This window comes from Suncus etruscus, chromosome 9, assembly GCF_024139225.1.
Source record: "Suncus etruscus isolate mSunEtr1 chromosome 9, mSunEtr1.pri.cur, whole genome shotgun sequence".
Taxonomy (NCBI): Eukaryota; Metazoa; Chordata; class Mammalia; order Eulipotyphla; family Soricidae; genus Suncus; species Suncus etruscus.
The window spans coordinates 96,919,882-97,058,934 of NC_064856.1; the positions used below are offsets into that span (position 1 = coordinate 96,919,882).

At 51.3% G+C, this 139,053-nt stretch overlaps 4 protein-coding genes and 1 non-coding gene across 38 annotated transcripts in view; 2 read left to right on the forward strand and 3 right to left on the reverse strand.

Annotated features, from left to right (window-relative positions):
• Window positions 1–4,445: 4,445 nt before the first annotated feature.
• On the forward strand, window positions 4,446–55,259 carry MADD (MAP kinase activating death domain). Of its 33 annotated transcripts, none has more exons than XM_049779517.1 (36): window positions 4,446–4,557; window positions 5,453–6,049; window positions 6,345–6,648; window positions 7,109–7,240; window positions 7,771–7,884; window positions 8,810–8,890; window positions 12,713–12,891; window positions 13,215–13,450; window positions 13,612–13,768; window positions 13,965–14,068; window positions 14,158–14,354; window positions 14,679–14,803; window positions 15,540–15,679; window positions 17,913–18,014; window positions 19,445–19,504; window positions 19,860–19,962; window positions 20,313–20,499; window positions 20,613–20,763; window positions 21,498–21,704; window positions 23,369–23,422; window positions 24,358–24,458; window positions 25,819–25,902; window positions 26,240–26,398; window positions 29,989–30,097; window positions 30,346–30,408; window positions 30,792–30,912; window positions 31,001–31,106; window positions 33,528–33,638; window positions 40,419–40,526; window positions 49,238–49,402; window positions 50,326–50,398; window positions 50,484–50,590; window positions 52,285–52,293; window positions 52,495–52,564; window positions 54,230–54,276; window positions 54,520–55,259. In XM_049779517.1, exons 1-36 carry the CDS (start codon window positions 4,499–4,501, stop codon window positions 54,622–54,624), a joined length of 4,827 nt encoding a protein of 1,608 aa, XP_049635474.1. In that variant the 5' UTR covers window positions 4,446–4,498; the 3' UTR covers window positions 54,625–55,259. The 33 variants fall into 33 exon arrangements, with proteins under 33 accessions (XP_049635474.1, XP_049635475.1, XP_049635477.1 ...); XM_049779518.1 differs by having other exon boundaries at window positions 25,819–25,899; XM_049779520.1 differs by having other exon boundaries at window positions 25,819–25,890.
• Window positions 55,260–55,587: 328 nt separating this feature from the next.
• Window positions 55,588–74,557, reverse strand: MYBPC3 (myosin binding protein C3). Its single transcript, XM_049780709.1, has 34 exons — window positions 74,533–74,557; window positions 73,505–73,771; window positions 72,389–72,505; window positions 72,280–72,309; window positions 72,154–72,216; window positions 71,916–72,064; window positions 70,813–70,930; window positions 69,990–70,038; window positions 69,816–69,845; window positions 69,467–69,520; window positions 68,944–68,964; window positions 68,527–68,690; window positions 67,635–67,767; window positions 67,477–67,479; window positions 67,228–67,352; window positions 66,848–66,953; window positions 65,884–66,050; window positions 65,492–65,657; window positions 64,539–64,645; window positions 64,408–64,437; window positions 63,478–63,617; window positions 63,255–63,335; window positions 62,704–62,863; window positions 61,594–61,698; window positions 61,316–61,504; window positions 59,361–59,495; window positions 59,059–59,226; window positions 58,296–58,384; window positions 57,975–58,170; window positions 57,743–57,882; window positions 57,389–57,548; window positions 57,174–57,310; window positions 56,856–57,064; window positions 55,588–55,696 (listed from the first exon to the last, which is right to left on the reverse strand). The coding sequence occupies exons 1-34, from the start codon at window positions 74,555–74,557 to the stop codon at window positions 55,588–55,590; spliced, it is 3,942 nt and encodes a 1,313-aa protein (XP_049636666.1).
• Window positions 74,558–77,368: 2,811 nt separating this feature from the next.
• On the reverse strand, window positions 77,369–98,872 carry SPI1 (Spi-1 proto-oncogene). Of its 2 annotated transcripts, none has more exons than XM_049779886.1 (5): window positions 98,675–98,872; window positions 96,190–96,283; window positions 79,515–79,702; window positions 78,819–78,981; window positions 77,369–77,846 (listed from the first exon to the last, which is right to left on the reverse strand). In XM_049779886.1, exons 1-5 carry the CDS (start codon window positions 98,717–98,719, stop codon window positions 77,530–77,532), a joined length of 807 nt encoding a protein of 268 aa, XP_049635843.1. In that variant the 5' UTR covers window positions 98,720–98,872; the 3' UTR covers window positions 77,369–77,529. The 2 variants fall into 2 exon arrangements, with proteins under 2 accessions (XP_049635843.1, XP_049635842.1); XM_049779885.1 differs by having other exon boundaries at window positions 96,190–96,286.
• On the reverse strand, window positions 91,654–91,843 carry LOC126019522 (U2 spliceosomal RNA). Its single transcript, XR_007499195.1, has one exon. It is a non-coding gene; the product is annotated as a U2 spliceosomal RNA (small nuclear RNA).
• A 34,875-nt stretch (window positions 98,873–133,747) lies between the features above and the next one.
• SLC39A13 (solute carrier family 39 member 13) overlaps window positions 133,748–139,053 on the forward strand; it is a 5,370-nt gene continuing 64 nt past the window's right edge. Inside the window, exons 1-9 of the mRNA XM_049779722.1 lie at window positions 133,748–134,097; window positions 135,759–135,872; window positions 135,985–136,109; window positions 136,710–136,814; window positions 136,900–136,989; window positions 137,596–137,646; window positions 137,787–137,919; window positions 138,026–138,125; window positions 138,227–139,053. The exon at window positions 138,227–139,053 is cut by the window's right edge and continues 64 nt beyond it. Coding sequence (XP_049635679.1) covers window positions 133,797–134,097; window positions 135,759–135,872; window positions 135,985–136,109; window positions 136,710–136,814; window positions 136,900–136,989; window positions 137,596–137,646; window positions 137,787–137,919; window positions 138,026–138,125; window positions 138,227–138,302 — 1,095 coding nt within the window. The 5' untranslated portion in view covers window positions 133,748–133,796 and the 3' untranslated portion in view covers window positions 138,303–139,053. The remainder of the gene's footprint in view (window positions 134,098–135,758; window positions 135,873–135,984; window positions 136,110–136,709; window positions 136,815–136,899; window positions 136,990–137,595; window positions 137,647–137,786; window positions 137,920–138,025; window positions 138,126–138,226) is intronic.

A 139,053-nucleotide genomic window follows, 5' to 3' on the forward strand; every position in this document is an offset into this window, starting at 1 on the left:
TGTTTCCTCCCCCAGCCCCCGGCAGCCCCAGGAGAATGTCACTGTCACTGTCACGCTGCGGCTTGGCCATAAATGTCTTGGGCTGCTTTGCTGACAGGTCTGGCCCTGTTTGTACAGCAAGATCAAGCAAGATGAATAACAGAAGAGGGGGGAGGGAAGCGGGTGTCCTTCACAATTTGTCCCCAGACTCAAAGGAAAGCTACAGGCCTTGGCCTGCAAAGGAGGTGGGGGACATCTTTTACTGCCCCTAGAGCGCCATGATAGCCAATAAAAGTTGGAAGGCCGGTTCCCTTTTAAAGATTCAGTGGAGGCAAAGGGTGCGTTAGATTTTCAAACGCCACAGCCCTTCCCTTACGTCCACGTTCATTTTCCCATTGGTGTCACAAAAGGGGGGTGCCCAGCAGTCCCCACTCTCGGCCCACAGTGGCCGGTGACGAGGCGAGGCGAGGCCATCCAGGCCTGAGAGGGAGCGTTCGGCTGGGCGGGACTACATTTCCCAGCGGGCCCCGCGGCTGTGCGGTCTCCCTTTCCTGAGCCTCCCAGCTCATAGGCTCCTCCTTCCGGCCTAGGCGGCCCCACCCTCGGACACAGGTGACCACCCCACCCGACTTCCGGGTCTGGTGGCTCCGCCTTCCGGTTTTGGAGATTCTACTTTTCAACCCTGGAGGCCACGCCCTCCGTACCAAGAGGCCCCGCCTTCCGGCTCTGAAGACCCCGCCTTCCGGTTCAGGTGGCTCTCCCGCCTTCCGGCCTGGGAGACCCCGCCTTTCGGCTTTGAGGCCACGCCCTCCGATTCAGGTGGCTCCACCCACCAACCCAGACGGCCCCGCCTTCCAGCTCAGGTGGCCCCGCCTCCCGTCCCGGGAGACCCCGCCTTCCGGCTCGCCTTCCCCCCCGCCAGGCCCCGTATTGGTCCGCTCCACGGCCGGAGCTCCGGCTGCCAGCCCAGGTGGCCGGACGCTTCCAAGCGGCCAGGGGCGGGGGGAGTCCAGGTGTCAGTCTGTCAGTGCACGGGTCGGAGAGACTCCCTGAGGGTCTCAGAGCCAGTTTTTCCGTAGAAGCCTCTTCCTAAAGGCTCCGTGGTGCGAGCGAGGAGCCGGACGTGGCTTCCGACCCACGTCAGCTCGAGCCAACCCGGGCGACCCTGAGCGTCCTCCCCCGGGCGCGCAGTGGCACCTCCCGCTCCCTGGCGGCCGAGGTGTGTGCGTAGGCGCCCCAGCCGGCTCCCTCCTCGCGCCTGCTCCACCCTACCCTGCGGCTCGGGGTAGCCCAGGCGCCCCCGTACCCCGGGCGAATGGTACGGCCCCCGTCCCCCTCGGCTGCTCGCCGTCACCCGGGCCGGGGGGTATCGACGCGGAACTGAACCCCGGACGTTCCGCTCCGTTCCGCAGCGGCTACCCCGGGGGCCGGCGGGCGTCGCCTGCCTGGCGCGTCCCGCGAGGCTGGCTAGGTAGGGAGATCGGGGGGCTCCCCGGGGTGGCCTGGAAGAGTATTTGGAAAGGGCCGATGGGGGGGGGGCTGGAAAGGAGTGTGAGGGGGCGTGGGCTCTGGTGGGGAAATGGGGGGGATCAGGGTGGAAGAGGGGGTCAGTTCATTGCAGCTGCTGGAGTGGATTCCTGCCGGGCTCCCCGGTTCCGGGGTGCAGGGGTAAGGGGGGTGGGGAGCTGTCCAGCAGGTGTGTATGAGCTTGCGGGGTGGGGGTGCGACTGCGTGTGCTGTGCAATGCCTCGATCTGCATTCGGGGCTTGACAGCATTTGTTGTTGGTTGGCATACTCGGCGCCCCACCATTGGCCTGCTGGAGAGGAGAGCAGAACAGATCAGGGACACACCGTGCCCTGGTTTCATCGTCCCTGCCTCGGCTTGTCAGTGCATCTCAAAGCGGTTACCTACCCCCTCCTTTTGCCTGCCCTCCTTTTGAGCCATACCAGGGACCTGCCCCTCTTCTGGCCTGGATCTTCCTCCCCACTACACGCCACGCCATGCCATGCCACCCGTACCAGCCTGGGCCCAGGCTCTCTTGCAAGGTCACTCACTCACTCACTGCCTGCGGAGAGGGAGGAGGGCAGGAGAACTAGCGTCAGCAAAGATGTCACATCGCTGTCGGGTTGGGTTCCTGTGGTTTTTGACGCTGACATCCTGCCCCTCAACTAGAGACCAAACCGAAGGGTGGGTGGGTTGGTTGGTTGGTTAGTGTGGCCATGTTCAGGCGGAAAAGACAGATGGCTTTGGGAGGCCTGTGTCTTCTGATTCTGCATCTGGGTGGAGTGGTTGTAGGACTTGAGCAGATGGGGATGATTCTGGAGCCAAAGCCTTTGGGATACAGGGAGTAGTGAGGTGCAGCATCTCTGTCTTAGCAAACAGTGGAGTCTTCGCCTGGGGGAAGAGCTAGGCAGAGAGTGTGTTAGAGGATACAGTGTCTCTGTGGAGAGGGTAAGAGAAACCAGGCTGGGCCTTGCTGCCTGAATAACCAAAGGCAGTGGTGTTGCTGAGCCCCAAGTCGTGACTGAAATCTTTTCTTAACCCTAGTAACTAAAACAGTTTCTACAGTCTTGATCCCAGGAGAGACCTGAGCACTGTCCAGCATACCAATTACATGAGTTCTAGCCATGGAGTGGGGCTAGAATCCCACCTAGCCAGAGGCCTGTTGGCTGAGATGGTTAGTAAAAGATGCTACTGGTGTGAGCTTTGAGATCTGTTCAGGAAAGGGCTCCTGGTTTTCAGTAGTAACAGAAATTCGGAGGTTGTATCTGGAGCCTGGGATCTGTATGTTGTTTGAAGATACAGTGGTGCTTAGCCTTGGGCATTTTCCACATGATTCTTTTATGGAGTGAATGATGCTTTCATTCATCTCCCATTTCAGGTCTCTGTTTTGTTTCCCCATGTCATTGTCTTTAGGGGAAGCTCCTTCCTCTTAGTCCCAAATAGAGCCTTGCCTTCTGCAGTCAGCTGCTGACTCCACAGCAAGAGGGTGAACCAAAGCACTTGGCTGGGATGCCAAGAAATGAGTATATGATTTGTTTGGGAACTTGGTTTTTTGATACTCTGCTACAGAGATATTTCTGTCAAAATCCAGAAGTAGGACAGAGTGCCAACTAGAGACAGACATGATGGGGGGAGATACCTAAGAGTTAGCAGGTGCTAACAGCAGACTCAGTCTCCAGAGTCAAGGCCAGTGAATTGTTCTGGAGTAGCAGCTGCGAGCACTGTGTGGTCACCAGGCAAGGGAGGGACTGTGGCACGACTATAAATAGTGTTGGGAGCCAGAGTCGCTATGGAGACAAAATTGAATCCTATTACCTACAGGTCTTCCACTGGGAGGGGTCCATATTTTGAGGAGCCCAGAAATGCCACAAACAGATCTTTTTAAATTATTAGTGGAGGAAAAAGCTAGAGCTTTTACTCATTTGTGGCCTTCAGTGTGCAGGGAGGTATTTGTGTACGGGAGACCATGCTGCAGCAGCAAAGGAAGGAGTGGCGTGAGTGTGCATGCATTGTCACGGGATTCTGTATGTGCATAGTTAATAAGGTCTTCATAGACCTGGGGCTCCAATCCTGAAAACACCAGAAATAGACTCCCCACCCCCAGAGCTGGGAAGAAGCCCCATCTGGAGAGAAGTGGATGGAGACCCAACAGAAAGTCAGTGATGATTAATGCCATGTCAATGTTTCCTGATTCAAGGTTATGGGTCAGGGGTTCCTCTCCCTGTCCCTGCAGAAATCTCTTGTTTCTGCATCTTATTGCTAACCTCTGTGAGCTATGAAAGGATCAGGCCTCTTGAAGGTGTACTGTTTCACTGACCCATGCTTAGGAGGACAGATCATGATTCAGCACCAAGGGCAGAGCCAGTGGTTGGTGCCCTAGGGTCCCTGTCTTGTTTGAAGAGTCGAAAGAAATGGCACCGAGGAAGCATTGGGGCCTAAATCTTCTCCATTTGCTATCACATGGGGCAGAGTAGCCAGTCTGTTTTTGTCTGAGTGCAATTAACTCTACAGTCTATATGCTAGCTTCCAGTGGCGCTGAAAGCCAAACAGAGGAACAGTAAGTAATTAGGTTGCAGGCTTGGAGTTTGGAGTTCTGTGGGTGCTGATTAGAGAGACTGACTGGCTTGATTTGGCTCTGCCCTAGAGCAGTCCTGACAGAGGCTTTGGTTTTTGTTAGATTAGCCCGAGTCTATTTGTCAGAAACAGAGCCTTAGGGACAAGGCTGGAAAATGAGTCCTGTGTCTAAGTGAGGAGGGGACTTGCCAGTATCTTCCTTCTTGACATTTGACTCTTATACCCAGGCAGAGCTGGGAGCTGGGAAAGGTGTCCGGTTCTCTGGACTGCAGCGCTGGACTAGAGGGCTTCTGTCCTCTGCCTGCCCCTAAAGATGATTCCCTTAGGCCATGCAGTGAGTACTCAATAGGACTTTTCCTTTGGACTTGCAGAGTTCCTCCCTAGAACACTCCTGACTAGCTACCTGGATGTATCTTTGAGATGAATGGATGAGCTGGAACCATGGTGCAAAAGAAGTTCTGTCCTCGGCTACTTGACTATCTAGTGATCGTGGGGGCCAGGTAACCACAGTTTACTTATTTGGTGTTGTCATCAGGAGCCCCGCCAAACCCATCATTTGCTTTCCACCCTCATCCTCATGGTCTCCTCTTTCCATTATTGCAGTACACTGAAAGAGAAAACAGCCTAGACAAGCACACTGAAAGTCCAGGCCTGGAAGAATAAGATAGTGAAGCTCCCTGGGCCCTTGATCCCTTGAACACTTAACAGGGGGCCTTCATATTGGGCAGGGGTGGGCCACACCTAGTAGCATTCAGGAATTACTCCTGACTCTGCACTCAGAAATCATTTTTGGTAGGCTCGGGGGGGACCATACGGGATGCCAGGGATTGAACCCAAAGCCAGGTCAGCCATGTGCAAGACAAACTGCCCTACCTGCTATGCTATCGCTCTGGCTGAGGGCCCACATTTTGGTTTTTTTGTTTTTGGGCCACACTCGGCGGTGCTCAGGGGTTACTCCTGGCTGTCTGCTCAGAAATAGCTCCTGGCAGGCACGGGGACCATATGGGACACCGGGATTCAAACCTACCACCTTTGGTCCTGGATCGACTGCTTGCAAGGCAAACGCCGCTGTGCTATCTCTCCAGGCCCAGGGCCCACATTTTGTAAACAGGAAAAGAAGTAGCTCTTTGATAATTGGCCAATAGATAAGGCCTGGAAGGTGCTAATCATCTGAAAGTGTTGGTGATTTTAGGGTCACTATAGGTGTTTTCAGGTGTCATTTGGCTCACCTACAGGCTGAAAGTGGGCAGCAGTGGCCCTGTTTCCCAAGCCTCCCTCCCACACTGTTACTCTACCCAAATAGTGTGTGACTCTTTGCCAGTCATGGTTAACATTAGAAAGCTAGTATATCCTTGCAGGGTGAAGGGGTTTGCATTCAACTCTGCTGTTCCTCAGGCACCCGAGCAGTGATAGTGTGGCCCAGACCCCGGAGCTGCTGCGGCGCTACCCACTAGAGGATCACGCAGAGTTTCCCCTGCCCCCCGATGTTGTGTTCTTCTGCCAGCCGGAGGGCTGCTTGAGTGTCCGGCAGCGGCGCCTGAGCCTGCGGGATGACACTTCCTTTGTCTTCACCCTCACGGACAAGGACACTGGTGTCACACGTTATGGCATCTGTGTCAACTTCTACCGCTCCTTCCAGAAACGCCTACCTAAGGAGAAGGGGGACAGTGGGGCAGGGCCCCGAGGGAAGGATGGACCCGGAGCCCCTAGAGCCTGCCAAGAGGCCAGCCAGGAGAGCTCAGAGAGTGGCTCATCTCTGCAGCCACCCAGTGCCGACTCCACCCCTGATGTCAACCAGTCTCCTCGGGCCAGACGGAAGGCTAAGGGTGGCAGCCGGTCCCGGAATAGCACCCTGACATCCCTGTGCGTGCTCAGCCACTACCCCTTCTTCTCCACCTTCCGGGAGTGTCTCTATACCCTCAAGCGTCTGGTAGACTGCTGCAGCGAACGGTTGCTGGGCAAGAAGCCCGGCATCCCTCGAGGCATACAGAGGTAGGTAGAATGGCAGTGGCTGTTCAGGGGGCCAGGGTACATGGAGAGCTGATGGCTGGTTGGTTGGTCAGATTATGGCAGATTCTTTCAGGGGTCTGAGCTTTAAAAAAGCCAGAACCCTCTTAAAATAGATTGAGTCTTTGCTAAGTGCAATTGTATTGGACATCAGGCTGCAAAGTGGTGGCTTTTCTGTGGCAGGCCAGGATGCTCTGTCACCTGCACATTCCTGTGCTCATCTCCTTTCTGAACCCAGAGAGTGCTCATGGGTCTACCCTCCTTGCTGTCCACCCTTCAGGGACACCATGTGGCGCATCTTCACTGGGTCGCTGCTTGTAGAAGAAAAGCCAAGTGCTCTGTTGCACGACCTCCGTGAGATCGAGGCTTGGATCTACCGGTTGCTGCGCTCCCCTGTCCCTGTCTCTGGGCAGAAGCGAGTGGACATCGAGGTCCTGCCCCTGGATCTCCAGCAAGCCCTAACCTTTGCCCTTCCAGACCCCTCCCGGTTCTCCCTCGTGGATTTCCCACTGCACCTTCCTTTGGAACTCCTCGGTGTGGATGCATGCCTTCAGGTGCTCACCTGCATACTGTTAGAGCATAAGGTGAGGCCTCTGACTTTCTAAAGCCTTCTGAGGGAGAGCTGTGAATAAATGTAGAGACTAAACTGAGAGCTATTTGAGGACAGGGACTAACCATTACCATCTTTGTGTCTCTAGGAGGTAGTACAGTGCTAGGTATCCAGTAGGTATGGGTTGATTACGGTCCTGGGACGGTAGAGGATCTCTACTCAGGGCCCTTCCCACTCTGGACTTTCCTGAATTGTATTGACCTAATTCACTGGGAGTATCAGTAGATTTACTCTTAGGTGTGGGTTTGGACTTGGGACACAAGAACTAGTCAGGGAAGGGATAATTGGAGGGAGGATCACTAGAGTGACAGGTGGGAAATGGGGGTTTGAGTAGCAGTGGGAACTGTGGGAGTGAAGCCCTGGGAATCGCAGGCTTGCTGAGACAAATACATTTCTCCTGAATGTTCCACCCCCTTCTGGAATGGTCATGGCAGGTGGTGCTGCAGTCCCGTGATTACAATGCGCTCTCCATGTCCGTGATGGCCTTCGTGGCTATGATCTATCCACTGGAATACATGTTTCCTGTTATCCCTCTGCTGCCCACATGCATGGCATCTGCGGAGCAGGTGAGGTGCCTGGTGGCTTTCTGCTCTGCCAGCCCATGGGAGAAAGTTTAGTGCCAAGAAGTATTTCTTGGTATTGTCCCTCAGAGGTCTGTCCTTTTTGTTTGTTATCTGGACCACAACTGGTGGAGATTACTCCTGACTCTATGCTCAGAGATCAGGGAACTATAAGGGGTGCTGGGGATCAAACCCAGTTACATGTTACAGGCAACCCTATCCACTGTACTATCTCTCTGCCACCTCCACTCATTATTTTAACTTGTTTAACAATTTGACCTGACTTAAACTAATCTGGTGATGATTCTTATTTTTCACAGTCAGTGATTCTAGGCTTTTGGCAATGTCCCCATGGGTGTCACCTAACAATAGTACTACCCCATTGCCTTTCTAAAACCTGAACAAGGTTCAGAATTGAAACACATCTCCTTTTTCAGCTTTCTGGAAAGGGTTATAGTCTTGTGAAAAATCCTGTCTCAGTCAGTGATTATGATTAGTTTTGTTTTTCTATTTCTTACCCTCTTTGCCTTCCACAGCTGCTGTTGGCTCCAACCCCCTACATCATTGGGGTCCCTGCCAGCTTTTTCCTCTACAAGCTGGACTTCAAAATGCCTGATGATGTGTGGCTCGTAGATCTGGACAGCAATAGAGTGAGTTCTTGACTGAAATCTGTAAAAATTTAGAAAAGAATTGTTTTCTGGCTTTTGTTGTTGTTTATTTTTTTTGTTCTGATGTTGGAGAGGGTGGTAGAATCATACAGTGCCTGGGATTCAGCTAAGGGATCCCACAAACAAAGCCTATGCTCCAGCCTTTTGAACTATACCCCATTTTCTTTTTCCCTTTTTGGGGAGGAGGGTTTTGAGCCATACCCTGTGGTGCTCAGTGGTTACTCCTGGCTCTGCACTCAGAAATTGCTCCTGGCAGACTTGGGGGACCATATGGGATGGTGGGGATCGAACCCTGGTCAGTCGTGAGTTGGTTCTGGGTTGGGCGCATGCAAGGCAAACACCCTACCACTGTGCTGTTCCTCCGTGACACACCCCCCCCCCCCGTTTTCTTTTTTGCCATTAACATATTATAATGTGAGTACATTCAAACTTTAGTAGGAAGTCTTTTTATTTATTGTGAAACCTTAAAGTAAAATACAAAGACAATAGGGGCTAGAGCAATTGTAAAGCAGATAGGTGTTTGCTTTGCACACAGCCAAGCCAGCACCCCATATTGTCTCCTGAAAAACTTGAGTGATCCTTGAGCACAGAGTCAGGAGTATGTCCTGAGCACTGCTGGGTGTGGCCCAAACAAAATAAAGATGATAAAGAAACCTTTTCACATTATCTAGCATTATCTTAGATAGTTACTGATAACATTTAGGTAGCTATCCGTTTAGGGGCTATATCTTGTATATCATGCTTTGTATGTGTGAACATCTTACATGCATGTAGAACTTAGATACTCACATATATTTATTATTTTTTATTATTTGGTTATCAGTACAACTTCCTACTCTTGTTACACACCCTTTAGCTGGAGAGACTCACAGAAGTCACTACTGCCTTTGGTGTTTCTATGCTCTAGGTGATTGCACCCACCAATGCTGAAGTGCTTCCCATCCTGCCAGAGCCAGAGTCATTGGAGCTGAAGAAACATTTAAAGCAGGTAGGTGCAGAGGGAGAGAGGCAGGCCAGTGGATTCTGGAGGTCCACAGACAGACAGACATTTGTCAGAAGAGCCAGCTTCCTCTCCCATGCATTTCCAGTGGGAGATTTCATAGCTACAGGCTGAGTCTATCTCAAAAGGGGCCTTTTGATTCCTTATCAGTATCTCTGTGACCCCTTACCCCAGCGCTTACCTCTTCATTTTGTTTCTGTCACTGCTATTGACACCACCATTGTTTCTTGTCATATCTGCCAATCTTTCTGGCCTTAGAGTCCTCTTTACATCTTATAAGATGGGAACCATAGTTTGGACAATCTGATTCCTTTTTAAAATGTCCTTCTTGACATAAAATCCTATAGAATCTTACCGAAATTCCTAGAAAATTCTTCCTTTAAAAACCCCTTTCTCTCAGTAATCCTTTAAATGCATTTTCATTGATGGATTTTCTTCTTCTTCTGCATGCTGAACACAGTACCTGAAGGTAAAGCATGACAGGCCTCCCTGCCCCCTATTCCTTTGCGCTGTTCTCTATGTGTTTGGTGGGTCTCCCAGTAGCTAGTTATGTAGTTCTCCTTAGGAATCCCTGCTCTCCTTAGAAGGCTATTGAGGATCTCTCTGTGTTGTATGAGTTATTTAGAAGTGCCTTTATGTTATGGCTTTACATTTAACTGGGTCATTTTGTATCATTTCTTTCTCTTCTTCAATGCTGATGTAATATGGTATTTTGTTACCTCTAGCGCCACCTCACTGGCCCCAAAGCTTTATACTTTTCAAATATTTCTTGGAATTAAGATCTTTTGCTCCCTGATACTGTATTCTTTATTTGTTTTTGCTCTCTGATACTGGATTCTTTGTTCTGTTTTGGGGCCACATTGGGAATGCTCAGGGGATTATTTCTGAATCTGCATTCAGGAATTGCCCTGGGGATGTTCAGGGACCATATGGGAATCCAAGTCAGCCATGTGCAAGGCAGGTGCCCTACCTACAATATTATATCTCTCTATTGCCCCTATTTGTTTGATTGTTTTTGTTTTATCTTTTTAGGCCAAACCCAGCAGTGCTCAGGGTTTACTCTTGACTTTGTGCTGAGAAGTCATTTCTAGCTTGAGGAGCCATATGGGAGTTGAACCTGAGTTGGCCATGTGCAAAGCAAGCACCCTATCTGCTTCCACCCTGTTTTATGGTTTTTTGTTTTTGTTTTTGTTTTTAATTTGTTTTTAAGCCACACCTAGCAATTCTCAAGTCTTACTTCTGGCTTTGTTCAGGAGTCACTTCTGGTAGTGTGGTGTAAAGGATTGAAATTTGGATCAGCCATATGTAAGGCTGATTCTTTTTTGGGGGGACCCACACCCAACAATCTTCAGGACTTATTTTGGCTCTTCACTTAGGAATTACTCCTGGTAGACCTCAGAGGACCATCTATATGGTTGGTTGTATTCAATGCAAGTTCCCTACTAACTATGTTATCTTTCCAGCCTCTAATTCTCTTTTTATTTATTTATTTTTTATTTTTTATTTTTGGACCACACTCAGTGATGCTCAGGAGTTAAGTCTTGGTTGTGTGCTCAGAAATTCTCCTGATGCTATTTCTGAGCAGACAGCCAGCAGTAACCCCTGAGTAATGCCTGAGTAATGTGGCCCAAAAACCAAAAAAAAAAAAAAAAATTCTCCTGGTTTGGGAGACCATATCAGACGCCAGGGGATTGAACCACGGTCCTTCCTGGGTCATCTGTGTGTAAGGCAAATGCCCTACTGCTGTGCCATCACTCCGGCCCCAAATTCTTTTTATTTTTTATTTTTATTATAACATTGTGATTTACCAAGTTGTTCATAATATAGTCGTTTCAGGTATTAAGTGTTAAATGTTCAAACACCCAATTTCACCACCGGTGTGACCTTCACCAGTGTTCCTAATTTCCCACCCACCACTAAAGCCTGCCTCCATGAAGGCACAAATTTATTTCATATTGTTTGTTACATCATAAAAATAAATGAAGCTATCAAAACTTAAACAAAGGTCAATTTGAAATAATTGTTGGGGCCGGAGAGGTGGCGCTAGAGATAAGGTGTCTGCCTTGCAAGCGCTAGCCAAGGAAGGACCGCAGTTCAATCCCCTGGCATCCCATATGGTACCCCCAAGCCAGGGGCAATTTCTGAGCACTTAGCCAGGAATAACCCCTGAGCATCAAAAGGGTGTGCCCTTGGGGCCGGGCGTTGGCACTGGAGGTAAGGTGCCTGCCTTGCCTGCGCTAGCCTAGGACGGACCGCGGTTCGATCCCCCGGCGTCCCATATGGTCCCCCAAGAAGCCAGGAGCAACTTCTGAGCGCATAGCCAGGAGTAACCCCTGAGCGTCACAGGGTGTGGCCCAAAAACCAAAAAAAAAAAAAAAAAAAGGGTGTGCCCCCCCAAAAAAGAAAGTAGTGCTTTGGGCCTGGAGAGATAGCACAGCAGCATTTGCCTTGCAAGCAGCCGATCCAGGACCAAAGGTGGTTGGTTTGAATCCGGGTGTCCCATATGGTCCCCCGTGCTTGCCAGGAGCTATTTCTGAGCAGACAGCCAGGAGTAACCCCTGAGCAACGCCGGGTGTGGCCCAAAAAACCAAAAAAAAAAAAAAATAATTGTTATATTTCTTCATGGTGTTAACTTAAGTCAGTGTCTAAGGATTTTCAGGGTGGTAGTTGGTGTAAGTTGAGCTTGGTAGATTACTATGTAATTTTCCCATCAGGTTTTCTACAATACAGCCCCTGTTTCTTTTTTTTTTTTTTTTTTTTTTTTTTGGTTTTTGGGTCTCATCCAGCAGTGTTCAGGGGTTACTCCTGGCTCTGCACTCAGAAATTGCTCCTGGCAGGCTCGGAGTACCGTATGGAATGCCGGAAATCAAATCACTGTCTGTCATGTGTTGGCCACTTGTAAGGCAAATGCCTTACTGCTGTGCTGTCTTGCCGGCCCCCAGCTCCTGTTTCCTAATCCTAAATGAAAGTGTGGTCTGTAGATCAGCATCAATAGATTTTCCTGGCTTTATTCAAAATGCAGGTTCATTCAACACATACTGCATCAAAATCTGCCCTTTAACAGCTTCCTTGTGATCCCCATGTTAGTTAACAAAGCAGTGTGGTCTTACCTGGTTCCAGCACACAGTAGATTCAGTTTAGATGCCTTGCTCCCTACCTAGAGTGATCCCTGAACACAGAGCCAGAAGTAATACCTGAGTAATGCCAGGTGTGGCCCCCAAACAAAACAAGATAAAGCAGTACTGCTGGTTCAGAGGAGAGGCCTCACCTGCCTGGTAAGTCCCACAGGGCTGTTTCAGATGGGAAGTACTGAGCATGTGAGGCTTAGGATTCCACAGGTCACTAGGCATTGCATCTCACCTGTTTCAGTATTTTGTTTTCCACATAGATTTCCATTGAGAAGCAAGATTTCCTAGCTAAAATTAACTTAAAACCTACTGACCTGGACTTCACATTTTTTTGTTTTTGTTTTTGGGACACACCAGGGATTACTCCTGGCTCTTCGGTCAGAAATTGCCCCTGGCAGCTCTGGGGACCTTTTAGGATGCCAAAATCGAACCACTTTGTCCTGGGTTGGCCACATGCAAGACAAATGCCCTGCCACTGTGCTATTTCTCTGGCTCCCTAGAATTCAAATCTAATTTGAGTTGCTTTGAGATTTGGTAGATTCAAACAGAGCATCTGTGTAACACAGATTGTTTTTTTAAAGGTTGACATAGTTATTTCCAAGATAAAGGCTCTTTCCTAGAGGCTGAAGTGGGTTGGAAACCCAGGAATCTGCCTTCATTCGGGTATCTTTGTGTTGTACAGGCCCTTGCCAGCATGAGTCTCAACACCCAGCCCATCCTCAACCTGGAGAAATTCCATGAGGGCCAGGAGATCCCCCTTCTCTTGGGGAGGCCTTCGAGTGACCTGCAGTCCACGCCGTCTACTGAGTTCAATCCCCTCATCTATGGCAACGACGTTGACTCCGTAGATGTGGCAACTAGGTATGACCCAATGGACAGGCCACCATCAGCTCTCGCGTCTTTGCTCCCTTAGTGGCTGGGTGGGACATGTCACTTCCCAGAGCACCTTCATCCACTGAGATCAATGTAGGGAGATAGTGCCTCTTCCTGGGTCTCAGACCTGGCAGAAAGGGGGGGGGGGGATTGAGTTTTAACACAGCTCTCCCCTTAATATTTGGGAGCCAGTGAGTAGAGGCCTTCACTGGAGGCGTTTGCAACCTTGGGGGTAGGCATAGGGTGTGCAGGAACCTTTGCCCCCCCAGGGTGTGGGATTTGGATGATCTCACCGTCCCCTTCTTCCCCAGAGTGGCCATGGTCCGTTTCTTCAACTCCCCCAACGTGCTGCAGGGCTTTCAGATGCACACACGTACTCTGCGCCTCTTCCCTCGGCCTGTGGTCGCTTTCCAAGCTGGCTCCTTTCTAGCGTCCCGCCCCCGGCAGACCCCTTTCGCCGAGAAGCTGGCAAGGACGCAGGCTGTGGAGTACTTCGGAGAGTGGATCCTTAACCCTACCAACTATGCCTTTCAGAGAATTCACAACAGTGAGTCTCCCCCTGCCCGCATCCCCCACGGGCACTCTCCACCACTCCCACCTGCCCTTGCCGTTCCTATTTGACTCTAGAATGTTCTGCCTTGCCTTCACATTTGGCTGACCTTGCCCCCTGGTGTTGCTCACTCTTGATTCCTTTCTCCCTATGGGCAGACATGTTTGATCCAGCCCTGATTGGGGACAAGCCAAAGTGGTACACACACCAGTTGCAGCCCATCCACTACCGGGTGTACGATGGCAACTCCCAGCTGGCAGAAGCACTGAGCGTGCCGCCAGAGCGCGATTCAGACTCAGAGCCGACAGATGACAGGTGAGAGGCCCTCGTGTTGGCCCTGTAGTGAGACTTTGGCTTGAGTGTTGGGTAGTGGCTTTCAGTGATCTTGTTCTTTTTGTCTTGCTCCAAAGTACCTTCGCTTCAAAGTACCCCCTCTTTACATTGCCTGATGCCAATTCTTCCCTTTCCTTCCTGCGACCTTGGCTTCTTCCTTCTACTTGGCCCTTTGCAGCGGCAGTGACAGCATGGATTATGATGACTCAAGCTCGTCTTACTCCTCTCTGGGGGACTTTGTCAGTGAAATGATGAAATGTGACATCAGTGGTGACACTCCAAGTAAGTGCTTTTTTGGGGGGAAGGTGGCTAACCCGGGACAGGGTCTGGGGTTAAAGGCTAGGGCTCATCTGGGCCCTGGTTTCTGGCAGATGTGGATCCTCTGACACACGCGGCACTGGGAGATGCCAGTGAGGTGGAGATTGATGAGCTGCAGGGCCAAAAGGAAGAAGCAGAGGAGCCAGGCTCGGAGGCTGAGAACTCTCAGGAAAAAACCCTACTACATCCCAGCTCCAGTATCATCACCACCAGTAGTAGCCCTAGCACCATCATCCACGGAGCCAGTTCTGTACGTAAACTTTTGGGGAGATCTTCCCGGAGGCCTGGGCCTCCTTTCTGATAGGACAGCTAGGATGAAGCTGTTCCCACCTTCTTAAGCTGTCCTGGGACCCAGATGGACTTTTGGCCTTAGAAGTTCTTTGGACATTGTTTCAGGGTCCTGGGATCCCATCCTGGTGTCATTTTGGTCAGAGAGAATAGAGATGTTCACAGATTGTTGCTTACATGTGTTAGGATAAGAATCTGAGAGGCCTGGGCTGACCCTGCCAATAAGAGAACACAGAACAGAATATCCGAGCTCCATTGACCACATTTTTCTTCCTGTGGCCTCTAGGAACCTGCCGACTCCGCAGAAATTGAGGACAAGGCATCCATAGGCGTCTCCAGGCCCCTCCTTGCCACGGGCCCCAGCATCGGGAAAGCGGGTGTGGACAGACGTCAGCCAGAAATTGTGGAGGGGTCAGTGAGCCGGCACCCTGTGACAGTCCGTACTTGGAGCCTCACTGCCCCAGTGTGGCTTTCCCCCTGGAGGAGGATGCTGGGGTGGCAGAGCAGAGTTACTTTCTCAGTTCAGGCTGCAAATCAGTGCCATCAGTGACTGGTGATTGAAGGACCTTCCTCCCTGGACCAAGGGTTGATTAGTCTGCTAAGCCTGAATGGTCTTTAGGTCCTGCCAACTCCAGAGAGTGGCACTTTGAGCTAGACATGGCCAAACATGTCTCCTTTTTTTAGAAGAATAAAAATCCCTCAGTGCCCTCCTGGAAATCTACCTTATTTAAATATAAAAGCAAGGGGCCAAAGAGATAGCATGGAGGAAAGGCGTTTGCTTTTCATGCAGAAGGTCGGTGGTTCGAATCCCCGGCATCCCATATGGTCCCTCAAGTCTGCCAGCAGCGATTTCTGAGCATAGAGCCAGGAATAACCCCTGAGTGTGGCTGGGTGTGACCGGAAAACCAAAATAAATAAGTAAATATAAAGCAAAGTACCCGATACCCCAGCCCTTTTATACCTGAGGCTACTCTATTCTTCCCCTCTAACCCTCCATAGTTCCTGCCTCTCCACCTCAGGCTGGGTTGGTATTACTGCTTTGGGAAAGACTAATCTGGGCTTTGAGAAAGGGTAGGAAGGAAGCACCCTCAGGTGGTCAGGCACTGTGCCACTGCCTGGGGCTCATTTATGCCACTGTGTGTTCCAGGGCACAAAAGCTGCTGCGACCCAATAGCCTCAGACTGGCCAGTGACTCTGATGCCGAGTCTGACTCCCGGGCGAGCTCACCCACCTCCACCGTCTCCAATAACAGCACCGAGGGCTTTGGCGGCATCATGTCTTTCGCCAGTAAGTGCCTTTCTTCAACACCCTCAACTCCTGTTCCCTCTCCCCTCCAGTTGAGTTTAACCACGGCAGATTCTGTGTAGAGCTGCAGAGGAAGAGATAGATTGGCAATGTCCAACTCCTGTCCAACTGGCTAGAATTATGGTGAATGTGGTATTTTCAGGTGAGATCAATTAAGGAAGGGATTGGTCTCGTGTTGTGTAAAAATACTCTGATCCTGTTTAATTTGCATATTATTTAATATTGTTTCACCTGGGGCCAGAGCGATAGCACAGCAGTAGGGCATTTGCCTTGCACACTGCTGACCTGGGATGATCCAGGGTTTGACCCCCGGCATCCCATATGGTCCCCCGAGCCTGCCAGGAGTGATTACTGAGTGCAGAGCCAGGAGTAAATATCCTTATTTTTAAAAAATAAAATTAAATTAAATAGATATATATTGTTTTACCTGCAGTGAGCAGCTTTTTTGTTTTGCTTTTGTTTGTTTTGGGGTCATACCCAGTAGCATTCGGGTTATTCCTGCTCTCCACTCAAAGGTCATTCCTGATATTGCTCAGGGAACTATAATGAGATGCCTGGGATTGAACGCAGGTCAGCCACAGGCAAATGCCTTTACCTTCTGTGCTATCACTCCGGTCCTGCTGTGAGCAGCATTTTCATAAACATTTTAATTTATTTTATTCCAAAAATAGATTTTTTTGAATCTATATGCTATTGACTTTGTGCTTAGAGATTATTTTGAGAAATGAGGTGTAGCGTTAGTTAAAGAATGAAGACAGGGGGCCAGAAAGATAGATAGCACAGCAGTAGGGAGTTTGCCTTGTACATGGCCAACCCAGGATAGACTCCAGTTTGACTGCTTGCATCCCGAGGCTGCCAGGAGTAACCCCTGAATGCCACTGGGTGTGACCCAAAAACTAGAAAAAAAAAAGAAGAAGAATGAAGACAAAGCTGGAGAGAACACAGTGGGTAGGGAGTTTGCCTTGCATGTTGCTGACTCAGATTTAATTCCTGATACTGCAGATGATTCTCTGAGTACCTCCAAGAATGATTCATGACTACAAAACCAGAGTAACCCCTGAGTGTTGCTGTATGTGGTTCCAAAACAAAATAAAATAAAAACTTAAGGGCTGGAGAGAGAGCACAGCAGAAGGCGGTTTGCCTTGTATGAGGCCGACCCTGAAGGGACCTGGTTCGATTCTTGGCACTGGGCATCCCATATGGTCCATCAGCCTGCCAGGGGCGATTTCTGAGTGCAGAGTCAGGAGTAACCCCTGAGCCCGCTGGGTGTGGCCCAGAAACTAATCAATCAATTAATTAAAAAGTATCCCTGGGCCTGGAGAGATAGCACAGTGGTGTTTGCCTTGCAACCAGCCGATCCAGGACCAAAGGTGATTGGTTCGAATCCCAGTGTCCCATATGGTCCCCCATGCCTGCCAGGAACTATTTCTGAGCAGATAGCCAGGAGTAACCCCTGAGCACCGCCGGGTGTGGCCCAAAAACAAAAAAAAAAAAAACAAAAGTATCCCCAAACAAACAAACAAACAAAATAAATAAATAAATAAAGGACTCCAGATAGGCTGAGAATCATTAAGAGCCATACTAGGGGGGCCGGAGAGATAGCATGGAGGGTAAGGCGTTTGCCTTTCATGCAGAAGGTCATCGGTTCAAATCCCGGCATCCCATATGGTCCCCCAAGCCTGCCAGGAGCGATTTCTGAGCATAGAGCCAGGAGTAACCCCTGAGCGATGCCGGGTGTGACCCATAAAACCAAAAAAAAAAAAAAAGAGCCATACTAGGGAATAGTTGTATATGATAATGGAGTTTCTCAGAGGTAGGAGGGGAAGCCTCCAATTCAGATCAGAAGTACAGTACCTGCCCACTTCCCACTTCTAGGCCAGTTCATGAGGCAGGAAGTTGTCATGGGAGGAAGTCAGAAAAAGTGGTTGTTGCTACATTTTGAGCAATCCTAGAAATGACTTCATTTGTCTCCAGTCTCGCCTTCCTCCCTCTCTCCTTTCCTCCCACCTGGGAAGCTGGGGATCAAACCCCAGTAGGTTGTGTACAAGGCAAGCGCCTTACCCACTGTACTATCACTTTGGCCTCAGACTACTCAGATTAGTTGAAGGCTCTGAGCATCTGTCTGAGATGGGGTAGGTAAAGAACATGCAGTTGTTGAAGTAAATTCTTTGATTGGTGGTTCCCCTCTCACGTTTCTCTCTCTTTCCCCTTCCAGGCAGTCTGTATCGGAACCACAGCACAAGCTTCAGCCTTTCAAACCTCGCATTGCCCACCAAAGGAGCCCGAGAAAAGACCACGCCCTTCCCTAGTCTGAAAGGTACCCCTAGCCTGCCTTTACTGTACCAAGATTCATTGGGAAGTGCTTCAGGTTTAGGGGTGCTTGTCAGGAACCTGCATAGAGAGTGACTTATTCACCTGCCTGTTGGCCCTTGGGTTGCTACCCCTGCCTTCCCCAGCTCTCGTATTTCCACATGAAACTATCTGTATGCTAAGGAGAAGGCCTTTTAGTATCATCCGGGCTGGTGGTAACTTGGGCTGATAGCTGTCCTGTGGGGACCTTTGTCAGTGCTCACTGCTGGACATGGGCATCATCTGCTGCTACTCTCACTGCTTGATCTTGGGGTAGATAGCTGACTCCCCTCACTTCCAGAGGGTGGTGGTTAAGTGCCTATATCACCAGGGCCAGATTGTTCCTTTGGCTACTTGTCCACTTAGGTCCTGTGCATGGATGAGGTGGCACTGGTTACCATCTGGGACTGGTTAAGAACCCTTTTTTGGTCATTTCTGGCAGTGTGGGTAGCTCTTCTGATGCTACCCAGGTGTTCATCTGTTTTCTCTAGATATTGTACTGAAATAATAGGGGTGGGAAGTGAGGAATAGCTCTATTTGTTTTTCAAACTGACCTTCCTTCCTGGTGATTGGAACTGTCAGGGACCTAGGGGGTTTTCTTTTTTCATCTTTTGGTTTTGGGGCCATACCTGGTGACACTCAGGGATTACTCCTGGCACTGCGCTTAAAAATTACTCCTGATAGGCTCAGAAGACCATATAGGATGCTGCGGGTCAAACCCAGATTAGCTGCTTGCAAGGCAAATGCTTTACTTGCTCTGCTATTGCTCCAGCCCTTTAGGGGGTGTTCTTATGTTCTTTTGAGGTAGTGGGGCTATTGCAGTGGGCAACTGAGCTCCAGTTGTTGGAACTCACCAACCCTATAGTGTGAACCTGACAGGCTGGGCTATGAAGGGGAAGGAAAGAGTTAGTTAGTGCCCTGGGTCGCACTTGACTCTGGTGAAGAGGAGAGAGCACTTGGAACGCTTTCACTGCATGCTGATGCTTCTGTTCATTTGCTGCTTGTCTCTCGCATTCTCTCCCTATCCTCATCTTCCCATCTCACTGCCCATGACAGCATCTGCAAGATGGGTCTCACATCACTGCACCCCAGGGGCCCTCCAGCCATTCATGCTAGATGTTTCATGAGAACCAGTGAAACCCCCTTCTGTGCATGTACCTGTCCCTTCTCTGAAGGCTCCATGTTTCATTGATCCTGCCCCTGGCTCTGAGAGTCCATGGTCTCAAGAATGGTGCACCCCAATGCCCTGGTGGCTTCCCAGTCACCTGGCTCTCAGCTCCCAAGTTGTGTGCACTGAGCTGTGGGAGAATGCTTAGATTATCTGACTTCAGCTCCATTGAGGGGTCTCGGGGTGTTGATATTGTGGTGCACCTACTAATTGTGTATTTTGTGTCCCAGTATTTGGGCTAAATACTCTAATGGAGATTGTTACTGAAGCCGGCCCCGGGAGTGGTGAAGGTGGGTCTTGCCTGTGAGCTGTGCATGATCTTTTCTCCTTAGCATCTTCCATGCCTGCCTGCAGGCTGTCCTAGAGCAAGCGGCATCACACATGATGTGCCCTGTCCTGGCCCTCCCATCCCATGACGCCCGTGTTTGCCCGAGGGGCGTTCTGCTGGTGCATGTGGCGTGGCCTGAGTCTCCATCCCCGACTCCCTCTACATCACCATAGCTGGTGCCTCCCCATATGTGTGTGGTCTCGGAGCCTCCCTCCCCGAGACCTCCTGAGTGTGGAGTATGGCTATGCAGTGCTGAGCAGACTTGGACTTCCTGACTCGAAGAGTGATTTCTCTCCTTCCTCCCCTCCTGGCCTTAGGAAACAGGAGGGCCTTAGTGGACCAGAAGTCATCTGTCATTAAGCACAGCCCAACAGTGAAGCGAGAACCCCCATCACCCCAGGGTCGTTCCAGCAATTCCAGGTAACTATAGGGCTGTTTGAAGAGATTTGGGGTGGAGGTAGCAATTCCCACCGTCACCACCCCTCCACAAGCTGTAGGGATGCTCAGCATGGGCTGAGATGGGCAGATGGGCTCTCTGTAGGGCAGAGGAAATCAGAGCTTGCCAGCACCTCCCTGGCAGTACAGCATGAGAACTAGCAGAGAATTCCTTGAGCATGCCAGGCTGCAGTGGTGGGGCACTGGGGACTTGTGCCTGCCAAGACTTGCCTTTGAATTGGGCCCACTGGGGGTGTGTGTGTAAATATCTGGTCTGGTGAAAGGGGGCACAGCAGAGGGGCTAGTGAACAGAGCTGAGGTGTGTGCCCCTGCAGCGAGAACCAGCAGTTTCTGAAGGAGGTGGTACACAGTGTGTTGGAAGGCCAGGGCGTGGGCTGGCTCAACATGAAGAAGGTTCGGCGGTTGCTGGAGAGCGAGCAGCTACGAGTCTTCGTCCTGAGCAAGCTGAGCCGCACAGTGCATTCTGACGATGGGGCCCGGCAGGACTTCATCCCAGACGTGGTCAGTGTTTGAGGCCATGGGGATAAAGGGCTTAGGGTTTGGAATCCTTGGGCCAAGGGAACATGGATATAAGGAGCAGTTTCTAAACTCTGGTCCCTGTATCACTGTCACAGGAGATCAGCCGAAAGGTGTACAAGGGGATGTTGGACCTGCTCAAATGCACAGTGCTCAGTCTGGAGCATTCCTATGCCCACGCAGGACTGGGAGGAATGGCCAGCATCTTCGGGCTCCTAGAGATTGCTCAGACCCACTACTATAGTAAAGGTAGGCTTGTGCCAGCTGGGTCTCGGGCCATGCCCCATTTCCCCCTCGGCCCCACAAGGAAATGTGACCTTTTCACTTGGGCAAATTTTCTAGGACCGTTCATCTTCCTCCTAGGCTTGGGCATGGGATTCTCTAGTGCAATTTGCATGCTGTGTCAAGTTTAGGCTCCATCTCCCTGGAGTTCTCTCTAATGTATTTTGGGGGGGAGGGGGCTATACCTGGTGGTTACCATGCCCAGCGATACATAGGAATCACTACTGGCAGTGCTCAGGGTGCTAGATATTGAACTTGGGTCAATCTCATGCAAGGCAAATGCCCTATCTTTTATACTGTCCTCCAAGCCTCTCATACTATCTTCTGTTAGTTTTTGGTTTTGAGCCACACTCGGCCGTGCTTATGGCTTACAATAGGTTCTATACTCAGAGATTACTCCTACTAGGTTGGGGAACCATATGCAATTCTGGGGTGCTGGGGATCAAACCCTTGACTCTGCCAAGAGAAGTACCCTACCTGCCATATTATCAGTCCTGCTCCCTTCTCACACTCACTTTGTTGTTGTTTTGTTGTTTTTTTGGGGTCACACCTGGTGATGCTCAGAGGTTACTCCTGGCTATGCGCTCAGAAATTGCTCTTATGGGGGGCCGGGGGATTGAACAGCTGTCTGTTTAGGCCAGCGCGCCCAAGACTTGTGCCACTACTCTGGCCCCTCACACTCACATTTGATCTTTTCTCAGAGCCAGACAAACGGAAGAGAAGTCCAACAGATAGTGCACACACGCCCACTGGCAAGGATCCTGGCCTGTCCGGGCGGGGGGATCCAAGGGTGATGGCACAGCTGAGAGTTCCCCAGCTGGGACCTCGGGCACCAAGTGCTACAGGAAGGGGTCCTAAGGAGCTGGACACCAGAAGCTTAAAGGAAGAGAATTTTGTAGCATCCATTGGTATGTCTGACCGTGTTTGGGGTGGTGAAGGGGTTCTGGCTTCCTAAGTAGCCCTCCTTCCTTCCAGTTCATCCTGAAACCCTCCTGTCTCTCGCCCATGCTTTGCTTCCTAGAGGGATAAGTCTGTGTGTGTCTCTAGAAGCTAATCTTTCTTATTCTCTCCCTTTGACTTCTATATGGCTTCCCTCACCCGAGTCTTTGTGGGAGGGGCACACATCTGTTTTTGAGGTCCCATGAGGGCTTCCTCTGAGCTGTCCACCTGGGCCTCCCTTTATTCCACCGAGATTTCTTCATACAGTGGAGAGGCTGTGCGAGCTCCTGATGCTGTAACAAAGTGTGCAGATACAGATTTGGGCCCAAAACAATCCGGGTCCCTAAAGCCAATCTCTGAATCATTGCTCTCCTCTCTTGTTGGCTTCTCTAGGATATGTCCGGAACCTCATTTCCCCAGATTCTGGTTCTTTGAGTGCAATTCCTGAAATAGCATTTCTTAACCTTCCCATACTAGAATCAAGAGTTTGCTTTGGTTTCTCTGTTCCCACTGAGGCAGAGCTTTAGTGGGTCTGAGGTTCCCTCTGTTCAATGGCCTTCCCACCAGATGTGGTGTTGTTGAGGCTATGTCATCCTCCTCTTTGCTCCAGTTCCCAGAACCATGGCATTTCTAACTGCTGCCTCTTGCATAGCAATTAGCATTCGAGGGGCTCGTTATGGAAGGCTGCCATTCTCTGGTCAGCATAAAATCATAGAGGCAGCCCATGTCTGTCTCTGTGCAATGTGATGTTCTAGAAAAAGTACTGACCTTCAAGTCTGGAGGCCTGGGGTTTTAGTCCTATGTCTGGCCCCAGTGGACCCTGTGCAAACACCTCCCCCCTTAGGTGCTATCTCTCAGCAAACTGAGGCCGTAAGACCAGGCTGATTCTAAAGTTTCTCTCTCAGAAAAAGAATGGCCGTGCTTAATCTTTTCTCTTTCAGAATCCATCAGGATTCTGTTCTTGACCCCTTCATGTTCTCTCTCACCTCTGCTAGAAGCAGTTCTCCAGATGACTGTCCAAGAAGTGGGGTCTCTTGGCAGGGAAGATGCTACTTTGGAGGGTGTGGGAGAGTTTCTGGGCAGTAACAAGGAGGGCTGCTGATTGCCTAGAGGAGAGAGGCCTCTGTCTCGTCCATGGGTTATTTGTACTTGTGCTTCCCTTTGAGGCTGCTTTGAGGTAGTGATCATAGGTCTTCCCCTGCACCTGTAACAATACCAACTGCCTCCCTCTTACGGCAGAGAGCACGTTTTGGTAGCAAGTGCTACCGATCCCCAATTTCATGATCTTGAGCCACCACCATTCTGGCACTTTTGGAATCTGCTTCCTGAGATCACCCAGTGAGAGAGCAGACACTCTTCCCACTCCCATTGTTTATGCCCATGTGAGCAGTAGACTGCACAGACTTGGGGACTGGTTTCAGGAGATGGGGAAAAAAGTATTTCATCTCTTGATTTTCACCAGCACCCCTCTTCCTGACGTGGAGATGGCTTAAAATAAAACCAAACAACTCTTGATTTGTAACCCTGTGCCTGAGACTAGATCAACTTGGGTGGGTGGATGTCCATCCCGTCCCCTTGACTTGCCTCTGACTCTCTCTGTCTTTCTTTCCCGCTTACATTGCCTCTGGGGTAGAATTGTGGAACAAGCACCAGGAGGTGAAAAGGCAAAAAGCTTTGGAAAAACCGAGTAAGGAACAAATGCCCCTTCCTGTTCCCAAGTCTCCCATACCTGCCAACTCCCCAGGCCCATTTGGGGCAGGCTTCATTTGTCAGCCCCACCCCAAATTTGCTCCTGGGGGGGTGTTTGGAATGCAAGCAGGTAGGTGGTGCTGTGTGACTGTGGGTATGTGACTTGTAGGCTGCTTCTTCCCCCACCCCCTCAGAGAAATCCAACTGTAACCAGGTGTCTCCTGAGTCAAATCCTTTTGAGCTTGGTTCTCTGTTGCCTTAGACGTGGTGGGGAGACCGTCTGTCTATTTCAGTGCCCCTCATTGGCTTATTGCTCCCTCACCCATTGGAAGGCCTGTGGGCACAGTTGGCAGAGATGGTTGCTGTCCTTCCGTGTTGAGTCTGTAGCTGCCCAACTTTCTGGTGGCTTGCCTAGGCACGCTTTCTTGCTTTCTGTCATTCTGTCCTTCTGCCATATCATTGTGGGTGGATGGGAGTGGGGAAAGGGGGTGTTTTTTTATCTCAAGTGGAGAGATGTCAGGTGGGATTTGGCACTGCCCCCCTGGATCTGTGGGTGTTTCTTTTATCTCTGTTGGGTCTTTTTCTTTCCCTTTAGCATGGGTGGATGTCCCTAAATGGTATGAGGCCCCTGTGGAGCTCCAACTTTAAGGACAATAAAATGTGGTTCATACTTTGATTTGGAGAGCTTTTTTGGAACATAAAAGGGAGACTTTTCTCAGATGAAGAAGGTGCACCCCTGGGGATCAGGCCTTATTGTCCTATTTGGTTCTTAGGCCATCTGGGGATTTCTGTTCAAGGGTGTCTTGGGGGGCTGTCCCTGAAAAGACGCTGGGATATACTAGACTGACCTGGGCCAGACTGAGCTGCTGTCCTATTCTCTGCACTAGCCTGCCCAGCCTTTACTATCCAGTAACAAAATCTTCCCCTCCTCAGGGCCCGAGGGCATCAAGCCTACCTTTGACCTTGGTGAGACGGAGGAGAAGAAATCCCAGGTCAGCGCGGACAGCGGTGTGAGCCTGACATCTGGTTCCCAGGTTTGTGATATTAGAAGACTAGAGAGCCTCTGATGGGCTTTCTCAGAATCCTCCTTCAAGTTAAACACTCAGAGTTGGAAACAGAACTTCCCATGAAAGGAGATGATAGATTAAGTATCACATATTCAAGCTCTATAACATTAGAAGTCATTTAAGATTTAGTTCTCAGGGTCAGAGAGATAGTACAATGTGACCTTGCACACAGCTGACCTGGGTTTGATATCTGCCACCCTGTATATTCCTTCTGAGCCTGGCAGGAGTGATCTCTGACTGCAGAGCCAAGAGTAAGCCTTGAGTACCACATGGTGTGACCACCAAAAATTTACTCTTGTGACTTGGGGAGGTATTTACCTGCAGTACTATTTAAATTTTATGTACAGAGAAGGATCACAGATGGGGCTAAGCATTAGTATTCTTGCTTTGCAATTTATGAAACCTTGGGTTCGGTTACATGCACTGTAAAGAAAAAAATATATAGAAAGGGCTGGGAGGAAATTATTTTAAATTTGATTGATTTTGGTCAGACAATGTTCCAACACCCATCCCTTCATCAGTGTTCGTTTTCCACCATCAGTTTCCCCAATTTCCCTCCTATTTCTTCCCCCTGCCCTCTAGCCTGCCTCTATGGCAGATTCTCTCTCTCTTTCTCTCTCTCTCTCTCTCTCTCTTTTCCTTTTAGGCACTGTGGTTTGTAGTACTATTACTGAAAGACTGTCATGCTTATCACTTTACTGTGAGGAAATATTTTAAAGTCTTCATTATAGATTGAAGGTTTCTTCATTTTTCATGAATTTTTCTATAGTGAGCTTGTATTTCTCAATTGCTTATTTTTTTCTTATTATATAAGTCATGTCTATGTTTATTCAGGAGTAAATAAAAAACTTTTTTGGTTTGGGAGCATAATGCTCAGAAGCTACTCCTGGCACTGTGCTTTGGAGTCACTCCCCTTAGTGCTGGGGAACCTTGTGGTATCAGAAAGCAAATTTGGGGCTTCACATAAGCCAGGCAGGAGCTCCACTCCTTTGAGCCATTTTCCCAGCCCATGAGATAGATTGCTTTCTAATGATGTGTCTTGAGATGGTAAGAAGGTGTGGGCTGCGGGGAAGAAAAAAGGGAGACTGGGGCTGGAGAGGTGGCGCTAGAGGTAAGGCATCTGCCTTGCAAGCGCTAGCTTAGGATAGACCATGGTTCAATCCCCCAGCATCCCATATGGTCCCCCCAAGCCAGGGGTGATTTCTGAGTGCATAGCCAGGGTAGTCCCTGAGCGTCAAACAGGTGTGCTCCCCCCCGCAAAAAAAAAAAAAAAAAAAGGGAGACTGGGAGGAGTTGGCCCTTCCTGACCCACTGTCTCTGCTTTCAGAGGACCGATCCTGACTCCATCATTGGCGTGAGTCCAGCTGTTATGATCCGAAGCTCCAGCCAGGATTCTGAAGTTAGCACCGTGGTAGGGGAACACCACACTGGCATCCGGGTGGGAAGGGATCTTTGGAACCTGGGGCTGCTTTTTTCCTTGAAGGCTGTTCTTAGTCTCAGATCGTCTTGGCTCTCCTGGCATGGAGAAATGTGTAGGTGTGGTAGGTATCCGTGTGCAGGATCAGACCCTGAACTTGCACTAGAACTTCTCATCTTGTATAGAAGGTACTTTGAGACTCTCTGGCTAACATGCCTTTGAAATTCTCTTATTTTTATTTGTGCACAGCAGCATATTGCCTTTACCATCTTGGCATTTCTGGGGCCTTCACTGTGTAAGTCATTGAGAACTTTTTTTTTTCTTTTGGCAGGTGAGTAACAGTTCTGGAGAAACCCTGGGAGCGGACAGTGACCTGAGCAGCAATGCAGGGGATGGCCCGGGTGCTGAGGGCAGCGCCCACTTAGCAGGCTCTCGGGGCACTTTGTCTGACAGTGAGATTGAGACCAACTCTGCCACCAGCGCCATCTTTGTAAGCTTTGATTGCCCACCAGGGAGGAGGCCAACTCTTCTGGGTGGGTCTGGGTTAGAAAAAAAAAGAAAGGTTAGGAGAGAGGTAGTTATAAGGGAAAGAGTAAGTATGTAATGAATTTTAGAAGGAATTTTTTATTTTGTTTTGGGGCTACACCCAGCAATGCTCAGGGGTTACTCCTGGCTCTATATTCAGGAATTATGCCTGGCAGTGATAGAGAAACCATATGGGATGCCAGGAATTAAGCCCAGCATGTGCAAGGCAAATGCCTACACACTGTACTGTTACTCTAGCTTCCAGATAAAAAGTTTCTTATGGCTACATTTAGTCACATAATTTCTTGATCTCAGGCTTCTAAAAAGAGTTCTGTCTAGATTCAGTGATGAATAAGGCTCCCAACCCATTTATTTATTTTTAAATTATTTACGAAGTATTTTATTGTATGCTACTGTATATAAAATAATTATATTTGGGAAACAGAAATTCATGAAAATTCAGAGAAGTAGATTAAGCTATGACTTGACAGTATTCTGACACATATTACAGGTAAGTTTTTAGATAGGTGTTTGAATTTAATTCTGTTGAATATTCACTGGTTCGTGAACAGTGGTTTAGAAAACCTTCCAAAGATTTAAACTTTCTGGGGTCTGAAGGGATTAATAGTACCTAAAGACACTCCAGCCAACAAAGGGTCTTGTTGAGCATTCTGCAGACAGAACTGTTTCAAATCTGCAGCAGCCTGGGAAACCTTCACGTGGTTGAGCCCAACCGGAGCTGCTGAACCCCTTTTTTCATACACTGGAGGAACCAGACATAGTGCATACGAGAGCTGGGCCGAAGTGTCGGTCCTCGAAAAGTTAGGTCTAGTTGGTTGGGTGTCGGTGGGACAATCTCCCAACCCATTTAGATAAGGACTTAAGACTCTTTGTAGCCATAACCCCTCTTTATTTGTATTTACTTATTTTTGTGGTGCTGGGGATGGAGCCCAGGGAGGGCCTCAGTCATGCAAGACCAATGCTCCCACACTGAGTCCCATCCCATCCCGCCATGTTTCACTGAGACCATGAGACAAGGTGCCATTTGCAGTCCACATTTTAGTTCCAGCTTACCTGTTCCTAGAGCCTGTCCAGTTCTGTTCTCATCTCCACTATTAAGTACTTTGAAACAGCATTTCTTTCTAGTGTGTTCCCAATGTTACTTAAAGTTTTCATTCTTCAGTAAATGTCAAATATGTGATTTACTAAGAGCCAGATTTTGCCCTCAGATAGATAGCTGGGCGTCATAGGCATGTTTCCTCATTCTCTGGAAGTGAGAGTTTTGCTTTAACTTCTGTCCCAGAGGTTACTTTTGGCAATGCACTCAGGAATCATTTCTGGTGGTGAGTGAGGTCCTAGGTCCTAGGTCCTAGGTACTAGTATAAGGTACTAGGTCAGACCTAGGATGTTGGGGGAAACAGTGCTCTACCAGTTGTACTTTTATGCAAGCCATAAACTCAGTTTCTTAGATGATCCTTCCCAGGGCCTTCTGTTTATGTTTCTAACCAGTAGGTGATATCTCAGCATGGAGGAAGGGGAGATAATCTAGTCTGAAAAGCCGAAGAAGTGAACTGGTCCTAGCTCCCTAAGTCTAACAGGCCATTTTCCAAAATGCACTTGGATCCTTCGGTTGTGTGGAGAAACATTGCGACCAGAAATGCAGCCTTCCCAGGCCTCTTTCTGGGGCATCTGACTATTCTCAGTGGCCAAGAACTCTGCCCGGTTGATTTGCTGAGAGCAAGTACTCAGCTTCTTAGATTGAAAAAGGCATATTGAGAAATACATCCCATTAAATCAGTGTGGTTCACTGAGCAAAGGATTGGCTTGTGAACCAGGAGGTTGGCATTTCAACACACTAATTAGAACTCACCTGATAACCTTTGATCAGTGGCTTCTCTGTTGTGCTTTTCCATGTGTTAGCAAACTGGCTTGAAACCTACCTCTTCCCTAGTTGAAAACCTTTTATCTATTTTTTGTTTTGTTTTGTTTTGGGGCCACACCTACCAGTACTCAGGGCTTCACTACTGACTTTTTGCTCAGGGATCACTCCTGTTGGGCTTTGGGGTACTGAGGATTGAACCCAGGTCAGCCATTTACAAGGCAAGCACCTTACTTCCTAAAGTATGCCTGGTCCTATTATAATTTTTAAATTTTAGGTTTTTTTTTTTTTTTTTTTGGGGGGGGGACCACATCTGACTGTGCTCAGGGCTTTCTCCTGGTCTGAACTCAGGGGATACTTCTGGCAATACTTGGGACCATATAGGGTGCCAGGGATTGAATCCATTTTAGGCACGTTCAGGGTAAGCTCCTTCCTCACTATAATATCTCTCTGCATCCAAAATCTTTTTTTTTTTTTTTTTTGGAAAGAAGTTTGGGCCATACCTGAGCTCTTGGTGGTACTTGGGAGGGCATATTTAGTACTGTGTATCAAACTGGGATTGGTTGTATGCAAGGCATAGTGCCATGGATTGAATCTAGATCGGCTGCATATAAGACAAATGCCCTATATCTCTGGTTACATCAGTTACACTTTTTTTTTGTTGTTGTTTGTTTTGTTTTGTTTTGTTTTTTTGGGTCACACCTGGCAGAGCTCAGGGGTTACTCCTGGCTCTATGCTCAGAAATCGCTCCTGGCAAGCTCGGGGGACCATATGGGATGCCGGGATTCAAACCGCCATCCTTCTGCATGCAAGGCAAATGCCCTATCTCCATGCTATCCCTCCGGGCCCCATCAGTTATACTTCTAAGGAGCAGCTATATTTCTGTTTTGTTTTGTTTTTTTTTGGGGGGGGGCATACTGGCAGAGCTCAGAGGTTACTGGGCTTAGGAATCACTTCAGCAGTCACAAAAGACAATATGGAATTCCAGGGATCAAACTCAGGTCATCTGGGTGCAAGGCAAGTGACCTACCTGCTGGACTAATGCTCCAGGAGAGCAGCTGTTTCTAAGACATGGTAGGATAGAATAAATTAGTACTTTTCAAAATATGATTTACTGTTAAATGCTTTCTGTATATCGTCACATTTAAATCTTGTCAGAGTGTTCTTAAGGAGGCATTGCAGCCTTTTGCAGTTGAGGAAAATGGCTCTCAGAGAATCCAAGTTTTGTGTCTGAGATCACGTAGTAAGAGGCAGCGGTCTGAACCTTATCAATCTGACTTCAAACCCATTTGCGCATTTGGAATATGGCTCAGTGGTTGAGTGCTTGTCTTGCATGGGTGAGGACTGGGGCAGGGAGGGAGAAGAATGAACAAAACAAAATAAAGTGAGAACTTGCTTGGTATCTTCATCTTTGGAAGACTCTTAATAGAAACACAAGGTAAAGGAATCAAAAAAGTCAAAAAGAAAAACTTCCCTGCTCTTAACAGGAAGGCAAGATTATCACCCTGGATTTTTGTCAAATCCTTGGGGCAAGCAGAGTCATATAAGCAGGGCTCTTGGAACACTGACTTCTAAGAGATGGTACCAACTCTGAGAGCCCTTTCAAGAGCTGCTTGCTTTATTTTGCCCCTGCTCGTGGCTCTTCAGACAGCTTACCTTTTACTTCTTCTCTGTAGGGTAAAGCCCACAACTTGAAGCCAGGTGTCCAGGAGAAGCTGGGAGGCAGCCCAGTACGCTCCTCTGAAGATGTCAGCCAGCGTGTCTACCTCTATGAGGGCCTTCTGGGTGAGAGCAGATGGGACTAAAGCTGAGCTCGCTGGGGAGGATGGGGGGCTTGCACTGCTGCTCTCTACACTGATGTCCAAGTGCTTTTTCATAGCTTTTTCATGGGCTAGGGGACATCACAGGGCCAGAAAAAGCAGGGGGTTAAAAGCAAGAGACTAGTCTTTGGTATTAATCAACAGCTTCTATCTTTCTGTCTTCCTTTCTTTCCTTTCTTGCCACCATGGTCCTTCCTGCCCCCAAATTGGCAGGAAGGGATAAAGGATCGATGTGGGACCAGTTAGAGGATGCTGCTATGGAGACCTTTTCTATAAGTAACCACCTTTCTGTGTGCTGTGTTCCTCCTCCTCTGTGGGACTGGGCTGTGCCTCACTTGGAGGCAATTGGGGCTCTGGGGTGGAATGATAGTATTTCCTTTGTCTTAGAACTTGTAATGGCTCCTTTTTACTTGAATTTAGTCTTGATTTTTGTTTGATAGCTCTATTATTATTATTATTATTATTATTATTATTATTATTAAGTTTTGGATCATACTTGACAGTGCTTAGAACTTACTACTTCTCTCTTGGTGTTTGGGGGACTCTGTGTGGTACTGGTGATTGTATTGGGGCCTGCTGCATGCAAAGCATTTGCTCCAGCCCTGTATTTTTTTTTTTTATGTTAAATCAACCCCTAAAACAATCTCTGTTCCTCATAGGCAAAGAACGTTCTACTCTCTGGGATCAAATGCAGTTCTGGGAAGATGCATTTCTAGATGCTGTGATGGTGGAGAGAGAAGGGATGGGCATGGACCAGGGGCCCCAGGAAATGATCGACAGGTACAAGATCTAGGAAACCTAGAGAATAATGCAGAGTTAACCTCTTCCCAGTGGTTTCCCCTTCTGAGAGCTCACTTGTCCTACTTAGGTACCTGTCCCTGGGAGAACATGACCGGAAGCGTCTAGAGGATGATGAGGACCGCTTACTGGCCACACTGTTGCACAACCTCATTTCTTACATGCTGCTGATGAAGGTAGAGTTGGTTTTGCCTCTGCCTGATTGGTGCCAGTGCTAGGTGGGGAGGCTTCTTCCCATCACCTCTGCAGCTTGCACATGCTCTGTTGATTGGAAGTCACTAAGACATTGCCCTGTTTGTTTTGTTTTGTTTCTCTTTGGGCTATATTTTGATGCTCAGGGTACTCCTGGCTTAGTGCTCAACGTTTGCTTCTGCAGTACTGAGCACCTGCAGTGCTAGAGATTGAATTTAGGCCTCCTATGTGCAAAACATGAGCCCTAGGGTGAGTTGTATTTCTTCCCAGCCCTATGGTACAGGTGACTGATGATTTCATACCCTTTTTTTTGTTTGGTAACACCTAATACTCTAGGGCTACTCTTGGTGGTGCTAAGAACCGTGCCATGCCAGGGGTCCAATCCAGGGTTTCCACGTGACATGCAGCCCATTAAGCTATTTCCCTGGCCTCCATACTATTTATTATTTATAGATTTACTTAATCATTTATTTTGAGGATTTTGTCCATACCTGGTTCTGTGCTTAGGAATGACCACTGGCAATGCGTGAAGGATAAGGCAAGTGCCTTGTCTCTTGTTCTATCTCTCCAGCCCCATACCATTGATCTATTTTGAATTTTGTTGTTGTTGTTGTTTTGGTTTTGGGTTATACCCAGCAGCGCTCAGGGGTTCCTCCTGACTCCATGCTCAGAAATTGCTCCTGGCAGGCTCAGGGGACCATATGGGATGCCAGGATTCGAACCAATGACCTTCTGCACGAAAGGCTAACACCTTACCTCCATGCTATCTCTCCAGCCCCTCTATTTTGAATTTTAATTAACTTTGTTGAATAGTTGCAGGATGCTAGTAGGTCTCCCTCCAAATGCAATTAGGACAACTTTTAGAGGGGCCTTCCTGGAGTTTCTTAGGAGCTCACGGGGTGGGGAGCAATCCATGATTCTCAGCCAACTGAACTAGCAGTTCAGTACTAGGACTGAGAATGTGATGCTGCTGGTGGCACACGAGCTTTCCAGAGACATATCCAGTGATGCTTAAAAACCTCCAGGTGGCAGACAATGATACTCAGTGGTGCTGAGATTCAAATCCAGTTCTGATGCATGCTAGGCATGTGTTCTAACTGCTATACTGTCTCTCTGGTTTCTAAAACAAAATATATTTTGGATTTTGGGCAACACCTGGTGCCCACACCTAGCAGCGCTCAAGGATTAGTCCTGGCTCTGCACTCAGAAATCGCTGGGAGCTGGAGAGATAGCATGGAGGTAAGGCATTTATTTGCCTTGCATGAAGGACAGTGGTTTGAATCCTGGCATCCCATATGGTCCCCTGAGCCTGCCAGGAGCAATTTCTGAGCATAGAGCCAGGAGTAACCCCTGAGCGCTGCCAGGTGTGATCCCCCAAAAAAACCAAACAAACAAACAAAAAAAAGAAATTGCTCCTTGCAGGCTCGGGAGACCAATGGGATGCCAAGGATCAAACTCAAGTCCATCCCAGGTCATTCGCATGCAAGCAAACATCCTGCCACTGTGCTATCACTCTGGCCCCAAAACAATTTTTTTTTTAATTTCACTAATTTTTTGTTGCTTTTGGGGGAGCCACAGCCAGCCTTGCTGAGGGGTTACTCCTGGCTCTGCACTTAGAAATTACTCCTGGATGTCTCTGGAGACCATATTGGATGTTGGGGAAGGACCTGAGTTAGCCGCATGCCAGGCAAACATCTACCTATGCTATCGCATCAGCCCCCCTAAAACAATTTTTAAATTATTTGTTAATAGTAGTTCTGAAACCATGGATTTAGAGATGTAGAAAAATCACTTCTTAGCAGATACCAGAATATGGCATCATTAAAAAGAGTTACTTATTAACCTAGTGTTGGCAGTGCTGGTGTGATTTGGTTGCATTTGGTTTTTATGTTCAGGAAGCATTGTTTCACCAGATAGATGCCTACCCAGAGAGAGAGAGACAGGGCTTTGTTTGGTGGGGAGGAGAGTTGTTAGGAGGCCTAGCTTCTGCTCCTCTCCCAGCCTTTTTGGTATGAAGGAGTTTTTGATGACCTGGGTTACCCTTGAGGCCTGCTAAGTTAGTTGTGTTTTCTTTTGTAAGGTTCTATCTACTCAGTGGACCTTCTGTATTAGTTGGATCTGGCTAGAAAAGGGAATATCCCTTAACATTGGGAAGTTGTCTCCACTCCATCTGAGTGCAGTTTCTGAACTGAGCTCAGAGCAGCCCTGGGTGGTCATATTCATGTCCAGTGGAGCCAGAGCTGCACTGAACTGTGGAAATCACCCTGGAGCAGAGCCAGACCTTTTCTTCCCAGCCTGTTAGTAGGATGCACATTCTCATATTCTCCCTCCTTCCTTCAGAAGTGCCCTTCTGTCTCGAGTGGAAGAGAGCAGAGTCCTCAACAGCTCCTGTTTGTGCTTTCCAGGTGAACAAAAATGACATCAGGAAGAAGGTGCGGCGCCTGATGGGAAAGTCACACATTGGGCTTGTGTACAGCCAGCAAATCAATGAAGTGCTTGACCAACTGACTGACCTGGTAAGCCTTTCACGGCTGTCCTGGGAGCCTTTTCTGCATTTCAGTCTTCCACTATGGAACTTTAGTCCTAAGACACAGACTTTTCCCTGTTGGCCATTTCTGCATATTTTTAGATCCCCCAGTTTTGAGCATAGGCATATGATTCTGAGGCTTCCGTTCTTCTGTTCAGGGATAGGATATGCTCAGGTAGAACCATTGTAGCCTAGCATTTCCATGTGGGACCTGTACATCCCTGAGGGCCCACCAGGTGAGAGTTGCTCTTGTGATACTTAGATGTTGAATGTTGTGTCCTTTTTTTGTGGAGGGTCACACCTGGCGGCACTCAGTGGTTACTCTTGGCTCTGTGCTCAGAAATCACTCCTGGCTCGAGAACCATTTGGAATGCTGGGGATCAAACCTGTGTCCATCTTGAATCAGTGTGTGCAAGGCAAATGCCCTACCACTGTGCTATCTCTCTGGCCCCAGATGTTGTTTCCTTTTTATTGACATTGACATTGGCACTGCTAGGATAGAATCAGAGGTGGGCACACCCCAGATACCTAATGTGGGGGAAGACATCAGTGCCTGTCCCCACTGGTCCTTTGTGCTATATCTCTTAGTTTAATTCAGAGAGATAATACATTGAAGGATGTCCTACTGGAAGCAATTAAAATCATGAATTTGTTTGCATCTTAGTAGCAGTCTGTACATCTTTCCAAAATTCTGGTTGATAGCAAAGAGATGTGTCTAATACATTTCTGCTACATACCAAAGTGTGATTGATTTAAGAAGGAACAGTCAATGACATTTTGAGTTTCTGGGTGAACTAATTTCTGGATCCCTTTGTGAATGGGATCTAAGTTTTTTGTTGTTTTTTTTTTTTTTTGGTTTTTGGGCCACACCCAGCGGTGCTCAGGAGTTACTCCTGGCTGTCTGCTCAGAAATAGCTCCTGGCAGGCACGGGGGACCATATGGGACACCGGGATTCGAACCAACCACCTTTGGTCCTGGATCGGCTGCTTGCAAGGCAAACGCCATTGTGCTATCTCTCCGGGCCCTCTTAAGTTTTTCTTGACACAACTGCCAACAATTATGGAAATTCAGGGGTGGGTATTTGAGAAATGTTTCTCTAAAATTTATAAAGCAAGCCTATTATTTTAAGGAAAACAGCTGGTAGCATTTGTTGCCAATGATGAGATTCAAATGAAAATGAGAATTTGGGAGAACTTTTGAGCTTGGAAAGTACTCAATACTTACAAATGTTTCAATTAAGTACTTGGAAATTTTTATAGGACTAGAGAGACAAGAGGGATCAAGGTGCTTGCCTTTGCATGTGGCGAACAATGGTTCAATTCTCAGCACCTTGGGCGGGTCCCTTCAGAAGAGATCTCTGAGAACGGTGCCAGGAGTAAGCCTAGAGCATCTAGAAGCCAAAAAAGGAAAAACTTTTCTTTTTCTTTTTACTTTTTTTTTTTTTTGAATAAACCCGGCAGCAGTCAGGTTATTCCTGGTTCTGCACTCAGAAATCACTCCTAGCAGGCTCAGGGGACCATATGGGATGCCGAGGATTGAACCTGGATTCATCCCGAGTCGGCCACATACAAGGCAAACGTCCTACTGCTGTGCTATCACTTCGGCTCCAAGGGAAAACTTTTCTTTTCTTTTTTTTTTTTTTGGTTTTTGGGCCACACCCTGTGACGCTCAGGGGTTACTCCTGGCTATGCGCTCAGAGGTTGCTCCTGGCTTCTTGGGGGACCATATGGGACGCCGGGGGATCAAACCGCAGTCCGTCCTAGGCTAGCGCAGGCAAGGCAGGCACCTTACCTCCAGCGCCACCGCCCGGCCCCCGGGAAAACTTTTCTTTTTTTTTTTTTTTTTTGGTTTTTGGGCCACACCCTGTGACGCTCAGGGTTACTCCTGGCTATGCGCTCAGAAGTTGCTCCTGGCTTCTTGGGGGACCATATGGGACGCCGGGGGATCGAACCGCGGTCCGTCCTAGGCTAGCGCAGGCAAGGCAGGCACCTTACCTCCAGCGCCACCGCCCGGCCCCGGGAAAACTTTTCTAATGAGATTGATGATAGTAATGAATAAGAATTCATGTTTAGGGTGGGGGTGGAGGAGATGAGGGCCTCCTAAGTGGTGCTCAGGAGGCCAGGAACCCCACTGGTGACTCTTGGCAAAGTAGGCTAGTGGTTCAGCTTGAGGTTCTGTTATGCTGGAATTTCCTCGGCCAATTCAGTGGTGCTTAGGGACTTTCAGGGCCGTCCACTTATGATGCTGTGTGATCAGATGTGGTGCCCAGAGATTAAACTAGAGTCAGCTGCATGCAACGCATGTAATTTAAACTCTGTACTATCATTGCAACCTAGAATGTGATATTTGCTGCTGTGTAACAAAAGTAATAGTTTTGTTACTTTTTCTGTTACAAAAGTAATGGAGAAATATATCTCTTCCAGATACATACATATCTGCTGTTTTTTTTTTTTTTTTTGGGGGGGGGGGGAGGTCACACCTGGTGACGCTCAGGTGTTACTTCTGCTATGCGCTTAGAAATTGCTCCTGGCTTGGGGGACCATATGGGACATGGGTGATTGAACCAAGGCCCATCCTGGGTCAGCTGCTTGCAAGGCAAACACCCTACCACTATGCTATTGTTCTGGCCCCAGTGCCTTTTTTTTTTTTTAACTTTTGTTACACAAACTTTATTTTTTTTTTAATATTTTGCTGTATCAATGTTTGAGGGAGTTGCAAAACTCAGTAGACCAACATTTTACAAGTGACCCATGTGAGAGTAAAAATTATCCCAGTGTAGGTAAAAGATCTAAGGTGGGGAGGTGAGGAGGAAGCTCTTTGGTTGTGTGCCTGCTCTGCAGACTTAAGGCTGTAAGTTCCCTCCTCAGTTCCACTCCAGATGCCAACGATGATCCTGGTAACACTGCCATCTGTGATCCAGGCACCAAAAATCACCAAAGTGATTTTTAGCACACTGCAACCAAGTGTGTGCAAGCACCAAAACTTAGATGCAATCCCTTAGTCAGAGAGATTGTATAGGGGTGGGGCACTTGCCTTGCATCCTGAGCACTGTCCAGAATGATTCCCTGAGCATAGAGCCAAGAGTAGTAAGCCCTGAGCACCTCTGGGTGTGGCCTCAAAACAAAAATGCTGACACCACCAATTAAAAATGTGCAGCCCGGGGCTCGAGAGATAGCATGGAGGTAGGGCGTTTGTCTTGCATACAGGACAGTGATTCAAATCCCGGCATCCCATAATGTTTCTCAAGCCTGCCAGGAGCGATTTCTGAGCGTAGAGCCAGGAGGAACCCCTGAGCACCACCAGGTGTAACCCCCCAAAAATGTGCAGCCCCTGGTACATACCATAGTCAAGTGCATGTGACCCCCAGCCAGGGCAGCAATAAACAAAGAAGAAAGGGAGAAAATGAAGAAAGCAAATAAAAGTTTTTTAATATAAGGTGGGGTCCAGGGTTGTGGTCTAGTGGCCGAGTGCCTGCCTTACTGACATGGTTTTGATCGTTGGCACCACCTCACCTGCCAAGTGAGATCCAACAGGCACTGCCATTGTGGGAGGCCTAGTGCGACGATAAAAGTGTGATCTCTGGGGCTGGAGAGATAGCATGGAGATTTGGCATTCGCCTTGCATGCAGAAGGTTGGTGGTTCAAATCCCAGCATCCCATATGGTCCCCCGAGCCTGCCAGGAGCAATTTCTGAGTATAGAGCCAGGAGTAACCCCTGAGCACTGCTGGGTGTGACTCAAAAACCAAAAAAAAAAAAAAGTATGATCTCTGGGGCAGGAGCACAGTGTGACATTCTTCAGCCAAATGTTGGACCCTTAATCATTATGGCCAAAGGGGAGGGGGGCAAACAAAGGTAACAAATTACAAAATGTTAATTGATGTGTTAATTAATGATGATGTTAATTAATTCCACAGTGCAACTGATTTTACTGTTTTGAGGCCAGAGGAGAGTATCTATATTCTGGTAGAGGCTATTGAAATATTTCTCTCTTCTAGATACATATCTGTGGTACCGGATATTCATCACATACTTCCACCAAAGCAGAGATCACAGATTGAATGCAGAATCAGATAAAGAAATCTAGTAGCTACTTTTAAACTTTTTGTTTTTTTTTTTGTTTTGTTTTTGGGCCACACCCGGTGACGCTCAGGGGTTACTCCTGGCTATGCGCTCAGAAGTCGCTCCTGGCTTGGGGGACCATATGGGACACCGGGGGATCGAACCACGGTCCGTCCTAGGCTAGCGCAGGCAAGGCAGGCACCTTACCTCTAGCGCCACCGCCCGGCCCCTCTTTTAAACTTTTTAATTAAGTCAACACTAAGGATTTAACAAAAATCTTAAACTTTTCTGCTCTTCTGTTTTTTTTTTTCTATTTTGTTTTTGTTTGGGGAAATTTATTTTACAAAAAGAGTTATATTACCATATACCTGGCAATATTCTAAAGGTCATGTGATACTGGTAAAGCTAGGTTGGTGTCCGCCGGGCATGTACCTTAACCTCTGTAACCATCTCCCTAGTAACAGGGTTGTCAGTAACTTTTTTTATTTGTTTTGATACCACACTTAGTGGTTCTTAGAGCTTGCTCCTAATCTGTGTTCAGGAATCATTTCTGGTAGAGATTGGGGGAACCATATGTGGTACCAGGATTGAACCCTGGTCAGCCATGTGCAAGGCAAGCTCCTTACCTCTTAACTGTTGTCTATCAATAATTTTGATTTATTTTAGTTTGGGGGCTCAATATGTCAGTGCTCAAGACTTACTCCTGGCTCTGTGCTCAGGGATCACTTCGGCCAAAGCTCAGGAGACCAGATGGGGTGCTAAGGATTGAACCCAGAGAAACTAAATGCAAGGTAGCTCCCTACCTACTGTACTATCTTGCAGTTCCTATCACAACCACTTGAGTCACTTTTTTTGGTTTGTTTGTTTTTGGTTTTTGAGCCACACCTGGTGGCACTTGGGTTACTCTTGGCTCTGTGCTCAGAAATTATTCCTGACAGGCTCAGGGGACAATATGGGATGCTGTGGATAGAACCCTGGTTGGCTCTAGCCCTTGAGTCACACTTTTTTTTAATTTTTCATTTTTAATTATGAGAACAAAGATGCAAAGAAAGAAGACAAGGTAAAGTTACAGTGGAAGGACAATTACCCATAACATAATTCTCAGAAGAAGTCCCCTTGCTGATATCTTAACTTTGAACTTTCAGCCAAAGAACATTAAGATAAATAAAACAGAATCCATGTACAATTACTTTGTTCCTCAAGTCCCCAGATTGTAACACATTATAATATTTCTTAACAGCACACAAGGCAATCCAAAGCCATAAAACTTACGTACCTCCTTAAACATTAGAGGCATAGTATTTTTTACATTTCCATGTACATGCATATTAGCTTAAGTTAACCTCAAATTTTAAGTGGGTTTTTTTTTTTAAGGATTAGAGTCAAAGGAGCACAATAAAAACGGTGTTAGAGTGGCAATTGTTTTCATAGGCCCACCAAAATATGAGGGGCATGGAAAGGAATAACCTTGGCCTAAATACAAAGAGACCCTACCCCTGAAGTTTCCTGGCATAGACCAACTCTAGGCTCCAGGCAAGTTAGATCGTCCATTGAGTCACTTTTTTTTTTTTTTTTTTTTGGTTTTTGGGCCACACCCGGCGGTACTCAGGGGTTACTCCTGGCTGTCTGCTCAGATATAGCTCCTGGCAGGCACGAGGGACCATATGGGACACCGGGATTCGAACCAACCACCTTTGGTCCTGGATCGGCTGCTTGCAAGGCAAACGCCGCTGTGCTATCTCTCCGGGCCCTGAGTCACATTTTTAAGAAGTATAGGATGCTATAGATCAAAATGTTGGGGGACTGAGGATGTGACTCCAGTGGTTGAATATATCTCCAGATTTGCATGTGCAGGATTCTGGGTTTGGACCCTATCAGTTCCTAAGAACTGCTTGGTGTGGTTCCACTAGTCTTTTTTTTTTTAATTAAATGAATAATTGAGGGGCCGGAGAGATAGCATGGAGGTAAGGCATTTGCCTTGCATGCAGAAGGTCGGTTGTTCGAATCCCGGCATCCCATATGGTCCCCTGAGCATGCCAGGAGCTATTTCTTTTTTTTTTATGTGTGTGGTTTTTGGGTCACACCCGGCAGTGCTCAGGGGTTACTCCTGGCTCCAAGCTCAGAAATTGCTCCTGGCAGGCACGGGGGACCATATGGGATGCCGGGATTCTAACCGATGACCTTCTGCATGAAAGGCAAACGCCTTACCTCCATGCTATTTCTCCGGCCCCGCCAGGAGCTATTTCTGAGCATACAGCCAGGAGTAACCTCTGAGCACTGTGGGTGTGACCCAAAAACCAAAAATAAATAAATGAATGAATAAATGAATAATTGAATCACCGTGAAACACACAGTGACAAAGTAGTTAATGATTGAATTTTAGTCATACTATGTACAACACCCATCCCTTCCCTTCATCAGTGTACATTTCCCACCACCACCAGTGTCCCCAGTTTCCCTCACTCCCCGCCTCTCTTCCCCCATTTGTCTCTATGACAGACATTTTTCTTCTCTCACTTCCTTTTTTTCTTTTAGACATTGCCACCTCAACCTTTTAAACTTTAAACTCTGAAAATACTTCCATTGGCAGCAGGTGATAATGCTAAGGAAACTGATACCAATTTGATTGCTGAATGTAGGGTTCTTGGCTCCAGGCACACTCTAGGAAACAAATGTACATGTGTCCCTCAGTGACTTCTCTTTTCTCAGAATGGACGTGATCTCTCTATCCGGTCCAGTGGCAGCCGGCACATGAAGAAACAGACATTCGTGGTACATGCAGGGACAGACACAAACGGAGACATCTTTTTCATGGAGGTAGGTATCTGTTTAGGTGAGGGGCCCAAAAGAACATTTGCAAGCCAGAAGGATGTTCCAGAATTGATGCCAGACTATTTTATCATTTTTCTCATTCAATATTATGATTCACTTTCAATTAAATTATCAGTCCCTTTTGAAAGTGGTAGAAAAGATAATTTCCCATTATGTACATAGATGTGTGTGTATTTATATGTATGTGTTTGTATACCTACATGCACTAAGCAAATTCACAGTGTTTGTTTGTTTTTTTCTGTTTTTGGGCCACACCTGTCAGTGCTCAAGGATTACTCCTGGCTCTGTGCTCAGAAATCACTCCTGGTAGGCTAAGGGGACTATATAGGATGCTGGGGATTGAACCTAGGACAGCAAGGTACAAGGCAAGCACCCTACCCTCTTTGCTATCTCTCTGGCCCCCTCATAGTTTTTTTTTTGTTTGTTTTTGGGCCACACCCGGTGACGCTCAGGGGTTACTCCTGTCTATGCGCTCAGAAGTCGCTCCTGACTTGGGGGACCATATGGGACGCCGGGGGATCAAACCGCGGTCCGTCCTAGGCTAGTGCTGGCAAGGCAGACACCTTACCTCTAGCGCCACCACGCCAGCCCCCCCTTCATAGTTTTATTACACTTAAGTTGAGCCTAAAAACAAACAAAATGTTTTTAATTCTTTTTACTATTATATAATATTCCACCATGTGACTATACCCTTATTTATGTAACCAGTCAGTTGTATATGTATCCTTGTTTTTTTTTTAATCAGTATGTACTGTCTGTAATGGTGTAAGTGTGATTACCTGCTTCAATTTATATATGTACAAGTATATCTAAAGATTCTCAGAAGTGGGATTGCTGAATCAAAGAGAATATATGCTTTCATGATTTTGGTTGCTGACTCTGACACTTCTCTCTTTATTTTTTTTTGTTTTGGGGCCACACCTGGCAGCATTCAAAGGTTACTCCTGGCTCTGTGCCCAGATATCGGTCCTGGCAGTCTTGGGGGACCATATGGGATGCCAGGAATCGAATCCGGGTCTGTGCAAGGCAAATGCCCCACCAGTGTACTATCTCTCCAGCCCCCACTTCTCTTAACATAATTGTTACCCTCCCATTTAACTCTTTTCGGGGACCATTTGGGGTGCCAAGGATTGAGCTTGGTTAGCTACATGCAAGGCAGGTATCTTACCCAATTGGTTATTAATTTTGTTGAAGAAATTCAACATGGAATATCTCAGAGTCTAGATATTTTTGCTGATTGCCTCTCTTTGGTGTTGTCCAAACAGCATGTTTCTTTGTCACTTGTATTAAACATTGAGATTTGATTGATTTCAGATTTGGTATTTTGGCAAGAGCGCTCCTTAAGGGCTGGAGACAGTACAGGGATTAATACTTGCCTTGTTGGGGCCAGAGAGATAGCATGGAGGTAGGGCATTTGCCTTGCATGAAGAAGGATGGTGGTTCGAATCCCAGCATCCCATATGGTCCCCCAAGCCTGCCAGGAACGATTTCTGAGCTTAGAGCTTAGAGCCTGAGCGCTGCCGGGTGTGACCCAAAAACCAAAAAAAAAGACTTGCCTTGTACATGCTGGGCACAGTTTGATCCCACATCACATATACTCATTGAGCACAGAGCCAAAAGTAAGCTCTCAGCACTATCAGGTATAGCCCAAAAACAATTTTAAAAGAAGAATGCTTTATAGGTAGGCCTTTCTGTTTATTTCTGGATTTGGTGTGTAGGCAGGAATGCTCCATAGGTGGCGCTGTGTGTTTTGGTTCTTTTTTTAAAAAGTGGTCCTGAATTCAGAGTTGGACAGATTGATTTATTCACATAAAATTCCTTGTTAGTCCCATGTATTTATTTCACTTATGGCATTTTCTGCCACACAGGCTTTTCTTTTCAACTTTATTTTCCAAATTTTAAAATTTAAGCATTGTCATTTGCAAATATGTCTGTAATATATCAGTTTCAGGCATACAGTGTTCCAACCTAGCCCCACCACCAGTGATTATTTTAACTTTGAAGTAGTTGAATTATCAGTCATTTCTTTTCTTTTTTTTTTGTTTTTGTTTTTGTTTTTGTTTTTGGGCCACACCCGGTAACGCTCAGGGGTTACTCCTGGCTATGTGCTCAGAAGTTGCTCCTGGCTTGGGCGACCATATGGGACACCGGGGGATCGAACCGCAGTCCGTCCAAGGCTAGCGCAGGCAAGGCAGGCACCTTACCTTTAGCGCCACCGCCCGGCCCCTGAATTATCAGTCATTTCTTCTGTTGCTTTTGGATTTTGAATCACAGATTCAACAAAACTTTATCTTACTTCAGGTTTGGAAAGAAAATTGGCTGTTAGCCATTTTTTGTTGTTTTTAATTCTAAAATGGATCTCATCTGAATAAGCATAAAGGAGGGTCAAATATACCTTTACTTAAAATAGTAAATTTGAATAATTTTCCTGAATATTGTTCCCTTTTTACCTCATTGAATTTCACTTTTTTCATTTTTCATTGAATTTCAGCTTCTTGAATAGCCTTCTTATCACAGGCCTGGATTCTGACGCCTTAGCATACACTTCACTGTCACTTGGCAGCATTTGATTGTGCTGGGAGCACTCAAAGCTAAAGACTCACAGAGGGCATCTGCACCTCGAGAGTGGCAGCATTTTAATATCTTTACCTTTTCTTGTTAAAAATATATTTCTTGGGGCTGGAGAGATAGCACAGCGGTCGGCCAATTGCCTTGCATGCAGCCAATCTAGGACAGACAGTGGTTCGAATCCTGGCAACCCATATGGTTCCCCATGCCTGCCAGGAGCCGATTACTGAGCACAGAGCCAGGAGGAACCCCTGAGCGCCACCAAAGTACATTTCTTGGGGACATGACCTGAGCACACACTTTGCATTCAGGATACCTGGATTTGATCTCCTGAACATTTAGGATGATTCCCCAAGTACCAAGTCAAGGGCTGATCCCCGAGTCCCCTCCCCCCCCCAGGATGTGGAACCCACCAAAATAATAAATAAAAATTAAGTAAATTGGGGGAGAGTGGAAAAAATTAAGTAAATGGGAACTGGAGATAATAGTACAATAGGGAAGGCCTTGTACTTGTCTAATCTGGACTCAATCCCTGGTACTCCATAAGGTGCCCTGAGCACAGATCCAGCAGTAATCCCTGAACACTGCTGGGTGTAGCCACAAAACAAAACAAAACAACAACAAATTCAATAAGTAAATGTCTCCCAAAGAATCCTTGGCATCTAAGTCTCTCTCACCATTTGCAAGGACCCCTCCCTCATCTGAAGCCCCTGCTGTAAGGACTGGGCCCCTTCTGTCATAGACAACTCTCCCATGAAGCACTGCCGTGCTAGATAAGAGCAGGCCTCACTCCCTCTGCCTCCATCAGCTACAGCGAGATGACCTGATAGCCTTTTTCAGAGCACAGCCTGCTGTCTGGATGACCCGTGGATAGCATTTTGCAAGGACTTTTAAAAACCATATTTATTGCCTTTTCTTTCATTACAAAAGTGAAATGGTATATACTGTAAATGTTTCAAACCACAAAGCAATAAATAACATAAAAAATAAGTTTCCTTTCACTTCCTCCCAAGCTTTGTTAGAGTTGATGTGGATTTTTAAAACTGCACAGTTGAGACCCAGAGACAGTAGACAATACAGGAGATAAGGCTCTGGCCTTGTATGCACTGCAAATAGTCCCTAAGGTACCATGATGAGTTAGTTATTCCTAACTACAGAGCCAAAGTTAATCCCTAACTATCACCGAGTTTGGCCCAAAAGCTTACATCCTCATGCCCCCCTCCACCCTTCAAAAAAAAATAAAGTATACTTGGACAGAAATAGTATAGAGATTAAGGCACATGGGTTACATGTGATCAACCCTGATTCTGTCCCTGGCACCATATAGCCCCCTGAGCATTGTCAGGTGTGACCCTGGAGACCCGTGAACACTGTCAAGTTGGCCCAGGTAATCTCTTGCAACTCAAAAGGCCAAGCAGCTCTATATCCTTGGGCCCTTGCGTCTATTTAACCACTGGCCTATTTGGCTCAGAATTTCTGGCAAAGGCTCCTGGGCCTTTGAGTACCACTTAGGAGCTCCTTCTGCCAACATATAAAACAATGAAAAAAAGCATACCAGGGGCCAGAGTGGTGGCGCAGGGTGTAAGGTGTCTGACAGATCAAGGTTCGATCTTCTGGCATATTTTGGGGCCACACCCAGAGACACTCAGGTTACTCTTGGCTCTGCACTCAGAAATCACTCCTGGCTGGCTCAGGGGACCATATGGGATGCTGGATATTGGACCTGAGTCAGTCTCGGGTCGGCCGCTTGCAAGGAAAATGCCCTACGACTGTGCTATCACTCTAGCCCCGAAAGTATACTTTTTAGAACTTACTTTTTTAGTTCCCATATTTTTCTGCTTCTCTATTTGGTAATATCAGTCCAGTGGTTAAAGTCAAAGATCATTGGTATTTGTCTTTTTCCTTCTGAGATATTTTATTTTTTGTGTATATGTTTTTGAATCACACTTCTCTGTGCTTAGGCCTTTCTCCTGTCTCTGTATTAAGGGATCACTTTTGGCAGGGCTCAGATGGGATCAAACCTGGGTAGGCTGCATGCAAGGCAAGTACCCTACTATACTATCTCTCCAGTCTCTGAATTATTTCACTTAGCATGGTACCCTCTAGTCCCAACAATGATGTAGCAAAAACCAAGCCTAATCTTTTCTTGGAATTCAGAAGTATACCTCCATTTCTTTCCTTTGTATTGGGGGCATACCCAGTGATGTTCAGGGCTTACTCTGGGATCACTCCCAGAAGGGATAGGGGGACGCTATGTGGTGCTGAGGATCGAATTCCAGTCAGGCACATGCAAGACTACTACCTCTCCAGCCCCTATATACCAGTTTCTTTATTTACTAGGTTATTGTTAGGCACTTAGTGTGTGTGTGTGTGTGTGTGTGTGTGTGTGTGTGTGTGTGTGTGTGTGTGTGTGTGTGTGTGTTTGTGGTTTTTTTTTTTTTTTTGTGGTTTTTGGGTCACACCCGGCAGTGCTCAGGGGTTACTCCTGGCTCCATGCTCAGAAATTGCTCCTGGCAGGCACAGGGGACCATATGGGATGCTGGGATTCGAACCGATGACCTCTTGCATGAAAGGCAAACGCTTTACCTCCATGCTATCTCTCCAGCCCCAGTGTTTGTGGTTTTTAAGTTTTTGGGCCACACCCAGTAGTGCTTAGGAGTTTACTTCTGGTTCTGTGCTCAAAAATCATTCCTGATAGTGCTTGGAGATCATTATGGGATGCCAGAAATCATACCTGGATCAGCCATGTGCAAGACAAGCACCCTTCCTGCTGTACTATTGCTCAAGCCCCTGTCTCTGGTTTATGACCATTTAAATAAGGATGCAGTGACATAGGTCTTTTTGAATAAATGGTTTTGTGCTCATGGAGTAGTTGAGGAGTGGAATTGCTGGATGATATACAAGTACTGATTGCATAATTATGGGGAGTCTCTATACTACTTTTGTTTCGTTTTGTTTTGGGGATACACCTGGAAGTGCTAAGGGTTTACTCCTGACTCTGTGCTCAGAAATCACTGCTGGTAGGCTTGGTGGATCATATAGGATGCTGGGATCAAACCTGGATTGGCTGCATGCAAGGCAAAAATGCCCTACCCGCTGTGGTGACCCAAACGCCCTACCCTTCCATACTGGTTTTGATAGGAGCCAAAGGAGTTTATGACCACATAACCTTTTCTGAAAGGAAAGTGGGATGTGGAGTTGCCCCCATTACCCATGTGGAGGGAATCACAGACCACCTGCCTACAGGCCTCTGAGTCCTGCTCTGTTCCTTGACCTTCCCCTTTGGTAATGCTCTCAGGACTCCCGTGAACTCTCAGCACAAGTGAACCCGAGAGCCTTGTGTAGTTCTTTGTCTTCCACATTCTCTCTGGCCCTGTCCTGGGCTGGGCTCTGCTGGGAGTGGGGGCAGAGGCATGGTTTCTGCTATCCTCTCCCGGTTTACAAGCCCCTGGGAAGGTCAAGTCATCAGTGTCATTGTGTGAAGCATGTTACAAGGATATCTCAAGAGGTAGGTGTCTTCAGAACTCGGAGTAGAGTGTGCAAGAGTGTGGACCACCCTCAGAAATGAGGGGACCGGAGGGGATAATGGTTGGAGGGGCAAGGAAAGAGAGTTCCTTGTTACTGGAGGAGCAGAGGGAGAGGACGGCACCTTTTTCCTCAGCTAGGGATCATGGTGGGTTGCAGGAAACCAGAGGCCTTAAAAGAAGGATCTCTTGGGGGCCAGAGAGATAGCACAGTGGTGTTTGCCTTGCAGGCAGTCAACCCAAAACCTAAGATGGTTGGTTCGAATCCCGGTGTCCCATATGGTACCCCGTGCCTGCCAGGAGCTATTTCTGAGCAGATAGCCAGGAGTAACCCCTGAGCACTGCCAGGTGTGACCCAAAAACAAAAAAAAAAAAAAGAAAAAGAAAAAGAAAAGAAAGATCTCTCCAAACATAGGTGTGCATTTAGATCTCAGTGTCCAGAGTGTGAGGTTCTCCTTTTGAGACATCCAGATAAAGGGTCAGGGGCTCTGGAACACAGGGTCCTATGGAGAATAGTGGGGGCCTATGGTCAGACCATATCAAGGCCACTGTATTTCTTAAACCTAATGGTTCTTATGTAGCTTACCCTGGGCGCATTTTCTCTTTAGTTCCGGCAACTTGATGATCATTGGCATCCTCAGGAGGAAATTGGGTTCACTCGCTGCAAGTGTCACAGCTGAGGGAACAAACAGCACCTGCAGCAAAAGAGAGTTTGATCAGAGATCTGGGCTCCATCTTTCTTTCTTTTTTAAAGCTGTAATTTCATCTTTTAATCTTTTTTTTTTTGGCCACACCCGTTTGATGCTCAGGGGTTACTCCTGGCTAAGTGCTCAGAAATTGCCCCTGGCTTGGGGGGACCATATGGGACACCGGGGGATCGAACCGCAGTCCTTCCTTGGCTAGCACTTGCAAGGCAGACACCTTACCTCTAGCGCCACCTCGCCGGCCCCTCCTCTTTTAATCTTGATATCATCTTTCTTGATAACTGGAGCTGTAGGGACAGATGTAGTCCCCTAAGGGAGAAAGTTGAGAAAGAAGAGAACTGAGTAAAGGTGGGAACTTTGTCTTTTTCTTTATATCATCCTAGAAATTTGGGCTTTTTTATAATAACCATCCTTAGGTCCAGAGTGTCTTTTTTTTTTCTTTTTAATAAGAACTCATGTAATGGGGCCAGATATATAGCACAATGGGTAGGATGTTTTCTTTGCATGCAGCTGACCCGGGTTCAATTCCTGGCATCCCATATGTTCTCTTGAGCCTTCCAGAAATGATTTCTGAGTGCAGAGCCAGAAGTAACCCCTGATCATTGGTTCGAATCCCAGCATTCCATATGGTCCCCTGAGCCTACCAGGAGCAATTTCTGAGCGTGGAGCCAGGAGTAACCCCTGAGCACTGCCCCGTGTGACCCAAAAACAAACAAACATAAGTAACCCCTGAACCATGCCAGGTGTGACCCAAAAATAAAATAAAAGGAAAGAATTTGTAAAACGAGGGCTGATAAGGTTTAGAAGATGCCTTGGTTTGGGGCCGGAGAGATAGTACAGTGGTGGGGCATTTGCCCTGCGTGCGGCCAACTCAGGAGATGGTGGTTCAATTTTTTTTTTTTTTTTTTTTTTTGGTTTTTGGGCCACACCCGGCGATGCTCAGGGGTTACTCCTGGCTGTCTGCTCAGAAATAGCTCCTGGCAGGCATGGGGGACTATATGGGACACCAGGATTCGAACCAACCACCTTTGGTCATAGATCGGCTGTTTGCAAGGCAAACGCCACTGTGCTATCTCTCCAGGCCCAATCAATTCTTGTCATCCCATATGGTCCCCCCTAAAGCCTGCCAGGGGCAATTTCTGAGCACAGAGCCAGGAATAACCCCTGAGTACAGCCAGGTGTGACCCAGAAACAAAAAAGAAAATGCCTTGATTCTTTCTCCTTAGTTTGGTCTGCCACAGTCTCCTGCTTCTGTCTTATTCCCAAGGATAACTCTTTTTTTTTTTTTTGGTTTATGGGCCACACCCGGCGATGCTCAGGGATTACTCCTGACTATCTGTTCAGAAATAGCTCCTGGCAGGCACGAGGGACCATAGGGGACGCCAGGATTCGAACAAACCACCTTAGGTTCTTGATTGACTGCTTGCAAGGCAAACACCGCTGTGCTATCTCTCCGGCCCCCCAAGGATGACTCTTATCAAGAGGAGGCGTGAACTCTCCAAAAGTCCAGAGTAGAGAAGTCTAGAGCTTTAAGTCAAGAGCAGAGAAGATATAATAACTCTTCTTTTTTTTTTTTTGTTTTTGGGTCACACCCGGCAGTGCTCAGGGGTTACTCCTAACTCTACACTCAGAAATCGCTCCTGGCAGGCTCGGGGGACCATATGGGATGCCGGGATTCGAACCATCGTCCTTCTGCATGCAAGGCAAATGCCTTACCTCCTCTGTGCTCACAGGCTCTCTTCAGGGACATCCTTAACCTGCTCTCAGGCTCTTCTGTCTAGCAGTCATGTGTGGGCAGATTCCTCTGAAGGGAGACTGGTAGTGAGAGAGGAGGGCCTGGCCATGGGTACTCCCGGGGTGAAGAGCATTGTGTCCCTAAGTGCCTGGTGCTTGCTCACAGGTGTGTGATGACTGCGTGGTGTTACGGAGCAACATCGGGACCGTGTATGAGCGCTGGTGGTACGAGAAGCTCATCAACATGACCTACTGCCCCAAGACCAAGGTGTTGTGCCTGTGGCGCAGAAACGGCTCTGAGACGCAGCTCAACAAGTTCTACACCAAGAAGGTAGGTAGCATGAGCATTGTGCAATAGGCAGAGCAGTACAGATGTTACCAGGCAGTTCAGGTCCCCAGGTCCCCATCTGCAGCCACAGATGTTTTTGGGCTACACCCGGTGATGCTCAGGGGTTACTCTGGCTCTGCACTCAGAAACCATTCCTGGCTTGGGGGACCATATGGAACACCAAGGGGATCGAATCGTGGTCCATCCTAGGTCAGCCATATGCAAAGCAAGCACCCTACTGCTGTGCCATTGCTCCGGCTCTGAAGCTCCACTTTTTGCTGACAATTGCCAGCAATTGTCGCGTGGACTTCGTAAAGTCTCCCTGAGGGTCCTGGCTTCAGCAGCCATTTGATTAATATTTTTTATTTGTTTATTTTTTTTTGTTTTTTCGGGCCACACCCGTTTGATGCTCAGGAGTTACTCCTAGTTAAGCACTCAGAAATTGCCCCTGGCTTGGGGGGACCATATGGGACGCCGGAGGATCGAACCGAGGTCCTTCCTTGGCTAGCGCTTGCAAGGCAGACACCTTACCTCTAGTGCCACCTCGCCAGCCCCCCATTTGATTAATTTTTAAATCACCTATGATTTGTTTGTTCTCAGCCCACACCTGACAGTGCTCAGGTGCCATTTCTGCCTCTGTTCAAGAGGGGACCAGCGGGTGCCGGGGATTGTAGTGGGGTTGGCCACATGCAAGCAGGTGACTTAAACCTTACACATTCTCTCTAGCTTTTAGTAACACATTGATACCAGTGCATAGTGACACAGTGGCTGACTCCAGGACTTGGCTTCATTAGCACAATTTGCAACACCTACCTCAGTGTAACAAAACGCTTAATTTGGGAAGGGCAACATGCTGAGATAGAACTAAGGGGCTGGCCGCCTTTGGCAGGTGCGTGTGACTAACCCGGCCTCTTCCTGTGCTGCAGTGTCGGGAACTGTACTACTGTGTGAAGGATAGTATGGAGCGTGCCGCCGCCCGGCAACAGAGCATCAAGCCTGGTGAGAAGAATCTCCCCTGCCCAGGCAGACATTGGGGTACCAGGCCTTCCAGCTTACACCACTGATGGCCTCTCCCTCACCGCAGGACCTGAGCTAGGGGGCGAGTTCCCCGTGCAGGACATGAAGACAGGCGAGGGTGGCCTGCTGCAGGTCACCTTGGAAGGGATCAATCTCAAGTTTATGCACAACCAGGTGGGTGCCATCTGCCCCGTGGAGCCGTATCCCAGGGCCCGTGAGCATGACAGAGGCACCTCTGGGGCGTGTGGGTGTGCTGGAGCTGCTGGACCAGAGAGAGAAGCAGGGGAGGGCACAGGAAGGCCGGAAGCCATCCCCAAGTGTGGTGGTGGGGTGCCTCTGGCAGGAGGCTGGACAAGCCAGGCCCCCCCACTGCCCCGTGAGCCTTCGCATAGTGTGAGTGGGAGCGTCGCCTTCCGCCTGCTCCCCCGTCTGCCATCCCAGGTTGTGCTCCTGCTCTGTGGTCTTGCTTTGTGGGCTCAACCGGCTCGTCTCCACACACAGGTGGTGCGGGCAGAGCAGTGTGTGCGCGTGGGAGCTGCCTGTGTCTGTCCTCTCGAGCGTGTGTGTTCATCTGCCTCTCCTGCTGCCTCTTCTTCCTGTACTTTCCCTCCGAGTGTGCCCCCTCTGTGCATCCCCGCTCCGCAGGGCTCTCCAACCCCCCCCCCCTTCTTTGGACTGGGGAGCAGCTCAGAATCCATCTCCCTTGGTGCCGTCAAGCTGACTTGTTTTTTTTCCTCCTCTTGATCTTCTAACACAGCGTTCGTTCCTTTCTCTCTCAGTGGACCAGCCCCTAAGCTAATTCCTTTCCAAGACCAGCGCACGGCAGCCAGGTCCGATCCCACCGCTGACTCTTCACATAAGTGCCTTCCCTCCTCCCCACTCCTCGCCCTCTGGCACACCCCCCCCCCCCCAGCCAGTTCAGGCTCTGTACCCTCAGTGTCGCGTTTCCTTTGCGTCCTTCCTCTTCCGGGACACTCGGGGGCAGCTTGGGTGCGACGGGAACAGTGGCTGTAGGTTTCTGGTCAGGGATGTTCATCTGCGGGCTACAGTAACTTTAGGCCTTCAGGTCATCTGGTCACCTCCGCTTACTTCTGGCCAGGGTGCTGGCACTTCTCGGGGATCCAGCCTGGGATCGCTGTAATGTTCAGGCTACCCCTCTTCGGTAGAAGATTCTCAGTGAAAGAGACCTCCAGTGTCTTCTTCCAAGTCTGCCTCCAATCAGCCCTTTAGTGCGGCTCCATTATCCAACTACTATATGCTGGTGTCTGTCTAGAGAACAGACCCTGCAGAGAGGGCTGTGGACCCCTGATGAATGGGATCTCTGCCTTGGAGTTCTAGCTCACTTATGGCCAGTCAGATGGGGGTGGGGAGCATCAGCTGGGGAGTGCAGCGTTTGGAAATTAGACAGACTTTAGAGTCCAGGGATGTTGGGGTTTGCAGGCCAGTTTCATCCTCCAGGGACATACACTCATTCTGAGCCTCATGCTCCACTTTGCCCCCCTTGTGTGCACCGGACAGCAGAACCTCCACTAGGGTATGCAGGTTGAGGTGGCCCTGCGCAATCATCACTGCGCTTCTTGCTTGGAAGAGCCTGGGTTCTGTTTCTAGGAGCTTCTGCGCCTCCTACCCCAAGCACCGGCTAGGGGAGCTTCGCATCTGTGCCAGCCCTCTGCGCCGGAGGAGGATGCATGGAAGGGTCGAGCTGATGGGCAGCTGATGGGGACTCTGGGGAGCACAGTGTTGTGCCAGCACTACCCCAAGCACAGGCAAGGGCCGGGCAACCCAGGCCCACGGAGGGGCCTCTGGGTCGGGTGTGAGCATGGAAACTAACACCTTCGTTTCTCTCCCACGCTTTCTCCTCCGGCCAGGAGCGGAAGGTACATGCCCTTTCTGCTGTCTTCGCTTCTTAGAGCTTCTGAGTTGTGTGTGTGTGTGCGCACGAGTGTGTGGATTCCTCTGTCCTCCCCAGGGAAGTAGGTTTTCTGCGAGGGGAGGCCGGGGCTGTAGCCGGGAGAGTGGGTTCCACGGTCTGGGTGGAGCCTCTAGGCCTTACCCCGCCCTCCCTCCCTCTCTTGCAGGTTTTCATAGAGCTGAATCACATTAAAAAGTGCAATACAGTTCGAGGCGTCTTTGTCCTGGAGGAATTTGGTAATTACACTATTTTGCTCTTAGGTCTGGACTCACATGGCAGTAACTCAAACCTTGGAGCTCCAGAGAAGGGCCTAGAAGCAGAGAGTTGCCGCCCCCCTATGAAAGGAAGGCAGGCAGGCAACGCGCTAGGGCACCAGGGGCAGGCAGAGATGAGAGAAGCTGGAGACAGGAAGGACAGAGATGGCGAGGCTTAGAGGCCAGTGAGGGCCAGCCAGGCGCCGTGAGCTCAGTCCCACCTTGCGTGGCTCAGAAAGTTCTGGGGGCTAACCGCATGCTCTGCCATGTCCCGGTGCCCGGTACTCCCTGGCCTTCTCTTCTCAGTGCTATAGGATGAGTGGCTGTGTGGGCCGCTCGCTCGAAGGACAGGCAGCATAGAGGGCCGCAGGGGCAGGGGGCGACTGTAGGAGGGAACCGAGAGGCAGCGCTGAGGAGGGACTAGTGGAGTCCCTGCTGCCCAGGCCTAGAGTTCCTGCTGTGTCTGTGCTTCTCCTCTGTGTCCTCATCGCCGCTCTGAAAACCTTCCTTCTCAGCAGGTAAAGTGACCTCGGCTCTCGGCTCATGCTGCCCCGCCTGGCCCTGCCTGGGGCCCCCAGGGGGTGGGGGGTACCTCTACCCTGAAGCAGCTGCTCCCAGTGCCAGTCTGTCTCCTTCCCTCCCCTCTTTCCTCTCCACCACCCTGCGTCCTGCACTGCCTCTGGTCTGTCTTCCCCGCGTGTGCTCCCCCCTCTCTTCTGTCTGACTAGTATCTGGGTATCTTCTGACTCAGGAGGAGGACCGGGCTTCTGGCCCTGCCTTGGATGCGTTCATTCCCGGTCAACCTGGGCTCCCCACCCCATTCCCTCTTTCTCAGGGTCTGAGGAAGGTGTGGCCAGCTCACCTCCCTTTTCTGGCCCTTGGGGTTACCACACCCCTCTCTTCCCAGCCTTGATGGGGGCATGAGGAAGGCTGAGTTCTGGGGCCCGCCTCCCCGGCCCTGGCCACGCACAACCCCCTGCATGGCTGGGGCAGGGCTGACTCTGGACCTTGCCTTCCGACTGGGCCTGTGTGTGTTTGCCTGATGCTCCCCATCCCTCCAGGCGCTGTCCTGCCTGCCCCTCTGCTCGAGTGCGCTGCTCCAGAGCTCCGACGCTCTCCCTCACACAGGCGGGCTGGGGCCAGGACTTAGTGTCAGCCACTTTCTCCTCCAGCCTTGGGGCTCTTGGCGCAGGGGGTGGGAGAACAGAGGGCCAGAATCCGAGCTAGGGACATGGATGAGCTCTCGGGCATCTGGGAAGGGCGGACACAGACTAGAGCCAGCTGTCTTCCCTCTCCCTAAATCTGCCGCCTCACCCCTCGCTGCTACTTCTCAGGTCCTTGGACAGGCCCTGGACAGTGACTGGGCCAGTGAGAAGTAAACCCCATATCACCTTGTCCATTTGGGGGCAGTATCAGGCCACTGGGAATAGCGCCAGGTAGACCTCAAGAGGTCTAGCAGAGGGGACGAGGCTGGACAGAATCCTCCAGGGTGGCTTCTGCCCACCAGAGCCTCCACAGCTGCCGCCGCCGGGACAGAGCTCAAGGGGAAGGGGAAGCCTGGTGCCTGGCGCTGCCACCGGGGGGTGCCAGGCTGTGTGGCTCTTAGTGTTGAACTTTCTGTTTTGTCTCTTGCCCGTCCGGTTTTAGTTCCTGAAATTAAAGAAGTGGTGAGCCACAAGTACAAGACACCAATGGTAAGTGTGCCACGACGGGACAGGCCGCTCAGGCAGAATCCCCGGGGCCCTCCCAGGGCACAGGGGGTGGGCGAGGAGGGTTCTGAGGCACACTGGCGCTGCATGGCCCCAACCATAGATGCTGAGGCGAGTCTTCAGCCCTGGGCCAATCATACCACCTGACCCCCTCAGCCCACCTCGGGGCTGGCGTTTCCCCTCCAAGAAGTACCCAGGACGCCCACCTGCCCTCTCTCTCCACTCTAGGCCCATGAGATCTGCTACTCCGTGTTGTGTCTCTTCTCATACGTGGCTGCAGTTAGGAGCAGTGAGGAAGATCTAAGAACCCCACCCCGGCCCGTGTCGAGTTGATGGAGGGGGCTCGGTTCATCCCATGCCCCTGCCCTGTGGCTGCTGGTGCTGTGCAATGGGTGATGCGTTGTGTGCTCTAGCTCCCAGTAATGGCTCCAGCGTGTGTCTCCATGTGTCTTTCCCTCCCTCCCTCCCCTCTGCCCTCTCCCAATCTTAGACTTGCCTGCTGTTGCCTCAGGGCGCCCAATTGTTTGTCAGGCCAGTGACTTCCAAGGAAGTATGTGCAGTCAGAGTGAACCGTTGGCGTGTGTCCTTGATATGTCTGTGTCGTGGTTCCATGTCTTTGGTGTTGGGACCTCCATGCAACACTCCAACTCTGACCCTGTGACCCAGCAGGCTGGCATGGTCAGGGCAGCAGAGTGAGGGCCTGCCTCTCTGCTACTGCCTGCATCCTCTTGCCTGCTTCCCCACTCAGAGAGCCCTGCCTTCCCTGTGCTTCGAGCCCAGCTGCTGTGCTCTGGCACCAGGGCAAGCTGGGGAAGGGCCAGTTCAGTTCCCACATCTGTGTCTGGTGTTTCTGGTTTGGGGGAGGCACGGCTTGTGAGGGCCAAGAGATGGCTGTAAATATCTGCGCTCTGCATTATTTATAGAAAGTGTACAGATGTGTAACTGTGAAATAAATGTCCTTTACCCCTCTGTGCTCTGATCTGCACTGCTTTAAATGGGGCCCCTTCTAGGACCAGCGAGATAGCATGGAGGTAAGGCGTTTGCCTTCCATGCAGAAGGACGGTGGTTCGAATCCCGGCATCCCATATGGTCCCCCGTGCCTGCCAGGGACGATTTCTGAGCGTAGAGCCAGCAGTAACCCCTGAGCATTGCCGAGTGTGACCCAAAAACCAAAAAAAAAAAAAAAAAAAATGGGGCCCCTTCTCTTGGCCCAGATTAAGGACAGCGGTTTAGGGACTCACTTCAGTCTTGAAGGAAGGAGGTGAGTGGCTCTGCCTAAACCCCCCCTCACACCCATCAGGGTTCCCGGCCCAGAAAGACTACTGGGGGCGGGGGTGGGGGGGTGGGGGGGGAGGGGCTGCAGCCAATTGACCACTGGGAGACACAGACGAACAGGGCTTTGACCCTGAGGGGAGACAGGCTGGGGTCTCAGCTCTTCAGGTCCCTTGCCAGAGATGATGGGACTGGCCAGAGCAGTGGCCAGAGGACAGTGGCTCCCCCATTGGATGGGGTATGGCTGGGCTATGGGCTGACTGCCCACTGGAACCCCAAAGCAGCCTCACAAAAGCCCTGCTCCAAGCATTTGTGACCAGGTGACCAAAGTGCTGAGTTTGGAGGAGGAATAAGAACAGCTATGGGGTTCTGGCCCTACTGTGGTGTACTGTCCTCCATCCTAGAAAAACCTTTCATTGAAGAGACTTTGGAGGCACACAGGTTCCCTCCAATGTTAGTGTCTTGTAAAGTCAGGGTTCCATTCTAACTGCTAGTTTTCCCGAAACAGTTGCTCTGAAGGTCATATAGAAAGGTCAGTGCCAGGGGTAGAGCAGTAGCACAGCGTTTGCCTTGTACACGGCCGACCCAGGACAGATCTGGGTTTGATCCTCAGCATCCCATATGATCTCAAGCCTGCCAGGAGTGATTTCTGAGTGCATATCCAGGAGTAACCCCTGAAAATCACTGGGTGTGACCCAGAAAATGTCACTGCCAGGCATGTTGGTCAAAGCTGTATGACTCAATCTTTTATTGCTCTTTAGTACTGAGGACACAGTCAGAAAGTACCCCCCACCTATCCCTCCCACTTGCAGCCTCCAAAGATCTGAGAGCTCCCAGTGCAGCCCTAGCTCATCCCCTCCCCCCCAAAAAAAACAACAAAAATCCCAAGCACATGCTCTCCACCCAGCCCCAAGGCACATCTCATCCGCCAGCAGCTCCTGTGGGTTCTTGGTGCACACACTGGCATCCCTGGTACCTGCCACAAAGACCCCTTCTGTGAACCATACATGTGGCCATCTTCACTCCCCTTCCCAGTGGCTGCCCTTGGATTTAGGGCAGCTCAGTGTGGGTACTGAGAGACAGGGGGCCGGGGGTACACACCTGGCCATGGCTGGAGAGTCTGCCAGTCACTGGGGCGCTGCAGGAGAGAAGAAGCCAAGATGTGTGGCTTGTACCTGTATGATGGCTTGGCCCTTCCTCCCACATGGGTGCCCAGAAGCCAGTTCCCCTCAGGATGTGACAGGCCTTTGCAGTGGGCTCTGGTGCTGGCACAGTGGGGTTCCCATCTCTACCATGCCCCCAGGGGTGCTTCACCTCGAACTTCCAGGCGGCATTCACACTGTGCCTCGCCTTGCAAGTTGGTGGCCCGGCAGACGTAGACACCCCCATCAAAGGGGCAGGGCTTGCGAATCTCCAGAGTCAGCACCCCCTGCTTGCTGAACATGCGGAAGCGGGCGTCCTCGCCCAGGTCCAGGCCATTCTTTAGCCAGGAGATCTTGGGCTGTGTAGTGTAGGGGCAGGAGGGGGCAGCTTTGTCTCCAATCTCCTGGACATGGAGAACCCAGAGGTGAGGAGGAAGCAGGAGGCCCAGTTGCTTCCCAGTTGCTTACCTTGGGGCTACCACGAACAGCACAGCAGAGGATGGCATTGTAACCAGCAATGACGGAGCGGTTCACCAGGGGGTGGGTGAAGCTGGGTGCCTCAGAGAAGTCCAGGTCCTTATAGTTGGGTGGCTCATAGGTTATGCCTATGGGTGACAGGAATTCATATGGACACGATCAAGCCACAGCAGGCTCCCCTCCCTGCTCCCTGAGGGGTTCAGCACCTGGCCTGGGAATGAAGACAGGCTCCTTGGTAGTGGCAGCTTGATCACTGGGTCCTACTATGTTGTTACTGATGACCCGGAAGTAGTAGCCATTGCCAATGATGAGTTCGGACACCACACAGTGGGTGCGGCGGTAATGCTCTAAGACAGTGAACCATTCCTGGGGGACAGGAAAAAGGGTCTCAAGGGGCAAGCCTTACTCCCTGCCAGGATCTCAAGAATCCCTAGGATCAACACCCCAACTATGGAGGGCATCAGAGAACAAGAGGGAAGAGGCCTGCCCATTCTTAGAGATGGGGTCCAGCAAGTCTAGGCTATGGAAAGTGGGGGCAAAACGCAGGACCCCAAGCTCACCATTGTTTTCTTGTCTGCTTTCTGGACTGTGTAACCCAAGATCTCAGTGTTGCCATCATCCTGGGGAGGCTTCCACTCCAGAGCCACATTGAACCCCCATGTCTCAGTGACCCGGATATCCAGAGGAGGGCTCGGCTTGTCTGCAGGAGACAGACCCAGAGGGAAAGTCTTGCCCCACACTGCCTGCAGAGACAGTGGTACAGGGGCCCCACTCTGAGTGCCAGACACACACCGATGACCTGTAGGTGCAGTGTGGCCTTGTCCTCCATGCTCTCGATGCGTAGTGTCACCTGGTAGGTGCCCGAGTGGGTGCGCTTGGCGGTTCGGATGAACAAGATGGTGTCTGTGGGGCTGTTACGGATGCTCACATCCTCTTGGGCCAGCGGCTGCCCCTCTTTGGTCCAGGTCACCTGAGGCCGGGGCTTGCCCTGCAGGGGGACAGGAGCATCTCCTCTAGAGCCAGGCTTTCCTGTACCAGCCCCCATGCCACAGGGTCTACTCAGCCCTAGATGTACCAGTCCTCACACACTGGCCAGGGAAGGGGCCTCCCCACCTGGAAGGGGATGAGGATGTTCACGGTCTCCCCGACCTTCCTCTGGATGACCTGGCGCAGGTGCCTGGGCAGCTGGAGCCGTGGCCGCTCTGTGGGTGCAGAGAAAGAGGCTCAGTACGGCTCCTTACTCACCCCCCTTTTAGGGCTGAGCCTTCAGGAACACCAGCCTTCATCTCAAACTAGGGCCCAGTATGCTGCCTTTCTTTTCTCAGCCCTGAACAGTTTACCCAACTCCTACTTCCTCCTGAGTCTCGACACAGGCAGGGATCAGAGAAGACATGGGCAGAGAGCAGAGAGAGCATGGGCACAGTAGAGAGGGCACGGGCAGAGAGCACAGGCAAGGAGCAGAGAGGGCACAGGCAGGGAGTAGAGGGCACAAAATTAGATGGAGCTGATCCATCACAGGCCTAGATATGAATCCTGACTTTGGGACCCTTCACCGAAGGCTATTTCCACTCCCACACACCCTTCATCTGCCCCCTCCCACTCTGAGAACCAGATTACTCCCTTGTGATCCTGGGAACAGAGAGGCAGGAAGTGACATGCTGTCCTTGTCCACAAACTCTGACAGCCCTGAGCATGTGGACATGGCCTGCCTGGGAGCTGAGACTCAGGCCAGCTTGAGCCTGGGGTGACCCTGCTGCAGGGATGTCCCCATCGAGCTTCCCGCTGTGTATTGTAGCTGGGACCAAGAATAAAGGTTCCCTCCTTCCTTAGGGCTCCTGGTGGAGTCCACTTGTGCTGGACACAAAGGGTCACTCACGCAGTATCTCCTGCACCGTGATGGGCTCCTTGGTGGTGATGGGGGCCCCAGACCCCGCCACATTATGCGCCCGCACGCGGAACAGCAGCCGGGCACCCGTGGGCAGCTCCTTCACCAGAATGGACGTGCGCTCTGTCAACCCCTGCAGGGCTGGCACCCACTCCGAACCTAAGGGATCAGTAGGCCAGGTCACAGGCAGAGGTGGCATCAACATCCCACCCCACCCCTGGCCAGACTGCAGACAGAGGCCATAGGGGTGTGGCCTGGGGAGCCTCAGAGAGCACTGGGTGGGGAGCACGCACCACCCTCCTGGCAGTACTCCACACTGTAGCCGTCCAGTCCGCCTGCTCCCACGCGCTCTGGGGGCCGCCACTTGAGGGAGACGGTAGTGTCCGAGACATCCTCCACGGCCAGGTGGGTGGGCTCACTGGGGGGTCCTGGGCAGAAGGGAGTTCAGAGGGGGAGTCAGAGAGCTTATCTGGCAAGGAAAGCCCCCTCCCCACTGTCTCTTGGTCATAAGGAAGGCCGACCCTCCACTGCTTCCAAGGACCTTAGGAATATTTCAGACCTGTGCATAGACAGTGCCTGCCTTTCAATAGCTCTGTGCAACTGTGCCCACCTTCAATTAAGACCATGAATTTGATCCCTAACATCATCTCATATGCTGACTATGAACCCCTCAACATCATGGCCCTCTAGAATTCCTAGCCAGCAGCCTAAGTATGGGGTGTGCTAGAGTTTTGGTCACCAAAACAACTGAACAAAGAAAACGAAGCCTGCAAAAACATAATTGGGTGAGTCTCAGAGATAGTACAGCCAGTAGGGTGTCTGCCTGGTACCAGCCTTCCTGAGTTCAATTCCTGGCATCCCATATGGTCCCCCAAGCACTGCCAGGAGTAATTCCTGAGTGCTAGCCAGAAGTGTCCCCTGAGTGCTGCTAGGTGTGGTCCCCAAACCAAAAAAATTTTAAAAATAGCAAAAAATTTTATTTGTTTTTTTTGTTTGTTTGGTTTTGGTTTTGGGGCCACACCCACTGACGCTCAGGGGTTACTCCTGGCTATGCACTCAGAAGTCGCTCCTAGCTTGGGGGACCATATAGGACGCCGGGGGATAGAACCACGGTCTGTCCAAGGCTAGAGCAGGCAAGGCAGGCACCTTACCTCTAGCGCCACCGCCCAGCCCCAAAAAATAGCAAAATATTTTAAATAAAAAATTAACCCATGGGCCCGGAGAGATAGCACAGCGGCGTTTGCCTTGCAAGCAGCCGATCCAGGACCAAAGGTGGTTGGTTTGAATCCCAGTGTCCCATATGGTCCCCCCGTGCCTGCCAGGAGCTATTTCTGAGCAGACAGCCAGGAGTCACCCCTGAGCACCGCCGGGTGTGGCCCAAAAACCAAAAAAAAAAAAAATTAACCCAGGTCAGCTGCATGCCAAGCACCTTATCTCCTACTATTGCTCTACCTTCCTGCCTTTCTCTTTTTTTCTCTCCTCCCTCCCTCTCTCCCTCCCTCCCTCTCTTCCTTCCTTCCTTCCTTCCTTGCAATTTCTGGCCATGCTCAGTGGTTACTCATGATTCTACACTCAGGGATCATCATTTCTACCAGTCCTCAGGGAAACTATATGAGATGTTGAAGATTGAACTCATTCAAGGCATTCAAGGCAAACACTCTACCTGCTGTTTTATCACTTTGGCCTACTGGTTTTGTTTCTTTTCTTGTTTTGTTTTGTTTGTTTTTGGGCCACACCTGGTGACGCTCAGGGATTACTCCTGGCTATGCGCTCAGAAATCGCTCCTGGTTTGGGGGACCATATGGGATGCTGAGGGATCCAACCGCGGTCCATCCTAGGTTAGCGCGTGCAAGGCAAATGCCCTACTGTTTGCACCACTGCTCTGGCCCCATGTCTTTTGTTTCTTTTTTTTTCCATGTCTTTTGTTTCTTAAGGGGGAACTGCACTCTGCAACGTCAAGAGTGAGAGCATGTGGGGCCACCCCTCAGTGGCTTGGGGAGGGGACGGCTGGACAATAACAGTGGGTCCGGGGAGCATATGGTGCCAGCATGCACATCCCATCTTCGGTGGCTGATAAATCTCTGGCATCTGGCCCACCTCAAGGCATACAACATCAGTTGTATGAAACCAGACCTAGTCTCCATCAGAATGAGTGGAAAGTGAAATTGCAAAGAGAGGCCACCAGGGTCGACATGGATTGGCCCTCACTCGGTGCCTAGATGGGAGCAGGTGCAGACCCTCAGCTCACCAATGGGCATGAAGGGCTGGGAGGCCGGACTGGGCCTGGACATGCCGATGGCGTTGACCGCATAGATGCGCATCTCATAAACCACACCCTCGATCATGCGCCGGGCCTCGTGCCTCAGTTCCCGCACCAGGTCGAAGTTGAGCCGCATCCAGCGGTAGCTCTTCTTCTTCTTGCGCTCCAGAATGTAGCCTGCAGGAAGGGGCGTGACAATTCGGGTCTCGGGGCCCAGGCTCTCTGTGGCCGCTCCCCTTGCACGATCCCTGTGCCTACGAGCTCACCCAAGACTGGCTGCCCGCCGTCATAAGCAGGCGGTTCCCATTCCACCAGGCAAGAGTCCTCGCCCACATTGCTTATCTTGGGGGCCGCAGGGGCGTCTGGAACATCTGTGGGTGGGAGTAAATACAGTTGAGCCTTGGCTCAGAGCAGCTTGCTTCATTCTCTCATACACACCCAAGGCCAAAGCAATCTTTATTTTTGGACTGTTTTGCTTTGTTTTGTTTTGGGGCCACACCCAGCAGTGCTCAGGGATTACTCCTGACTCTACTATCAGAAATTGCTCCTGGCAGGCCTGGGGGACCATATGGGATGCTAGGGATCAAACCCCGGTCAGCCCGTGCAAGGCAAATGCCCTATTAGCTGTACTATTGCTCTAGCCCTGTAAATTTTCTTTTATGAAATTTTTAAATTTTTTGTTTGTTTTGGGACCACACCCATTGATGCTCAGGGGTTACTCCCAGCTATGTGTTCAGAAATCTCTTCTGGCTTGGGGGACCATATGGGATGCCAGAGATCGAACCAGTCTGCAAGACAGACACCTTACCTCAAGCGTCGCCGCTCCGGCCCCCTTTTATGAAATTTTATTGTTTGATTTACTTTTGGTTTGGGACCATACATAGGAGTTCTCAAGGCTTATGGCAGCCTTTTCATTCAGGGATCATTCCTGATAGAATCGGAGGAACCATATGGGATGCTGGGAATCAAACCTGGGTCTTTCATGTGCAAAACAAGTTCCTTACCCACTGTATATCTATCCTTGCCCAAAAGACAAGACATTGTTTTGGAGGGGGCACACCTGGCAGTGCTCAGGGCTTACTCCTGGCTCTGCTCAGGGATCACTCCTGGTGGACTTGGGATCCAGGTGGAGATTAAACACAAGTTATTCTTAGGCAAATTTCTGGGGAAACTTTCTGAAGCTGCTTATGCTGATTCCGTGGTGCCAGGGAATGAGCATTTGCTTTCCACATGTATCATGCATCTATTTCCCCCACGGCATGCCCTGAGTGACACCCTACAGCACACACATCCCTTTCAGGTAAGCAGAGAGGACGCCCCCTGGTGTTCGTTGTGCAAAAATGACAAGGCCTCCCGTCAATCTTTCCCCGCCTCACCGATGACCTTGACGGTGAGGTTGACCTGGTCCTCGCCCACCGGGTTCTTCACGGTGACGATATAGACGCCCTCATCTTCCTTCTCTGCGCCCTCGACGGTGAAGATGCTGCGGTCCTTGGTGGTCTCCACCCGAACCCGGCCCTCTGTCTCACATAGCACCTGCGGGTATTGGTGGAAAGAGCTCAAGTCAGACCTGAGCGCTGCAATTTGGAAGCAGAAATAGAGGCCGCCCAATGAGCGGACTGAGCAGAACTGGGAACAGTCCCAGGATTTCAGTTCTAGAGCTAAGTGGACTGTAGACACTTTGCTGACTTCCTTGTGCCTCAGTTTCCTTACCTGTCAAATGGAAATGCCATGGCTTTCTAGGGCTGTGTGCAGGGCACAGTTTGGAGAAAGCACGGGTGGGAGGAGGACAACTCCCCCACCCCAGCTTAAATGTTGCCCCAGACACCCTCCCACAAAGCTCAGGTGAGGGTGGTGGATCTGCAGGGTTAATCTTGTGTGTGACCCCGGTACCCCAAATGGAGTGATGCCTCCCAGCTTTGCTCACCTTCTTGTCAAACACCCAGTCCTCACTGGAGCCTGTATCCCCAGTGGCCTCAGGGGGAGGCCCCGAAGCAGCTTTATTCCCCTGAGAATAGAGCAGGTGGGAAGGAGGAGGCACCAACCCAGAGCCCCCCAATAGACCCAGATGCCCACCTATGAAGCATTGATCTCTATAGTGTGAGAACGTGGATGGGGCAGCTAAGGATGGAATGGAGGGTTTCCTATACCTGGGAGAGCACCTTCTGCCAGATCACTGTGGGAGCAGGGTCCCCCGAGATGGGAACGTCCAGCCGCAATTTGTTGCCGGCCACAACCACAATGGTGTCCGGAGTTCGACCAGGGCAATCCAGGTGGATCTTGGGAGGTTCTGGAGTGGTGGTGATGGGCACAGCATGCGTGCGTGCACGCACACACACACACACACACACACACACACACACAGGAGAAAAGGAGGGCCCGCGGCTCATGAGAGAGGCCAGGGAGAACGCCCTCTGGTCTGGGCCTGAGATCCACATCCCTTAGGCATCCTTCCATGACCCAGGCCTTGCCACAAGATCCAGGAGATTTATCTCATCCCAAGGCATTACTCCCTAGAATGGGTGGTATGGGGCAGAGGGTCTCCTAGTGGGGCATTTCTCAAACATTATTTGAGGGCACCCTGAAGTCTTATTAGGGAAAACATCATTTGAGGAAACAAGGAGACCCTTAATTCAGCCAGCTTAGGCCTCTAGATGCTAACATATTCCCTAAACCTATAAAAGATGTGGTGATAGAGTCTATGTTCCCCAATCTGACTTCCCACCTAGTGTCTTTGGAGCTGGGTTTCAGACAGTTTACAGAGCACAATCCTGGCTTGGACTGCTGGCCGGGGAAGTTTGGGTTCTAACATGCCTGATTTAGGTGGAATCTAAAAGCAGGCAAAGCTTCTTGAGGAGGGAACTGAACTCACTGCTGTTAGCACACTAGGGGGCTCACAGCCACTTTCCCTTTCCTCCTTTCCACCTCATGGAGGAAGACTCTTTCAGGGACAAGAAAACTGAACTTAAAGCTATGTGTGGCAAAGCAGGGGTCAAGCTCTGGTTCTTCCTTCTGCAAGGGAAGGTCCAAAGATGGGGAAGGTGGGCTGCTGCAGGACGTTTGAGGGCCCCAAAACTCACCCTGTCTGGGCACAAAGTCGATCTTGACCTCTACAAAAAATAAAATAAAAGGAAGAAATAGTGGTTGGGGTGGTAGTGGGGGAACACAGGGTTAGGACCCCTGACACACACACACCCAGAACTCTGCTCACCCATGAAGTGCAGCTTAGCGGACAGGTTGCAGGCAAAGCCCTCAGGCACGAAACTGTAGTCAGCCTCGTCTGCAGGGGTCACGTCATCGATGGTCAGTTTGTGGACCCTGCCAGGCATTGTTACCAGTTTGATGAACTCACAACCCTCAGCGTCACCCACATCCCAGCCAGGCTTCTTTTTGAATTTGGGGGCCAGGCAGGTTTCATCCAAGTTCATGAATGTTCTAGTGCTTTCTCTCTCTCTCTCTCTCTCTCTCTCTCTCTCTCTCTCTCTCTATTTTGGGTGGGGGTGGAGCTCAAAACATACTCCTGATTATGCACTCAGGGATCACTCCTGGTGAATTTGGGGGACAATATGAAGTATTGGAGATTAAAGCTGGGTTGGCCACATGCAAGGCAAATGCCCTCCCCGCAGTCCTATCCATCTGGCCTCACATACTAGTGCTTTTCTTTCTTTGTTTTGGATGCTATCTGCTCTCAGGCCCATTCCCAGAGGCCAGCAGAAGTGTCCCCTGAGCTGGGCCCTTGGAGATGGGAAAAAGCTGCTCCATTAGTCCCCCTAAGTGGAGACCAGCAAGGTGGACCCAGAGCTCGGCACTGGAGTGAAGTAACTGGGGAGCAGGAGGTGCTGGTTGGAACTGAGCCTCCTGCCCTACTCCTAAGCTGGGGGTATGGCTGGAGGGGGCAACTGTCTCTCACTGCTGTTGCTCTGTCTCCCCCATCTGTCTCTGTGCATCTTTCTCTTTCAGTCTATTCTTTCTCTGTGTCTCCTCACCTCACCCATCCTTGCCTATCTGTCCCTCTGTCCATCTCTCTCTCTCTCTCTCTCTCTCTCTCTCTCTCTCTCTCTCTCTCTTTCTCTCTCTACTCTTTATCTCCAGTCTCCTCTCTCTCTCACCCCTTCTCCTTTCTTCTCTCTCCCTCTCTCTTCTTCCTCCACTCCTTGCACTCACCGGCCGATGTGGGACACTTTGATGCGGCTGTCGGGCACCAGCTCCTTGCCATTCTTCAGCCACACGCCCTTCACGTTCTCGTCAGACACCTCACACTTGAACACGGCCTGGTCCTTGGCGCCCACAGTCAGGTCGGCGATGCTCTGGTATACCTCCAGTTTCTTCTCTGGGGGACGATCATGGACGGAGAGTGTGCTCGCAACACACATACACAGGACTCTTGGGGGACCAGGATGGGGGGAAGCGGACCAAGCCCATGGGACCCTCTCAGGTTTCTCTGAAGGAACCTCCAAAGGATCCCTTGGGCCTGGTCGTGTCACTCTCCATAGGGGACCGAGGGGAATATCAAAAGGGCCTGGGGATCTGCATGCTGGGCCTGCTGGGGGCCTCACCCTGCACGATGAGCTCAGCCAGCGCCTGGCCCCCACTGGTGCGCAGCGCGTAGTGGCCCGCGTCCTCCAACGTGGCCTCGTTGATGATCAGGTGGTGCTTCCGACCGTCCTTCTTGAACCGGTACTTGAAGGTCTCCTCCCGTGTCAGCTCCACCCCGTCCTTGAGCCTGCAGGGGTGTGGGGGGCAGAGAACGTGCCAGCTTCTGGGGAGCCCTGCCACACTCCAACCCATGAGACATCAGGTCACATCACACCCCCACCACGGCATACCCACCGTGCCACGCCCCATAGAGCCAAGCCATGCCCCATCACACAACACCACTTCTCTGTTATACCTCGCTCATACCATGCCCTGCCCACCATGCCCCGCCCATTGAGCCAAGCCAAGCCCCATCACAACATACCACGCCTGTCATGCCACGCCCACACCACGCCCCATTGATCCATGCCAATCAATCTTTGTTATGCCACGCCCACAACACGCCATGCCCACTGAGTCACGCCACACCCCATCACAACACATGATGGTTGTGTTACGCCACACTCCCAAAATGTCACACCCCATTGAGCCAAGCCATGCCCCCATCACAATATACCACATCTCTGCTCTCTGCTATGCCACGCCCCATCTATCCATACCACGCCCACCACACAGCTTTGCTATGCCACGCCCACAACACACCACGCCCACTGTGCCAAGCCCCCAGAAGGCCACGCCTCATTGAACCAAGCCATGTCCCATCACAGCTTGTCTCTGCAGTGCCATGCCCATAACAAGCCACGCCCACTGAGCCAAGCCACGCCCCATCACAACACAGGTTTGTTATGCCATGTCCCATCATCACAACACAACAGTCTGTTATGGCCACACTCACACCACGCCCTCAGCACCCCACACCCCATCAAGCCACGCCCCTCCGTGCCACACCCAGGCCACACCCCCGCCACACCTCTTGGCTCTCACCATTTCACCTGGGCCCCCTCCTCTGACACCTCGCACTCAAATTCCACCCGCTGACCCACCATCACCAGCTGGTCCTCCAGGGGCCTTGTGATCAGCACAGGGGGCTCTGCGGGACAGGGGTGTAAGGGCCCCATCCTGGTGTGGGGTCTCCCCTCCAGGCCAGCCACCACTCCCTGGGCAGGGCCCGGCCCACCATTTTTGGTTTTTGGTTTTTGGTTTTTGGGTCACAGCACTTAGGGGTGACTCCTGACTCTACACTCAGAAATTGCTCCTGGCAGGCTCGAGGGACCATATGGGATACCGGGATTCGAACCACCGTTCTTTTGCATGCAAGGCAAACGCACTACCTCCATGCCATCTCTCCAGCCCCACCGGCCCACCTTTGACAAAGAGCTCGGTGCTGCACTTCTCGCCTGCCACCACACACTGGTAAGCCGCGTCGTCGGCCAGCGAGCACTGGCTGATGGTCAGAGTGCGCTTGTTGCCCACCGCCTCGAAGACGTACCTGGGCCGGGCGCAGGGCAGTGGCAGGGGGGCCTTTGGTTCAGCCCCCAACCTCCATGCCTGGGTCCTTTCCTCTCCCCTCCAGAGGATTCCTCCCTACTTGATCCCCTCAGGGGAGGCCTTACTTGCTGCGGATCCATGGAGAATGGAGTGTCCGATGGAGGAGGCCAGGGAGCAGCAACAAGAAACAGAGGTGGAGTTGAACCCAGAGGGAGATAAGCGGAGTTGGGGGGTCGTCCGGAGCCCGCCAAAGAGGGGCAGCCCTTCCTTGCCTCCCTCGCACCTGCCACTCATCTGGATCTCCTGCCCATTCTTGAGCCACTTGATCTCCGCATCTGGGTCAGCCAGCTCCACACTCAGGCGGATCTTGTGGCCTTTGCTCACCTGGTAGGCCGGTTCCAGCTTCTTCTGAAAGGCTGACTCTGTTCCTCAGCCCCAAACGCCCCAGGACCCATGCTCCCCGCAGGCCTGTGTGTCCTCCTGCCCCTCGCTACTGCCCCCTTTCTCCCTGTGTCTCTCCACTGTGACTCTTTTAGGTTCTTGGGCAGCAGGAGAGTCAGACCTGGGACCACATCAAGTAATGTCGACCTGGCTGTTTGGGCCTGTGGGTCAAGACTAAGGCTATAGGGGCCACAGACAGCAGTACTCAGAGACATCTGGGGTGCTGAGGACCCTACTTGGGGGTCTTGCACATGCTAGGGATGTCCTCCAGGCCTGCCCTATACAACCTCAGTTCCTCCCTCCATTCCTTCCTTCCTTCCTTCCTTCCTTCCTTCCTTCCTTCCTTCCTTCCTTCCTTCCTTCCTTCCTTCCTTCCTTCCTTCTTTCCTTCCTTCCTTCTTTCCTTCCTTCCTTCCTTCCTTCCCTCCTCCCTCCATCCCTCCCTCCCTTTTTCCTTCCTTCCTTCCTTCCTTTCTTCCTTCCTTCCTTCTTTTCTTCCTTCCTTCCTCCCACTTTCCTTCTTTCCTCTCTCCCACTTTTCTTCCTGCCTTCCTCCTTTCCTATTGCTACTCAGCAGTCCCAGGGGTCCCACCTATGGCCTCATACATGCCAGACAAGTATCCCACTGTTAAGTTGACCCCCGGCACTGACTCAGTTTCTCTGTCTGTTCCATATCTCCTGGCCCCTGGTCAAGGTAAATGCCCTATCCTCTGTGCTATAGCTCCGGCCCATACCTGTGCTCTTCTTCTCGTCTCTCTTTATGCCCTTGAGGCGCTTGAGCATGCCACGCAGGTCGGTGACCCCATGCTGGAAGGCGATGCGCTCATACTCGGTGGGGGGCGCCTGCCGTAGAATCTCCCACACATCCTCCTCAGCCGGTGGTTCCAGCTTGGCGTCCCTGCACCCCAATGCATGCCCAGGTCATAGGACTGCTGTGCTGTCACCTTCTCCTCACACTCAGGGGGACTGTTTCCCCTCCTCTCTGGGGCCAGACCACCCCCTCCCCTACCCCTGCCCAAATCTTGTTGAGCACAAGATTCAGAAATCTCTACTTAAGTGTCACTGGTCAGTTCCGAGGGTGCTTGAGACTCAGTATGGGGAGCTGGGGCAGGATAGGGGCTCCTGGCTGAAGTCGAGGTGATGTCACTCACCTCGGGGTTCGGAAACTGCTGCTCCAGGAGGGGCAGAGAAGCAGGGCACACATTAGTGGGGGCCACTCACCAAGCCCAGACCCCACATTTCTCCACTTTTGGTCCCATAATGCAACACTAAGACACACCCTTGTTTGTTCCCCCCTCAACCCCCACAGGCAGGCGACTGGAATGGCCTGAGGTTTCCCCACCCAGTCAGTGGGGTTCTGTGACCACCCTGGCAAGTAGAGGCAGGGTCCCCAGACTCACTCTCTGGGGAGACGTAGCAGCAGCAGTGACATGATGATGGGTCCCGGAATATGAGGGGGAAGAGAGAAGGGGTCAGTGGGCAGGATAGGCACTTCCTGCACCCCTGGACCTTCTCTACACTTTCTCACGGGCCCCAAAGCCTATGGAAGTGAACTCAGGCCTTGGGGGTGCAGCCCTCAGATGGGGACGAGGACAGAGGCTCAGAGGGGTGGTGGCATGCATGGAACCCATGCATGGTTTCCTGCAGGACTGACCAGGACCATCCCAGGCTCACCTCTTTTTCAGCAGTGAGCTGAAGTCCAGAGTTCCTGAGTCCTCATAACTGTCACTGATGAGAGGGACCCCCAGTGAGGCCAACCAGAAGGGGTTCAGGAAGGGCAGGTGAGATGCATAGACAAGAAAGGACACAGGTAAGGGGATCCAGTGTCAGAATCAGGACTCTTAATGGGAGTAAAAGGGGTCCTGATCTCAGACCCAAGATCTATATATGGGGGTAAAGGGGGCCCAGTCCCAAACCCAGTCCCAAACCTATATATGGGGCAAAGGGGGCGTCCATTCTCAGACACAGAATCTATATATCAGGTTAAAGGAGTTCCCGGGGCTATGTATGGGGGAAGGGATACCTGGTCCTTCGGCCTCCTCCAGTCAGGCTCCTGTGGGGGTGACAACCAATCTCTCACCTGCTGGGAGCTACCATTCCCCCTCTCCTCACCTCCCCACATCATCTCCGAACAGATGTCCCTGTCCCAGTCCAGCTTCCATATTATCCCACACCCCAGCTCTGGTTTGGAACTCACGTGCGACGGAAAGCAGATCTGAGGTCCAAGTCACTTGGACCAATGGCCTCTAGGCTCAAAAAGGGAGGACGAGTAAGGACCTCAGAGCAGGCAAACCCAGGCCCTCACACCTACCCAGCCAGGATACCTCAGGGTGGGTGTCTGCCTTAGGACCCCACTTCCTAAGTCTTCCCTGGGTCCAGGTCATAAAGGGAAAACTTCTAATAGTGCCGGTTTTTTTTTTTTGTTTTTTTTTTTTTATTTTTGGGTCACACCCTATGGCACTCAGGGGTTACTCCTGGCTCTACACTCAGAAATCGCCCCTGGGGGCTGGTGAGGTGGCGCTAGAGGTAAGGTGTCTGCCTTGCAAGCACTAGCCAAGGAAGGACCACAGTTCGATCCCCCGGCATCCCATATGGTCCCCCCAAGCCAGGGGAAATTTCTGAGCGCTTAGCCAGGAGTAACCCCTGAGCATCAAATGGGTGTGGCCCGAAAAAAAGAAAAAGAAAAAGAAATCGCCCCTGGCAGGCTCCAGGGACCATATGGGATGCCAGGAATCGAACCACTGTCTGTCCTAGATCGGCTGCATGCAAAGCAAGCACCCTCCTGCTGTGCTTTCTTTCCAGCCCCTCGAATAGTGCCTTGAAGTGGCTCATGTCCACACCTGGGGCCTGGAACCTGTGACACCAGACCAGAAGCGCCACTAAGGCCAAACCTTCCCAACCCTGGAAATTTCCACCAGCTTCTATCGGAGCAACCTCGGACCTGGACCTCAATTATCAGCCAGGACTGTGCACAGCCTGAGCATCGGGATGGGGACCCACAGTAGAACTCAGCCTCTCACCGTGGACAGTGAGGTTGAAGTTGCAACTGTCGAATTTGTCCTTGGTGGACACCTCACAGCGGTAGCCTCCAGCAGAGGTGGCCTGGGCATCCGTGATGTGCAGCTCAAAGAGGTAGATCTAAGGATTGAAGAGTTACAGAGGCTGGGGGGCTTCTCCTCCAAAAGGGGGGGTGTGATGGCTTGGCCACAACGTTCTCCCTCCTAGGTGCCAAGACCCAGCACTGCTCTCTGCTGGCCGAGCATAATAAAGGTTCAGCAATGGGGATGGATGCACCTTCGGTTTCCCTCCAGAGGGGGAGCTATGGTGCCAATAATGCCCATCCTACCCTGGTGGGCAGAGCAGGCAGAGGAAAGCCCAGATTCTAGGTCTCAGGTCAGCAACAACTCGTCAAGCTTTTTTTTTCTCTGCATGAATAATGTCCTGGGGCAGCCCTGATCCCTGAGACCCATAAATCCACCCATTCATCCATCTATCCATTCACCCACTCACCCACCCACCCACCCATCCATTCACCCATACATACATACATCTACCCATTCATCCATTCATCCCTTTAGTCACCTATCAATCCATCCATTCCATCCATCCATTCATCCATCTATCCATCCATTCATCTATCCATACATACATACATACACCCTTCCATCCATCCACCCATTCATCCATTCACCCACCCATTGATTTGTCCATCCATCCACCCATCTATCCATCCACCATCATGCATACTTGCATCCATCAGTCCATCCATCCAAGAGCTCACATACCCTGAGGTGCACCATACTATGTGCTGTCCTGCAGACTGGCTGAATGCCTTGGGATCCTCAGGCTTTAAGCTTTTCCACACCTCCCTGAGCCATGTTCACCTGAGCACCGCCCAATCCAGGCTTCTTTGTCCCTCTTTGCACCTTCCTTGCAAATTCATGCCCCCCCATGCCTCCCTGTGCCCACACCAGAGTCTGAAAACCCTCTTAAGCAAATCCCACAGAAGCCCAGGCCCCACATACACACGTTCCACACGCCCCTGTTCACAACCTCTGTGCATGCAGCCCTGCAGGCTTCTGTGTGTGCCCCTATGTACAGTACATGCTCCCCACAGGCCCACCTTGCTGGCCCGGTCGTAGCTGTCATGCAGCTGCAGATGCTGGCCCACCTTGCTGCTCAGGTCCACCCACTTGCCCTTGAACCACCTGACTACAGGGGGTTTTAGGAGACTGGCGCCGGCCACCCGGGCTGAGAAAGTGATGCTGCCGCCTGTAGGAAAGAGGACCGCCAGACTGTGTACAGGGGTGTCCTGCTGCTTCCCTGCCCAGCCATGCCCAGCACAGCCATCCTACACTCACCCACGGTCACTTCACCATCCTGTGGCCGCATCACAAAGAGGCCGATAGGGTCCTCCGGGGCCCCTGACCCATCAGGGCTGACAGGGGCAGCCAGGCCATTGGGAGCAGCCAGGCCGTTGGGGGCACCAGGGCCATCAGGGGCTGTTGAGCTTGACCCTAGAGGAAGAGAGCTTTGGGATCTGCCCCGGGACACCCCCACCTGCTGGCTGTGGCCTTTCCTGCCCACCCAGCTCACCTTCGGGTGTTGGGGCACTTCCTGCCAACTCAGCAGCAGGGGCTGCGTCTTCTCCCGGCGCTGCAGGAGCCTCGGCAGTAGGGCCGGGAGCAGGGCTGGGCTCAGGCTCTGCCTTCTCTGCAGGGGATTGTGGGCCAGAGCCCTTCAATCCTCACGGGTCCTGTACCCCTCATACATTGCGCATGCTCTGTGCTCCTCCCAGCTGGCCCCTTGGTCTCACTCCCCCATCCCTTCTTTCCCTGAGCTGTGCCATTCTCCCCAGTACACACACCCTTCTCCTCCCCTCTGCCCCTTCTCTCCTCAGTGTCCCAAAATCTCAGTTCTTTGTGCCTCAGTCTCTTGGGACTTGGTCATGGAGGATTGCCTGGGCCAGGAGAGGCATCAGGACTTATCCCCCTCAATAAGGCCATTGTGGGGCCCTTCTCCCCAGGAATCACACCCAGCTGGGTGAGCCTGAAGAGCTCAGCACATGTGGTGGCCCCGGGGCTTTGGACTCAAGATCTGGTGCTTGCTGGAAAGAGACTGGAGTCACTGCACCCTCTTCTTGTGCTCTCCCCCAAATCCCATCTCTAGCTGGCATCTTTTCAAAGGAGGGGCTCACCTGCTCATCACCCTTTTTTTCCCCAATTCCCAGGCTCTGTGGGGCTCCCTCTCCACCGATAGCCCTGAGGGTTTTCCCTGAAAGTCCACAGCCCACAGTTGGCAGCTGTGTGTAAGAGCCTAGCAGGGAAGCAGGGCTGGCATTTGCCCTGCTGGCACATATCTATGACTCAGAGGGGTCCTGCTGTAAGAGAAGGGTTCTCGGCCCGGAGAGATAGCACAGCGGCATTTGCCTTGCAAGCAGCCGACCCAGGACCAAAGGTGGTTGGTTTGAATCCCGGTGTCCCATATGGTCCCCCGTGCCTGCCAGGAGCTATTTCTGAGCAGACAGCCAGGAGTAACCCCTGAGCAACGCCGGGTGTGTCCCAAAAAAAAAAAAAAAAAAAAAACGAAGGGTTCTCTGGAGAAAGGCCAGTCACAGAGATTGAGAAAACTTCTCCTCATTTCGGGGTAGCAGATGGAAAGGTGCAGGGCTAGGTCTGGTTCTCAGAATTCAGCCTCCAGTAAGGTTCTCACCTGCCTCTGTGACCTTGAGATCAAACTTGACCTTGGAGGTGCCCGCAATGACGGCGTAGGAGCCCTGGTCGTCGGGGCCCACGTTGTGCACAGTGAGGGAGTGCCTCGTACCCTCGGTGCTCAGGCTGAACTTGTCGCTGGCACTGAGGTCGCTGCCTGCCCGCTGCCAGCGCACCTTCACGCCTGCACGCTCAGTCTCCGCCTCGAACACAGCCACGCCACCTGCCACCACCGCCAACGACCGAGGCTTCTTGCTGAAAGCGGAGACTGACCAAGCAGCCCTGAGGTCACCGCCTGGCACTCACCACCCCGCAGATCTGATGGGTAGATCTTGGCACTGGCCTCCCGCCTTTCTGTTGGGGATGCCCAGCTCTCCTTGTGCCCTGCCATTGGGGGCCCTTGGCGAGGGACAAGGAATCTGTCTGTTTGGATGAGGCTAAATTTGGCCCCGTGGGCCTCTGATTGAGATAAGGCCTCGGTGGCAGCAGTGAGCCAGATGTCTGACCTGGGCAAGCCCAGGACTGGGAATCTGGGACCTTCTCTGCCCTTGGCCCTGGCTCAGTGACCTCCTGGTCGTCCTTTCCCTGTCCCTGTAGAGGCGATGGCAAGGCAAGGCACAGCGGGGACACAGTCTTCAGAAGCTGGGAGAACCAGCCTAGAATCGACCAGTAGAAATGGGGGCTGGGACTGGGTTTAGAGCCCTTACTGGCCTCACCAAGCCCAGGCCAAGAAAGGGGGCAGGGATGGCAGCCACCTGCACCCTGAGAGTGAGTGGTGGTCTTGAGACCTTTCTGCAGGCTCTGTCCCCTCTCTGTGTTCCCTGAGCTAATAGGGAAGGAGAAACAGTGAGAAAGGAGATGGGAGGATGGTACCCCCTCAACCCCTCATAGGCCCAAATTCTCATTCAGGGGCTCAGAGATCCAGCCTCTCCTACAGCCTTTGTTCCTTTCCTCATGACTCAACACCCCCAATCACCCCGTCCACAGTCCTCCCCGTCCCCTGTTCAGCCCGACCCAGCCCGGAGCTACCTGGCTTTTTTGTGGGCTCTGGCATCTTGAGAGATTTCACCTCAGAATGGAGAGAACCACGAGCCACCTCTGAAGGTTCTGAGTGGGACCCCTCCTGCCCTATTTATATAGGGCTTCCCCCCTCCCCAACACCCCTTATCTACCTCCTGCCTGGCCAGTGGCTAAATATAGACAAGTTCCAGGGAACTAACTCTGGGGGTTGGAGGGTGCACTGCTCCGGGCTAGGCCCATCCCTTTCCCCACCCTTAGTTGGTCTGAGGCCATCTGTACCACACGCTGTGCTTGTTCTGTGATTGTGTGGTGGGAGTATGGGGGACCCCAGAACCCCAAGCCTGGTTCATTACATGCCTTCCTCCCAGGCATCTAGAAACTGTGGGCCATGATCCCTGGGACCAGGTTCATCACTCCGTCCCCCTTCCAGCACTTCCTGCATTTCCTCCTCTATTGTGGGGCTGGGAGAGCAGCACCCCAAAAAGGGCACATCCAGGACACAGTGGGCAGGCCTGGGCCAGCCTCCAGCTGTTTCCCAGATGCTCCTAGTCCAGCCAGGTAGGGAGGGGGGCAATTCTGGGGCCCTGTGTCATCCCAGTGGAAGGGGGAAGTCCTGGGGAAGCATACAAGGAAGAATTTCTCAAGGTACCCCAAAGTGCAAGGCGGAAGTGGCTGGTGATGCGATGCTCAGGGGTTTCTCCTGGCTATGCGCACAGAAATCGCTCCTGGCTTGGGGGACCATATGGGACACCGGAAGTGGCAGGAAGTGGTTCTTTCAAAGTCATACAGAAATGATACAGAACGTCCTGATTTTCTTCATGCTCTCCCAGCCTTTGACCCACTCTGTGACCTTTGACCATTCCATACTGCTTCCCTCACATTAGGGACAGATACTAAGTGAAAAAGAGGCACGTCCTAAGCAGTATCCGACGTCAGGAACAGTCACTGGTCCTCACTGTCAGTGGACTGTCACTATTACTGAATCCCAGAGCTCGGGTTCAGTCCCAGCATCACAAGGTCCCCCCAAACATGTGTGAGACCCCCGAACATGGAGCTGGCAATAGCCTCTCAGTACTGCTGGGTGTGGCCCCAAAACAAAAACACCTCACAGCTCTCAAAATACCAGATCTATTTCTGCCAAGTTTTATTTAATCTGACTCAGACTTTCTCTTCCTTCCTTCCTTCCTTCCTTCCTTCCTTCCTTCCTTCCTTCCTTCCTTCCTTCCTTCCTTCCTTCCTTCCTTTTCTTTTTTTTCTTTCTTTTTTTTTTGTGGGGTAAGGGGTCACACCTGATGATGATCAGGGCTTACTTTTGGCTCTGAACTGAGGAATCACTCCTTGTGGGCCTCGGGGAACCATATGGTATGCAAGGCATGAACCCTACCCTCTGTGCTGTCTCTCTGGCCTTTATTGAAGCCTTCTTTTGAAGGAGAGGGTCTCCCTAGCAACTTAGGGGCCCTGATGTCATTCTGAGTAATACCAGCCAAGTAGGTTGAATGCTGTGAAGCTCAGGCTGGAGAGACAGCTCTGTTGGAATCCCTCACTGAAGTTCTCTTCCTGGCCCTTCATCAAACGCGTTAAAGATGTCGTTTCCAGGGGCCTGGGCGGTGGCACTAGAGATAAGGTGTCTGCCTTGCCAGTGCTAGCCTAGGACGGACCATGGTTCGATCCCCTGGTGTCCCATATGGTCCCCCAAGCCAGGAGTGACTTCTGAGCACATAGACAGGAGTAACCCCTGAGCATCACCGGGTGTGGCCCAAAAACCAAAAAAAAAAAAAAAGATGTCGTTTCCAGGGCTGCAGAGGCAGCTCAGCAGATTGAGCATAGGCATTGCACTAAGGAGGCCTGAATTCTAGCTCCAGCACCATGTAATCCACCAAGCAAGGTTGAGAGTGATTCCCAGGCACCTTTGAGGGTGGCCCCCAAACCAAAAATCCCAACACAGAGGGTTGAAACCATAGTAAAGAGGTAGGGTGCTTGTCTCGCACATGGCCTACCTGAGTTCAATCCACGCCATCCCATATAGTCTCCCAAGCCTACCCGGAATGATCCCTGAGTACAGAGCCAGAAGTAACCACTGAGCATCGCCAGATATAGACAATAAATAAACAAAAGCAAATTGGCAGCAAGAGGAGGAGCAGGTGGCCTCATAGGAGCTATCTACCCGCTCTAACTTTGTGTCTAATATAAGGACTGTGTCACATATCTTTGTGTTTCTCCCGCCACTCAACATGGGAGAGGGCCGTCAGCAAACACCTTTTGTTTTGTTTTGTTTTGGGGCCATACCCGGTGACATTCAGGGTTTACTCCTGGCTATGCACTCATAAATCACTCCTGACTCAGGGGACCATATGGGACACAGGGGATAGAACCCAGGTCTGTCCTGGGTCAACTGCATGCAAGGCAAAGGCCCTACCACTGTGCTATTGCTCTAGCCCCAACTAACACCCTTGAACAAATGAGAGAGAGACAGAAAGAGAGAGGGAGAGATAGAGGGAGAGGGGGACAGAGAGAGAGAGAGAGAGAGAGAGAGCATGAGGAGGCCACAAGGTGCACAGCTCATTGTAAAAGATTCTGATGTAGGAGAATTCAGATAATAACTTTAATGATTCATACTTAGGCAAAGAAACAAAAAGCTAAGTTATTTGTAGTTTTTGGGTTGGCTTAATAGTGACACGTGAACATAAACACTTGTTTTCTTAGGAGAAAATAAACATTGTTGGAGCAGTCATCCATAGTCTTTGGGTTGGCTGTATACTGACACCTTATTTATATCTTAACATTTGGACCCAAAACATTTATTTTCTAATCCCAAATGAACTAAGCAACGCTGGCCTTCCAGACCTCTCTTTTCAGGCCAGGGATGGAGGCCAGGTGTTCAGGGAAACAGGATGGAGGATGGCCTTCACCACAGTCCTGCGCTAGGCCCCTGGCGCTGCATCCCTGGGCTGGGCAGGGTAAGGAGTTAATGCTATGTCAGCAGAGCAGTGGGCTGGGGATTGGGGCTCAGTGCAGGGGGTGGCGGCGCTCAGCCAGGCCCCCTCGGCCCAGCACCTCGCCACTAAACTGGTAGGTGAGCTTCTTCTTCACCTTCTTCACCTCCCCGGTCTTGCCATAGTTGCGTAGCGCCCGCGCCATCTTCTGGTACGTCATCTTCTTGCGGTTGCCCTTCTGGATGCCCCAGCGGTGGGCCAGCGCCTCCTTGTGCTTGGATGAGAACTGGAAGGTGCCCTTATCCTTGTCCACCCACCAGATGCTGTCCTTCATGTCGCCGTTCCGAAGCAGCTCCAGAAGGAACTGGTACAGGCGGATCTTCTTCTTGCCTGTGGGCAGGGAGTAGTCAGCTGCCTGGTGAGACCCAGGGCCTCAGGGAGGGGACCACATTGGGGCACACACACACAGCACAGCCTGACATGAATGATGCCCTGGAGCTGTCTAGACCTCCACACACCCCACATACATCCGCAAACTCACAAATGCCCAACACACACATCTGGCATGTACCCCCATCCACACCTTTACACCTTATTTACACTCATACACACAGGCATCCAATATAAACTCTCACCCATACTGTCATCACTTCATACTTTCATTCACACACCTGTTTTTGTTTTGTTTTGTTGTTTTCTCGGGCCCCACCTGGTGATGCTCAGGGGTTACTCCTGGCTCTGTGTTCAGAAATCACTCCTGGCAGACTCGGGGACCATACAGAATGCCGGGGATTGAATCTGGGTCAGCCACATGCAAGGCAAATGTCCTTCCCGTTGTGCTATTGCTCCAGCCCTTCACACACTCACATGTGAGCAACATTCATATTTATACCTTCATTCATACACTCACACCACCCACATACAACTGCACATTCACAAATGCCCAACATAGGGGCCAGAGTGGTGGCATTAGTGGTAAGGCGTCTGCCTTGCAAATATTAACCTAGGACGGACCGAGGTTCGATCCCCGGTGCCCCATATGGTCCCCCAAGCCAGGGGCGATTTCTGAGTGCATAGCCAGGAATAGCCCCTCAGCATCACCGGGTGTGGCACAAAAAATGCTCAACATAAACATCCAACATGTACACTCATCACACTTTCATAGACACACTAATTCATACACATGCATCCAATATGTGTACCATCCACACCTTCACCTGTATGCTGGGGCACACCTGACAGCCCAGTGTCCACACTCACAGCAGGAAGGCTCTGGGGCCACTTGACCTTGTCTAGAGGGCCTGGCAGGACCACAGATCTGGCCAGAGTCATGTCTGGGGACACATCTGGGGCCCCCCCTACCTGTTTCGCCATGCAGGAGGCCTGGGCCTTGCTCCAGTCCATCCACCTCCCCATCAGACACCTCCAGTGGGGGGCTCTGTCGCTCCCCCTCCTCCTCATCAGTGCTGGGTGCGGCTGGAGACAGGGAAGGGTATGGGAGGCACATCCGGGGTAGGTAGGAGACCTGCAAAAGGGGGTTATGGGGGAGAGACAGAAGAGAGAGACAGACTGAGGGCCAAGTGCAAGCTCAGTGGGCAGAAGGCTTGGGACAAGGCTGGAGAAAAGGGAGCACCACATAGGGGCACACTGAGGGTGCAGGGGGTGGGCTGGGTCCCTGGTTCTGATGTGAGACAACAGGAGAATGGAACCAGAGCCTTTTCTTTGTGCAGTTGGAAAGGCTTGGGGTGAGAGGTGACAGACATGGGGGGAGCAGTAAGTGCCAGCACTAGGCCACAGGGTCCCCAAGGGTTGGGGTGCATAACACACAAAGATTCAGGGAAAAGGGTCAATGGGGAGTGGAGGGGTGGCAGAAGTGTGGGCGTTCAGGGACTTGAAAGCATGATAGGGGGAATCATCTGTCCTTGAACTAACAGGTGTGGGGATCAGGAAGTCAGGTGGAGGGTCGCCAGCAGCCTTTGGATTTCAGCCCCATCCTTGGCCCCGGGGAAATACAAAGCAGGCTGCATAAGTGCAGAACGTGACCTGCGGGGCATGCACCTGGTGGCCGATGCTGGTGGGCGCAGGTGCCACAGGGTTGTCCAGCACGTGCATTTGCTCCAACTCCATGTGGCGGTACAGCTGCTGCAGCTGCGGCGCCTGCACGCTCTGCAGCTCGGTGAAGTGGTTCTCGGCGAAGCTGTCGAACTCGGTGTGCACGTGGTGCGGGTGGTAGTCCCAGTAATGGTCTGCAGGAGGCGGCAGTCAGCTAGCGCCTTGGCCTTTCCCCACCCTCCTGGACCCAACCACCTGTATTTCCTACAGAAAGGAGTTCACGGAGGGGCTTGGTTGGGGGCCAGCCAGGACCCAGGTGGAAGCCTGTGTCCTGTCCCAGACTGTGGAGCTCCAATCTGCCCTTGGCTTCCTGGGGCCCTCAGGCCTGCACCCAGGCACCCCTTGATCCCCTGGCCTTGGATTAGCAGCATTTAGGAGACTAAGGGAATTCACGTTTGCAAAAACTCCCCAGGGGGTTGGAGTGTGTAGGGAGCTTGCCTTGCTGAATCCAATCCCTGGCACCCCATATGTTCCCCCAAGCCCACCAGGAGTGACCCCCTGGAGTGCAGAACCAGGAGTAAGCCCTGAGCACTGTTGGGTACTTAAACAACAACTAAGAACAACCAAATACCTCCTGTGGGGCCAGAGAAATGGCCCAAAGGGCTGGGGCTTGTGCCTGGCATAAGTAAGGTCCCACATTCTGTCACCAGCACCACATAACCCCTTTTCCCCAGCACAGAATTTGTCAGTCCCCACCTCCAGCTCAATGAATGAAACAGAATCAAAAGGAAAGTGAACCCCATGTTGCTGAGGGTTCACAAGGGCTAGACACTCTCCTTGGCCATGGGACCCTCTTTCTCTGGGCCACTGTCCTTTAGAGGATTTGGCTAGCAGAGCCAGAATCCTTGCATTTGTCTTCTGTCCCCATTCCTGGCCTCTTACCCCAGTCCAGGTGGACAAGTCTGGATCCTCAGAGAGCCCCACCCCCATCCTAACTGGAGGTTAGGGGGACCCAGAGTGCATCCACATCTCTTTGTGTGGGGCACTCCTGGCTCCCTCTCCCTCCGGTTTCTCCCCTCTGACAGCCATGAGCTCCTCCAGAGGGGTTCAACCTTTGGCGTTTTCCAGAAGAGGGACCCCAGGAGCTCTGCCTTAGAGCCAATGTGGTGACTATCCAGGCCTCTGGATTTGGGAAGTACATTGGGGATTCAGGAATGAGAGGTGCTGACAAGGGAGCAGGGTGTCTGGCATAGAACAGGACACTAAGGAAGTTCCTGCTTGGCTAAACTCCTGGATCCCTGCCTCAAGCACCCCTAAAAGTTGCAAGAGATGGTTGAGCTGCACTCAGGATTTCTAAAGGCATCAGAAATGTCTTTGCCTCTGATTTGGGGGCTCATAGGGATAGTTCTAAACAGGAGCTTGTTGGTAGCATTCTGGGTAGTGACCCGGAAAGGTGTCCACACAGGAGCCCTTTCTAGTACAGAGGTCAGAGGTCTCCATAGACTGGCTCACAAATGCTTCTCTTCACCCCTTCAGCCCGTGCCATGAGCCATTGGCCCATTCAGCACTCTGCCCTATAGCATGTCTGCTCCTCACAGGATGTTTGCCAGCCAGCCCAAATTGATCCCTGGCACCACACAGTAACCTGGACATAGAGTCGGAGTGACCTGATCTCCTGAGCACCACTGGGTATAACCCCAAAACAAACAGACAAAAACAAAATAAAGCTTGTAAATCTGAAAAAAAATTCATCACCTTTAAATCCTCCTTCCTTAGACTGTTAGGTACCAAACACAGTGGAGATTAATTCCTTGTGAACTACAGATCCATACAAGTTAACATTTTTGTTTTGTTTTTGGGCCACACTCAGTAGCACTCAGAACTCAGGCTCAGGGGACTATATGAGATGCCAGGGATTGAACCTGGGTCAGCAGCGTGCAAGGCAAATGCCCTACCCTTTATGCTATCACTCCTGGCCCTTACAAGTTACATTTTTTTTAACTGGTTTTTGGGCCACACCTGGTGGTGCTCAGGGGTTATTCCTGGCTCTGTGTTCAAAAATCGCTCCTGGTAGGCACGGGGGACCATATGGGATGCCAGGATTCGAACCACCATTGGTCCTAGGCCGGCCACTTGCAAGGCAAATGCTATCACTGTGCCATCTCTCTGGCCCCAAGTTACTTTTAATGTTTTTTGTTTACTTGTTTGTTTATTTTTTGATATACCAGACACAGTACTAAGCACCTAATCACTTTGGTTTCATTTATTCCCCACATGGCCACTACAGGAGAAGAGCTTCCATTTGTGTGCAAGAAAACAAAATCCACATTAAATTCTGTCCATTAGCCACTAGAAGAATCTGTCTTTGAAGCCAGTGACTGACTTTGAGGCTAAACTGACTCTTACTAAACCCTATGTCTATGGAGGAATAAAACTGTCACAGCCAAGAGGACATGAGATCTTGGACTGTTCTTATCTATTACCAGGGATCCTCAAACGACAGCCCATGAGCCACATGCGACCCACTAAGGACATTTATCCAGTCCTCCGGGTGTTTTTGCTGCTGTTGCCTATCCTGCTTAGCAGCTGACTTCCTGGGCCCACAGTGCACATGCGTGGAATGTGTGTCACACTTTCTGACTCCCTTCCTCTATGTCTCTCGATTCCTCTTCTCAGACTCAGGCAGGGATTCTCAAACTATGGTCTGCAGGCCACTATTGTTCATAGTTTTCTTTCTTTTTTTTTTTGTTTTGGTTTTTGGGCCACACCCGGTGACACTCAGGGGTTACTCCTGGCTATGCGATCAGAAGTTGCTCCTGGCTTGGAGGACCATATGGGACACCGGGGGATCGAACCGCGGTCCGGCCTAGGCTAGCGCAGGCAAGGCAGGCACCTTACTTCTAGCGCCACCGCCCGGCCCCTTCTTTTTTAGTTTTTAGGTCATACCCAGCAGTGCTCAGGGGTTACTCCTGGCTCTACACTCAGAAATTGCTCCTGGCAGGCTCAGGGGACCATATGGGATGCCGGGATTCGTTTTAGTTTTTGTTTTTTTGTTTTTGGGTTACACCCGGTGGTGCTCAGGGGTTACTCCTGGCTGTCTGCTCAGAAATAGCTCCTGGCAGGCACAGGGGACCATATGGGACACCGGGATTCGAACCAACCACCTTTGGTCCTGAATCAGCTGCTTGCAAGGCAAACGCCGCTGTGCTATCTCTCCGGGCCCTGGATGCCGGGATTCGAACCACCGACCTTCTGCACACAAAGCAAACGCCTTACCTCCATGCTATCTCTCTGGCTCCCTCTTTTTTTTTTTTTTTAACTATAGTCTGGCTCTCCAACAGTCTGAGGGACAGAGCCAGAGCAGTGGCACAAGCGGTAAGGCATCTGCCTTGCATGTGCTAGCCTAGGATGGACTGCGGTTCGATCCCTCCCCCGGAGTCCCATATGGTCCCCCAAGGCAGGAGCGATTTCTGAGTGCATAGCCAGGAGTAACCCCTGAACATTACCGGGTGTGGGCCAAAACCCTAAATAAATAAATAAACAAACAAACAAACAAATAAATAAATAAAAATAAAAAGTTTGAGGACCTCTGCATTAGTCTGTGTGACATCATCTATCCTTCATCTCCCTTCACCCATTCTCCATCTAAGCATCATTTACCCTATGTCCTTTTCTCATCTTTCCACACTGAATTGCTATTTACTATTCCATCCACCCACCTCCCATACATTGCCATTCATCATCATCCACTTGTCACCCAGCCGCAGTTCTCCCGACCACTGACCTCATACTAAACTTTCCTCCATCCACGCATCAGCCTTCTTTCATCTGTCATCCACCTACTCACCCCCATAATTCCATCTATCCCTCCCTCATCCTTTCATCACTGAGTTATCATCTAGCTATTCACTCATCAGTCATCTATCCATTATTAAACCGTTATCCATTCTGGGCCAGAGATACTCAAAGAGCTGAGCACAACCTTTACATAGAGGAGGCTGGATTCCATCACCAGCAATGCATTATTTTTCCCAAGCACCATCAGGATTGACCCCAGAGCACAGAGCTGGACGTAGCTCCTGAGAACACATACACAAAAATAACCTTTCACCCACCATAGAACACTCATTCATCCAGACCAGACAACAACCATTCACCTTGATCTGGCTCCTCCTCTAAACCAACTGCTAATCTATGATCAAAGTCTCTCACCCACATTTTCCTATTCTTATTCAGTTGTGGTTTTTTTTTCAGCAGGGCCTCTTTGTATTGCTTGAGGGCCTGGGGTTCAGAGCCAGTGATATGGTTCTGTTTGGGCCTAAAAGGGCCAAAGGTGATAGTTGTGAAAGGGGATCAAACAGAAGCAGGGATCAGATTTGGGGTCTTATGCAAGCAAGGCTTGTACACCCCCTCTCATTTGAACTATCTGACCATAACTCAGCTTGTTTGATTGGTTGGTTTTATTAATCTGTGTTATGAAAGCAAAATTAAAATAGCTTCAAAGCAACCCCTACCTCCACTACCCCCCCCCCAAATAAACCCTGCAGGTGGAGAGATAGTGGAACAGATAGGGAGCTTGCCTTGCATGCCACCAAGCTGGGTTTCAAGGGACAAATAGTCCCTTGAGCCTCACCAGGAGAGATTCCCTGAGCCCAGAGCTAGATATTAGCCAGGTAGGGCCAAAAAAAAAAAAAAAAAAAAGTAAGGCATCATTGAGTTATTTTCATCTGCTCAAAGCAGAAACCCCCACTGAAGCCCAGGGGTCTCCCCAGGGGAGCAGGAGTAAGATCAAAACAGAGAAAGAAGATGAAAACTGAAGCAGCTGCCTTCTTCGGAAATTACAAGCCACTGAACCAGGGCTCCTGAAGCCCAGCCAGCGCAGACTGTCCAGATAAGGAAACTGCAGACCCAGAGAGCAGAGAGCTGCAGTTTTCAGGGTACCTGGCACACTAACCTTGTCCCCTAATTTCTGTTGTTTTGTTTTGGTTTGGTGTTTGTTTGTTTTTGGGTCACACCCAAAAACTGGCGCTCAGGGGTTACTCCTGTCTCTGCCCTCAGAAATTGCTCCTCGGGCCGGAGAGAAAGCACAGTGGCGTTTGCCTTGCAAGCAGCCGATCCAGGACCAAAGGTGGTTGGTTCAAATCCTGGTGTCCCATATGGTCCCCCCGTGCCTACCAGGAGCTATTTCTGAGCAGACAGCCAGGAGTAACCCTTGAGCAATGCTGGGTGTGGGCCAAAACAAAACAAAACAAAAAAAAAAGAAATCGCACCTGGCTTGGGGGACCATATGGGATGCCCGGATTTGAACCACTGTCAGTCCTGGGTCGGTTGCGTGCAAGGCAAATGCCCTACTGCTGTGCTATCTCTCCAGCCCCATTGTCCCCTAATTCTTAGAGTGTCTCTCTCTCTTTTGTTACAAAAATAAATCTGGTGGGGCCTGCTCGCTAACATTCCACAGCATTAACACAGTGCCTGGTATAGATAAGATACTTCGAGGGAATGTGGCAGAGACTAAGTCAGCAGGAGATAGTGTTGGAGGTAGAGGGAAGAATCATGGGGATGGTGAGTGAGTGGACAGATAGGAGGAGGTGTGAAAAATGAGTGTCAGTGATCAGAGGCAGGGCAGAGGAAAGGGTACATGGAAAGAAGGAAGGATGGAGGATGGAGTCATTCCTTGGGACTCCATTTTCTCCACCAATTCCAACACAAGTGACTAAACCTCGTTAAGATAGTTATAGAAACAAGACTGGAAACGGTAAGTGTTGGCGAGGTTGAAGGACATCAGGACCCTGAGAACTGTTGGTGAGACTAAAAATCGCAGCGCTATGGAAAGCGTAGGGTGATGCCATAAAAATTCAAAATAAAACCAGTATTTGAAGAGGTCAGAGTGATAGTGCAGTGGGTAGGGCATTTGCCTTGCATGCAGCCAACCCAGGTTCGATCCTCTGCATCCCATATGGTTCCCTGAACCCACCAGGAGTGATTCCTGAGTGCAGAGCCAGGAGTAATCTCTGATCACCACTGGGTGTGGCTCTAGTATAAAAAAATTTTAGCATTTGGTGCAGCAATCCTATTTCTGAGTTTATACCCTCCCCCAAATCAAGACACTGGTGTCTTGAAGCTTTCTGTCGACCTCTGTTCACAGGAGCACTGGTCCCATCACTAAGATGGGACTAACAGAGTAATAACAGAGCGATGAGACATGGGATAGACGATGGTGGAGGTGAACTATTACTCGGCCATGCAAAGGAAGGAAATTTTGACTTAGGTAATCAGAGGCATAATCCTCTACCAACTCTCTGTGATGCATGAAATAAGTCAGCAGATAAAGGGAGACCCAGCATGATTTTATCGTGAGAGCAGTCTGACTCAGAAACGAAGAGAAGGGGACGGGGAGAGAAAGAGAAGGGGACAGTTGCCGGAGCTGAGGATAGGAGGGGAGGGAGGGTGGTATGGTTGATGAGTACAGGATGCCAGTCTGAAGAGGGGAAAAGAATTCTGGACAATGAAGCATACTATGTCACTGAGCTGTTCCTGTCAACTGTTAAAATGGTGATTTTTATATGATGTACCTGTTGTCACATTTTAAAAATGCTAATGAACATTCAAATAGATAAGACAGTAGAATAGTAGGGCAGTTGATTTGCATACAACTGACCCAGGTTCAGTCCTCTGAGCCGCACCAGGAGTGATCCCTGAGCATAGAGCCAGAAGTAAACCCTGAGCACTGTAAAGTTTAGCCCAAACAACCCCCCAAAATGTATTCATAGGGAGGTAGTAACAATTTTCAAAAGGACAAAAATAAAACTAAATAGAAAATGTCATCCAACTACAGATACATGGATCATGAAGATGTGCTACTTATATACAATGAGATACTACATGGCCGTAAGGAATAATACAATCATGCAATTTGCTACAACATGGATGGAACTGGAAGCTATTATGTTAAATAAAGTAAGCCAGAAGAAGAAGGATAAATACAGAATGATATCATTAATATATAGTATTTAATAACTGCACCAAGAAATGCAATGGTGCAGATGGGAGTTGTCTTTAACACTCTTGACCTCGGAGTATAATGAGGAGAAGGAAAGAATTGAGTGGAGGAGGAGAAACACAAATATGAAAAGATGGGGGCCAAGGGTCAAGCAGTCTCAGGTGCATTGATAGTGCGAAAAAGGGACAGAAATAAATATCCAAGCCAAAGGCAACATCAATGGAATAAAGAGACCCAAACTTTAACAATCTAAACTTAAAATGGGGCTGTTATGGGCCCAGAGAGATAGCATAGCAGCATTTGCCTTGCAAGCAGCCAATCCAGGACCAAAGGTGGTTGGTTCGAATCCCGGTGTCCCATATGGTCCTCCGTGCCTGCCAGGAGCTATTTCTGAGCAGACAGCCAGGAGTCACTCCTGAGCACTGCTGGGTGTGGCCCAAAAACAAAAACAAAAACAAAAAAAATGGGGCTGTTATACTGGCAGGCTGGGGGGCAAGGGGAATGGTATGGAATGAACTTGGGGAACATTGGTGGAGGGAGGTGGACACAGGTGGTAGGATTGGCCCTGAAACATTGTATGTCTGAAACCCAATTCTGAAGAACTTTGTAAATCACATGGTTTCAATAAAAAGTTAAAAAATTTTTTCAACATTCCAAAGATAGATTTAATTCTAAAAAGAGGACTTGGAAATACATCAAATCAGATACAATAAACATGAGACACCAGAGAGATTGTGTAGCAGATAGGGCACCTATATGTATGTATGTATGTATGTATGTATGTATGTATGTATGTATGTATGTATGTATGTATGTACTTGCATGTAGTCAACCTAGGGTCCATCCCAAACATCCCATATGGTTCCCTGAGCCTGGCAGGAGTAATCCTTGAGTGCAGAGCCAAGAGTAAGCTCTGAGCAAAGCAGGTGTGGCCAAAATTTAAAATATATCCATATATATATTTATATATAAATGATGTATATGATTATTTTATATATATATCAATTATTTTACATACATATCAATTATGAATTCAGCACCACATATGATCGATCCCCTGAGCCCTGCCAGGAGCGATCCTTGAGCACAAAGCCAGGAGTAAACTCTGAGTATCAATGTGTATGTCCCCCCAAAATAGATCAAGCCCCAAAATCCATTAACTCCACATTCCCTTTCCTAGGAGACTTGATGACAAGAACTCACATCTCTACCTCCAATCCACATTTCCCAGGCAGTGTCTACATGTAACATGGGGGATTATGCTATCTTTGAAACAGTCCTATGGAGGAGTGTGGGCACGAAGTCATGGGAAGCAAAGAGGGCAGAGATGCTGCCCATGATCATCCCATGGGATGTGAATCCAGAGTTATACCTCTACATCACTGGAGAGATAGTACCAAGAGATCCCCTGAAATACTTATATTATCATAATCATGCAAAATCCTGGATACTGATTTTACAAAAGTTACTCTACAGAGAAGAACAGCAACAACAAAAAATCATGTGATCTTACTTAATGTGGAATAAAAAGAGCTGATATGTGGCTTATAGAGCTGACATATGTATGACCTATTTTTTCTGTTTCATTGAATTATATTTTTTATTTTAGACATTGTGGTTTATAGAGTTGTTCATAATACAGTTATTTCTGCCACAATATTCCAGCATCAATTCTACCACCAGTGTAAGATTCCCTCCACCCTTGTCATCAGTTTCCCAGCCTTCCTGAAGCCTACCTCTTGGCAGATACAACTAATTTACTTAATAGTACTTGGTAGATCTAAATGATAATGGAATTAACCAAAAAAGAGATCTTCATTAAAATAAAATTAGTGAAAACAGTCACATCTCACAATTGGGTTGTTTTGTTATTGTATGAAGGTCTCTAAGCTGTTGATTGCCACTTGAACATTCTGTTGCTGGTTTAGTTTGTTGAGTTTATATGGCTCTGTGATCATTTCACATCTAATTTTCTGTATTCCTACTGGGAAGTCAGTATTGAAATGATGGGGGTGCTGTGCTGCCACATTAGAGGCCACAATAATATGACCTATTTAGTGTAGCTGAGTAGGGGCTGGCGAGATGGCACTAGAGGTAAGGTGTCTGCCTTGCAAGCACTAGTCAAGGAAGGACTGCGGTTCGATCCCCCGGCATCCCATATGGTCCTCCCAAGCCAGGGGCAATTTCTGAGCGCTTAGCCAGGAGTAACCCCTGAGCATCAAACAGGTGTGGCCCGAAAAACTAAAAAAAAAAAAAAAAAAAAAAAAAACTTACATTAATGTAGCTGAGTATAGACCCAAATGGGAGGTGGGGAGGGACGGGACGGGACGTAAGAAGATAATACAGGAGGTTAAGTGCTTGACTTGCACACAACCAAGCCTGGTATGATACTAGTTCCACCTGGTCGCTGAATATCACAGGAAGTGACTCTCAAAACCAAGTCAGGGATAGCCTCTAACTTTGGGGAACACACACTGCTGGATGTCCAAAACAAAAAAATTGTAATTGTGAGTCATATGTCCTTCACTCTATGAAGTGAAAGACATGAAGTAATTTTTTTGGTAATCATGTCACAAAATTGCCCAACCATTATACATTATGCTTAATACTGTTTATAAATCATATCAAGAAAAGTGGGGGTCAAAATTACTATGAAACTATTTTAGTGTAAATGGAAAAGAATGAGAATGAAATCAAATTTTCATTTTTTATAGCACAAATAAAGAAGGACCAGAAAAATAGTCCAGGGACAAAGGCGCGGCCCTTGTACCAGCCAACTTTGATTCAGTTCCTGGTACCACTGTTTACAGTCTATTCCCTAAACAACACTGCCACTGAGCACCACCAGGTGTGTCCCCCTTAACAAAGCATAGTAATGTGAAGAGATGACATCTTAAAAGGCCAGCTAAGGGGCCCGGAGAGATAGCACAGCGGCATTTGCCTTGCAAGCAGCTGATCCAGGACCAAAGGTGGTTGGTTCAAATCCTGGTGTCCCATATGGTCCCCTGTGCCTGCCAGGAGCTATTTCTGAGCAGACAGCCAGGAGTAACCCCTGAGCATCGCTGGGTGTGGCCCAAAAACCAAAAAAAGAAAAAAAGGCCAGCTAGGTCATCTCCCCCTTGCATGCATAAAAAGTACCAAGAAAGTCAGGGTCTCTACATCTAGCCTGCAGATCTGTCAATCCGATAAGACAGGAAGAGCTTTTGTCACTGTCTGTGTAAGTCATGAAGAATTAGCTATGGGTCTGGAGAGATAGTACAGCGGCGTTTGCCTTGCAAGCAGCCGATCCAGGACCAAAGGTGGTTGGCTCGAATCCTGGTGTCCCATATGGTCCCCCATGCCTGCCAGGAGCTATTTCTAAGCAGACAGCCAGGAGTAACCCCTGAGCACCGCCAGGTGTGGCCCAAAAACAAAAACAAACAAACAAACAAACAAAAAGAATTAGCTATGATGGGGCCGGGCGGTGGCGCTGGAGGTAAGGTGCCTGCCTTGCCTGCGCTAGCCTAGGACGGACCGCGGTTCGATCCCCCGGCGCCCCATATGGTCCCCCAAGAAGCCAGGAGCAACTTCTGAGCGCATAGCCAGGAGTAACCCCTGAGCGTCACAGGGTGTGGCCCAAAAACCAAAAAAAAAAAAAAAAAAAAAAAAAAGAATTAGCTATGATAAGTCTAAGTGAATGTCAGTGAACTGAAAACCAGGGATGCCCGGGCACAGCTCCTGGGTTTGAATCCTGTCATGGGAGGAAAGAAAGAAACTTGTGAAACATCATGGTATTCCAGTTCTACTTTTTAGTAAATAGAGTATGCATGTATACATAATATATATTCTTTTTTTTTTTTTTTTTTTTTTTTTTGGTTTTTTTTGGGCCACACCTGGTAACGCTCAGGGGTTACTCCTGGCTATGTGCTCAGAAGTTGCTCCTGGCTTGGGGGACCATATGGGACACCGGGGGATCGAACCGTGGTCCGTCCAAGGCTAGCGCAGGCAAGGCAGGCACCTTACCTTTAGCGCCACCGCCCGGCCCCATAATATATATTCTTTTTTTTTTTTTTTTATAATATATATTCTTAAAGGTATCTGGATTGCACAGAATGAAATGTATGCAAGAATTATGCTGGGCCTGAGATAATGTACAGCAAATTAGGCATTTGCCTTACATGTAGCTGACCCTGGTTTACAGATCTCTACCTATGACCCCCAGAGCACCATCCAGAGTGATACCTGTGCACAGAGCTAGGAATAAGCCCTGAGCATCACTAGATGTAACCAACCTCTCTCCTCCATCCCCCCAAAAAAGAATATCAAGGAGCCATCAGAGAGAAGGGAGAATGAGATGAAAGGGATTATTTGATGTGCTGTTGTGTATTTTTTTTATTTTTTTTCAATTAGTAGTTTGTTTTTTTTTTTTTGGAGGGGGTGTTTTGTTTTTGTTTGTTTGTTTGTTTTTGGGTCACACCCGGCAGTGCTCAGGGGTTACTCCTGGCTCTACACTCAGAAAACGCTCCTGGTAGGCTCAGGGGACCATATGGGATGCCGGGATTTAAACCATCAACCTTCTGCATGCAAAGTAAACGCTTTACCTCCATGCTATCTCTCCAGCCCCAGTAGTTTTTTTTTTTTAATTTTGGGTCACACTCAGTGACATTCAGGGGTTACTCCTGGCTATGTGCTCAGAACTCGCTCATGGCTTTGGGGGATCAAACCCAGGTCCACCCTGGGTCAGCCACGTGCAAGGCAAACCACTGCTGTGCTATCGCTCCAACCCCAATCAATCACTGTTTTTATTATAATAGTTAATGTTAAAGATTTGGAATTTATTTAGGCTTAACACACAGTCTTATTTAGAATATGTCCTTCCGGGGCCGGCGAGGTGGCACTAGAGGTAAGGGTCTGCCTTGCAAGCGCTAGCCAAGGAAGGACCGAGGTTCGATCCCCCAGCGTCCCATATGGTCCCCCCAAGCCAGGGGCGATTTCTGAGCACTTAGCCAGGAGTAACCCCTGAGCATCAAACGGGTGTGGCCTAAAAACCAAAAAACCAAACCAAACAAAACAAAACAAAGAGTATGTCCTTCCCTTGCTCCAAATACCCCAATGGCTTGTGTTTCAGGAAGAATAGAATCTCAACTCTTTTTTTTTTTTTTTTTTTTTTGGTGCACCGTTCCCGGAGGTACTGCAATACCGGGTCGATGCGCGGAGCGGATGGAGCAAGCTCCTCTTCCGACTCCCAGCTCCAAAAATCCATTTAATATATTGTCCTTGGATAGAGGACGTATCAGATATTAAACTGATAAGAACAGATCTACACTTGATCTTAGCCAAAAGGCCAAGAAGTGATAGAATCTCAACTCTTTTTATTTTTGGTTTTTGGGCCACACCCGGTAACGCTCAGGGGTTACTCCTGGCCATGCGCTCAGAAGTCGCTCCTGGCTTGGGGGACCATATGGGATGCGGGGGGATCGAACCGTGGTCCGTCCAAGGCTAGCGCAGGCAAGGCAGGCACCTTACCTTTAGTGCCACCGCCCGGCCCCAGAATCTCAACTCTTGCAGTGGACTTCAAGTGCACTAACCACTGGGTGCTGCACCCCTTCCAGATCACTCTGACCTCATCCTCTCTCCTGTCTGTCCTTCATCATGCTCACTGGACACTTTTGGTTTTTATTTTGTCTTTTGATATGTGTGGGGGCCACACCTGATAATGCTCAGGGATTACTTACTCCTGACTCTGCATTAATGAAATATTCCTGGCGGTGCTCAGGGAACAATAGGAGATGCTAAGGATCAGACCCAAGTTGGCTGTGTGCAAGGCAAGTGCCTTACTTGCTGCATTGTCACCTTGGCCTCATCACTAGTCATTCTGGAAACTATCATTCCTGCCTTTGCTCAGGCTCTTCTCCTTTGCACACACATTCCTTCTTTTCACTCAGATTTCCATCCCCTTTTCAGAGGCTTTCCCTGACCATACCATTTAAACTAGCCTCACCCACCTGCCTTTGACTCTCTGCTTTTCTGGAACTTATTGCCGCCTACGTGATGATCTGCTGTCTCTCTCCCTCCCTGGAACACAGGCCTGAGAAGAGCGGTGGCTTGTCTGCCCTGCTCATCGCGGACCTCCCCATCCCCCCATGCCTAGAACAGTACAGCACACAGCTTGTATCAGAGGCTACTTGGTGAGTGGACAAATGAGAGATGGCAGATAAGAGGACTAGATGATACTGTGGGGAGCATAAGTGAGTGGCTGGGTGACTGGATGGGTGGAAGGATGAATGGGTGGCTGAGTGGATGAGTTGAAATATGTTGTGTGTGTGTGTGTGTGTGTGTGTATGTGTGTGTGTGTAGATGAATGGAGGATGGATGGGTGGGTGAATGCATGGATGGATGACTGGTGGGTAGGTAGGTACATGGCTGCTTGGGTGGCTGGGTGCTCAATGGGTGGGTGGATAGATGGGTGGTTGGGTGGTTGATAGGATGGATGGATGGATGGGTGATACTATCAGCTGATGGTGAATTGGTGAGTCACAGAACCCTCTGGGTTCTCTCTGTCTGCTTCAGTCTCCCCTGCTGGGAGGCTGGAGCAATGATGTTGCACCATGTTCTGCAAGCTTCCTGAACCTTGTTCTCAGGGCCATTCCTGGCATGACTACTCACGGATCCATCTCAGGACTGCCCTGCTCTCACATGTCTAAATAAGGAAACAGGCACAGAGTGGTGAGAGCTACAGCTGGTGAGGCTTATGCAATGCCTGTTCGCCCAGTGGCACCCCCTCATTACACAGACTCGGAGGGCCTGGGATCTCTCATGGAAGAATGTGGGAGTCTCTCTCGTGAGTATTCAGTCAAATCTTTAACAGGAATTGGAAAGAGCTGCAAAGAGGCCAGAGAAATAGCACAGCAGTAGGGTGTTTGCCTTGCACGAAGGACAGAAAGTGGTTCAATTCCTGGCATCCTATTTGGTCTCCTGAGCCTACCAGGAGCAATTTCTGAATGCAAAGCCAGAAGTAATCCCTGAGTGCCACCAGGTGTGACCCCCCCCCCCAAAAAAAAGAGCTGCAAAGAGAGATGGGGGCGATGGAGCAGAGCTGGGCTCCTCCAGGCACTGGAGGAGTCTCTGAAAGTCTTGGGGTCCCCAGAACCAGCGTGGTGCTTGGGCTTCCAAGCAGGAGTCACGGGGCCAAAGCAATAGTACAGCAGGTAGGCACTTGCTCTGCACACAGTCAACCTGCATTCAATCTTTGGCACCCATAGGACCCACCCCCTCCATTCCTGAGCATCAGGAGTAGCTCCTGAGCATAGCAGTGTGGTCCCAACAACAAAAAAGCAAGAGTCACTTCTCAGAATCCCACCATAGCATGGAACTTCTTGAGCTCTGATCCATAGGGGTTGGTGTCTAGACTTGTAGACAGTACCCTCCTATTTTTGCAGGAAAACGGAGGTTGCAATAAACCAGGACCTAGTGACCTGCAGGGGAGTTTGGAAAGGAGACCAGAGGACCAAAAGAAGAGGTTCCAATTCAGAGCCGTCCTGCTGCCCAGCACCACCAGGGGGCGCCCATTTTCGAGAACAAGCTCAGGTCCTGCTGGGTTGTGGAGTGCCCTGGATCCCTGCTGGGGAACAGCAGAGAGATTTATCTTCCTGAACCGCCTGGCTTTCCCACAAAGAGCATGAGTTTTGTTTTTGTTTTTGTTTTTGTTTTTTTGGTTTTGTTTTTTGTTTTTGGGCCACACCCGGCGATGCTCAGGGGTTACTCCTGGCTGTCTGCTCAGAAATAGCTCCTGGCAGGCACGGGGGACCATATGGGACACCGGGATTTGAACCAACCACCTTTGGTCCTGGATCGGCTGCTTGCAAGGCAAACGCCGCTGTGCTATCTCTCTGGGCTCGAGCATGAGTTTTTTAAGCATTGTAAATAAACTTCAAAAGACAACCAAAGTTGCAGCACAGCCTTTCTAGCCTCTGTCCCCAGACATGGCCCCGACTCACTCCACCTACAGGCAGAGAGATGTGGCTACCAGTTGGAGCCTCTGTTACTGATGCCAACTCCTGGAGTTCAAGTTCTGGGGCCAGAGAGATGGTTCAACAGGTAGGGCACTTGCCTGCTACATGGCCATCCCAGGTTCCATCCCTCGCACACCATGTGGTGTTCTGAACCAGTCAGATGTGATTCCTGAGTTCAGAGCCACAAGTAACCTATGAATACTACCCGGTAAGGCCAAAATAACTAAAACATTAAAATTATATAACCAGGGGCCAGAGAGATAGCATGGAGGTAAGGCGTTTGCCTTCCATGCAGGAGGTCATCGGTTCGAATCCCGGCGTCCCATATGGTCCTCCTGTGCCTGCCAGGAGCAATTTCTGAGCCTGGAGCCAGGAATAACACCTGAGCACTGCCAGGTGTGACCCAAAAACCACACACACACACACACACACACACACACACACACACACACACACAAATTATATAACCAGAGACTGGAGAGATAGCACAGCGGTAGGGCGTTTGCCTTAGATGCAGAAGAAAGGTGGTTCGAATCCCAGCATCCCATATGGTCCCCCGAGCCTGCCAGAAACAATTTCTGATATATATATAACTAAAACCAGAGACTGGAGAGATAGCACAAGAGATAGATGCAGAAGGAAGGTAATTAGAATCCCGGCACCCCATATGGTCCCCATCTGGTTCCCCGAGCCTGCCAGGAGCAATTTCTGAGCGTAGAGCCAGGAGGAACCCCTAAGCGCTGCCAGAAACCAATATATATTGGTTTTTGAATATATATATATATCCAGGGCTAAAATAATAATAGAGTGGATGAGGCACTTGCCTTGCACATGGCTGACCTAAGTTCAATCTCTGGCATCCCATACGGTTCCCCTGGCCCACTAAGAGTGATCTCTGAGTACAGAACCAGGAGTAACCCCTGAGCACAGCAGGGTGTGGCCCCCAAACAAACAAAAATCCAAGTTCCCTGAGAACTCCCCAGGGTGCCACAGTAATGATGACTCAGAGTGTTGTCCGCCTCCTTGTGCTAAGACCAGCTTCCGGTGAGCAATCCTGAGCTCCCCCAGGGCGGGCACCTCATTGCTGGTCCAGGGTCCAGGCTGGCCTTGGGTGTTTGACCCAAACAAAAAAATTCCCGGGCCCAGGCCCCATCCTTGCTGCTACCCCAGCGAACGAATTCTATGACCTTTCTCTTAGCCCAAAGAGGGGCTTCTGGCACTGTGTGGGAACTGTTTTGGGGTGATCAATAGAACTTTAGGAACCTTGAGGGGAGAAGTCAGGGATGTTACCCACAGGGCCCAGGAAGCCCCAACCCGGGGGTTTTCAGCCCCAAATATCTAAGGAATTTGCACTGTAGGAAGAAAGGCATGGAAAAAGGACTAGATTGGGATGAACACCCAGACTAGATTCCAGATGCCATCTTGGGTTTGTCACAGGCTCCCCAATCTCTATTTTCTTATTCGTGAAAAGGCCACAAGGATGGAGGAGAAGCTGACCCACGCGCTGGCATCCCAAAGATATTCCCTAAGAGAGATATGGGGTGCAAGGGAGCAGGAGGGTAGAGGTTCAGGTGGTCATTCTATTGGCCTGAAAACTAGCCTTATGGGGCTCTCAGAAGGCCCCTGGGGCCCTGGGAAGCTCCTTTCTCTCCAACCAAGTGTCAATGTTTGGGGCCAGGCCAGTACTCACCGCTGTGGCTTTCCCCATCGCTGCTGAGATATGAGAAATACTCATGTGTCTGACGCTGGTACAGATCCGTGTCGTAGGGGACCAGGTCTTCCGACTGCTGTGAGAGGGACGGGTCAGTCGGATAGCCACACCCGCACTTGGCTCTCTCAGCTACAGCCTCTGCTTGGAGCTGGAGTCCATAGGAGTTGGGGTTGGGGACCAGAGAGCCTGAGCTATTTCCCCACCAAAAGGAGTGACAGGGACCCTGGAGGTCAGAGATCAAAGAGTACCACTGACCCCCACCATCCTATATCTGCTCGCCATGGGCCTCCTCAGCCTCCCAGGGTGAGTCACAAATCGCCCTTATTCTTCATACACCTGTGCACACACTGTCATGGGGTCTCCAGTCACACATACCAGTACATATCTCACATATGTTCCACACATACCACACATGGTTTCTCATGTGATCATGCATCTATCTTGAGTGCATAGTCGCACGTTTCCACATATGCCCATAAATGGTCCCATACGTGTCTGCAGTGTGTCTTGATTGCATATTCACAAATGTTTCCACATGTGGTCCAATGTGAGTCTACAGTGTCTTGGGTGCATATTCACATGTGTTCCATGTAAACACATATGTTTACAATTGGCATCATGTGCCTGGTATGTAACCATGTGTGTTTTGACAACAAATCCATCCACACACAAGTCTCCACATGGACCCACAAACGCATATAACGTGTGTATTTACATCCACGTTCACTCATATACCCATCCGTGGTACCCACATGTGCCTCCAGACTGCCTGTAGAGTCCACCTGTGTCCTTCCAGTGGCTGCCAGTCCACCGCCACCCCCACAGCACAGAGGCTAAGGCAGCACGGCCTCCTGTAGCCCTTACCCTGGGGTACTTGGACAGGATGAACCGCAGAGAACTGATGACTTTCAGGTGGCCCCGCCCCCTCCACACCTAAGTCCTCCCCCTCTGTCCCCCCTCTCCTCCTTTACTCCTTCTCCCCCTTCCCCCTGCCCCTCCTCCCTCCTGTCCCCTGTACATACCCTCATCTCCTCCCCCACACCCCTCCTCTCTTCCTTCACCTCTCCTCCCTTCCCTTGCCCGCCCCTACACCCCTCATCCCCTCCTGACCTCCCCCTCCTCCCTCCTCCCCCACAACCCTCCTCTCCTCCTCCTTTGTCCCTCCTCCCCACACCCCTCCCCCCTCCCCAGCGCAGGCTCCCTTTCTCCACCGCCCCATCCCCCAGTGTGTGCCCAGGATTGCACAACAGTTACTGGGCCCACAGGCTCGGGTGGGGGCCATGGCTTCTTGGGCACCCACCTTCCCAGGAGGCTCTGGGTCACTGGGCTGGGGCAAGAGGTAGGCACATGGAGCTTTGCCAGCTCCACCAACTCCCGGGATTGATGGTACAAGAATCAGCCCCACCACCACCACCCCATGCCAAGGCCCCAAGCAGTGGCCCTTGGAGCCCAGGTTGGTGGCTCCTCCTGGAACCGTTCCATCACCCCCTTCTTGGTACCCAGGAGGGAGGCCAGGACAGAGCCAGGTGGGGACTGGTGGGCCCAGCAGCAGAATATGGGGCCTTCTTAGGTTCTGGGCTTAGCTGGGGTGGGGTGGGGGGGAGCTGCCTCTGGACAGGAAAGCTGAGTCAGGGACAGGCCTGCCTAGCCCTTCCGGGGTGCCCCCCCTCAGTACCCCCTGTTGGGCGTAGGCGGGTGGGAGAAGGGAGCTGGCTCAAGGCCTTCCTGGGGCTGTAGCTGTCACCCAGAGCCATTGCAGGACTCCGCCCCAGCCCGCTGTCCTTCCCCCTTGGGATCCACTGGTCTCCCCAAGTCCCCATCTTCTTCTCCAGCTTCATCCCTGCCATGACCTCCAACTCCGCACTGAAGGGGGTCTGGCCCAGTCCCCTGAACCCCCAAGTCCAGCCATAGTCCCAGCCTCAGCCCCTACCCCACCCTCATCCAGCTCAGTCCCCAAGCCCTGAGCCTCTCTGCCCAAGGCTTCTTGAGACTCTAAGGCCCAAGACCCAAACCCTGGAGTCAACAGTCTCGTTCTTGTTCTTGGGGGCCCTCTGACTGAGCCCCAGGAATGCAGACAACCAGCCCATGAGAGACGCCCAGGCCATGGGCCCAAACCACCCGATCTTCACCACCTGCCTGAGCCCTCACTGGGGGAGGGGGGTCTCTGTACCCCATGCTCGTCCCTCCATTTCCGCCTCAGCCGCCTTCACCCTTCTCAGTCCAGTGCCCTGCCCTGGGGTTCAGGCCTGCCACCCCATCTGGATCTATAAATAACCCTTCAGGCCCCACCGGTCACAGCCCCCCAGGGCCCAGCCCTCAGCCCGCCCAGGCAGGCACTGAGGAAGCCCCTCGTGGGGTCTCACGCCAGGAACCCCAAAGAGGAACCCACCACTTCCCACTGGTAGAGGGTTGAGAGGGCAGTGAGTGGGCTATGGGCAGGCCAGGGCAGGACCCCGATACTCACAGAGGGGATGAGGGGGAACCCTTCCATTTTGCACGTCGGTAGCATCCAGCCAAGCTCCCAGGCGGTGGTCAGGTCCTCAGCCTCGGTGGGGGCCAGTGTGGAGCCCCTTTGGCTGGGGCGCCCCAGCGGGGGCTGGACAGACACGGGACAGGCTCAAGGCACTAACTACCCCCGAGCTACAGGAGTCCTGGAGAAACCCTCTCCCTCGACATTGCAGGGCGCAAGTTCCTGATTTTATCGACGGGCCTGTGCTGGGAGATAGCCCCCCCCACTGACATCACCGTCCGGCCCGTTTGCATAAATCTCTTGCGCTACAGGAAGTCTCTGGCCGCCGGGGGGCAGGTGGCGCTTGGGGGGGCTGGCCTGGGAGGCCAAGGGGGCCAGGACCCCAGCCCAGAGGAAGCTGGTTGCGAGGAGCTGCTCTGGGGACTGGGGTTCTGAGGAAGCCTCGTTCCGTACAGCTCCTGGCTGTCCCCTGCGCTTGGCGAGGCCCTTATAAGCCTAGCCCACACACACCAACTTTTCTCAAGACCCCATGAGGCCAATAGTTGCTTCCTTGGGATCAGAACTGATCGACACGTTCATTTGGGGCCTCCACTTTCTGGCTTAGCCAGGACATAGGCCCAATAGGCTACTAGGCCTGATTCTTCCTGGATCCTGAACTCAAGAGGCCTGGTTCTACCCAGCCTAGCACTGGACACTCAACATGTGCCATTTTCCCTCTTTCCCCTGGTCCACGTCACCCCAGAAGGGTCCAGTCCTTCCCCCCACTCCCTGCCACTTGCCTTCCCAATTTCCTGCACTTGCTTTAAGCCTATTTCCAGCCACTCTTCAAATCTCTCTTACGAAAAGGGCACTCTTGTCTTCTGACTTTCCGAAATCTTCTTGTCCGTCCTTTTGTGCATCTCTTTTTCTATTCGTGATTTATCTATTTGCTCGATCACATATCCACATGTCAGCACAGCCCTGTACTGATTTGTCTGATGGGTCTGTTTGTCCAATTGTTCATCGTGCTTCCACTTACCTGTGAGTTTATGCACTCCTCCACCTTTTTTTTTAAGTCTTTTTAAGCCACACCTGGTGATGCTAAGGGGCTATTCCTAGCTCTGCACTCAGAAATTGCTCCTGGCAGGCTTGGGGGACCATATGGGCTGCTGAGAATAGAATCCAGGCCTGTCCTGGGTTGGTTGCGTGCAAGGCAAACACCCTACCACTGTGAATCTCTCCGGCCCCTCCCTCCACTCATTTTTACAAGTTGCCCATCTAGTGATCTCTAGATACATCTTTCCACCCACCATTATATTTATCCACCGTTCTAGACTTCCATATATCCATTCACCCTAGATATACCTAGTCACTCACACATCCACTTTTTTTTTTTTTTTTTGGTTTTTGGGCCACACCCGGCGGTGCTCAGGGGTGACTCCTGGCTGTCTGCTCAAAAATAGCTCCTGGCAGGCACGGGGGACCATATGGGACACCGGGATTCGAACCAACCACCTTTGGTCCTGGATCGGCTGCTTGCAAGGCAAACACCGCTGTGCTATCTCTCCGGGCCCACACATCCACTTTTTAATAATTGGCAAATTTTATTTATTTACCGTCCATTTATTCATCTGCCCATCCACCCACTCACATGCATCCATCTATCCATCCATACTCCTAATTAAATTCTGACTCCAGAGTAAGTTCTTGGGGGGGGGGAAATATATATATATATACCTCCCAAATAAATAAATACTTTTTGAGATCTGGTCAAGATTAGGGGGTGGAGGGAGACTATAGTGGAGGGTGTGGTGTTTGACCATTGAATACATGAAACCTCACAATTTTGTTAATCACAGTACCTAAGATTAAAAAAGAAAAAATTGTGGCCAGAAGGATATTACAGTAGGTAGGGCATTTGCCTTGCATGCAGCTGACTCGGGTTCAATCTCCAGCATTCCCTAGGGTCCCTCAAACAGCACCAGGACTGATTCCTGAGTGCAGAGCCAGAAATAACCCCTGAGCATTGATGGGTGTGACCCCAAAACAAAAGCAAATAAATAATCCCTCTCTTCAGAAAAGGAGAGCCAATCTGGAGGACTTAGAGATGCGTAGAGACATTTCTGATCCATTGAACTTCCAGGAGGCTGCTCCCCTGGAAAACTTCTTAGCATTTCCATTTCCTCCTCATGTGACCGAAACCTTTGCTCAGTGGAATCCCAGCACCGCACCGTACCCACATTCTGCGCTGGCAGCACAGAGCAGGTATTCTGAGTCCCAGCTCACCATGGCATCTGTTTCACTTCCTTTGTGCTCCTCTAGGCATCTGCCCTTGGGACTTTTCAAGAGGTGCAGGTTCAAATTCACATGACTCCTTAGAAATTTGACCAGGGACCCTCCCCAAGGGGGGTACTTGACTTGCATCAGCTCCACTCTTGTTCCCCACTTCCCCACCCAGAAATCCCAGATGATGAGTGACTGTTGGAGCAAGGAGAAATAGGTCCTGCTGGATGCACTCACTCACTCACTCACTCACTCACTCACTCACTCACTCACTCATTCATTCATTCTTTGGGTTTGTTTCATTTACCTGCTCTGCTCACTTATAGCCAAGGAGATGCTCGAAAGACTGCAGCTTGTGTTTAGTCCCAACTTCCATCACTAGCTTTGCACAGTCCCCTGAGCATCACTGGGCAAGCCTCCCTAGCACTGAACCCCCCAATTACACATCCGGAGCACAAACTGAACTTGAATTGTATGTCATATGTCTATGTCTATTTCATCCCGTTTTTCGTTTCTGATTTTTTTTTTTTTTTTTGGATTTTGGGTCACACCTGGCAGTGCTCAGGAGTTACTCCTGGCTCTAAGCTCAGAAATCACTTCTGGCAGGCTCGGGGGACCATATGGGATACCGTGATTCGAACCATCATCCTTCTGCATGCAAGGCAAATGCCTTACCTTCATGCTATCTCTCCAGCCCCTATTTCTGATTTTATTTTCTTTTAGGGGCCACACCCAGTGGTACTCAGGGCTTACTCTTGACTTTGGCTTTGCACTCAGGGCTCACTCCTGGTAGGCACAAAAGACCATATGGGATGCCGGGGATTGAACCCATGTTGGCCATGTGCAAGGTGAGTGCCTGACCGGCTGCACTATCTCTTTGGCCCCAAGAACACCAACTTTGCACTGGGGTTCCCCCATGAGCCAGGCCCTGTTTGGAGACACCAACGCAAATAAGCTCTCCTGGAGATAATGGACTCAGCAGAAGAAGACAATAATCTGATTCCTTCAGGCAACAGGGTGCAGAGGAGGCCCTCAGAGTCGGCTGGGGTGCTCTGAGTCTGGTCAGGACCAAGGAAGGAAAGATACAAAGGACATGGGGGCGCTGCTGACCTCAGATCCCAGGATGGAATGTCAGGATGTCGAAGGATGTCCGGGGAGCTCCTGCTAAGTGTCAGCAAGAGACGAACCTCTCCCTATGTGTGTGCAGCACTTCTGGGGTCCAAAGACCCCAGGAGATTAGACAGATTTCATTGTTTCAAGTCTAGCCAAGCATCTGAAGACCTGGAGAAAAGCTTGAGAATATTCCAGAGCCCCTCAACCCCCACGGAAAGGGCATCACAAAGCCCTGAGCTCATTTCTACAGTGCCAGCCCACCCCAACCTCCCTCTTCCCTCCCCCTCAAAGGCCACCAGAGGCCCAGAGAGCAGCAGACACTGAATCTCTGGGACACTCAGACTCCAGAAAACGCCCAGCAGAGCAAAGGATCTAACCTGTCCAGGCATAGCACCCTGGGCTCAAGGCTCCCTCAAGGGGGCTGGGGTACCTTCTACCTGCTTCCGGGGCTTCCACCCATGTAAGTACATGTTCCCAGCAATCAGGAAATTCATTATGAGGCCCATGAGCAGCCCAGGTGGCCTCGTTGTGAATAGACCTGACTACTAAGTTCTAGGAGGGCTGGATCTTTATTGGAATAAAGGGAAGGAGAGGGAGGAGAGCTATAAAAACCTTGGCTGGGGAGGGGGTGCAAAGATAGGGGGTAGAAAGAGAAACTGAGGCAAAGGAGAGAGCAGAAGGGGCTGGAGTGTAGAGGGTAGGGTGTATGTCTTGCACACAACAGACCCAGCTCTGATCCCTGGCATCCCATATGGTATCCAGAGCTCACCAGGAGTGATTCCTGAACGGAGTCAGGAGTAACTCCTCAGCATTACAGGGGGGTGGTCCAGAAATAGAAAATAAAGAGGGAGGAAAGAGCTTGGGAGAAAGTGCAGGGTACCGAGGAGAGCAGAGGAAGAGGCCGGCCACAAGGGTAGGAAAGGGACATTGGGGGCATGGCCAGAACTGGAAGAAGAACCCTGTGGAGAAGCCCTGGTTGGAGGGTTCTGAGGCCCTCAGACCAAACTGTAGCTTTTAGTCTCATCTGTCAGAAATTGATCACAGGGGGGCTGGAGAGATAGCATGGAGATAGGGTGTTTGCCTTGCATGCAAAAGAACGATGGTTCAAATCCCGGCATCCCATGTGGTCCCCTGAGCCTTCCAGGAGCTATTTCTGAGTGTAGAGCCAGGAGTAACCCATGAGCGCTGCTGGGTGTAACCCAAAAATAAAAAAAGAAAAAGAAATTGACCACAGAGCTGGAGAGATAGTCCAGAGGTTAAGGTGCTTACCTTACACATGGCTGATACAAATTCCAATCCTCAGCATCCCATATGCTCCCCTAACCACCACCAGGAGTAACCCCTGAGCAATACCAGGTGTGGCCCCAAATCAGAACAACATTGGCTGTAGCAGAACATCTTACGGGTTCCAGGGAATAAGGGTGCAAATTACTGTATTTTATTTATTTTGCCATTTCAGAGGTGTTCCTTGCTTACTTCTGGCTCTGTGCTCAGGGATCGCTTCTGGCAGGGCTCAATGGACTATATGGGTGAGCAGGGATTGAATCTAGGTCTGCTACATATAAGGCAAGCAAGTCCCCTGCCTGCTGTCCTATCACGCCAGCCCTGCAAAATGACTTCAATTATTTCCTGTTTTTGTTTTTGAAAATGGAAGATGAGCACACGGAGCCGACCTCCAAAGGTACAAAAAAGGGGAACCAGCTTCCTGGCTTCCTTTGCAGAAGCCCCACCGCTCTTGGGCCCCAACTCTCGTGTCATTTTTCCTGAAGTCGGTGCAGGATGACCACAGAGGAAGAGGAGCATTTCTGATCATGTCATGTCACACCGGCTCAGAACTCACTTATTCTTGGCTGCTTGATAGTGTTTCTATGCCCTAAACTCACCGGCAGCCCTAGAGTACAGAAACCGTTGCTAGTTCTTTTTTCGTGGCTGTCTACTATTCCACTGATTGGAGGAACTGATCTTTCCTTTAAATTACCTGTCCAGCTTTGGAGCTTACTGGGTTGTGGTGCTCACATACTTAGCCATGCTACTCCACGGGGTTTGTGCTTCTTGCGTCAAGGCTCTCACACCCATCTTATTGGGGATGCTCCCTTCAGGTGCTCTCTTTTTTTTTGTTTTGTTTTTGGGCCACACCCGTTTGACGCTCAGGGGTTACTCCTGGCTATGTGCTCAGAAATCGCCCCTGACTTGGGGGGGGACCATATGGGACGCCGGGGGATAGAACCGCGGTCCTTCCTTGGCTAGCGCTTGCAAGGCAGACACCTTACCTCCAGTGCCACCTACCCGGCCCCTCAGGTGCTCTCTTTAATGCACAGTGATATTTGTGGCGCTTCTTGGGCATATCACTGTGGTCCTAATACCTGTGCTCATTATTTTGGGGGGGGGGGTTTTGGGTCACACCTGGCAGTACTCAGGGGTTACTTTTGGCTCTATGCTCAGAAATGGCTCCTGGCAGGTTCCAGGGACCATATGGGATGCCGGGATTCAAACCTTGGTCCTACCACATGCAAGGCAAACACACTACCTCCATGCTATCTCTCTGGCCCCTGTGCTCATTTATTGTACTTTCTGGCTGTGGCACTTGCCCAGGTTCTTTTATTGGCTGTTTTTGCTGGGGGTCACACTCCCTTTTTTTGTTGTTTTTGGGCCACATCTGGTAGCGCTCAGGGGTACTCCTGGCTCTGTGCTCAGAAATTACTCTGGGGGCCGGGCGGTGGCGTTAGAGGTAAGGTGCCTGCCTTGCCTGCGCTAGCCTTGGATGGACCTCGGTTCGATCCCCCAGTTTCCCATATGGTCCCCCAAGCCAGGAGCGACTTCTGAGCGCATAGCCAGGAGTGACCCCTGAGCATCACCGGGTGTGGCCCAAAAACCAAAAAAAAAAAAAAAAAAAAGAAAGAAATTACTCTGGCATTGCTGGGGAAACATATGGGATGCCGGGGATCAAACCCGAGTCAGACACTTGAAAGGCAAATGCCCTACCCACTGTGCTATCACTCTAGCCGCTCACTCCTTTTTTTGTGGTGCTTCCACATCCCTCTCCATAGGGCAGCCAGGAGTCACTTGCAGTACTGAGATGGCCACCTGACTGGAAGGCAGAGCTGCTGGGACTGTGGTGGGAGCTGAATCTTGTGGGGACCAGAACCTCTAGCCATGTTTGTAAGTACTCTAAGCCCTCCAGGTCCTGGGATATTTTCGGGGGGGGGGGGATTAGGTCACACCCATCAAAGGTCAGAGGTTACTCCTGGCTTGATGCTCAAGGGCTAGTCCAAATGGTGCTTGGGGGGCCAGACTATGAGGGGAACCAAGGCCAGGGTCATCAACAGGCAAGATAAGCACTCTCCCACAGAGCCCATCATCAGCCCTGTGATATTTTAAAACATTAGCGAGGCCATTCCTATAAATCTACACCAAAAAAAATAAGGTTTATATACAGACTTTAAAATATCATAAACTCACACTTAGATAATCAGTGCTCTGCTCAGAATGTAGAATATAGGGCCGAAAAGATAGTATAGTGGGTAGAACTCTTGTCTAGCATGCAGTTGACCTGGTATTTAATCCCTGGCATTCCATATGGTCCCCTGAGCACCAAGGAGTGTCCCTGAGCAAAGAGCTAGGAGTAATCCATGAGCATCATTGAATGTGGCCCCCAAACAAACAAACAAACATGAAATAGAACATATCTGGATGTGATGGTACAGGGAGCTGGGCACTTGACTTGTCCACACCTGAACTCAATTCAATCCACAGCAGCTCTGATGGTCTCCTGAGCTCTCTCAAGATGTTTCCTAAGCATTGAGTCAGGAGTAAGCAGTGAGCACACACACACACACACACACACACACACACACACACACACACACACACACACACACCTCTTCAGGAGCATCCCCCTATGGCTCCCATGACTTCAATGGCAGCCCTTCTCTTCAAGTATCACAGTCTTTCAGGAGTCATTTCTTTACTTTCATCTGTAGTTTTTCTGCTTAAATAAACCCCTTAACAAGATGGAGTAGGGGGTCAGGCCAAATTGCAGGAGGCCTGGATTTGAGTCGCAGCACTGCATGGTCCCCTGAGCACAGAGCCAAGAATGATCCCTGAACCCCACTGAGTGTGATCATAAGACTCTCTTCCCAGGCGTGGAGAGATAGCACAGTGGTAGGGCGTTTGCCTTGCACACAGTTGATCCAGGATGGACAGTGGTTCAAATCCTGGCATCCCTAAGTTTCCCCCTGCCTGCTAGGGGCAATTTCTGAGCGCAGAGCCAGGAGTAATTTGAGCACCGCCGCCAGGCGTGACCCAAAAACAAACAAACAAACCGAAAAAGACTCTCTTCCCATCAGTGTGCAGAACTCCCTGTTAACCAGTTTATCCTTAAGGCCAGAAAAGGGGGTGTGCAGCACCAGCTGTGTGGATGGTTCAGATCCAGTCCCCCCAAGCACCACAGTGAGAAACCTCAATCAACTCACTTCCTGAGGTCACTAGCCTCTCCCCCCACCAATCTCCCTGAGATGTGGCTTCAAAAACAGCAAAACAAAACAACAAATGAGAACTTTATTTGTCTTAATGGACATACGGATTGTTTTTGGTCCTGTGTTACTGCAAATAACACCAAGGCCAATGACACCTATTACAATGATTCCAATGGACTTACATAGACACAAGTACACATTTAGGCCAGAAATAGATGTTGAAATTCTGGGTCCATGGTTGGTGCTTCTCTCTCTTTTTTGTTTGTTCACTTTCAGGGCAATTAGAGGAAAATGGCCAGCAGGCTAGTGAAGAGATGTTGGAGTGTGTTAACATTTTCTTGGCCCGAGGAAGAGTAAGTTTGGCTCTGGAGGTTGGGGTGGAGTCAACAGCGTCTACAGCATCCCACGGGTGAAGAATAAAACAGCCCCTCTCTGCCTTCAGTCAATGGAACAGTGGTTATCAAAGGGTTGCTTCAGTCAATGGAAATGTCTGGGGGAAGCTGAACTCTGTCCTCTCTTCTTTCTCTAGATGATTTCTTAATGCTAATATTGATGCTTAAAAAATGACCGCAGGTTGGGCCCGGAGAGATAGCACAGCTGCGTTTGCCTTGCAAGCAGCTGATCCAGGACCTAAGGTGGTTGGTTCAAATCCCGGTGTCCCATATGGTCCCCCGTGCCTGCCAGGAGCTATTTCTGAGCAGACAGCCAGGAGTAATCCCTGAGCACAGCCGAGTGTGGCCCAAAAACCAAAAAAAAAAAAAAAAAAAAAAAAAAATGACCGCAGGGCCAGGGATGTGGATCGAGGGGTAGAGCACACAGGGCAAGGAAAGGACAATGGGGAGGGCGCCTGGCACCCCACATGGTCCCCTGAGTTCCACCAGGGGTGCAGAGCCAGGACTGAGCCCTGAGCTCACTGTTCTCTGGGTGTGGCTCCCAAATTAAAATGAAAACAAGTGGTAGAGAGCACATGCCTAAAACCTGTGAGTTCCCACATTCAATGCCCATCCCCATCCCCAAAGCCACTGGGTGTGGCCATGGTAAACCCTGAGCACCTGGGGCTTGAGCACTGCTGGATTTAACCCCCCACCCCCAAATGAAGAAAATCACCAGAACCAAACACTAACCAAACCTAGGGACCCTTGTGCAATACCCTTTAGACTAACACACAGGCTCAGAAATGACCTAAAATAGAAATGAAAAGTCCTCCAACCTTGTCACGTGGAAAATGACTTCTATCTCAACATATTAGAAGAGAAACCAAATAATTTATTTAGGTTTTCTTTTTAAGTTTAGGTGCACAGGAATTTTTTTTTTTTATCCTTTTTCCCCCCCCTGCAAGCCCTCCCTGGCACCGAGTCAAGGCTCCAACCTCACAGAATTCTTTTGTTATTGTTGTTTTGGATCACACCCAGCAGTGCTCAGAGCTTACTCTTGGCTCAGTGCTCAGAGATTATTCCTAGCTCTGTGCTCAGGACAAAGAGACCATATTTGGAGCTGGGGGTTGAATCCAGGTCGGCTGCATGCCAGGCAAGCGCCTTATCTGCTGTCGTCTTTCTCCAGCCCTCTGCAGAGGAATTCTCTTCTTTTGTGGGGCAGGAGAGGGTTTCACTTCACCCCCGGCTCAGGGTTTACTCCTCCTGGCTCTGTATTCGGTGTTCACTCCTGGCAGGCTTGGGGGGGCCAGATGGGATGCTGAGGATCAAACTGTGCAAGGCAGAAGAGGTCTTGACTAACCTCTTTTGAGGTCTAAAGAGTTGTGCTTTGTTGCTACTGAAACCTAACTGACATCTAGCAGTGTGTTTGTTTTACGTAGCTGCATGTTAAATTCTGAGACTATGGACGGATGCCAACGCACGAAGTAGCAAGAAGGTGGGAAAATGAAAAGGTTCCATGCTGACCCTGGCCTAGAGGTGCGCTATCCTTGGTGTATTGCTCTCACACCTGAGATCCAGCTGGGTCCTTCAGGGCTTGAGCTGACTGTGGCAGGAGGCGGGTGGGCCAGCCCCAACTGAGCTGGGTCGATGCCCAGGCAGGCTTGGATGCTCTTGCAACCTCACAGTAGGCAGGCAACCGGAAACGTGGGTGCTGCCTTGTCCAAACTGAGTCTGCATAGGGGACACACAGGCCTGAGCTCGGAAATCTACCCCACCCCACCCCACCTCCAACCTCAGCTCCGATGAGCTGGAACATTCCAGAATGGCCTCTTCTCTCATTCAGCTGCAACCTGGGTTCTCCAAGTGGGAAACAACCCTCAGACAGGGAGCCAGGCAGGCTGAGCCCCGGGATCTGGGCCTGAGGACACAGACAGTCGGTCATCTCGCAACTTCCTCTCAGGGTTGAGACACTGTGAGAGGCTCCGGGGCCCCTGCTTGGGCCCCTCAAGTGCTCAGATCTCTGGTCAGAGTCACTGGTGCACCAAGACAATCCCCCCATATTTATGCCCCCAGGAGTCCACAGGGACTTGCACCTGAGGGGTGCAAGGAGCACTGTGGGATCCCCTGTGTGTGCAGGATTAAAGGTGTTAACCCAAAAAAAAAATGGTGTCATCCAGTCCCATGGATGTAGACTGTACCCCAGGGGCACAGTCAGGCATGATTACTGAGGACCACCGTGTGTAGCCCCAAAATTAATAAACAAAAAATAATTAAGTCTCTGATGTGGTTCCTGGCTCTGAACACAGAGATGCTCTTGATGAATTCTGAAAATATTCTGCTTCTGATGGCTCTTCCTCACCCCACAAGGAACAAGCTGTCCTGATCACTTCTTCACTTCTGTATTCTCTCTCTCTCTCTCTCTCTCTCTCTCTCTCTCTCTCTCTCTCTCTCTCTCTCTCTCTCTCTGTTTCTGTCTCTATCTCTGTCTCTATTTTCTCTCTGTCTCTCTCCTTTTATCCTGGTTCAACACACCTTTCTAAGATTTTGGGAACTGAAGATTTTCCCAAAAGCTTTCATCAGTTTAGAACATTCCAGCCAGTACCAAAAAACCTGCTAAGAAGTCTCACCCTGGCAGCCAGAGCAAAAGCACAGTGGGTAGGGCATTTGTCTTACATGCAGCCGACCTGGGTTCAATCCCCAGTATCTCAAATGGTCCCCCGAGTAACCCGAGTACCACCGGGTGTGGCCCTCAAAAACAAATAAGCAAAATGTCTCATCCAGAAGGGGAGATACAAACCATGGGTACCAGTGAGGGGAGTCACACAGATAAGGTATCTGGGCGAGGAGCTGCAGATTGGATGATAAACACCAGCAAGGCCCACACCCTGCAGCCTGAGGTGAGCAGCCATGGGCAGTAAATTTAGGCCAGAGGTGGGGGCCTGGGACCTGTGTGAAAATGAACTTGGAGTCTAGCCCCATAGGGTGTATCCTCTCTAATTCACATGGGGAGTGGGTGTTATGATCCTACTGGGGTGTCCAGCTGAGGGCACCAGGGCTCAGAAAGGGTCAGGGAGGCTGGGGCCCACACAAGCCTATAAAGCACTCTGGGCAGGCTAGCACTGGCCTCATAACTCCCACAGTCCCGCAGGCCGGTGGAGAAAAGGCGGGACTGGGTGGGGCCCGGCAGGCAAGGCACAGCTGGTGAGAGTCGCTGCAGCCCAGATGGGCCCCATGGATGTCCCCATCCCTAAACGTAGGCTTTAACTCCCCACCCATCCCCCACGGACTAGAGTTGACATATTTGGGGGCTGAGCTCCCACCCTTTCCTGGATAGTTTCCCTCTCTCTGGACCTACACTTACAGCCCGCTACCTCACCCTAAAGCCTATCTGTTGAGAACCATCTCCTCCAGGCTGCCCTCCCAGTTGCCCTCCCACATTCCTCTCTCCAGCACCCTTCAGTCATTCACTCCTGCCCCCAATTCTCCCTCCTCGGGACAAGAAAACACAGAGGCACAGATCAGCCTAACCAGCTCTCCGCATCCCAACCCCCTCACCCCCCACCCCCGACAAGCCGCTCCCAGACACCCTGGCCAGACCTGCAGACAGAGACCTCACCTCTTGGCCACATCACTCAGCCTCCAGCACCTCAAACCCACCAGCACCCACAGTGACTTCCTGCTGCTCACCACGGACAGCATTCTGACCGCTGGGGAGGACGAGTGCTTTGGGAGCCTCCTGGACCCCCAGACCTCTCCCCAGGACGGCTCCCCAGAACGGCTCCCCAGGAGCCAGCCCACCATCCCAGAATTCTTCAAAGGGCTGGAAGAGATTAACTGGGTGGCCCTGGGGTCCCCTAGAGTGCAGGGTGTTCTCAGTGACCCACTTTCCTTTCTGGCCTCTGCCTGTGCTTTTTGGGCCTGGTGGGGGCAGGGGAAACTGAGGCCTGAGTTTCAGCCCGGGGCCACCTTCACTGTATGCAGAGGGCAGTCAGTCCTGGGGACTCTATAGCTGGAACGTGGGTAGAGAACACGATGCCTCCTAACTCAGGAGACAGCCTGAGGAGCAGACAGGATGCAGTGCCAACTCAACACCCAAGGGCTGGGCTCTGACTCCAGGGATGCAGGAACTCTGCAAGTCAAGGCCTCCCCACTGCCATTGTCACGTCCTGGGAAAAACTGAGAAAGCAGGGACCCAGGAAAAGGGTGGAGGGGACCTCCCTCCTCTGCACACAAGGCCCCACAAAGCTGTCTCAGAGCACCCTACTGTTGGGAGTGAGGAGTGTAGTAAAGGCGTCTCAGGCAGGTTAGAGTGGCCTCTTCCAAAACAGGGTCCAATCATGATCCTTTTGTAGGTATTCAGGGCATTTGGGGGGCCACTCCCCGTCCACTTGCTCGAGTTGCACTGGGACATGCAGGACCTGAGCCCCAGTTGTTGACTAACAACAGCTCCCACTGTTGAGCTTCCGCTGTGGCCCCCACACTGGGCTGGGCTGCAGGCTAAGAATGGGAACCATGCGGAAGGGTAGAGACACAGCTCATTGGGCTGGATGTATGTGGGAGCCCCAGATTCCATCCCCAGCACCATGTGCTCCTTAGAGCACCCCAAAGAACCACTGCTGAACCAAGAGTCAGCCCTGAGCCCTCCCGCCACCCCCTAAAAAAGCAAACAGCTGAATAAAGAAACTGTGAACACCATGCCTGGAGTCACAGCATGAAAAGAGGTGTTCAGGGTGGGGGTTTGAGGACAGATCCTAGGTGCATCTACCAGGAAGGTCCCCAAACGCCTTGCTTTATGGGATTGGCTTTAACTTCCAGTCGTGGAGCCTAAGATTGTTTGGCATTGCCGGGTGGGGGTGGGGGGTCCAGTGGGGTTGGAGATGGGGGGCTTGCAAGTGGCAGGACGTGCAAAGGAGGCCGGAGCCCAGAAGGAGTTAACTGTGCGAGGGGCCTGGGTGAATCAGAGGCTCCGCAGGCTGCGTTGGAAATTCCCTGTGTATGGCGTGTGGTCACCCAGAAAAGGGAAACAGTGCTTTTCGGAGCAGAGGACAGCGGGGGCTGGAGGCCGGGAGCAAGCCGCCTGCTCGGGTGGGGCTCCTGAAGCCATTGTGACCCAGTGGGGTTGAAGCCTAAACTTGAGCCCTGTAGGGGAGAAAGAAGGAGGTAAAGAGCTGCCCAGTCTGCCCTGGTCTGGTTGTGCTATGCCCTCTGTCCACGGACTCTGCCGGATGGGTAGGAGTTCACCAGACCTAGGGAAGGAAAGTCAGCATCATGGCAGGGGCTGAGAAGCCAAGGCACAGGGCTGTGAGTCAGTCCTGCATCTGACATCCCTGCCTAGCCTGTTTTCAGGGCCCTTTCCAAAGATGCCCCTCTGCACCCCAGAAGCACCTACCAGCACCTCCCACAGCCTTGATTTCCCTCCAAGAGATCTCAAGGTCTGTCACTCAACTGTCTTCTCCTTAGAACCGAGGGCAGGGGGCCGTACCCTAGTTTTTCACACCACTTGTTCCAGCACAGGCCCAGCTCCGAGCCTGGTGTTCATGGCTGAGGACTGCATGACCCAGGACTGGACAGCTTAGAGAAACTAGAGGCGCACTGTCCCCCGCTGCTGAGGCTTCTAACACATGCTGTCCCTTGTCCCCTCTTGGGCTGGCTAGAGGCTCCCCTGTCCTGAAGGGACGGCAAATCTCCCCTTTGAGTGCTGCCCCTGCAGCTTCTGCTCCCTCAGCCATCAGGAGGGAGCAGAGGGCTGACTCCAGGCCTCACAACCCTCCAGTCCGCATCTCCTTGCACATCTCAAAGAGGGAGTTGGGGCCTCCCTCCTGAAGGGTCTAGGAGCCCCCAGAGCCCTAACTGCAGCCTAGAACCCTCAACCTCTGCTACGATGCTGACGGGGCTGAGGCGGAGACACAGACCGCCATGGTGCTGGAGCTTTTCCAAGCGCAGGGGGAACTGAGAGCTGTGGGAATGGGGCAGGATGCTCTGGGCCGGCCACGAGGCCACTCCAAGGCCCCAGACGGACAGGAGCCCGGGGCTGAAGGAGAGAAGGGGACTCCCAGACGGGCAGTTGTAGGCCAGGGGGCGGCTATGAGGTGCTGGCAGACTGTCCGGAGAGGGCTGGCTGGGCAGTGGGAGGCTGGGGAGGCCTGTGGGGAAGGAAAGAGGAAGCCCTGGGAGCAGGAGGGGGCTTGGGGATGGAGCAGGGGTGGGGGCTGAGGGCTGGAGCCACTCTGGCCGCCGCAGCCACTTCACTTCTCCTGGTTTCGGTTTGTAAATAGCTGCTGGCCCCTTGCAGGCGGCAGGATGGGCCCAGGCCCTCTTGGAACCGAAATCCTGGTCTGAGCAGGGCCAAGAGGCTCAAAAGCCTGTATTGAAGACCCCTGGGGGACAAGAGTAGGCTGGCCCAGAGTGGGGGGCGGGTAGGTTCTGATGGGTCCAACACTGGGGGCCCTGACCTGTGGTCACTGAGGTAATAGCAGCTGAGCCAGAACTTGATGACTTGCCATATGGACTTATTTATAACCGGGTCTCCACGGGCAGCTGCAGAGTTGATAACTCAGCACTTGGGCTGGTCCCGGGAACCCAGGCAGGGCACAGCAGACAGAGAGGCGGGAAGCTGGCCTGGTGATGGTCTCTCATGCTGGACTTGAAGGATCCTGGGACCTTCAAGCCTTGTTGGCTGGGACCAGTTCTCCAGGCGGCCAATGAGGGCCAACTTGAGAGTGAAGGGACCCTGCTAGTGGGATGCACATCTCAGAAGCTTTGCATCAAGCATGACTGGCCCATGGACCCCTCAGTTCCAGGAGGCTAGGCCCTGCCTCCGTGAAAGAAACTTCCTGCAGGGGTCAGTGCCTGGGCAAATAACAAGAGGCAAAGTCATCGCCCCTTCCCTTCTTGCTGGAATAACATCAAAACAAAACAGAGGGTGGTGGGGCAGGGCCCAGAGCTGGTCTGGTAGGCCTGGCCACCACCACAGGGCCACAATGAGCATTGAGAGGGGACAGTAGGGGTCATTGGTACCTCCAATCCCTCAGCAATGAGAAGGGTCACCCCTACCTTCGAAATCACCACTTTCCTTCTGAGAAAAGACAGGCTCTATTTAGTGTGTGTGTGTGTGTGTGTGTGTGTGTGTGTGTGTGTGTGTGTGTGTATAAATGTGTGTGTTCAGCGGCGTTTGCTTTGCAAGCAGCCCTTCCAGGACCAAAGGTGGTTGGTTCGAATCCCGGTGTCCCATATGGTCCCCCGTGCCTGCCAGGAGCTATTTCTGAGCAGACAGTCAGGAGTAACCCCTGAGCACCGCCGGGTGTGGCCCAAAACCAACAACAAAAAAATAAATAAATAAATGTGTGTGTTATGTAAGTGGTGTGTGAAAGTGTGAATATGTGTGTTTGCACCAATATGTGTGTGTACGCACACATGTGCACTAGGTTCTAGCCTAAGATGTGTGGGAATAAAGTCCCCAGACCCTTTCCCTCACTTCTGAGTCCTTCCAGGTCCACCTCATCTCTTTCGCTTTAGGCCACTGGGCCAAGCTGTCTCTCCAGCTAGTTTCTGGCCTTGTTCTAGGTTGGCCCTGCTTGATCTTGTCTGGTTTTTGTTTTGTGGAGCCATACCTGGCAGTACCCAGGATTTATTTTTGGCTCTGCCTTTGGGGACCAGATGGGATGCTGTAGATCAAACCTGGATTGGCAAGGCAAGTGCCTTCCCTATCTCTGGAGTTCTGTTGGGTCCTGCTTAGGTGGCCCATCCCTCCTGTATCAAAGCCTCGGGAGACCTTACTTGTGAGGGTCCCCAGACTCTCAGGTAACTAACACTAAGTCTCACGGGATACAAAAGTCAATGGATGGGCTTTCCCCTGAAGAAACCCATGCTCTCTCTACACACACAGTCTCTCTGGCTCTCGCTCACTACTCTGTATCTGTCTCTCTGTCTCTGTCTTTCTGTCTCTCTCTCTCTCTTTCCCCCTCATCTCTCAAAATAAATTTATTTTTTATTTTGTTTTGCAATGCTCGGGGCTTACTCCTGGCTCTACACTCAGGAATCACATTCGGTGGCCTCTGGGGACTATACAGGATGCCCAGGATTGAACCTTATGTGAGACAAATGTACTATCTCATTGTCCTACCACTTCAACTCCTCAAAGTAAAAAAAATTGTCTTAAATAAAGCTATTCTACTTCACTCTAAAAAAACAAAACAAACAAACAAACAAACAAAACAAAGGAGAAAGCTCAAAGGATGTCAAAAATCAGGCAGACGTGGCAGTGACTTTAGCTCATGGGCGCCACTACCCAAATAGTGGGAGGCTCAGGAAGGCCAAAGGCCCTCGGCCCCCTGACTGAAGCCACGTGCCTGACTCCCGCCTGTAGAGCTCCCAAAGGGACCTCTGACCTCCTGGACCCCCGCTGGGCCTGAAGATAGCCCTGCTGGGGGGGAGCTCCTATTGGGGACAGGAAATCTGGGGGGTCTGTTGTGGGGGTGGGTGACTCGGGCCATCCCTGGCCAGGATGGGGCCTGGGTGGTTTGGGCCCACAGAGGCCCCTCTGGGCAGGGCCAGGGCGCCCAGCCTGGAGCCACCCGCTGCAGCTGCCCGGTTTCCACATCGGCAGTAGCGAGTCCGGGCGCCTGAGAAAACAGGAAGCGCCCGGTCACCACAGGAAGCCTGTGTGCGCAGCCTCCCCACCCCCGTCTCATTGCAAAACGCTAACAGCCCCATCACCGCAGCACCACCGCACTGCATAGAGCCATGGGCCAAATGCCCGGGCCACCGAGCCTGCCAGAGACAGACAGACAGACAGACAGTCACTAGCCCTCACTCATGTGCACCACATCTCCATGGGATGGGCCTACTTGAGCCAGTTGCAAATTGAGGGGTTCCTGAGTTTGTGGCATCCTGCCTTCTTCTGCACCCTTGGTCCAGTTCCCATGCCTGCTATGGCCTTTGTTCAATCTGAATATGGGCTCAGGGGTTGGAAAGAATCACTGCTCAGCTGGCTGGACCTGGGCCTTGACCCTCACACCCCCAATCAGCCTCTTCTCCGAGGCGGCCGTTGGCCCAGAGCCTGCCACCCCCGTGACCCCAGGGAGCTGGTTGCCACCAGGCTCACACCTGCCACACCCTCCGACCGGCCACAGCCCTGGGACTCAACTCAGCCCATCCCAGGGGTCCATCAGCGTCACCCTTGACCAGCCAAAGGGACCACCCCCCCTCTGTACTCTGCCCGACTTGACCTGGCTGCCTCCCCTCCCCATCTCACCCCTCAGAAGAAGACGGGAGTCCAGCAGGGCCCAGGCCCCGACCCTGGAGAAGCCGGCGTTCCTGCAGCCCCGGGGACAGCCAGGAAAAGAGAAGAGAGCAGAGCATTTCATGGCTATAATAAATCAAAGGGGGAAGTCGAGCAGGAGAAATAAGAAACTTCCCTACCCTGGGCACAGCGACCTGCCAGGCAGTAGCCCCCAGCACCCTGCCGCGTCCTTCCTCCTTGCCTCTGGCCAGGGCCCAGGCTGGGCTTTGCCTCAGGCCCAGGAGCCCCTTCAGGCCCCAACTGACCCTTCTCAAGGCCCATCCTGGACACTGGGTTCCCCTGGTCTTTGGGCCTCAGTTTCCCTCTAGGAGATGCAGAAAGCTGCAGGAGCTATCTCCAGGAGGTAAAACATCAAGCTCCTTTGGTAGAGATCGAACAGGACCCCCAGGGCGTGAGAGAAGAAGTGCCAGAAGCAGGACAGGACATATGAGCTGGGCACCCAGATGTATAAGATGAGGGGACTAAGCTACAGCAGGGGTGGAGGGCAGTGATCGGGCCCACTTGTAGGCAGCACCCAGCTCTCGGCTTTTGGCAGGCCTCAGATTCCTGAGTACCTGCTAAACTGCAGTGAAGTGCAGGAGGCAGTGTTGAGACACACTGAAAAACACTTTGGGAGAAAGGTTGCAGGCAACTGGACACTGGCTCAAAGCACTGGAACTCCCCCAAGGCAAGCAGCGTAGAACCATTCCCCACACTCATCCCACAACCCTCCCATCCCACCACCCAGCTGGGTGTGGCCCCAAAAAGAAAAAAAAAAAAAGACAAATCTGTTGGCAGTATTTTTTTTTTTTGGTTTGGCTTTGGCATTTAAAGTCACACCCAGTAGTACTCAGGGCTAACTCCTGGTTCTGTGTTCAGGATCACTCTTGGAGGTGTTCAGGAGACCATCTGGGGTTCTGGACATAGAACCCTGGTCAGCTACATGCAAGGCAAGAGCCTTGGCCTCTTTGCTATCTATTGGTCCAGCCCCTCTGTAAGCATTTTCGAGATGAAATGAGGAATTTAAGAAATTTTTGTTGTTGCTGTTTTTGGGTCCCATCCGGCTATGATCAGGGGTTACTCCTGGTTCTGTGCTCAGAAGTCGCTCCTAGCAGGCTCGGGGGACCATAAGAGATGCTGGGATTCGAACCAGGGTTCATCCTGTGTTGGTTCAATGCAAGGCAAAAAAAGCCTTACTGCTGTGCTATCACTCTGGCTCCTAAGAAATGTTTGTGATGAGTTTGGGGGAAAATAATGAGCTCCAGCTCCTCAACATTGGGGTAGCACTGCTAGTGACTGGGGTGCTCAACCTGCAGTTCCCTTGAGCCAGTGCCTCCAGCCAGGGCTCTCTGGAAATGCTCAGCCAGTCAGTCCAGGACCCTGCAGATAGTTCCCGCCAGCTGACTCCAGCCAGCTGGGGTTCCCTGTGAGGGCATCGGATGCTCCTTCCCTGCCAGCCGGTGGTGAGATAAGACAGTGGCTGTGACAGTGGGAATCAGAGCTGCCTGCAGGCAGCCAGCAGAGCAAGCAGTACTGACCCTTGGTTTCCCCATTTGTAAAACCTTGAAACTCGGCCCTGAGGGACAAAGGAGGCCAGGGAATGGGGCCCACGGGTGCTCACACAGTGGCCACCCCACCTCCTCCCAAGAGCCCCCACTTCCTCCATCCCTTTCCTTTCACCTGCTGGAGTCTGTGAGAACCTCTGCTTGTCCCTGTACCCCAGGGGGCCCCTAGCCTTGCTTTGACCTGTCCTGATCTGGGAGAGCTCCAAAATCGGGGTTCCCAGCCCTGTTCCCCAACTCTCTGGACCTTGGAAGCACCCCCATGCCTACTTTGGCAATATTTTCCATTTGTAGGGAAAGATTGGGCCACCCCTAGCATTGCTGGGGTGTTACTCCTAGCTCAGTGCTTGCAAGGCAGATTGCTTCTAGCAAAGAGATCAAATGGTGCCAAAGATTGGCCAGCCCTTTGCACCATCTCCCCTCCAAGGAGACCCCACTTTTATGTCTCCTGTCCACACAAGACACTGCTGCTAAGACTCAGATGTCAGCACCTGGTCAGGCTCCACACATAAGCAACAACGTGACAATGTGTCATCTTCGAGATTACAGTTTTGTATACTTAGGACAAGAGACACCATGCCTGCCAGGCCAGGTAGCTATGCAGTGAGAACTGTAGATTCCTGGCCACTAACTTGGGAAAGAGCCTAAACTGCACTGCCCAGTTTGGAGGAGGACCTGAAGGCTTTTGTTTTTGTTTTTGTTTTTGGGTCACACCCAGCAGTGCTCAGAGGTCACTCCTGGCTGTCTGCTCAGAAATAGCTCCTGGCAGGCACGGGGGACCATATGGGACACCGGGATTCGAACCAATCACCTTTGGTCCTGGACTGGCTGCTTGCAAGGCAAACGCTGCTGTGCTATCTCTCCGGGCCCCCTGAAGGCTTTTTATTTGGGAGCTCAGGGGTGCTTAGCCATACCCTGTGGTGCTCAGGATCTTGATGCTCGGGAGTGACCCCTAGCGGTGCTCAGAGGGCCATATGTGGTGCCAGGGATTGACACCAGGGTCTGTGGGATGTACCTTGGCCTTGTTCTACCTCTCTAGTTCTGGATCTCGAGCCTTTTCATATTGCTATCCAGTTTAAGTTCATAGCTAACTTCTGGCTCTTTATGGGCCAGAGAGATGTACAGTGGGTATGGTGCTTGCTTTGCAAGTGGCGAAGTGTTGCAATACTGCCCTTGATGGGGTTGACTGATGGAGGGATAGAGGATGAGGCCTTTCTCCTTCAGCTTGGACCACGTATCTGTTACCCTGTTCAGCCAGCGGTTCTGAGGTGAATGTGGCGGGAAGAAAGCTAATATGCAATCCGGCTTCTGAAGAAAACAGCTTTTTATTTCGTGGAAGAGGTTGAAGCCAAAAGGCCCCAGAATCAGCCCCAGGAAAAAAGCGCCTGCCTTCCACAGACCTTTGCTTTTATCCCCCAGAATCAGGTACCACCCTAGGGTGGGAGCAGAATGCCAGGTCACACCCTAGGGTAGGGCACAATCACCATCAGGGTAGGGTCAGTAACATAATAATCCCATTGAAATGTTTACATACACAACAGCCAAGCAGGGTTCAATCCCTGCATCCCATATGGTCCCCTGAACCCTAGAAGTGAACCTGAGTGCAGAGCCAGAAGTGACCCCCTGAGCACTGCTGGATGTGACTGAAAAAATAAACAAACTGGGGCCGGAGAGATAGCATGGAGGTAGGGTATTTGCCTTGCATGCAGAAGGATGGTGGTTTGTTGGGCTGGAGAGATAGCACAGCGGTGTTTGCCTTGCAAGCAGCCAATCCAGGACCTAAGGTGGTTGGTTCGAATCCCGGCATCCCATATGGTCCCCCATGCCTGCCAGGAGCTATTTCTGAGCAGATAGCCAGAAGTAACCCCTGAGCACCGCTGGGTGTGGCCCCTCCCCCCCCCCAAAAAAAGGAGAACAGTGGGTTCAAATCCTGGCATCCCATATGGTCCCCTGACCCTGCCAGGAACAATTTCTGGGTGTAGAGCAAGGAGTGACTCCTGAGCACTGCCCGGTGTGACCTTAAAACTAAAAATAAATAAAAGTAAAAATAAACAAACCAACAAATCATTTCTGTTTCTTCTGCTGAGTCCCTATCACCAGTGTGTCTGCTTCTCCTGGTACAGATAGATGCCAATATCAGAAAATTTGAGCTTCAGTGCCCATGAGAGCAGATGATAAAGGCGGCAAAAGGCTCGTTCACAGCTGGCCCAGGGGAGTCAGAACCCGGGAGTGGGTGTCAGACCTTCCTGGGTGGTGTAGGTCTCAGGCCCTGGGTAGGTGTCTGAAAGGTTAAAGGGGAAAAAAGGCCCAGTGGACCCAAGACTTTCCAGTAGGGAAATGCCCAGCCCTGTTTCACACCTCATCTCATTTCAGTCTCAGCAGCTCAGTGGTGGGTGAATTGTGGGGTGGGAGCCTGAGGAGACAGGACTAATTTTACTCCCATTTTGCAGATGAGGAAATCAAGGCGGAGGTGCCTTCCCCCCAGTGCGTGCTTGTGGGGAGCTTATTTCCCCAACCCCAAGGACTCAAATGCTCACGCAAACCCCAGGTCCCTGTCTCCTTTCTTTACTCTGGGAACCATGTCCAGGCTTTGGGAGGGGGTTTGAGCCAGACTAAATGGTATGGAGCTTGCCCAGCCTGGTTGCCTGCAGCACCAACTAAGATCTCTGGGGAGGAGGGTCCCAAAGTCCAGAGTTGAGGGGTCAGGGGTACTGACCCCCAGATGCTGCCTGACTTTCCCATCTCTTGCTTGTGATGCGACAATGCATGCAGGCAACAGGCCAGCGAGCAGAGTCTTGGATCTGGGACAGTCCCGCAGGGTTTGTGGGGACTGTGGCCCCTCATTTTCCAGCTGTGGAAACTGAGGTTCGGAACTATGCTGTCAACATCCAGGCTCCAAGGCCAGGGAGCTGGCAGGAGCCCCATCCCCCCAACCACAGCTCCTTGGGGTCTCCTGCCCCGGATGCCAGCCCAGCCAGGGCTGGGGCCCTGGGGAGGGGTGGGGGGTGGACAGCAGGGTGCGGGGGCGGCTGGCGGAGGCAGGGGGAGGAGGCGGTGCCCCGCACTGTCTCACCGCAGGCCCGACCTCGTCCTTATCTGCTCGGGCAGCTTCCGGCCCGGCCCCCAGCCCCCTGGGAGCGCCCTGCTGCCCAGCGGAGCAGAGAGCGCCCTGGGGGCGCAGGTGAGAGCCGGAAGTGATGTCTAAAGGGGAGCACCACTGAGGGAGAACCCCCCTGTGCCCCAGCAGGCCCACCCCAACAAAAGGACCCACCCTTCAAAATCTGTCTGTCCTAGCTAAATCTGTGAGGGAGGTGGGAAGGGTCTAGGGATAGGGGTCTCCTTCAGCCCACCCCCCACCCTGGTAGGAAGAGCAAGAAGTGGGGTGAGGGTACTACAGGGGCTTCTTAAGGGTCCTAGCCTGTCCCCCTACTCTCTCCTAGCCATGCCCCTCGATTTCTCCTCCCCCCACAGGTGTACAGGCCCCCCCCCCCACAAGTGTGGGAGGGAAAAAGAGACTCGGGAGAAAGTGAAAGGCTAAAGCCACTAGCTGGAAGGAGTCCCAGAAAGTTTCAGCCATGCAGAAAGAACCTTCCATAACCATGGGGAATAAAGCACAGGTGACTCTTGCACGCACATGCACAAAGCTAGGACATGTGCAGCTATTACCTGTACATACATTCTGGGCCAATGCCCGTCTAGGGAGGCTGAGGGTGTGTGGGTGGTGGGAGAGGGCAATGCAAATGAAGCCTCCACACACACACAAGAGCTGTCACCCTTGCCCTGCTGTACCCCATGGGAGAAGAGGTGGGGCATGGAATCTCCAGTCACACAACGCAACTCCACTAGGCTGGCGCTGGGGAAGGCCACCTGTCTTTTTTGTTTTTCTTTTTTTTGTTGTTGTTTTTGTTTCTGTTTTGGGGTCACACTGGGCGGCACTCAAGGGTTACTCCTGGCTCTGCCTTCAGAAATCCCTCCTGACAAGCTCAGGATACCACATGGGATGCCAGGAATTGAACCCGAGTCCATCCAGGGTTGACCCGGTGCAAAGCAAATGCCCTACCGCTGTGCTATCTCTCTGGCCCAAGTCTTATCTCCAGCTGAGCGGGTGGCATGGCCCCTCTTGGTAGTAGAAAATCTGGAGCCACTGCAGCAAGTGCAGAGATGCAGAGACAGGCCCAATCTTTACAGCCAATGTCTGGAAATAACCCAAAATCCCTCTGGCAGCAGGAGGAGACCCGCCCGACACATGGAGGCCTGGCCCGTTAAGCAGACGAAGTGCATGAAGCTGCCCGCCATGGCACCCTGAGGCCTGGTGCCTGTTGCTGCATGAGACCCCTTTGAAAGCCGCTCCTTAGCCTCCCTCCCCGTGAAGTTCAGAGCCCACCAGCCCATCCCTGTGAATGATAACTGACGCCACTTCCTGACTAATTGCCACCTGTACACTCATGACCCAAGAGTAATTCTGAAAGTGACTGAAACTGCTAAGAAAACACAGTTGGTGCCAAGCAGGTTACTAGGGAATACTTGATAATGAGTTACCAAAGGCCAGAGTTGGAGCTGAAGTGGTAGGACATATGTCCTTGCATGTTCAAGGCCTGGAGTTCCATTTCTGCCACCCCCAGCACTGCCAGGCGTAATCAAATTAATGACATGCTTACTCATGGCAGTAATATGGCTTATTAAAACACATGTCCAGAACATGTGAGACCCTCTATTTGCTTTCTTTTTGTTTTTTTTGTTTTTTTGTTTTGTTTTGTTTTTTGGGCCACACCCTGACGCTCAGGGGTTACTCCTGGCTATGCGCTCTGAAGTTGCTCCTGGCTTGGGGGACCATATGGGACACCGGGGGATCGAACCGTGGTCCGTCCAAGGCTAGCGCAGGCAAGGCAGGCACCTTACCTCTAGCGCCACCGCCCGGCCCACTATTTGCTTTCTTAAAAACAAAAATGATTATAGGGGATCTGAGCAATAGCACAGCGATAGGGTGTTTCCCTGGCACATGGCTGACCCAGGACCCAAGAATTCAAGCCTCTGTATCCCATATGGTCCCCCAAGCCTGCCAGGAGCGATTTCTGAGCACAGAGCCAGGAGTGTAGCCAAAAAACACCAAACAAACAAACAAACAAACAAAAAAGTGGTAATAGGGGTCAGAGCCACAGTATAGTGGTAAAGGCTCTTGCCTTGCACGCAATGAACCCAGGTTCAATCCCCAGCATCCCACATGGTTCCTTGAGCACTGCTAGGAGTGATTCCTGAGCACCGCCTGGTGGTGTGATCCAAAAACAAACAAACAAAAGAAGTAACAGGGGGGTTGGAGAGATAGTACAGCAGGCAGGACACTTGCCTTGCATATGGCAGACCGGGGTTCCATCTACAGTCCACCTGAACTTCTCCAGAAGTGATTCCTGTTGTTGTTTGTTTGTTTCTTGGCCACACTTGGCACTGCTCAGGGGTTACTCCAGTCTTTATATTCAGGGAACCATACTCTGGGATGCCATCAAACCTGGGTCGCCTGCTTGCAAGGCAGTAAGCACTGCTTGAATATTTCCATATGTGACCCCAAAACAAAAATAAAAACACAAAAAAAAATTGCTCCTTTTGTATGTAAAACAAATTTTACCTTAAAAATCAACTGTGGCAGGGCCAGGGTGATGGCAACACGATAGGGCATTGGCCAGAATGCAACTGACCCAGGACAGACCTTGGTTTGATCCCTGGCATCCCATGTGGTCCCTGAGCCTGCCAGAAGCGATTTCTGAACTCAGAGCTAGGAGTAACCCCTGAGCGCCACCAGGTGTGGCTCAAACACCAAAAAAGTATCTATTGTCTGATTAGGCTTGAGTAAAAGCATAGCGGATAGGACATTTATACCTGGTACAGGGCCACCCAAGTTTGACCTCCAGCAACCCATATGGTTGGTCCCCTGAGCACTACTAGAAATGACCGCTGAGTGCAGAGCAAGAGTAATCCCTGAGCACCACTGGGTGTGGCCCCAAAACAAAAATAAAACAAAATCAATTGTCTGATATAAGGATGACCAAATTGAAATAGGCAATATCCCCTCTGAAAAGCCGCAAAAGGCCCAGGGTGGACTCACAAGGCAGGGCGTAGGCTTTGCATGCAGAAAGCTTCAGTCCCTGTCATCTCATGGTCCCCTGAGCACTGCATGGTTCCCTGAGCACCACTGGGAGTGACAGTCGAGCACAGAGCCAGGTGTAATCCCTGAACCTCCAGGTGTGACCTAAAAAAAAACAAAACAAAATCAAAACAAAATAGTCACACACACACACACACACACACACAATATCAAACATCTAAAAGTAAACTAAGTTCTGAAAGGTCTATATGAAAAGAATGTACAAATCACAGAATAATTAATTTGGTATATAAACCTTTTTAAGATATTTAGACCATGGGGCCGGGAAGGTGGCGCTAGAGGTAAGGTGTCTCCCTTGCAAGCGCTAGTGTAGGACGGACCGAACCGAGATTCGATCCCCCAGCATCCCATATGGTCCCCCCAAGCCAGGGGCGATTTCTGAGCGTATAGCTCAGGAGTAACCCCTGAGCATCAAACGGTGTGGCCCAAAAACCAAAAAAAAAAAAAAAAAAAAGATATTTAGACCAGCTTTTGGGATAAATTTTAAAAGCCTAATGAAACAGGGGCCAGAGAGAGAGCATGAAGGAGGGCGTTTGCCTTACAAGCAGAAGGATGGTGGCTCGAATCCCGGCATCCTATATGGTTCCCCAAGCCTGCTAGGAGCGATTTCTGAGCATAGAGCCAGGAGTAAACCCTAAGGAGCAATGCCAGGTGTGATACAAAAACTAAAAAAAAAAAAAAAAAAAAAAAGCCTAATGAAACAGATTATTTTCTAGGCATATTAAATAAAGACAACTGGAGGGGTCAAAGATGGTACAGTGGGGAAGGCACTTGTCTTGAGCTCAGCAGACCTGTGACTCCAACCCGGATTTATGTGTAACTACCTGCAAGACCCGCCCATTCCTGGAAGGGGTCTTGGGGAGTGGATACTACGTGTAACTTTACCTGCAGAACCCTCCCATTTCTGGGAGGGGTCTTGGGAAGATTAGATAAGGCCTTTGACCAGAAGGGCAAGAGATTTAGAAGACTTTGCCAGCATGGAGAGGTCAGAGGAGGAGACATGGATGGAAAAGCTAAGGATAGCATGCATAAATGGTTATGATTGACCACACATGTGGTGGATAGGGCATGAATAAAGCTGCTACTTCCTGAAGCCTGCTTGTGATTGAGATTTCTACCCGCCACTTTCCTGGACCCAGATACCCGCAGGCTGAAGGGGGATGGAGCTACGTGGTCCTGAGCTGAAGGACAAAGGCCTCCATCTCCATCCAGCTCCATCATAAGGGCTTTCTTTGTTATTTTAAACAATACAGACCCACATTCAATCTCCAGAACCCCATATGGTCCCCTACGCACTGCCAGGAGTGATTCCTGAGTGCAGAGCTGGAGTAAACCTCAGAGCATTGCCAGGTGTGACTCTGCCAAAAAAATGACAATTTGAGAGATAGTACAGAGGATAGGGCACTTGCTTTGAGTGCAGGTGACCTGGGTTTGATCCCCAGCACTGCTTATGGTCCCTCAAGTCCCACCAGCAATGATCTCTGAAGCACAGAGACAGGAGTTAACCCTGAGCATTGCTGGTTATGGCCCAAGCCCCAAAATTAAAACAAAGTAAGAGAGAAGCGGAAGGAAGGAAGGAAGGAAGGAAGGAAGGAAGGAAGGAAGGAAGGAAGGAAGGAAGGAAGGAAGGGAGGGAGGGAGGGAGGGAGGGAGGGAGGGAGGGAGGGAGGGAGGGAGGGAGGGAGGGAGGGAGGGAGGGAGGGAGAGAGGAAGGGAGGGAAATCCAGAAGGAAAGAAGGAAGGAAGGAAGATCCAGAAGGAAGGAAGGAAACAGGAAGGAAGGAAGGAAAGAGGAAGGAAGGAAGATCCAGAGAGATAGTATAGCATTGTGACCCCAAAATCAAAAAGATAAAGGGAGAAAATGAATCATAGCTAAGTTCAGGTTCAGTGAAAGAAGAGGGAAGATAGGGTAAAGAAGGGATGGATGACAAGTAGCCAACTTATCAGTAAACACAGAACTTAAGTCCAACAGGTCCCATGCAGAGGTTAAGATAGCAGCATTATAGGGGCCGGGAAGGTGGCGCTAGAGGTAAGGTGTCTGCCTTGCAAGCGCTAGCCAAGGAAGGACCGCGGTTCGATCCCCCGGCGTCCCATATGGTCCCCCCAAGCCAGGAGCGATTTCTGAGTGCATAGCAAGGAATAACCCCTGAGCATCAAATGGGTGTGGCCCAAAAACCAAAAAAAAAAAAAAAAAAAGATAGCAGCATTATAAAGTTAGAGCAATAGCACAGCAGGGTAGATATTTGCCTCAAAAGCAGCCATCCCTTATTCAATCCCCGCATCTCATATGGTCCCCGAACCTGTCAGAAGTGATTCTTTTTTTTTTTTTTTTTGTGGTTTTTGGGTCACACCCGGCAGTGCTCAGGGGTTATTTCTGGCTCCAGGCTCAGAAATTGCTCCTGGCAGGCACAGAGGACCATATGGGGCGCCGGGATTCGAACCGATGACCTCCTGCATGAAAGGCAAATGCCTTACCTCCATGCTATCTCTTCAGCCCCCAGAAGTGATTCTTAAGTACAGAGCTAGAATTAACCTCTCAGTGTTGCCGGGTATGGCTCAAAATAAATAAATAAATAAATAAAAACATAAACAAAAGATATCAGCACCTTGTATGCAATAGTTTCAGCCAGACTAGAGAGATAAACAGTGTCAAGAGCCATCTTCCCACCAGAAGCTGAACACAGATAGAGAAAACTTGTGTATTCAGGGGAGGGTATGCAGCACCTGGAGACACTCCTGGGGTTGCAAGGAGTGAAACCAAGTCACTTAGTTCCCATAGAGGAGGCCCTTCCCAGACGAAGAGGGCTGAAGCCTGCATCTTCCCAAAGTCCTGGATAGAGATTCAAGAGGAATAGAGCTTTAAAGTCGGGCCTTTGGCAGGGCAGCTGGCTCTAAGGGTTGAGCACTGGCTTTGCATGCAGAAGGCCTGATGAATCCCCAACACAGCATGGTCCTCTGAGCACAACTATAATTCCTCTGAGCACCAAGTTGAGAGTATCCCCTGAGCACCACTGGCGGTGGCCCCCTGTAACTCCACCCTGGATTTAGGTGTACATACCTGAGACCCGCCCTTTTCTGGGAGGAGTCTTGGGAACTGGATATTAGGTGTAACCTTACCTGCAAGACCCCTCCCATTCCGGGGAGTGGTCTTGGAAGGTTATATAAAGCCTTTGACCCAGGGGATTAGGGTCTTTGCCTCTTTTGGTCTTTGACCAGCATGGAGGTCAAAGGGAGATGGCTGAAAGGAGTTAAGACACAGGGCTAGCTAAGAATGGCTGAGTGCTTGAAAGGTTATGATGTAGGCCACACACATGTGGTGGATAGGGTATGAATAAAGCTGATGTTTCCTGATGCCTGCCTGTGAGTGAGTTCAATACCCGTCGCTTTCCTGAACCCCAGACCCGCTGGTTGATGGGGGATGAATCCACGTGGCCAGGGCCTAAGGACAAAGGCCTCCATCCTTCACCATCCAGCTCCATTATTAATTATTTAATTCAACAAACAAAAGAGACTACTGGGGCTGGAGTGGTAGTGCTAGAGGTAAGGTGTCTGCCTTGCAAGTGCTAGCCTAGGACGGACTGTAGTCTGATCCCCAGGTATCCCATATGGTCCCCCAAGCCAGGAGCAATTTCTGAGCGCATAGCCGAGAGTAACCCCTGAGCATCACCGGGTATAGCCCAAAAACAAAAAACAAAGAGATACTGAGGCTGGAGAGATAGTACAGGGTTTGTTTGCCTGGCACACAGCAACCTCAGCTCAATCCCTGGTACTGCATATGCATAACCCCTGAGCACCACCAGGAGTCATTGCTGAACACAGAGCCAGGAAGAGTCTCCAAGTCCCTCTGAGCATGCCTCAATCTTCTCCTCCCCCCTCCAAAAATAAACACCAGACCTTAGCCATTCCAGCCAATTTAGAGATCTGGGTCTCCAGGTCCCCAATCCCAGCTGCTTCAAGCCAAATTTCCAGGCTGATGCTGCATGCACCAGTTTGGCTGGCCCACACCCTCCTCCCGAGTCCCCCAACTCTAAGGGTGATGAAAATGTACTTATGCCTGGCAAGGGGCAGAGGGGAGGTCCCACCTCATGTCTCTTAACATATCTATTCATTGCTTTAACATTCGGGGGGAGAAGAATTGGGACAGATCGAAGTACTCAGGGGCTTATATTGGCTTGGTGCTAGGGACTGCTACCCATGGTGCTCTGGGGCCTAGGCAATGATGCTGCTTGGGAACCCAGACCTCATGCAAAGTATCCTCAGACCACTGCGCCATCTCTCCGGCCCCTGCTTTAACAAGTGTTTATGCATTTAAATAATATCAGACTTTGCATTTGAACTTCCTTGTGGAAATTAAGCCTAGTTCTAAGTGCACTGTAAGTATAAATCATAATCAAAAAATGACCAGTTTTACAGGCACAGGGAGAAGTAAAGCCGGTTGCCCAAGAGCACCAGGAAATATGCTCATTGTGGCATATTTTGATCATATACATGGTATTCTTTTTTCTTTTTATGGTCATGGGGGAAGAGAAGGCAGTGAGCCACACCCACTGCTGCTCAGGGCTTATTCCTGGCTCTACACTCCTATTGGGGCTCAAGAGACAATTTGTAGTGCTGAGGATGAAACCTGGGTTGGCCATATGCAACGCAAGTGCCTTACCTACTGTATTCTCTGAAGCCCCCACATATATGTATTTTTCTTCCTTTTTCCATATGCCTTTTATTTGACATCACTTACTGTTTCTCCCTTCTCCTTTGGTTGATGCAACCACAGGGGTGGGGGAGGGAGGTACATTATGCTGCAGGGCGCTCCCCACCCTTTGGAGACAAATGTGGTAGACACAGCAAGACTGTGCTGCAGAGCCAAAGTGCAGCCTCACGCATGCAAGTGCCCTGCTGCTGAATCACATCTCCAGGATCTCTCTACTTGGGGGCAGGAGGGGAGAAGGTTGAGTTTGTGGTATCTTTTTTTTTGTTTGTTTGTTTTTTTTTTGGGCCACACCCGGTAACGCTCAGGGGTTACTCCTGGCTATGCGCTCAGAAGTTGCTCCTGGCTCGGGGGACCATATGGGACACTGGGGGATCGAACCGCGGTCCGTCCAAGGCTAGCGCAGGCAAAGCAGGCACCTTACCTTTAGCGCCACCACCCGGCCCCAAGTTTGTGGTATCTTCTGATGGAGAGAACATTCTTTTTTTTTTGTATGTGTGTGGTTTTTGGGCCACACCCAGCGGTGCTCAGGGGTTACTCCTGGCTGTCTGCTCAGAAATAGCCCCTGGCAGGCACGGGGGACCATATGGGACACCGGGATTCGAACCAACCACCTTTGGTCCTGGATTGGCTGCTTGCAAGGCAAACGCCGCTGTGCTATCTCTCCGGGCCCTGGAGAGAACATTCTAAGTAGTTGCCAGGGGTGAAGGGGAAGTGGGAATCTAGGGCCTCACATATGAGAGGTCTGTACTACTGAGATTATTCCCAGCATACATACACACACACACACACACACACAGACACACACACACACATATATATATATATATGTATATATATATGTTTATGTTTTGAGGGGGACTCCTAGATAATGCTCAGGAGACCAGAGGGCAATCCCAGTTCTTTTTGTTGTTAGAGGCCCCACCTGAGGGTGCTTAGAGGCTACTCTTGACTGCACTCAGGGTCACACCTGGTGGACTCAGGGGATCATATGGGATGTTGGGGATCAAACCCTAATCAGCCCTTTGCAAAGCTAACATCCTCCCTGTTGTACTATCACTCCAGCCATCCCAGTTATTCTTTCTTCTTTGATTTTTGGGCCACACACAGCAATGCTCAGGGGTTACTCCTGGCTCCTCGTTCAGTAATCACTCCTGGCAGGCTCAGGGGACCATATAGGATGCTGGGGATCAAACCCAGACCTGTCCTACCACTGTGCTATCACTCCAGCCAAATCCCAGTTATTCTTGACTAACCAGGCCAGTAGTTAAATCCAGGATTTGAGAATGTGGAGCTGCTCCATACTGTGGGGATTACCAGTATCTCCCTATGGCGTTGGTTGGGTGGGGGGCTCCAGAGGAGGACCTGGACATGCTTTAGGGACCATATGTGGTGCCTGGAATTGAACCAGGGTTATCTGCATGTAAGGCAAGAGGGCATAGCCAGAAGTAACCCCTAAGTGTCACCGGATGTGGCCCCCCAAACAAAAATTTTTAAAAAAGAATCACTCTTGGGGTCAGAGAAATAGCATAGTGGTAGGGTGTTTGCCTTGCATGCAGCTGACTTGGGACAGACCCAGATTCAATTCCCGACATCCCATATGGTCCCCCAGGCCTGCCAGGAGCGATTTCTGAGCAAAGAAACAGGAGTAACTCCTGAGCGCCACCAGGTGTGACCCAAAAAACTTAAAAAAAAAAAAAAAAGAAAAGAATCACTCCTAGAAGTGCTCAAGGGTCCATATGGGAATCTGGGTATCAAACCCAGGTGGGATGCATGCAAGACAAACACCTTACTCCCTATTATATTATTCTGGCCCCCATAGACTTCTTTTTTGTCATTCTTTTTTTTTTTTTGTTTGTTTGTTTTTGGGCCACACCCAGCGGTGCTCAGGGATTACTCCTGGCTGTCTGTTCAGAAATTGCTCCTGGCAGGCACGGGGGACCATATGGGACACCGGGATTCGAACCAACCACCTTTGGTCCTGGATCGGCTGCTTGCAAGGCAAACACTGCTGTGCTATCTCTCCTGGCCCAATTTTTTTGTCATTCTTTTAAAGTAGTGTGTGATAGTCAACAAATATTTCCACATCATGTGTTCCTTGCTATACATCACATGTTTGTTTCTCTCTCATCTATACTTGGAAGCCCCTGCTGAAGCAAATCACTCTTTTAACCATCACTCATTCGTCCACGCTGCTGTAGTGATCTATGGTCGATCAGTGTACTTCTTAAATCCATCAGGGAGGGGGCTGGAGCGATAGCACACCAGTAGGGTGTTTGCCTTGCACACAGCCGACCTAAGATGGACCCAGGTTTGATTCCTGGCATCCCATATGGTCCCAGAGCCTGCCAGGGGCGATTTCTGAGCTTAAAGCCAGAAAGTAACCCCTGAGAGCCTCTGGGTGTGCCCCCGCCCCCAAATCTATCAGGGAGCCCGAAGGTGGAGTTTCCAGGCTAGGAGGGTGCTGAGAGGCAGCAAGTGAAATTTCTGCCTGGCCTTTGCCAAGCCCTCACCCCCAGAGGCGGGAATGCCGACTGTGTTATTGTGAACTCATTTGTATATTGTGAAGTGCTTTGCCTAGCATAAGGCAATTTGCTTACAGAGAGGGGTTATCAAAGAGTGGCACCCCTGAGTGTCTGAGGCTATTCTAGCCTCATCGGGGGCATTTCCAGAAGAAAGCTGGTCCCACATGGAAGCAGGTGGGAGTTTGGGAAGGGCAAACTTTGGAGCTGGGGAAGAGGGGGGAAACTATGGCCAAGTGTGAGATCCAAGTATATCCTCAGGGACCATCCCATCGAGTCAGATACGAGGTGCTTCCTTGGGTGACAGATAAAGGTAAGACTTACATAACAAGACCAGCCAGCCAGTGAGCAAGCCCCATCCTGCAGAATCTCTAGTCCTAACTGGATCTGGAAAAAAATAAAAATAAAAGATGCAGGGAGGAAGCACCAATGTCCTACACCCCCCAGCCCTGCAGGAGACAAACAGGTGGGTCTCACTTGCTCTAACTAGGTGCAAGGAAACCAAGGTTCAAATCCTGGCCCTGCCACAATTGGTATCACTCTGCGAATCTGGGCTCAGCGGTGCAGAGGGAGGAGGATTCGGTGAGAACAGCTCAGAGCGGGGTGCAGAGGCTGCACCCACATTCTAAGATGCTGCTGCAGCTTTCTGGCCCTTTCCTCTTTGGAGTTGCAAGCTGCACTTGTCCACTATCAGGCATTGGACCCCAAAGGGTTAAAAGGCTCTGGGGCTCAAGGATTGAGGTTCCCAGTTTAAAAAAAAAAAAAAAACCAAAGCATAAAAATAATCCGATGAGTAAGAATAAAATTCCCTCTTCTGAGGTTCCCGGGGCCAGGCCCCTCCCTGCGGCAGGCACTTCCCCTTTCCTTTCCCGGCTTCTTGGAGGAGCCAGGCCGGGCCGGGCCGGGCAGGACAGATAGCTTCAAAGCCCGGAGAGAGATCTGGCAGCCGGGAGCTCCCCCTTGCGGCGAGATGGCGACACGACAGCGCTAGAGAGGAAGCGGCGGACTCCGCTGCCTTGCCCGGTTCCCGCTCCCACTTCCGCCCGGACTTCGGGCCGGCCCGCAACGGAAGTGCGCAGCCGCCTGGGTCCCCCGTAGTGGCGACACGGAAGTGCTCCCTGATCACTATCCCCCCCGGGCCCCTGAGCCCGGCGCATCGAGTTCCGGGCTGGTCTCCCTTGTGACGTGGCCCCAGCGTTCCGGGGGCGGCTCCGGGCCGGGACTGGGACTGGGGCTGGGGCTGGGGCCGGGGCCGGGCGGGGCGAGCCGGGGCGGGGCGCGGGGCCGCAGCTGGATGGCCGGGGCCGCCCGGAGTGCCACCGCTGCTGCCTCCGCCTCCGCTGCTGTTGCACGGTGAGTGCCCCCCGGGTGGGAAGGACCCTGCACCCCAAAACTTCTTCGGGCTCTTCTTCACTCATCGCTCCCTTTTTCCTGGGCTTCTGCGTCTCCATCCCTCCCGCTCTCTGCTGCCTCTGCCTCTTTGTTTTGTTTTTGTTCCTCCTGAGACCCCTCTCTCCTCTGCCAGATTTGGGGGTCCCCTCTCCTCTCTCTGGCCCCAAGCCCTCCAGGGACCCCATCCTGCCCAAGATTTCATCAGGATCTCTCTCTCTTGGTCAGGCCTAGAGAGCTTGGATATTCGGGTATCTTTAACTCTCCCCGCCAAAATTCACCCCCCCCCCGGAACACTAGCTGCAGGGGAAACTGAGGCAGGCATGAGCGGCTCAAGGTCACTGCCAGCCACAGTCACCCTCCTGCCACCCCATCTCCCGAAGGAAAGTCTCTGGGTTGACTCACATCCCTCTCTGATCTGGTATATTCCTGCCTCCAGGATTCTAGCATCCTGGCCTCCCCCATCATGCCCTGCCTGCCCAAGGAGAGTGTCCCCAACCAAGTGTGTCCTGCTGCTGCTTGCCAGGCAACCCCTTGGAGAGCAAGCACACAGCTTCTCTGCACCCACCAGGCCAGGGAGGACAGGCATGTGTTTGTGTGTTTGTCCTGCAGATGAGGAGGAAGCAGGCTAAGGCTCCTAGGGGGTGGGGGGGGGGACTGTGACCTTCACATGTGCAAGGCAGCACCTCACTTGCAGGTCCTGTCTCAGGGTCCCCAAATGCCACTGGGGTTTGGCTTATTTCCCAAAAAATAAACTCCCCTAGTCCTACAGTTCTGCTTACCCTGGGTTCCCCCATGGAACTGTGCCCTCAAATAAGAAGGGGCCCCTCAGTGGCTGGAGGGTGCTCCCTAGGTCACATCCTGGCGGCCCGTCTTGGTGGCCACTGGAAGCACCCAGTTGGGCTGGCCTCTGCAGTAGCTGAGAGGCAACCAGCCAGGGCCAGCCTCACCCTGTCATTAGGGAAAGTTTAGCCTCCAGCGGACAAACTGACACACAGCAGGCTGGCGGGAGCGAGAAGCCGGCTCCAAAGGGGAAAAAAATGTGTGCTTGGCTGGCAGGGCGGGGACTGGAGAAGCAGGGCCGCTTTGTCACTCTATCCTGACACCCAGATCCACCCTCGGAAGCTCCCCCACTCCTCCTGCTGCTGCTGCAGAAGTCAGGACCCCTGGAAGTAGGGGGGAGTGGCTAAGATGCCACGTTTCCCAAGGAAGGTTCTGGAAGGCGCAGGCTCGGTGGCAGCTCACACAAGCGACCTTCGTGTTTTTCAGCACGTGGCATGCCTGGATGTCCCTGCCCTGGCTGTGTCATGGGGGGCTGCAGGCTCTTCTTCCTCACGGCTCTTACCCTGGAGCTCCTGGGAGGGGCTGGGGGTTCCCAGCTGGCCCCCCGGAGCCGGGGGGCTGCAGCGGCCTGTCGCCTGGACAACAAGGAAAGCGAGTCCTGGGGGGCCCTGCTGAGTGGGGAGAGGCTGGACACCTGGGTCTGCTCCCTCCTGGGGTCCCTCGTGGTGGGACTGAGCGGGGTCTTCCCACTGCTTGTCATTCCCCTGGAGATGGGGGCCACGCTGCGATCAGAAGGTGGGTCTCCCTTGCTGGGGAGAGCGGGTCTAAGGTGGAGGGTGGGGGACAGCAGTGTGTCCAGGACATCTTCCGCCTTATTCACTCACATGGCAGCCTCTTCTAACAGCAGCAAGTCAGTGGATTTTGGCTCATTAGCCATTTCCCAGCAGGGGTCGTGGTTGGGACTGCTTGGGACAAGGGTGCCAGGCTCTGCCCCCTCCGGCTGGGTGATACTGGGCAGCCTATTGCCTTCAGTCTCCCTGCTAATAAAGGGGGACAGTAAAAGCCTCCCCATGGACTGCCCTGATGGGAGTGACCCAGAACTCGGAAGAAGTCTGGCTGGGTCAGGACAAAGCCGGGGGGGGGGGGGGGGCCCAATTCTCCAGTGTGTTGGGAATGAGATACAGCCTAGCACCTTCCTTTCATCCCTGCTTTTCTGCTAATGGGGTGAGGAGTCCCGCCTCAGGGCTTGCGGCTGCCTCTTGTCCCGTGCACACGTATGTTTCTGTAGAGGCGCGCCGGGACAAGACAGAGGTGAGGTCAGGTTGGAGGTACTAGAATTGCATGTGCCTGTCGCCCCACCCTTGAGACTGACTTCCTACCTGGACCAGAGCCCCAAAAATCAGCGTGAAGCAAGTGCCCAGGGCATGTACTGTGCTGTGCCAGCCTGCGGAGCTATGTCTGTGATGCCAGGCTGATGCCAGGCAGAGCGCTGGCTCTCATCTGTGCACGGCCCCCACTCCTATGGGGTCTTGCTGTCACCACACTCTTCTACACCAACTCAAGGGAGCATTCCTGCAGGTCACCAGGGGAACTCTGGATGATAAGCCCCGTTTTCTTTTGGTTTTTGGGCCACACCCAATGGTACTCAGAGGTTATTCCTGGCTCTTTGCTCAGAAATCATTCCTGGGGGCCAGGGCAATAGCACAATGGTAAGGCATTTGCCTTGCACACAACCAACACAGGACAGACCCTGTTTCGAATCCAGATATCCCAAATGCTCCCCCAAGTCTGAGCGCAGAGCCAGAGTAACACCTGAGCGCCGATGGGTGTGATCCAAAAACCCAAAATAAATAAATCATTCCTGGCAGGCTTTGGAGACTATATAGAATGCTGGGGATCAAACCTGGGTTAACTACCTGGGTGCAAGATAGATCCTCTACCTGCTGTGCTATCGCTCTAGTCCCATGAGCCCCACTTTCAAATAGGGAAGCACAGGCCCAGAGAAGGGGTGCAAGGTCACACAGCCTAGAATTAGCAACTGCTTCTGGGAACATCACCCCCACCCAGGCTCCTCTGCCCCCTGAGCCTCTGTTTACCTAGCATCCCAGGCTCTACACTCCATTCTCATAGGTATTTTCCAACTCCAGACCTGACAAGTCTATAGGAGGCCCCAAATCCCTGCCCTTTCTGAGGGTGTGGAGGGAGGCTGAGCAGATCCCAATTCATGATGTTTCATTCCCAATGGGGAAACTGAGTCTCAGGTACTCAGCTGGAGATGGGAGTGTGATTCCTAGTGCCCCTGCATGTCTTGCCCAATCCCTTGCTGAGCCCCTGTCCTTACTGTCATGGGCAGCTTTTCAGCCCAACCTCCCAGAAACCTTCGGTGTCCTGAGTCTAACACAGCAAACTGGGGCGGGGACTCTAGGGTGTCAGAGCTCAGTCTGTCTGCCTTGCAGCTGGGGCACAGCGCCTGAAGCAGCTGCTCAGCTTTGCCCTGGGAGGGCTCTTGGGCAATGTGTTCCTCCACCTGCTGCCTGAGGCATGGGCCTACACCTGCAGCAACAGCCCAGGTGAGTGAGGATCCAGGCTGGTGCAGGTGGCTGGGGTGGCAGGGACCAGGAGATCGGGGAAAGTGAGGGATATTTGCCCCCCTTCTCCATCCCAGCCGTGTGTCCCCTGCAGGTGCTGAGGGCCAGAGCTTGCAGCAACAGCAGAAGCTGGGGCTGTGGGTCATTGCTGGCTTCTTCACCTTCCTGACTTTGGAGATGATGTTCCTGGACAGGAAGGAGAAAGAAGACAGCAGCCAGGTGAGTCCCAGTGCGGGCACTCTGCTCCTTGGTCCTGTGTGGAAGCCTGAGAGGTGTCTGCCCTGGCTTGGCCACCACAGCCCATCTGGCTTTATTCTTCCAGTGGTGGCAGAATGGAGGCCTATTGTGTTTGGGGGTGCTATACTTATCCGGCAGCGAATCTCTAGCTTGATTATAGGGTGTTCCCAGGGCCAGGGAGACAGCTCAAAGGGCTTCCCTGCAAACTTCACACATGAGGCCACGCTTCAGTCCCTAACACCATAGTGCCTCAAACACTGGCACTTGCCACACCTGACCAGGAGCCTCTGAGCACCATATGGTGTGAACCAAACCCTCCCCCTGCTCCTGCAAAAAAGGGAGGGTGTTCCCAGGTAGGGAGACAGCTCAGGGCAGGGAAGGACCAGGTTCCATCCTCAGCACCACCGGAGCCCAGTACTTTTGGACTCAAGCATATGAAGGTCTGGCCAATGGCACTGAGAATCACAGGAATGACCCTGGGCTTCCCAAACAGGGGTGGATGTTCCCCGTTTCTTGCCTCACTCTTGTCTGAGTTGAGGGTGGGCATCTAATGTCACATCTCCCTTCTTTTCCCTGTCCTAGCCCCCCAGCAAAGACCCGGGTGCTGCTGCCACACTCAATGGAGGCAGCTCTCTGGTCTCGCCAGCCGCAGAGCCCGGCCTGAGCACCGTGGTCCGGAATATCCAAGTGAGTGGCCGACCCCTCAGGGCCCCTGCAGTGGTCAGTGGTATCTCCAGTCCTGCTGAGCCCTGGTGTCCTCTTATTCCCCCAGGTCAGCGGCTACCTCAACCTATTGGCCAATACCATAGACAACTTCACGCATGGGCTGGCTGTGGCCGCCAGCTTCCTTGTGAGCAAGAAGGTGCGTGGGGGAGCAGGCGGGGCCCCGCAGTCCCAGGGAGACGAGGCCTGTGTGGCCCCCCACACCTGCTCTGCGCCCTGCTTCCTCCATCTCCACACCCCCCATGGAAGTCCCACCTCCTGGCTGCTCTTCTGGACACGGCCTCCTTCTGTCCTCAACCACTGGCTCTTGTTGCTGCAAACACGGCTTCTTGGGGTCCCATGCTTCTGCCAGGCTGCTGGAGGGGCCCAGTCGGCTTCTCGAAGCTTCTCCTGCCATCTCCTTGCTCTGCCCCAGGCGCCTGCCTGTTCTTGAATTGGTGGAGTCCTTTCTGCCTCATGGCCTTATCCTCACTGTTCCCTCAGCCTGGAATGTTCTTCCTCTTACCCCTGGACCTTCCAGTCTCTGCCTCTGCACTTTCTCCCAGAGGCCTTCCGGGCATGTGGGGTCATTCTTGCGTGATAGCTCGAGCCTGGCCTTCCTCGCCAGCCCGTTCACCCCAGGCGCTTTCTCCGGCCCACTAGACCACCGTTTCTAGCCACCCAAACACACAGGGCAGAGCAGACACCGGGAGATGGGTGGGCAGGGAGCATCCCGGCACAGGCCCCCAGACTCCCATTCCTGCAGATCGGGTTCCTGACCACCATGGCTATCCTCCTGCACGAGATCCCCCATGAGGTGAGTACAGGGGGCTCCATAACTGGGGATGGATGTGAGAAGGGGCTGCCCACAGGGTCCGGGAGCCATTCCACTGCCAAGGTTGTGACATATGCGTCCAGAACCAGGCACTTAGGGCAATCCTATGGACTTCCCCTCAGGTGGGCGACTTTGCCATCCTGCTCCGTGCTGGCTTTGACCGATGGAGTGCAGCCAAGTTGCAGCTCTCGACGGCGCTGGGAGGCATGCTGGGGGCCTGCTTCGCCATCTGCACCCAGTCTCCCAAGGGAGTAGGTACGGGCGTGGGGGTGGTGCGGCAGGTGGCGGTGAGCTGGGGGGGTTCAGCGGGGACCCCGGGTGGCTGTGGGCGGCAGCCAGCGGCCTCCTTCTTCCCGTGCAGAGGAGACGGTAGCCTGGGTCCTGCCTTTCACGTCGGGCGGCTTCCTTTACATCGCCCTGGTCAATGTACTCCCTGACCTCCTGGAAGAAGATGACCCATGGTGAGTGGGACCCCGGCACTCCAGCAGCCTGCGACGAGGGGTGGGAGCGAGGGTATGTCTGGCCCCTGCAGCTCTGAGCCAGCACTCTCTGTCCTCTACAGGCACTCTCTGCAGCAAATTCTCCTGCTGTGCTCGGGCATCCTGGTTATGGTGCTGTTCTCGCTCTTCGTGGACTAACCACAGCCCAGCCCCACACCCCAGCCCCTGCACAATAGACTCTTCACCCTTTCGAGCGTGTGTGAGGCAGAGGGCGAGTGGCCGAGCGCGCTCTGGGAGCCCTGAGCAGGCAGGTGGCCGTGCCCAGGTTGGACAGGTTGGACCGACACTGTGAGCCCCGTGCGGAGCCCTCCCTGCTATGCAGTCCACGGGGAGCAGAGCCCTTTCCCCCCGAGGAGATCTTTTTCTCAACAGGAGCGCACAGGGAGGACCTGGGTTGTTGGGGCACCGCTGCCCAGGCACCGCAGTTCGGGCTCATCATCCCAGTCATCCTTTCCAGCTCCAAGGCCAAAGCAAGGAGAGGCAGGTGCTGGTGGAGCCGCTTCACTCACAGCTGCCCGCAGCCAGATCCTTGGCTCCTTACCTCCTCCCTGGCAGTGTGGCAACTTCTGCCACCTCCAGCTGCCAAACAGCAGCCTGCAGGGTAGAGGGCAGAGGTTGGCCAGAGGCTTCCCAGGCAGAGTAGGCTGGGGGCAGAGGGAGCCTACCAGGGTCCCTCTCCCTGCTCAGGCCCCATCCAGTTCTGGGTACGGGGGTGGTGAGGACGCGACATTGTCAGCTATCAGGAATGTGCTCTGGGAGAACACTGAAGCCATAATCCCCAGCTATTTCCCTTGGCCGAGGCCCAAGGACTCAGCTGGCCTCTGAGTCCCGGCCCCTGCCGCCTGCCACGCACGTTCTGAAGGGGAAGGGCTGGGAAGCAGTTCTGTGG

What these genes read in the sequence shown, in the direction of transcription:
- MADD (XM_049779517.1), top strand. Translation starts at nt 4,499, where the DNA reads ATGGTGCAAAAGAAGTTCTGTCCTCGGCTACTTGACTATCTAGTGATC. An exon ending in CATCAGTGGTGACACTCCAA is followed by an intron (nt 14,069 to 14,157) that starts GTAAGTGCTTTT and finishes GGTTTCTGGCAG; the next exon opens with ATGTGGATCCTCTGACACAC. An exon ending in GACCCACTACTATAGTAAAG is followed by an intron (nt 20,764 to 21,497) that starts GTAGGCTTGTGC and finishes ATCTTTTCTCAG; the next exon opens with AGCCAGACAAACGGAAGAGA.
- MYBPC3 (XM_049780709.1), bottom strand. Translation starts at nt 74,557, where the DNA reads ATGCCAGAGCCCACAAAAAAGCCAG. An exon ending in AGCAGTTTCCGAACCCCGAG is followed by an intron (nt 68,691 to 68,943) that starts GTGAGTGACATC and finishes ATTGGGGTGCAG; the next exon opens with GGACGCCAAGCTGGAACCAC. An exon ending in GGCTGAGCTCATCGTGCAGG is followed by an intron (nt 65,658 to 65,883) that starts GTGAGGCCCCCA and finishes ATCGTCCCCCAG; the next exon opens with AGAAGAAACTGGAGGTATAC.
- SPI1 (XM_049779885.1), bottom strand. Translation starts at nt 98,719, where the DNA reads ATGCTACCGACGTGCAAAATGGAAGGGTTCCCCCTCATCCCCTCT. An exon ending in CCACCAGCATCGGCCACCAG is followed by an intron (nt 78,982 to 79,514) that starts GTGCATGCCCCG and finishes CCCCTTTTGCAG; the next exon opens with GTCTCCTACCTACCCCGGAT. An exon ending in CCTCCTGCATGGCGAAACAG is followed by an intron (nt 77,847 to 78,818) that starts GTAGGGGGGGCC and finishes CCCTGCCCACAG; the next exon opens with GCAAGAAGAAGATCCGCCTG.